The sequence below is a fragment of the Sorex araneus genome, chromosome 2, assembly GCF_027595985.1.
Source record: "Sorex araneus isolate mSorAra2 chromosome 2, mSorAra2.pri, whole genome shotgun sequence".
Lineage (NCBI taxonomy): Eukaryota > Metazoa > Chordata > Mammalia > Eulipotyphla > Soricidae > Sorex > Sorex araneus.
In genome coordinates this window covers 122,423,064-122,566,921 of record NC_073303.1, presented here as the reverse complement: position 1 = coordinate 122,566,921, position 143,858 = coordinate 122,423,064, and the positions used below count along the sequence as shown (strand labels likewise).

Genomic DNA, 143,858 nt, shown 5'->3' with positions numbered 1-143,858 from the left:
TCCTTTCCCTTACCCAAACTCATGGCCGTAGTTAATTTCCTGGGTCGATTTGGCGAGGCCAAAGTCCCTAGATGTTTGGCTAAACACTGACTCAGATGTTACTCTGAAGCTATGTTAGTGGGCCATGTTAGTGACATTTAAGCCAAGCATGTAGGTCAAGCATAAAACAGATTCTCTGTTAGAATGTGGGTGGGCCTCATTCAAGCAGTTGAAGGTGTTCAAAGTGAGACTGAAGAGGAGAAAACTACTCCTGAAGTCCACCCCTGGCCTCCAGTGGCACCATCAGCAATCCTCAAACCCAGCCTGTAGATTGCAGGCTTACTGACTCCCACAAATGTGTGAAAACAAGGCTCTCTCTCTCTCTCTCTCTCTCTCTCTCTCTCTCTCTCTCTCTCTCTCTCTCTCTCTCTCTCTCTCCCTCCCTCCCTCCCTCCCTTCCTCCTTCCCCACCCTGTCTCTGTCTCTGTCTCTCTCTCTTTCTCCCCCCCCCACACCCACCCACACACACCCTGTCTCTCCCAATATCCTACCCTGTTCTGTCCCTTCTTGTCCCTGTCGCTGATCACATTGATTTGGGGGATGATGCTAATTGCTCACAGCATTCTCCTCTGGATCCCCAGGGTTCTCTGATTGGTCATTTGTGCCTCCCCACGGCCCCCTTGTTGCTGTTAGTTCCACTATAAATGTTTCTCCCCTGGCAACCTCTCAGGATATTTGCCGCCTGGCAGGAATCTGGGTAGTTCAGGATCAGAGTGTCTGTGGTTGGAGGAGGTGGTGGGGCGGAGATCTCAGCCCAAATGTTTCAAGAACAGTGTTGTTGAAGGACTCTGCAGCTTTCCTGAGTTCCCAAAACTCCACAAGCTGGAACTCAATACGGGAAGTGGAATTTCTAAGCTGGAAAGTCCTCTGAAGACGAAGAGGCCACCACAGACCCTTATGTGAGTGCAAAGTGGATTTATTCCTGAGCTCCTGGATTCTTGTGGGAAAGATGTGCTTTGGCTGGAGCAATTGCACAGCAGAAAAGGCATTTGTCTTGCATGAGGCCAGCCCGGGTTCAATCCCCAAACCACATCCCAAACCACCAGGAGTGGGCCCAGAGCCATAGTACAGCAGGTAGGGCGTTTGCCTTGCACTTGGCCAACCCGGGTTCAATCTCTGGCATCCCATATGATCCCCCGAGCATTGGCAGGAGTGATTCCTGAGTTCAGAGCCAGAGTAACCCCTGAGCCACCCTGGGTGACATAAAAGGAGCAAAACAACAGCATCAGGATTCCTGAGCACAGAGCCAGAAGTAAGCCCTAAGCATCACTGGGTGAAACCCCCAAAACATAAAACACCCTCAGACACTTAAAAAGTTCAAATTAATTGTCATTTCAAACAGATGGGTTCTGGTCCTCCTGGAGGTCCAGGCCTGTCCATTTTACCTGCGTACACTCGCCCTGTCTACTAATACCTGCTCCAAAGAATGATGACATCATGGTCCTGGCCCTCGCTGTCAGCTCTCTTCCCGCGTTCAGTGGCCCTGGTCTTGTCGCTAGGCCATTCTTTGTCCAGTGTCCGCATTCCTGGTCAATAATCTGCTGGAATTCTGTCACCGTGTCCCCTTCCTGGGCTCACTACCCCACAACCTGTCACTGGGCATCTCTAGGACTCTACCCCGAGGACACCCTGTCCCCTCGGCTCTGTCTGATCTTTCGCTGCAGCCCTGTGGGTGAGATCCCTGCTGTGTGGGGCAAAGAGAAGTTTCCTCGCTGGGGACTTCCTTTTATCTCCTACTATCTCCCACCTCTGCCTTCCCATTACCTATTTTGCCTGGAGACCATTTTGGTGAGTGAGATTTGCCTTGATTTTTGTTTGCTCTGTTGCTTTTGTTTGTCTGTTTTGAGTGGGGTTTTTTTTGCTTTTTTTGTGTGTTTGTTTTTTGGTTTTTTTTTTTTTTTCTTTTTTAGGTGGTGAGGCGGGCACACCTGCTGCTCAGGGCTTACTCGCAGCTCTGTTTAGGGATCCTATCTTGGGGAATCATGTGTTATGCTGGGGGCGGGGGGTTCGAACCCAGCTCAAGCAAGTGCCTCACCTGCTGTACTATCTCCCCGGCCCTATCAGACACAATTTTAAGTGATCAGTGAATGAACTAGTTTAGGTGCCGCCCTTCTGCACCATCTTAGCTCCCCAGGGGCGAGGGTGCCCCTTCATGCCATCTGCTTCAGCAAATTGGGGTAGGAGCAGGAATGGTGGGTCTGTGGTCCAGTGGCTGCGGTGGGAGGGGACAGAGGAAGCAGGACTGAGACTGGGTGAATTGTTCGAACTCCCCCCTCCCGTATTCAGAAACTTCCTTCTCTGCTGCATTAGAGTCACTTCTGAATCACTCTCTGCAGGCCACACACAGGACAGGGGCCGTCGTGGGCATCCACCAGACCCTCCGACTATGTTCTGTGACTGAGTCACTTGGTTGATTCATGGAGAGGTGACCCTCTTGTCACTTCCAGTTCCTGTTCTGTTCGGATTGAAGAAGATCCAGAGCTGTCGGTCGGGCACTGAGCATTAGAGAAGGCCCGAGAGGACGCTGTAAGTAAAAATTTCAGAATAATCTTGCTTTTGAGAAAACACTTCAGACAAAAAGGGATAAATACATGGGAATTGGCAATAGGGTTCTTTGGGTCTCCTTCCCACTCTTGCCTGGGGAGAGAAAGAGCTGAGGGGAGGCTTGACCACAGGTGGACAGAGGGACTGGAGGTTGCTCCTTTTGGGGGTAAAGACCAGCTCTGTTGTCACCAGGCCTGGGAGGCTGGGACGGCCTTTGGTGCCCTTGCAGATGTGGCCTCAAGCCCATCTGTGCATCCTTCTGGTCCTCTGAGAGAACAGGGTGTCCCAACCAATGATGGCTTTGAAAACTTGGAAGGAAAAAGAGAAAGGGCAAGAAACCCAGATCTTGGTGTCTGTCCCAGGGATGGGACCTGGAGTTCGGCACAGGGCATCTCCTGGAACCAGCTGGTTGAGTGGTCAGTACCTGAGCACTGGCCAGCCCCCTACAGAGCAGTGGTCCTGAGGGGAAGTGACCCGGTCGAGGTCTCCTCACCTGGTGCGGGGCAGGCAGGCAGGGATGGCTGGGGTCCCCACTGTGCTCTGGGCTGGGTTCGACTTTCCTCTAGAATCTGACTCATCTGGCCCTGGGTGAGAGGGTCTGAGGAGGGGGAGGCTCTGTGAATGATGAAGGAAGGGATCTTAGGGGGTGGTCCCAGAGATCCTTCCCCAGAGATGCCACACTGCTCTGCCCAGTAGGAATGAGCAGGGTGTCCATGGGTGGTTTGCTACTGGGTACAGAGTGGGGGTGTTGCCTCCATGCCCCCTTTCTGGGTCCTGGTGGGTCATCCACTATCCTCTGTGTCCTGGGTCCCTGCTGCCCACCCGACCTTGTTTCTGACACCAGGATGAAGCCAGAATACTTGCTTGGCATTTGGAGAATTTGAGGGAGCTCCTGAGGCAGTGCTCAGCCTGTAGGTCTCCCCGACTCTCAGCAGAGCCAGGACCAGGGCACTGGGGCTGGGACGCGCAAGCCCCAGGCTGGGCCCTTCCTCCTGTGGCTGCCCTTTCCCGACACGGCCTGGCTGAAGCAACAGACAGTGCCCAGGTGACTTCGACTTGTGCTGGGGGCAGGGGTAAGGGTGGGGCTGGGGTGGGAAGTAGGAGGTGAGGGGTGGAGAAGGCCAGATCCTTCGTGTCCCATGGCAACGGCCTTGTGGAAGAAGCCTGATGGGGGTGAGCTCCTGCTGGGAACATACTCACACACATTCATACATCCAGAATCACACATATCAACACCACTCACACACAGACACACTCTCACACACTCACAAATACACACACATACACACACTGACACACTTGCACTCACGTACACCCACACTCTCACAACTCACACTGACACACTTTCTGTGTATTCACAGAAGGGCAGTGGCGCTCTATCTCTCCCGCTGCCTGCATGTGGTAGGTAGTCTCACGCCGCTTCCCCCACCCCGGGGAGGTAGATGGTGATGGGCAGGTGAAGGAGCGAACAAGGGCAAGGCTGGTCGGTTCAATTGCAGTTTATTCCAATCTCCATTCCCCTTCTGCTTCTGTCTCTCCAGCCTTTCTCGCTCTCACATCTGACTCTGGCTCTTACTTCTGACTCTGACCCTTACTCGCTTTGTGCTCTTTCTTTCCCCTGCTTCTGGCTTCGATGACTCCCTGATTCTCTTTCGCTTTGTACTCTGCTTCTGTGTATTCTCCCTTACTTCTACAGTCTTAGTTTATATAGCAATCACATAGGGTGGTGACACAAAGGTGGGTTGAACATTAACAAATCAACAAAGAGAGGTAAGACCACTCCTCAAGGACAAAATCTCATCTAAGGAAATTACTCCAGAATACTAGGAGATCCGCTCAAGGGTGGGATCCAAACAAGGGTGTGTTGCTTCTTTCCTCAGCTAGCAATCCACTTAAATAGTTGTAGTAAATCTACTTCTAATATTTCTAGCAATGTCATTCTGTTTGAGCACAGTAAGAGATATATCAAACTTAAAGTTTGGTTCTTCCTGAGGACAGTCACTATATATTCCAGACCACAGTCCTCAGGCCAGGTTAGTCTTCCTAACCCCAGCAAGGTCCTAGTCTCGTCATTACTTTTGGATCATGACAGCATTTGTCCATGATCATGTCCTCAACTATAATTTGTATTCATTGTTTACAGAGAAAAGCAATATTTAACTTACAATACAAGTTCAATGTCCTAGACGGATCTGATCTTACAACTTAACAGAATCTGATTAGGGGAAAAGGTGATTAACTGGTCGGGGAGGAGAGCACAGAGAAGAGTTTACAGATAAAGAAAGGAATGGGAGTGACTTGGGAGCACTGTGATGGTTGTAACCCGATAAACCTAAGTTCCCTGCAGCAAGGCTGAAAGGACACACCCAATGTTATCCTACAACTTTCGCCCACTCATACTCATTCACACTCACACATACATTCATATTTACACATAGCTTCACACCTACACACTCATACACACACACTCAAATATACACAGTGCTGCAAGGCTCACAGCTGGGATGAGGTTTCTCATCACCCACCCTGTTCTTTTTCTTGATCCCTCCAGACAACCACAGAAATGCAGAGACAAAGGCAGACAGACAGACGGACAGAAAGACAGACAGACAGACAGACAGACAGATGGATGGACAAACAGAGGTGGGGCCTGTGTACCGAGCACCAATCCTCCCTGCTCTGGATACTGTGCAAACACTAGTTCAGAGATAAGGCCAGAATGTGTCCCTGGAGAGTCACAGGGGCGGGCAATTCAGCAGGTGCTCCATCCCAGGGAGGCGGGGAGGCCGAGTCAGGCAATATCCATTATTGATAACGGAAGCACATCAAGAGAAATTGTAGGTTAACGGGATCAGGTGAATCTTTCAGAAGATGCAGGAAGAAGAAGTGCTGGAAGGAAGGGGCGGGCGAGAGTCTCACCCCAGCGGCAGTAGAAATGAAAATGAAATCGAGTTGGAGATCTTCGCCCAGAAATAAATAATCCCACACAGCACAGAGCAAAATCCTTTTTGCGGTGTGAGACAGGAGGCTGACCTACAGCCGCATTTTAAAATGTCCCAAGGGAGAGAACTAAGAACAGGTCATTGATGGGAGTGGAAGGAAGGAGGGGGAAGGTGAGAGGGAGGCAGGACTGGGGGAGAGGGAAAGACGGAGGCTGGCAAAGCCACAGCCAGGGCCACCGAATCAGGGCCCTCAGAAAGCTTTGAGCCAACTTTTCATCTTAAAACAGGGGCTGGAGAGTCAGTCCAGGTGCTGAGGCTCCTGCCTTGCATGTAGCCAGCCTCGTCTGACCCTTGGCACCACATACGGTACCCTAAACCCTGCCAGGAGTGAATCCCTGAACACAGAGCCAGGAGTAAACCCTAAACACAGCTAGACGTGCTGCAATAAAATCACAAAATTAAAATATAGGGCCAGAGAAATAGTACAGCAGTGAAGGCACTTGGCCTTGCATGCAGTTGATCCTGGTTTGATCCCAGCTGCAGAGGTCCCTGGGCGCTGCCTGGTGTGACCCAAGCCACCTCCTTCCCACAGAAGACAAGTGTAAGGACCAGGGTAAGAATCTTCAATGTAAGAATCTTCGGGGCTGTGACCATAAGCCTCCTCTCCACTCAGGACGTTCAGCCCTTACCTCCAGGTCTTTGGAAAGGTGTGTGTGTGGGGGGGGGGGGTGGGGGGGGAAATTCTGACTTTTCTAGGGCAGCAAAGAGGCAACAAGAAGAAATAGGGTGCATTTACCAGACACTTTGTTTCCCGTGCTGGGTTAAAGGTTCCTTTGTTAAAGAGAAAACAAAGACTTTTCCAGGAAGGCACTCAGGAAGGCCAAACAGAGAGGAGGAGGGTCAGAAGCTGGAGAGGGGATGCGTTCCCCACTTAGGAGTGACCCGAAGGGCAGACAGGATAGAGCAGCGTCTGCTCGGCGCATGCGCACAGCTCTGCTCTGCAGCTGGAGCACAGGAGGCAAAAGCGTTTCATCTCTTGCTACTGAACATCGCGGCGTTTTCAGCGCCCTGCTGTTCCTGCACAAGGAGGGCCTGGTTAAGAACACCGGTACCTCTTACAGGACAAAATTGTGGCTGTATCTCTTGTTTAATTGATAGTTAATTTTATGGTGGAATGCTAAAATTTTTAATGCATCCATAAATCTGTTTCACCGTTTGGGGGAAATTTTCTGTTATTAAGAACACGCTGTACAACGGTGAAAACAAGAGGAGGGACTGATGAATCCGAAGGACACGTTATGAATTTTTTAGGAAGCTCACGACATGATGCTCCATAAAGAATATTAGAGGAAATAAAATACAACACATGATTAACTTTGAGGGAAAAGCTGCTGAGTTAGGGCATATCCTTACAATTATTTTGATAAAGAAAAAAGTATATAACATATATATCAGAGAGAATAGGGTTATATCAGTCAGCAATTAAGGCAGCATTGGCAGAAAACGAGCCCTGTCTTCAGCAGAGCAGTGAGCTGGCTCTCTGGGTGGTGCCTCAGCTGCAAACAAGCTGATAGGCTGCGCCGGGCACTGACTAATTCCAGGGCCTCAGTTTCCATGACACAACCTGCACATGTCTCTGGAGGCTGCTGGGCGGAAATCCAGGAGAGACACTTTCTGCAAAGTGACTGGAACTTACAGGCAGTTAATACCTATGGGTTTACCTTTGAGCCAATCCAAAGCCATGACACAGAGACCAGGACTTACCCAAGAGGAGAGGCAGAGGCAGATGTCTCCAGATCGGGGACATTCCCACCCTCCCAGCCACTCCACCCGGGGCCAATGGCTCATGCAGACGGGGGCGGGGGAGGGGGAGCTTATGACTCATTTGCAATGTGGGGGAAAGTCTGCATTATTGGGGATGCTCATGGCTGACCTTGGGGCTGGTGGCCACATTCAAGCCAACCTTAGATTCTGAAAGGAGCTGGCGGGCGGGAAGGAAGAACCGGGCACCTTTGCTGCCCCCCACCGCCTTCCCCCTGCCTTTTGATAGAGTCAGAACATCCTCAGCTGTGGGGTCTCTCGACTCTGACTGACAAGGTCAGTCTCCTGTGAGAATGACACTCCAATCTCTCCCCATCTCCGGTCTCAGTGACAATGAGCATTTCCATTTAGTTGGAATGGAGCTGGGGGCTCTCTGGGAATGCTGAAGAAATGTCCCTGCCTGCACTCCCCCTCTTTCTTCTGCCCTTCGTTCACCTCATTCTGCCTGAACTCAGAGCGAGGAGCTTCGCCTGGCCTGGAGGTGGGAGGTCCCTGTGTGCCACTGCCACACCCGGTGTAAGACTTAATGCGGCTTGCACTGCATTAAGTCACTCCAGAAACCCAGCCCCTTCATACTGGGTGAGAGAAGGGATTTATTTGAGAGCATCTAAAAATTGATCATTAAATCCCATACATATGGTACAGTACTCATTAGCTATATTCATATCAGTCAAGAGAGAAAAATCCTGAATGTGTGGGCTCTTCCCATACTCCTCCAAATAAATCCAAGGCGCAGAGAACATCCCAGCCGTCAGATGACAGGGTGGTGGCAGCCTTATGGCATCTTCCCTTTCATTATACCAAGTCTGGGGGCATAGGAACAGACAACTAATGCAGTGCTCAAGAGAGCCTGCTTCTAGGGAGGGTCAGGAAGTGGGGGGACGGGGCATGCACTGACCACAGCACAGACACGGCACTGCTTTCCAGCACCGAGTGGACCTTTGGAAGCCCTGAGTCTGCTTCATTCAAAACTAATACTCAAGGCCAGGGAACACAGGGGGCAGGAGGGCTGGTTGGAAGCTTGCCACAAGAATGTCTGGAGGTGAAGGGCAGTTAGGATAGAGAAGGGATAAGTATGACAATAATAGTTGGAAATGACCATCTTGGACAGAAACTGACATTGAAAGTAGGTAAAGGACTATAATTGATAACCTTTCAGTATTTCAGTATTGATATTGCAAACCATAGGGCCCGAAAGGAGAGAGAGACAGAGAGAGACAGAGAGGAGAGAGAGACAGAGACAGAAACAGAGAGACAGAGAGAGACAGATAGAGAAGAGAGAGAGAGAGAGAGAGAGAGAGAGAGAGAGAGAGAGAGAGAGAGAGAGAGAGGTAAAATGCCTACCATAAAGGCATCCTTGAGGCGGTGGAGATTGGGGAGGGAAACTGAGGATATTGGTGGTGGGAAATGTACACGGCTGCAGGGACAGATGTTAGACTATTATATATGACTGAAACCCAATCATGAACAACTTTTTAACTCATGGTGTATCTCACAGTGATTCAGTTTAAAAAAATCTTAAAAATTGAAAACAAAAACCTAAACCCGTATTATTACTCAAAGGATCGAGATCAGCATGTGTGTATCACTCTGGGGGTGAGGGGGAGGTGGTGGTGACTGGAAACGGGAGCCCCCATCCTTCTGCTTCTTCACACTTCTGCAGTCAGTGCAGTCCTGACCCACTTGCTGGGACTGGCTGACCACATCCTTCTGGTCGGTCACCCAGACTAGACTTTCCCAGCAGGAGAGGCAGAGTGTGTTTCCTCCCCTGCAGTTCCCCATCCCGGCTCGGCTCTGGGCCTGGGGGCCTCTGCCTTCAATGGGTGAACTGGTCTCTGCTACGGGAGGCAGTCGAGGATTTTTGAGATGGGGACATGCTTTTGGGTCACTGGGTAGGGGACAGTTGAGCCCAGGGACCTCACAGGGAGAGGCGGGCAGAGGAGCATCAGGGAGAGAAGAGAGAGCGATGGTGGCCGAGGGCAGAGAGCGAGAAGGTGCCCCACTGCTGGCTTCAGGGTGGCGGAGTGTGGAGGGAATCAGAGAACAGAAGTGGCCTCTAGCAGGCAGGAAGTGGCCCCTTAGAGCCCCCACGGTCCTGTTGGTCCCATTGTATTGATTGGTTGAGGGTCAGCCTTGGTGGTGCTCAAGAGGTACTGCTGGCACATTCCTTTTGTGTGTGTTTAAGGGGGGGTCGCTCCTGGTGGTACCCTGGGACTATGCAGTGTCCAGGGGGATCAAACCCAGGCCACCTCCTTGCAAGACTGTGCTCCAGCTCCTTGATGTATGTCTCTGGCCCCTGTGGCTCTTCAAGTTGTTTGATTTCCAGAACTGAATGCAGATCAGATCATGTGCATTTCTAGAAGCCACGGTTTGTGGCACATGCACGGGAGCCTCAGGAGAAGCCATACCCACACTTGCTAAGATGTGGATTGTAGGCATCCGTGGAAGGTACCACAGATGAGGGTGGTCCCTCTAGCCCACTGCCACGGCCCGTCAGTGTAATGTGGCCCAAGGCCATCCTAAATTCACACGTTGGAAAAATAGGCCCCACTTCTTCCTAGAGCCTGTTTCTCTTCTTGAGGAAAGACCCAGAGAGGTAGGAATTATGGCCAACTTTGGTGGCAATCTGATGTCCTGTACAAAGTAACAGAGGACACACAAAGCATGATCTCACGTGAGTTTCTGTTCTTATTGCCAGGGTCGTGCGAGCATGGGCGTCTGGACCTCAGGCGCCAGCCTCTTTCGACATCTTTGGCGGGTCTATGTGTCTCCCAGAAGCCCTGGCTGGCTTGACTTCACCCAACACTTGGGGGCCTGCTGTTTAGTCGCTCTCTTTGCTGCAGGCCTCCTGGCCGTGGCCTGCCATGGGTTTGGGGCCCCTTTCCTGGTCTTCCCCATTTCCTGGACGGTCACATGCATCCTGCTGGGCTGCTCCAAGCACGTGCGCTGTTTCATCCTCCTCTTCTTCCTCTCTTGTGGCCTGCGGGAGGGCAGGAATGCCTTGATTGCCACAGGCACGGGCATCGTCATCTTGGGCCACGTGGAGAACATCTTCCACAACTTCCAAGGCCTCCTGGACAGCATGACTTGCAACCTCCAGGCCAAGAGCTTGGCTGTCCACATCCCGCTTCTGAGACAGTACACAGAAGCGCTTCGGTGGCTCTACGGCCTGGCCACCTCCCTGCATATCTTCGATGATCTGGTTTCTTGGAACCAAATGCTGACAGTCTCCCTTTCCAGTCCCAGCCAAGCCCTGGAGGCCCAGCTCAATGACACCAAAGGCCACGTCTTGGGGACCTGGTACCAGGTGGCGTCAGCCACTGAGGTGCTGTCCACACTGGGGCGGCAGGTCCTTGCGGTGGCCGGACTCATCCTGGTCCTCCTCAGCACCGGCTTCTTCATGAAGCGATTTTTGGACCCCACAGGGGTGAAGTTTGAAAACATCTACATCAGCAGACAGTTCGCTCTGTTTGATGAAAGGGAGAGGCTCCAACAGAGGCCCTGCGTCCTCCCACTGAGCCGGAAGGAAAGGAAGAAGTATGTGCTCATCCCGTCCTTCTGGAGGACCCCCAAGGAAAGGAAGAGCCTGGGGCTTTTCTTCCTCCCCGTGTTCCCGCATTTCTCCCTCTGGGTGCTCTTCGCAGCCACTGACTACCTCCTCTATCGGCTCCTGGGCTCCTTGAGCACACACTTCCACAGCATCCCGGGCCTGGAGGTGTGCCTAAAGCTGCACAGGGAGGTAGGTAACTGCTGGGGAGTCAATGGTCTGGATTGCAGAAGATCAGGAATCTCCGAGGCTAGGAGATATCTCCTGCCTCTTGGCTCTGTCGCTCTGGAGCCAGCACAGTGCCTGAGAGTTGTCCAAGGACCACTGGTTACACAGAAGACCCGATGTTACATCTGGAGAGAAAATTAGTTTACTTAATTTATTTATTTAATTAATTTATTTTTATTCATATTTTGCAGTCACGTGACCTTTTATTGTCTAGTTCTCCCTCTTGGAGAGCCCGGCAAGCTACTGAGAGTATCCTACCCACACAGCAGAGCCTGGCAAGCTCCCTGTGGCGTATTCAATATGCCAAAAACAGTAACAATTATGGGTCTAATTCCTCTGACTCTGTTTTTTTTTCCTTTTTGGGTCACACTCAGCAATGCCCAGGGGTTACTCTTGGCTCTGCACTCAGGAATTACTCCTGGTGGTGCTCAGGAGACCATAGGGATGAACTCAGGTTGGCCGTGTGCGTGCAAGGCAAACGCCCTACCCGCTGTGCTATTGCTCCAGCTCCTCCTTCCCCTGACCTGGAAGAGCCTCCAATGCAGCACCATTGGGAAGGACAAGTAAAGAGAGGTTGCTAAAATCTCAGGGTTAGGGTGAATGGAGACGTTATTGGTGCCCGACCCAGCAAATCGATGAACAACAGGATGACAGTGATACAGTAATACAGTGATATTTCCCAATTTTCCCTTTACACTTTATATAAACACTGTGGTTTGCAAAGTTGTTCATGATAACTTGTTACTTGATTCGATATTGTAACACCAACCCCACCACTATTACACCTTCCCTCCACCATTGTCTCCAAGCTTCCCAATCACCCCTAAAACCTGCTCCCATGGCAGGTGCTCCAGAAGGTCCAACATTTTTAATGGAGTGATACAGCTGGAGTTGAATTTTTAATTAGGTGGCAGCTTTGGGATATGTGCATGACTGCTGGGACTTCTGGAAGTACAGGGAGATGGGGGGAGTTAGCCCATCTTTTTACACTCCATGAAAGCCTGGAGATTTCAGTCAAAAAACCTGCATACCTGAGTTTTTTCAGCAGATTAAACTTCTGACTGAGGTTCAACCCTAGCAGTGGGGTCCAGCTGGGAGCATGGCAGCCAGCGATCATGGAGTGTGGAGGCTTTTGACTGCTGGGGTTCTGCTTGGACAGGCACTGGACTCACCCGCCCCCTTCCAGGGTTCCCTAGGCGACAGCAGATCTGGAGAGGATTTTGTATCACCCTATTTATTTTCTCTGTTTGCCTTAACAAAAGGCCACAAACTGGTATGTTGAAATAGTGTGAATGTGTGCTCTTAGAATTTGGGGGATGAGAAGGTTGATGTGTGAATGAAAGTCCCATTGAAAGCCAGGTGAGATTGTAAGAGAAATTCTCTCAGGTTCTAGGGAGGGATGCACTGGGCTTCTGCTGACTCTGGGGGATTGTCAGATTCTTTGGCTTGTAACACAGCTCTCTCTCTCTCTCTCTCTCTCTCTCTCTCTCTCTCTCTCTCTCTCTCTCTCTTTCTCTCCCTCTCTCCCTCTCTTTCCCCTCCCTCTCTTTCTCTCTCTCTCCCCTCCCTCTCTCTCCCTCTCTCTTCCTCTCTCTCTCTCTCCCTCTCTGTTTCTGCCCTCACTTCCCTACTCCCAGTAGGTTCTGTGTCTTGCTTTGTCTCCCCATTGAAAAGTGTCTTGCATTAGGCCTCAAGCAGGGTTTTTTTCTCCATTTCTTCATTTCAAACCGGATGACAGTTGCAAAGAAAGACTGAGAATGCAGCGTGCCTTCAGCACTGCATGCTTGGGGTGGCAGAACCTCTCTGGCCCCCAGAAGCCCACTTTAAATAGGCACCCCATGTGACTCCATGTAGGTGGCACACAGACCTTTGAGAAACACTGGCTTGTGACTCTGAAACCTGGGTAGGCTCTCGCTCTGCCCTCCCCTCTCTGCAGTTGTGTGCCAGAGCAAAGCCTGTGGTTTAGGTACTTTTTTTTTTTTCATTTTTTTCTTTCCCTGTGGAACTTGAGGGTTGGGAGGGTGGCGAGATCCCAAGCAGCACTCTGAGGCCCAGGACTCACTTCCTGGGACAACAATCAACTGGGCCAGCTGGGACTCAGGGCTTGGCCTGGCTGCAGGGTCAGAGAAGGGCTGAGAGTGGGTGTGTGTGTGCTGTGGGGGGTGGGGGAAGCTCTATCCAGGGGATCAAACATGGATCTTGTGTGTGTGCAAGACATGCACTCCTGGCCGCTGAGCGCTTGCCCCAGCCCTTATATTTTTGTTGTTTTGTTTTAGTTTAGGGATTCCTTTCTGCAGTGCTCAGGGCTTCCTCCTGGCTTTGCCCTCAGAGATCACTTCTTTTTTTTTTAATTTCAAAACACTGAAAAGAGAAAAATTACTTTATTGTCTAGAAATTGCGTCTTGTTTAAAAAAATTATTATTTAATTAGCGAATCACCATGAGGGTACAATTACAGACTTACACACCTCAGAGATCACTTCTGGTGGTGCGCAGGAGACCATATATACTAGGGATGGAACCTAGTTGACTCATGCAAGGCTTTTTTTTAAAAAAAAAAAGAAAGCTAGTAACAATGAGGCTGTGCCAGGTGGGGCATGCATGTGTGTGTACATCTGTGCACATATATGCACATGTATATGTGTGCACCTGTGTGTACATGTGTGCGCATTGCATGTATGTGTAAATGTGCCCGTGTGTGTGTGTGTGTGTGTGTGTGTGTGTGTGTGTGTGTGTGAAAGTTATGCACTAGCTGAGACTGATGGGTCTGAGTTTCCTCCTCCTGAGGGGCTACAGTCATTTGCGGCTGTTGCAGGGAACAGATGGGGTGCCTGGGAACACTCCTTGGGAACCCCACTTTCCATCCCTCTCTGGGGGCTGGGATCCTCCCACTGTACTCACTTTCCCTCCTCTTCTCTCTCCGCTCAGCAGGTGCCCGGGGCCAGGCTCAGCCCCACCTAATCCTGGCCCTTTTTCTGCGTTGATTACTCTGAACACTGGCTTCCCCTGAAGAATTCAGTTAATTACAAAACCCTTTGCTCTAGATATCTGGAGAGGGAGGATAATGGAAGCAGTGCTTCAGATGAAAGTCAAATAAGATGGTCCCATATGCCCGGTGGAGGGAGGAAAGGCCTCTCCCTCCTGCCCCCCCATTCCTTAAGATTCTCTAGGAGAAAATTTCTCTCTCTCTCTCTCTCTCTCTCTCTCTCTCTCTCTCTCTCTCTCTCTCTCTCTCTCTCCCCTCCCTCTCCCTCTCCTCTCTCTCTCTCACTACTCTCTTTCTCTCTTCTCTGTCGCTGTCTTTCTGTCTCTTTGTTCCTATCTCTGTCTCTGCCTCTCTGTCTCTCTCTCCCTTATATTTCTTTCTTGCCCTGTCTGTGCCTGTTCATGACGAATCCTCCATCATTTCAGCAGAAGTGGGACCAAAGAGCAAGGTCTGCTTTCCGAACAGCAAGCCCTGCGCCCGTGAGGCCAGCAGGCCTGCGGAGACTGGGGAGGGCTGCTGCTTCCGCTCGGCGGGCAGAAGCTGGGCCCCGAGTGGGTGTGGGAGTGGGTGTGGTGCTTCTCTATGCCCCAGGCCCCTGCTGGGATTCTGAAGCTCCCTTGGTGGCTCCTGGTCTTTCCCCAGCTGCACACTAGCCAAGGAGGAGTCAGGCAGGAAGGGAGCCTCAGGCATAAGGTCCGGGAAGACTTTCTCTCACACTCTCGATGATTCACAATAAAAGGAGAAATGAAGTGGCATCAATTGAGTGAGCCTGGTAGTAGGCTGGTGTCAGCAGAAACCATCCAGGCCGCTGCTCAATGAGCAACTCTGGGAACAGAGCACTCAGTATGTGAATGCTTTAGTTCACGAGCCTGAGCAGAGCCCCAGATCTTGGCTGTCTTAGCGAATCATTTATCTACAGAGAAGTGAACCACTCAAAAGTGTCAGGGTGTCAGTGGGCACATTGCTGGGCATTTTGAAAGAGTTCTCAAGCCATCTTCCTCCTCCTCCTCTTTCTCCTCCTCCTCCTTTTTCTTCTTCTTCTTCTTCTTCTTCTTCTTCTTCCTCTTCTTCTTCTTCTTCTTCTTCTTCTTCTTCTTCTTCTTCTTCTTCTTCTTCTTCTTCTTCTTCTTCTTCTTCTTCTTCTTCTTCTTCTTCTTCTTCTTCTTCTTCTTCCTCTTCCTCTTCTTCCTCCTCCTCCTCCTCTCTCCTCCTCCTCCTTTTCCCTTCCTCGTCCTTCTCCTCCTCCTCCCCCTTCTCCTCCTCCCCCTTTTCCTCCCCCTCCTTCTCCTTCTCCTCCTCCTCCTCCTTCTTCTTCTTTTGTTGTTTATGGGCCAACTCCAGCTATGTTCAGGACTTACTCCTGCCTCTGTATTCAGGGAGCTCTCCTGGTGTGCTTGGACACCATAAGCGTTGCCTGGAATGGAACCCTGCTTGCCCTTGTGCAAAGCAAACACCCTACCCACTGTTTTACTATTACTCTGACTCTGAGTTCTCAAATCTTCCACATCACCTGCACCAACCCTACCCACCTCCTGCCCCCATAAAAGGTTGACTCAACCCTTATGAAGACATGACTCCCCATGCAAATTTCCCGCCTCTGGGAAATTTCTAGATGAAGACAACTTTCTCCAAGAACCCAAGTACTCAGCAGAGCTAATGGGTGCTCTGGGCAGCACCCGTTGCCCTTGGGTGCCTTGGGTCCACAGCACTGCTGCTTGATTGTATCAGGATTTCCCAGTCCTGACCCGCCCAGTGACTTTGTCTCCTCTGAGAGGAAGGAGAGAAGTAGTGACTTGACTCTGGGACCCAGAGCTGGCTACTGTGTGGCTGTGACCAGAACCGAGGAGGGGTGGCCTCTGCATGTCCCACTCAGATGCCAAGCTGGGACAATGACGTGCTGCCCTTGACACTGGCGGGCAGACACGCCTGCAGCTGGGGTTCCTGCAGGTGCCGGGGGTGCTGCCCGGAGCACCCGTTAGCTCTGCTGAGTACTTGGGTTCTTTTCCAGGAGTCATTTCCCTCTTCTAGGCCCCAGGGCTCTGGGGTGCTGGAGTGATAATAACTTACTAAGTACTCCTGTCTGTAAGGTTAATGCTCTGTCCCCAAGGTGCTCCATTTACACTGGGAGCAGTTTATTCATGGGCAGGATCCGGTCCATTAATTTCTGTTTTACCAAATTAGAAAACAAATCCACCGAGAGAGTAAATGACTTTCTCGGGTCAGGGGAAGGAAAGGGCTGAGTCAGTGCGCGTCCCTGGTGGGTGGGTTTGCTGGGTACCTCCTCAACATTTTTGTCTTTGGCGGGGGGGCAGGGGCTGGTTCTCTTACCTGCAAAGAGCCCTCCTGGGCATCCAAGAGAAGAGGAGATGTCCTATTTGAAGATCTCTGTTAGCAGGATTTCAAACACCCCTTCAATAAATGCTATTTTTTAAATTATTATTTTATTTGTTTGCTTGCTTTTGTATGGGGTGGGTCATTTGGGGGCTATATCCATTAGTGCTCAGAGTTTACTCCTGGTTCTGTGCTCAGGGATAACTCCTGGCATTTCTCAGGGGACCATATGGGGTGCTGGGAATCAAACCAAAGTCGGCAGCTTGCAAGGTAAGCCCCAACAGACTGCACTATCTCTCTCCAGCCCCAATTCTTGATATTCTCATAGGAAGTCCCTCTCCTCACCTCAGGCTCTCAAAGGGGTTAGAACAGCACCCCCCACTTTGTGAACTGCAGTCTGTTGATGGGGCACTAGTCCAGAGGGAGATAGCATGATGCCTTTTAAGGGGACAGACTTTCTTTGGGGGGAGAGATGCTCCCAAGAAGTGCTTAAGACACGGGGGTGCCCTGCCTGCAATTCTCCACCAACCAGGACAGAAGTTCGATGTGAAGCAAAAGGATTGCAGTGTTGCTGGGCCCTGCAGAGCTGGGAAGTACCTGGGCCAGCCCAGAGGTGCAGGGGGACCTCCAGGTAGGGAGCCAGGGGTGCTCTGGAACAGTACAAAGCAAGGCAAAGCAAGTGCCTTAACCCTGGTACTGTTTCTTGGGCCTTGAGAGAACAGTAGCTGTAGGTAAGACCAACTTCCGGGCTAAAGAGAGTACAGCAGGTAAGGCGCTTGCTTGCCTTGCAGGGGCCAACCTGGATTTGATCCCCAGCACCACTTAGGGTCCCTCGAGCAAGCATTGTGAAGTGCAGAGCCAAGAGTAAACCACAGCTGTGTTGTGGTTCCAAAACCAAAAGCAAGTAAAAACAATAAACAACAACAAAAAGACCCACTTAAAAAATGTTTTTATTAGTGAATCACCATGAAGTACAGTTACAGACTTACAAACTTTCTTGCTTATGTTTCAGTCATACAATGATCGATTACCCATCCCTCCACCTGTGCCCATTTTCCACCAACAATGGTCCCAGCATCCCTCCCACCACCCCCACCCCATCCCCTCCACCCCACCCCGCCTCTGTGGCAGGGCATTCCCTCTTGCTCTCTTTCTCCTTTTGAAAAAGACCTACTTTTAAAAAACTGTATTTACTTATTTAATTTTATTAAATCACTGTGAGATACACAGTTACAAAGTTGTTCATGTTTGGGTTTCAGTCATACAGTGTTCCAAAACCCATCCCTTCACCAGTGTATATTTCCCACCACCAATGTTCCCAGTCTCCCTCTTTCCACCTCATCCCTCCACCTCCACCCCCCAATCTGCATCTATGGCAGGCATTTTCTTCTCTCTATCTCTGTCTCTGTCTCTGTCTGTCTGTCTGTCTCTCTCTCATCCTCCCCTTCTTTTTGGTCATTATGGTTTGCAGTACTGAGAGGTTATTGTGTATTATATCCCGTTACCTCACTTCATTATCCAATTCTTGTCTGAAGCTATCATTTCAAACTATCATTGCAAAAGACCCACTTCTCCTTCAGCTCCAGAAGGAGCTGTGAGAGTTCCTTTCGCCTCAATAAATTCATGGCGTGTTTGAAGCGAAGAGCTAGGAGACAGAGGGCAGCGTGGGGAAAGACAAGGACTGAGAGGGATAATGGCATTGACTTGGATCATCACTTCATTCATTTCAGGATCCAGGAACTCAAGACATCATCTATGGTTCTTCCTTTAACATCTCTCTGTTCGAGCCCCACTGCCTCCCTACCCCAAAGCTCCTTCTCACGAAGACCTGGCTTCCCATTTGTCTTATTCTTGCCACGCTGGTGATACTGGGACTCTTGTCTTCCATCTTGATGCAACTGAAAATCCTGGTGTCTGCCGCCTTCTACCCAAGCGTGGAGAGGCAACGCATCCGATACCTGCATGCAAAGCTGCTGAAGGGAAGATCAAAGCGACCCCTGGAGGAAGCGGGGAGAAAGTCGGGTGTCTACTACACAGAGGTAAGGCCCTGGCACAGCCTGGAAGGAGGGAGTTGGAGTTTGAAGGGCAAGTGTAAAGGGTATTTCAAAAGCACGCTTCAATTTCACATCAGAGTTGGTATCGCCAGTAACAGATGAGACACTGAGGATGTTGAAGTTGGGGTAAGGACTGACAGGTGAGCCTGGCTCATGCTTTTAGCTTTGAGACTTCATATAGGGGAACAGCGGGGTCCATAGACAGAGTCCCTTCAATATACTGATTTGGCTGAATGCCTGCCTTCACCTACTCCATCAAGCAGCCTGTTGGGAAGACCCTAGGAGATGACCACTAGGTCCATGTCCAGGAAGTGAAACTTGCCCAGCTTAGAATAAATCACAGAGGGAACTATTCACCACAGTTTAATTTTTTTTTTGAGTTTTGGGGTCACAAGGGCGATGTGAAGGTGTTATTTCTGGCTCTGCACTCAGGAATCTCCCCTGGCTGTGCTCTGGGACCCATATGGGATGCCAGGGATCGAACCCCTGGTTGCCTGCATGCAAGGCAATTAAATACCCTACCGTCTTAAGAATATGCTCATTCCCCAGCACTGAAAACCTTTTTAGGAAAGAAATAGTTGCTGATGTAGATGTATTTTATACAGACGTGCGGTAACATGACTTTCATACATATTATGAAATGCACACTTGTCACAGACTTTACTTGCTAAGTAAAGAGAGACAGTAATCGATTCCGAACAAACAAACAATAAACCAAATCAAAGCCCTACACAGAGATAGGCCTTGGGGAATACCAAAATGAGTTTGCTTAACAGATGCAAATCTGGCCTCTTTCCCAGGGTTGGGTGGGAGGATCAATTGGAATCCAGGGGGAGATGCTCATTTGCATGCATTGTTGCTATCAGCCCTACTCTACCACTTCAGAGGACTGGGAAATAGCTGAGACAGGAGAGATACCCCTGCAGGATGGACTTTCTCCTCATTTCAGAATGCTTCGCATTTGCTCCTAGTAACCCCATCACGAAAAGTTCACATCATGCTAAAGCTCAGCTATCCATTCGCCTCTCTCCTCAGGTTCATTTTTGGCTTCCGGTCCTTAGAATGTTTAGGAAGAAGGAAACAAACGCTGCAAGTCAAGACAATCCATGATGGTCCCTGAGGGTGTCTGCTGGACCACATTTCACCTGCAATTCTCATCCACCCAGGATCACTTCCTGTTTTCCCAGCATGGAGAGAGTTCTGGTCATGGACCTGGAGGAGATGGAGTTTGCAAAGCCCACACATTTGTCTTTATACTGACTACTACAGAAATGGTGATGTCCTCTATCTTCCAAGTAAAGGCATGGTTTAGAACAGGGGTGAGGAGCGTGCAAACCCCAGGCTGAATAATGCCAATGAAATCATGGTGGGCCGGTCCTGGTGCATGATGGAACTCACAACCTATGCTTCTTGTTAGCTGTCCATGGCCCATCTGTGTGTGTTGTCTGATCTGCCAATGATGTTATAAATATCCAAATGGGTCTTGGCAGCCAAAAGGTCCCCAACCCTGGTGCCACAGGACTATCACTGGGCCTTACATGTGTAAGGCCTATGAGCTCTTCACCCTTCTCTGCTCTTCTTTATCATTCTTGCAGCTGGCCCACAGCTGTCTCTCCTTTCCTGTCCCCAATCCAAGGACTCTCTAAAATCATCTTCTCACCACCTTGACTCCTATCTCCTAATTTTCTGGGTCTCCAAATTTTCCACTGTTGGGGCCAGACTAGGCCATAAGGATGAGCCCATGTAGACTGTCCTGCAAACAGGCAGGAACAAGGACTATGGGTGAGATTACTTGTGTGTCCTGACTGGTTTGGATGAGGCTGAATATCTCTTTATTCAAGCAGCTTTCAGTAAATAATATAAATTTCAGTATACCGAAAGGGTCAATCTTCCTCTTCTCACAAATCCCAGGTGCTTACTTAGCCTGTTTGTTTGTAGTAGGCAGATCCTAAGTACTTAGCCAGCCTGTCTTTGACAGGCAAATCCCAGGTAGACAAGCTAGCCCAGCTTGTCTTTGGAATGCAAACCCCAGGTGCTTACAGCCCAGGAAAGCTTTTAGCTTTGTATTTCTTTTGGAAGCCCACTGAGTTGCAGACAAAAAAAAAAAAAAAAAGCAATGTATGCCTTGCTGCCTCAATGTTCTTGCTGTAACATCTTTATTGATGACATCTCTGCATTGAGCCCTTTAGAGGAATGTACAGTAGGATGGTAATAAAAGGAGCTCTACCTTTTATTTATATCGCTCACAGGATCTGAGCGAGTCTGGGCCCTCCGTGAAAATAATTTCTCTCACGTTCCTTGTCTCACCGCCTCTAACTGAATTCCATGTCTAGATCCCTGATTCCTCGTCTAGATCCACTTGGACCACCTGTATCAAATACCTAGGACTTATGAAAATGAGTCTCTTAATCCTCTTTACATTCGACCCTGGATACAGACGCCACAGTAAGAAGGCCCAGAATAGGGAAGAAACAAGAAAAACTATTTTTCATTAGTTTTTCATTTTAAACATTTTTCTGATTTATAAAAAATGTTGCAAAACAATGCATGAGGCATCCTACATCTTTCTTCTCCAAATGTTAATATGGTGCATATCACCAAGGCACAGCAATCAGACCCAGAGAAACAGCACTGAAACAAGCATCAGCTGTGGCATCTGTTCACTCTTAAGTCTTATTTCCTTGTTATGAATCTTAGTCTTGTCCAATCAGGGGCCAGATCTCCATCTTTATTTCTTTTCCTTTCGTGACTGTGACATGTTCCATGAAGTGGATTTTGATTTTTGGCCCTGACTGATTATTTTTTTTTCTTCTTGTTCTTGTTCTTGTTCTTGTTCTTGTTCTTGTTCTTGTTCTTGTTCTTGTTCTTGTTCTTGTTCTTGTTCTTGTTCTTCTTCTTCTTCTTCTTCTTCTTCTTCTTCTTCTTCTTCTTCTTCTTCTTCTTCTTCTTCTTCTCCTCCTCCTCCTCCTCCTCCTCCTCCTCCTCCTCCTCCTCCTCCTCCTCCTCTTCCTCCTCCTCCTCCTCCTCCTTCTTCTTTTCTCTCTCCTTCTTCTTTTCTCTCTCCTTCTTTTCTCTCTCCTTCTTTTCTCTCTCCTTCTCTAATTTTTGTGCTTGGGAGACCATATGGGATGCTGGGAATTGAACCTAGGTTGGCCATGTGTAAGGCAAATGCCCTACCCGCTGTACTATCGCTCTAGCCCCGATGTTGCTTCTTCTATGCACCCAGGTAGTGCATGTGGGGCAAGAACCGGCTTTATGTGCAGGTCTCAGTGTGTGAATTCAGGGTCCTGCATGGGGCATGCTTTGTCTCATTTCTGTTCATGTGACCTTTCATCAATCAAATAGTGTGGGGTCTGCTAGATTCTCCACCATGACAGCTTACTCTTTCTCCTTTTTACTTAGCAATCATATTGCAGAACAATACTCTGAGACAATGCAAACTTCTCACTTCCCTATTTTCACCCTCTAAGTTTCGCATCCTTAGATAAAACATTATAGCTGTGGTCAATGAATCATGATTTCTTTTATTTCCCTTATATTGTCAGTATTTCTTTTGTTTTTCTTTTCGGGTCACACCTGGCGATGCACAGGGGTTACTCCTGGCTCTGGACTCAGGAATTATCCCTGGCAGTGCTCAGGGGACCATGTGGGATGCTGGAAATCGAACTCGGGTTGGCCGCTTGCAAGGCAAATGCCTTACCCGCTGTGCTATTGCTCCAGCCCCCAGTATTTCTTATTGAAATTCCACACCATCACAGGAAACTTCTTTTGTTTGCTTTTGGCCTGTATCTGGCAGTGCTCAGAAGCTCTCAACTCTGTGCTCACAAGATTGCTCCCGGAAGTGGTCAGGAACCATATGGTGCCAGGGACTAAGCCTAGGCCTGCCTGTATGCAAAGCCTGTGCTCCTCACCTCTGCAGCCCAAGAAACAGTTCTTTGGAAACTCAACGTGGTTTTTTAGACACCAGAATAGACTTCTACCTATGTTCTTTCAGTATCTTTTATCATAGTCCTGTGAGTTAGGTGTACTTATTTCCACTTGGTAGATCAGAAAACTCAAGCAAGGAAAACCTGCCTTGGCTGTCCTGGTGTAGAGTGTGGACACTTCTTCTTTAAAGTTCCCAGGTGATTCTAGTGGCATTGGGACCAAAAGGCACCATCCAGGGAAGTTTTCCAGAATAATGGGTCTTTCAATACGGGGTTTCTGTCATGACAGTTCTCAATCAGAGGGAATGTTCCTTAAATATGTCTGATTCGGGGATTTCTGAAGTGTGTTCTCAGACCTCTAAGCCTGTCTAAATACTCTGCCTTCCAGCTCTGAAGATTCCTGATATGTGTTCACATTATCCAAAGCCTGATCATGAAAAAACCTTATTTTATCCAGAATTTGCCCCCAAATTATGAAACTGTGGAAGGATTTTACAGACCCCAAGTCTTCTCATCATGCAGGATCTCTTCCACAGCCCACCTACTGGTCCATACCTCTATCACAGACCTGAATTGCCATCAGTAAAAGATTTGAGAAGGTAGAGACATACTTGGAGGGGCTGCAGCGACACAACAGCAGGGAGGGCATTTGTCTTGCATGCAGCCGACCCAGGTTTGATCCCCCGCATCACATATGGTCCCCTGAGTACCACCAGGAGTAATTCCTAAGTGCAGAGCCAAGAGTAACCCCTGTGCAGTGCCAGGTGTGACAAAAAAAAAGCCAAAAAAAAAAAAAGACATACTTGGAGACTACTGAAACATTCTGACAGACCTACTTGGTGGTGTTTGCTACATAAACAGTGGTATATCTTAGCAAATTGATTTCAAGTGTGAATCATGGTATTTATTTCCAAAACAGAGAAGAAAACTGCACACATTAGTAAAAGCAAAGAAACAACTGTTCAATTTTCAGAGGAAATTGAATGCCTTTGCCCTTCTAAATTCTATTAATTAGCAAATGCATGTATTTACATAAAACCACCACCAGCCTCTGCAGCAAACATTTGAACAGAGTTCTTGGGAATGTGTGTTCTGATGAGGCCCAGGCTAATGGCGCCAGTCTCTGCCTTTGGGGCACTTTCAGCATCATCAGAACACAGATGGGTGTTTACACAGTAAGCAACAACATATAGAGTAGCTTGGCAGAGGTGCCACGCAAGGGCCAGGAGATATCTTTAGGGCATCATGGCTGGATTCTCCTCCTTGACCTGTTACCGAAAGTCCAATTTCCCATTCTTTTCTATGGAAGGGTATTGGTAGGTTTGGCAAAGGCATTTTCGTGTTTTTGAAATCCAATCTGCCCTCCAGAAGAAGGAGAATTCCTATTATTTGCCCTGAGTGTAATTTTTAAAATTGCCCTGCTTTGAAGGGCTTGTCTCTATTGGAAGGACAGACTGGCAATGGGGTGTTGAACCTGAAAAGCTTAGGGGCCACTTGTGATCAGTCCTGGGGACCCAGGGGACCAAGTAGTGCCGATCCTGGGCCACTGTGTGCAAAGCAAATGTTGCAGCCCCTTGAATTCTTTTTTTAAAATTTATTTTTATTGAAACACCATTACAAAGTTTTTGGTTCAAGTCTCAGTCATACAATGATGAAACACCAGACCCTTCATCAGTGCACACTTTCCACCAGCAAAAAACCCAGAATCCTCAGAATCCCCTCATCCCACACCCTCCCCCTACCTGTGTGGCAGGTGATTTCCACATTACTCTCTCTCTACTTTGATTACATTCAATATTCCAACACTAGACCCACCATTATTATTTGGGATTTTACCCCAACACTCAGATCTGCCAAAAAGGCAACATTAGACAATTTGTTTTTTATTGCTGATTATGAATTGCATGTGATGATGCGTGGCCACTATCATGGCTGCACAATTTTGAAATTCTGAATTTTTAATAATTAAATCTGGAAGGGATTTCTACCCAAAGCTGCTGTGTTCTGAGCTTTGTTTCTGAGTCTCTGGGATCATGGCCAATAAGCAGCTCTATCAGCAGCCAGAGGGCTCATTCCTGGGAGGCAACTCAGGGTCTTATAGGGGCGAGCGAAGGGCCGGCCCCGCCCCCATCCCATGAGGCCCCGCATTCCTCATCACTGAGGGCCCCTCGCTGGCTGTTTTAGGCTTTTGGAAGATGGTGGCAGCAACTGAGCTGCCAGGGGAAAAAAGGCAAAGTGCAAAACCCATTCCCACCTAGGGTGGTCCAGCACCAGAAATGTAATGCGTAGTTCTGACACATTTCTGCCAAAAACCGTGGTGTTCTGGGCTTTGTTTCTGAGTCTTCGGGATCATGGCCGATAAGCAGCTTGATCAGCAGCCACAGGGCTTGTTTGTGGGCAGCAACACATTGGGGAAAGGGCCGTGCCGCCCCAATCCCATAAGGTCCCTCGTTCTTTATCACTGTGGGCCCCTCCCTGGCTGTCCCTAGGCCTCTGGAAGATGTCAGCGGTGACCAAGCTGCCAGGGGAAATAAGGCCAAGGCACGAAACCCATTCCCACCTGGGGTGGTCTGGCGTCGAAAAGCTAATGCATATTCTAGACGCATTTCTGCCAAAAGCCGCATGTTTGATATTCAGCAATTCAATGATCAATCACCCATCCTTCCACCAGTGCAAACTTTCCACCACCTATATCCCCATTATTCCCTCATTTTCCTTTTTTTTTTTTTTACTTACCCTGCCTCTACGACAGACAATTGTTCAGATACTCTCTCCATAGCTTTGGGCATTATATTTTGCTTGGATGGGGCTGGAGTGATAGAACAGTGGGTAGGGCATTTGCCTTGCATGCAGCCAACCTGGGTTTGATTCCTCCACCCCTCTCAGAGACCCTGGCAAGCTACCAAGAGTATCTCACCTGCACGGCAGAGCCTGGCAAGCTACCCATGGCATATTTTGGCATGTGATATGCCAAAAACAGTAATAGTCTCACAATGGAGACATTACTGGTGCCCACTCGAGCAAATCGATGAGCAATGGGATAACAGTGATACAGTGATTTTGCTTGGATATTCCCACCCCCATTCAAGCCTGCCTCCTAGGGGCAGATGCTATATCATCTATTTTCCATTGCTCACTTTGTATATCACTTTGACTATGTTCGGAGAAATAATCCTGGTCCCCACATACCAGAGCCATGCTTGTAGAAGCTTATGGTCACTGGGATTCCATCTGGAGAAGGCAGGGAGACTGCACCTGCTCCATCTGGGGTACCCTGGTGATATCAGCTCGGTTTGGGGCCCGAAGAATTCTCTGGTGTTGTGGTGCCCGCCGGCCAGGATACTTCACTCCCCTTGAATTCTTTCTCCATTCACATCTTTGTTGTCCAACTTCTAACCTGCTCCAGGAATCTCCGATCCAAACAAAACCCACTGTGCCATCCTGAATGAGATGTTATTAGGATGTTATTTCCTAAATTATTTCAATTTAGGAAAACAGAGACCACATTTTTTTAATGGCAGGTAACCATGACTATGATAATCCCAAGTTTAGTTTAAAAAAGCTTTTAGAATGGGAAAAGCTAGATTCACTGCTCAAAATCCACTGCTCATTTTCAGTGATCTCATCTAGCATGACTTTGCTCTTACCTCTCTGAGCCTCTATTTCCTTATGCATAAATGGAGATAAAATATTAATTTTATGGCATATTTTTGATAAGGGCTGGAGCGATAGCACAGCGGTAGGACATTTGTCTTGCACGCAGCTGATCTGGGTTCGATTTCTCCGCCCCTCTTGGAGAGCCTGGCAAGCTACCGAGAGTATCTCACCTGCAGGGCAGAGCCTGGCAAGCTATCCATGGCGTATTTGACATGCCAAAAACAGTAACAACAAGTCTCACAATGGAGATGTTACAGGTGCCCGCTCGAGCAAATCGATGAGCAACGGGATGACAGTGACAGTGACAGATTTTTGATAAACACATGTAACCTTTCCAAATTAAGCAAATAAAAATAATTTCTTTCTCTGTCTTCTTTCTCCTTTTCCCTGCTCTCTGACCAAATCTATTCTTTTCAACTTTCAACAAGCAAATGTTTTTAGAGAGGGAGAGGCAATGCTTTAAGTTTTACACTCATTCTATTTTTTTATAACTTCTGACCTTCTGACCTTCACCACTAGTAAGAAAGGGAGCACAGACAATTCGTAAGTGAATGAGCCAGGCTATATTTCGATAAAACTTTATTTAGCAAAACAAATGACAACCAGGATTTGGCCTGTCTGGTAAACACATAGACTTATAAAAAACCTTCAATTTAAAAAAAATGTTTCTTTTTTAAATCTAAGGCACCATGATTTACAAAGTTGCACATAATAGAGTTTCAGGCATATAGTGTTCTTGCATCAATCCCACCACCAGTGTGACCTTCCTCCACCAAAATGTCTCAGTTCCCTCCCAGCCCCAGCCCGCATCATCGACAGGCACATTTTTTAGTTTGGTTTTGAGTTTTGGTTTCCTGTTTGCACTGCTAGTGTTTCTGTATCTTAGACATACACACATACCTATATACCACTCGTGTGCCAGGGGTCCCAAGCTCTGTCCAAACAGGTAAATTTTTTTAAGAAATCCAGGAATAAACATAAGACATAACTCAACAGGGGTTTAGAGTTAAGAAAGAAAATGGATAAAAATCCCTCTTTGCCACCAACTAGTTACACGCTTTCGCAGAAATTATTATCTTTTTCTGAACATCACTTCCTCATTTATAGGATGTCTGAAAAAGCTGCCATTTCTTAGAGTCTGTGATTCTTCAAGAGCCTGCAGTGCCCTGGAGAGAATCTCCAATCTACGCCATCACCCAAGTTTCAGCATTGGATTTGTTTGTTCTTTTTTTGGTTGATCAATGACTCATGAAGAACAACAGAAGCTCTTGGGTCGTAAGCATGATTTATTTGATGAAGCAAAGGGAAAAGATAACATTTGTCAAAATAAATGGTGTTTTCTCCACAGACACAAAGGTTATTAAATTCTACATGTCACATGTAGACTTACCTGTGACTGAAAGTCAGGCAGTGGTATCAGTTGCTAAAGACATGAGAAAGGAAAGTCTTGCTTTTTCAAAATCAGTAGGGCATTGGTCTGCTATATCCCTGAGGAAGTGAAAGAAAACATGTTGGAAATAGGACTGTCTCCCAAGAAGATATGCTAATAATCCCTGCACGAATATAACTCATACATTGTTTTCTAAAATGGTGCAGTGAAAGAAAGAGTGTTGAATTAGAAATTAGCATTGACTTCTAATTTTGGCCCCAAACCAAAAACAAAAATAATATAAGTGTTTAGCATCCTGATCTTACTCACAGACCACAGAACCAAAGAAAATCAAATCCACTGCAACACTTGGACTTAACTTAAGTTCCTAACTTCATTTTGAAAGATAGTTTTATAATGTCATATAACTAAAAACACAAGATCATTTTCTATAAATAGAAAGTTACGTGCATATGTTATACACACATCATATATATACATATTACATATACACGTATCATATCCATGAATAAATTTACATGTGTTTCATACATCACTTCCAGTACATACATCATATATAGATACATGTACATTTTCTATGTAATATATGTGATGTGTATGATACACACATACATATTTATTATATAGACATGATTACCTGGGCACCTTTTATATATGCATAAACTATGCATGGTACGGGCTGGAGCAATAGCACAGCAGTTGGGCTTTCACCTTTCACTCGGCCGATCCAAGTTCAATTCCTCCGCCCCTCTCAGAGAGCCCAGCAAGCTACCGAGAGTATCGAGCCCGCGCGGCAGAGCCTGGCAAGCTACCTGTGTGTATTGGATATGCCAAAAACAGTAACAAAAAGTGTCTCAATGAGAGACGTTACTGGTGCCCGCTCGAACAAATTGATGAGCAATGGGATGACAGTAATTCAGTATGCATGGTATACCCACATTCACACACATGGAAAACAAAACATTAATATAATATCCATTTCTAAAGGACAGACTCCCACGCCAAAGCCTGTAGCCTGCTCTCTCCCTCCCTGCGTTAACCTCTTGTTAAACCCATATCTAGGGGTTACCCTATGGGGCAGGGGACTCCCAGCTGCTTTTGACTGAGGCCTGCTGCTGTTTCTGCTGCTGTTCACTCCCCTGCACTGATTTCTCTGGATTAAAAAAAGAGCCACGGGCAAACTGCTGCAGAGACTGGTGGGCGCTGGGGTGGGAGGCCCCAGCCCTTCCCCACCCAGGGGCAGGGAAGGCAATATCCAAGGTCTCCGCGGACACTCGCCCTGACCATGGGGAGGAGGCGCTCCTTGCATGCTCTGAAGCTTCAAGAGAACTCGGTTCTCTTTATCTGCTTCGTTTTCAGGAAGGGACTGAAAGACACCTCGGTCTGGCGCCTGGAGAGTTATGCAACCAGAAAATGCTCTGGCTGGAACATCAGCCCAATTTCTCCCATTATCTCTCTCGAGAAAGAGGCCTCACTCTTGTCCCGAGTCTGAAGACCTCCCAGGCTGTGCAATGCAGCTTAGGTCCAGCTTCGCCGTCTCTCTGCAGGTCTGCATCTCCGGCCCGGGAGCCCCAGGCTCCTTCCGGAAAGCGCTGACCCGGCACCCCCGGGCCCACTTGGAACACTATTTATAAGAATGCCCTGGATGCAGAAGACTGCAGGGCTGCCGTGCTGCCTCTCTAGGGCTCTTTGGCCCAGTGGAGATGGCATTTATGCAATTCAGAGCGAGGCGCCTCAGCAGGATTAGTCAGCAGCTAAGTCCTCTGACGCAGCTTCTGGGCTGGAGATAAAAATAGGAAAGAGGATGTTTTGCATAAGTCGTTGCCATTGTGCAGGAGGGGAGAAGCGATCACTGTTTTGGTTGTTGTTTCGGGTTCTGTCCTGCTACTTTATCTAAAAATAGGTGGAAAACTCTTTTTGGAACCAGACCTTTTGCTTCGGAGGCCCGGGCTCTCTGGACCTTCTGATTTTGTTTTTGTTGTTGTAGTTTGGGGGTCATTCCCAGCAGTTCCGGGGCCAGCTAGTGGGATCATTCTAGGCAGTGTTCAAGGAATCAAACTTGGGGCTCCCACATGCTCCAGCCCTTTGAATCATTTTCCTAGTTCCTCTCTGGGCCTCCTTTTAGCTCTCTGTTTTGTTTTTGGGTGTCACATGCAGCAGTACTCAGGGATGAGTCCTGGCAGTGCTCAGGGGACCATATGCAGTGCCAAGAATAGAACCAGGTCTGGGCACATAGGAGACAAGTGCTCTGGCAACCCTCTTGGGGACCTTCTTGTCACATTCATTTGCTTGATTCTCTCCACCCTCCTCCATGACAATCCCAACTCTTGGGACTGCTTACTTTGCCAACCAAGTAGCGAATAGAAGAGGGTGAATACGGCTGGGTAGCACATTGCATGACCCTCTGAGAGGGCAGCTGATCCTTTATTTCTCAAAGATCTCCTGGCTCCCCAGAGCTGCCAGACCCTTGATAATCAAGGGCACTTGCTTCATCCTTCAAAGTCAGGAATGAATTCAAAGGATACATTTTTGTTTGTTTTCATTTGGGGGCATCACTCTGGTGGTGCTTGGGGCGCCATCTGGGATGCCAGGGATCAAAGCCAGGTGGCCAAGGGCAAGGCAAATATCCTACCCACTGTGCTATCACTCAGGCCTCCCAAAGAGTAATTTTAAACAGCATCAAGATCAAGCACAGACTTTGCCCGTGACTTCTGCCCGTGCGCTGACCTTGAGGAGATGTATGTCTGCGGTCCTCACATCACTTCTCAGCCACACCCTTCCTTCCTGGTTGCTGGTTCAGAGTGTGCAGGGTTAGCACGGGGTCCTGGTGCTCCTGAGCGGGACTTTGCCCTCTGAACAAAGTGGAACTCGCAGCCATTTGGGGCCAGTGACATTGGGATTGTTCCGTACTCCATTATCCTGTGAGTCTGAGCTGCCCTCGTCCCCTGGCCCTTCTTTTTCTTTTTTAAGTTTTTTTTTTATTGGATCACTGTGAGATAGATTCTTATAAATCTTTTCATGATTGGATTTCAATCATACATTATTCCAACACCCATCCCTCCACCAGTGTACATTTCCCAGCACCAGTGTCCCCAGTTTCCCTCCCATTACCCCCACCCCCACCATCTGCCTGCATCTATGGCAGAAGCTTTTCTTCTTGAGCTCAAAACCCACCACCAACAGTCACCCAAGTAGCCTCCTGATCTCTCACTTCGGAAATCAGCTTTCCTTGTAACTGCTGCTGCCAAGTACCTGGGCGATCCCCTTGCTGTTCTAGCTCTGATCAGTTCCTCTCCAAGGGAAGGGACAGCCGCCAACATGTCCTTACCAAACCTATGCCTTCCCTTCTGTCCTTAGCCCTAGTCTAGTTTCCTTATCATCTCTCAGATCTGCAACACTTTTCCCAAGTAAACCATTTTTTTGGGGGGATGAGGGGTATTGGGGCCACATCCAGCAGTGTTCGGGGTGTACTCCTCACTCAGTGCTCACAGATCACTCTTGGGAGTGTTTGGGAGACTCTATGCAGTGCTAGGGATCAAAATGGGGTCAGCCATGTGCAAGGGACACTCCTTACCTACTATCCCATCTCTCTACTCCCCCACCCACTGCCCCCCAAAATTAAAAGCATTTTTTTCAGGGCATTTATTTAGGAGGGACTTTACAATGACTAGTTTATTTCCCAAGACTTCTTGCATTAGATCCCCAAGTTACCTGCTTTTCTCATAGGTGAATGAGTGTCCTCAGTCAGGTGTGGGGCTTGAGGGGGGAAGGTCAGGGAGAGTGTGGGGGTGGAGATTAAAGTGACTCTCAAGTACTCTCTGATCAAGGCATCAGGAATTTGCATTCCATGGGGTAGTACAAATTTAGGTGGTCCCCCAGATATATGTCTATTACTATTTTGTTGTTTGGGCTCTGTTGTTGGTTATGGTTGGGGGGGGCATAAAGTGCAAAGGATTGGACTCAGGGCTCCAGCATGCAAAGCATAAGTTTCAATTCTTTGGGGGGTAGAGTGATAATATACAGCCGACCTGTGTTCAATCCCTGAGCCCCATATGGTCCCCTGAGCTCCACCTCTAGTGATCCCTGAGTGCAGAGTCAGGAGTAAACCCTGAGCACCACTGGTATGGCTTCCCCACATCCTCCCCAAAAAGTTGCAATTCTTTGAGCTAGTGTTCCAGCCCCACTCATCTCCCCAGTATAAGCATCTAGCAAATTCTACATATTATTATCAATGCCAGGGGAGAAGAACTTTATTTTTTTTCCTCACATCCCAAACCACAGAAAGTGCTATTACTCAAGGCCCAAACCAGGCAGATTCCCATTGGCCTTGGGGAAGTCGGGCCTTGGCGTCAGGACCAAATCTTAGAGAATTCTAATTCTCCAGTTGATCTGCGGTTTCATTTCTTGGACTGCTGGAACAAATTACCACCAACTGGGTGTCTAAACAACAGGAATTTTCCTCTCCCAGTTTTGGAGGCCAGAGCTGAGCCCAAGAGGTTTACAGAGCTCCATTTCCTGCCAGCTATGGGGATACAAAACCTTTCTTGTTGGCTGATTGTGGGGGTCCATTGGTTTCTCAGGTGCCATAACATCAGCTTCAGTCTCCACCTTCGACAGTCTTCCTTCTGTCCCCAGTATTCTGCCTTCTTATCAGAACTCAGCTATGGAATCTGAGCGACACTATAGTGGATAGGACATGTGCCATGCACAAGGCTGACCCAGATTCAATCCCCTCCACGGTGCCCTGACCCTCGCCAGGAGTGATCCCTGAGCACAGAGCCAGGAGTAAGCCCTGAGCATTACTGAGTGGAGCCATCAAACCAAGCCAAACTCAACTATGGTCACGTCAATGCTACTCAAAATTTGTGGCCAGCCAGAAACAGGAACAACCCTGAGAGATTTGAGAGCCCTATTGGATGCAGACAGAGAGACAGAGATGAATAAAGTGAAGAAAATAGGAGAAGTTTATTGGGGTGCACTCCCGAGCAGAACTCTACGAACCTCACCTCGGGTGAGGCTGGAGTAGAGCCTCGATCTGGGAGAGACTAAGGGGGCTCTTAAGTTGTCTTGGATGGGGAAAGGGGAGAAGGGAACAAAGAGCCTTGGAACCCGTATGCTTGGTCTGGCCTGTTATCTGTAGGGAATGGATGTGAGGGAGCATGGGATGCAGCCTGGTGGCTTCCTGTCAGCAGCTGGGCCATCATTCCTGTCTTCCACGCTGGGGACAGGATAATCTCTGATTCTGGGAGTGTCACTATTTCATCCACCAGCTACCATTCAGTCCCGAGCAAATCTTACAAACCCAAGTGCCCAAGAAAGATGAGTGGATAAAGAAACTAAAGAAACTGTAGTCCAAGTTTTATTGCTTTCTTTTAACTTTTACTTTTCTATGTTTTGTTTTATTTGGGGACAAGGTGCCTTGGATCACACCTTTTTTAAAAAAAATTTTTATTATATCACCATGTGAAAAGATACACAGTTTTCAGGTTTATGTCTCAGTTATACAATATTCAAACACCATCCCTTCACCAGTGCCCATATTCCACCACCAGAATCCCCAGTATACCCCCCGCCCCCCCACCCCCCACTGTATAACTGATGAATTTCACTTCATTTTCTCTTTACCTTGATTACGTTCCATATTGCAAAACAAAACTCACTATTGTTGTTGGAGTTTCCCCCCAAGAAAGTCAGCCTTACTAAGGAAGCATTTGATAATTGGTTTTCCATTAAAAGATTGTATGATTTCAGTTTTTAGAAAAGGTTGCGTTGCCGCGCTAGCGGCCGCGCGGCTCGGATGTGTTCCAGTCCCACAACCCGGAGCCGTGTTAGTTGCTGCTCAGTGTCGCCAGGGCTCCATTTGGAGAAGGCGTCCCAGCTGTACCTCCTCCGTCTGGATCCCTGGTGTTGTTGGCCCGGATTCCGGTCCGGAGCATTTCTCCGGCCACATTGCTCACCAGACTGCCTGGCCTCTTCTCTGTTCAGTGTGGCAAGATGGCGCTGAGGGTGGGTCGAGGGTGGGACTTCCGGCGGCCAGGGCCATTTGGAGTTTGGACTGGTGCTGTCCCACTCCAGTGCCCCCCCCCCCCCCCCCCCCGCGGCTCGGATGTGTTCCAGTCCCGCAACCCGGAGCCGTGTTTGTTGCTGCTCAGTGTCGCCAGGGCTCCATTTGGAGAAGGCGTCCCAGTTGTACCTCCTCCGCCTGGATCCCTGGTGTTGTTGGCCCAGGTTCCAGTCCGGAGCATTTCTCCGGCCACGTTGCTCACCAGATTGCCTGGCCTCTTCTCTGTTCAGTGTGGCAAGATCGGATCACACCTTGAGTAAGCTCAAGGCTCACTTCTGGTTCCATTCATTCCTAGCAGTGCTGGGGGAGGGGAGGTGGGCCTTATGTAAACTAGAGAGTACTTGCAAGGCAAAGGCCTTACCCCCTGTACTATCTCTCCAGCCTTAGGATTTTGAGATTTGTTGCTGTTGTTGTTTGGGTTTTTTGTTTGTTTGTTTGGGGACAATGTTCTGGGCTCACTCCTGGCTCTGTGCTTAGAGATCACTTCTGGTGGGACTTCTGGGAACATATGGGCTGCAGGCTATCGAACCCAGGTCAGCCCCATGCAAGGCAATCATCTTACCTGCTATACTATCACTCTAGCTCTAGGTTCCTTCCTTCCTTCCTTCCTTCCTTCCTTCCTTCCTTCCTTCCTTCCTTCCTTCCTTCCTTCCTTCCTTCCTTCCTTCCTCCCTCCCTTTCTTCCTCCCTCCCTCCCTCCCTCCCTTCTTTCTCTCTCTTCCTTCCTTCCTTCCTTCCTTCCTTCCTTCCTTCCTTCCTTCCTTCCTTCCTTCCTTCCTTCCTTTCTTTCTTTCTTTCTTTCTTTCTTTCTTTCTTTCTTTCTTTCTTTCTTTCTTTCTTTCTTTCTTTCTTTCTTTCTATGAATTTATAAACCTTTGTTTCCCCTTGCCCTCCCAGACTCGTGCAGCCTGTTGGAAATATCTGGTTTGTGTTCATCCCACCTTCATTTCCAGAGCAGGACTGAGACCTCTCCACACCCTCTATGCTCTGCATCCTTGCCACAGCTGGACCTTAAAGGCCAATTGATAGCAAAAAAAAAAAAAAGGAAAGAAGAAAGAAACTGTTATTTCTACACACAATGGACAAGGACTCAAGAATAAGAAAAGATAAAGTCACATGCAATGTGTCACTCCCTGGGCGGAAGTAGGAGGTGTCATGCGGAGTGAAGTCAGTGAGAGGCAAAGGCAGAGACAAGAATCTCTCCCACGCATGGGATGGAAAGGAACAGTAGTGGATGAATGGCGACTGTTAACAGCCCTGAGAGTTGGTCTTCAAGACTGCATTCGCCAAGGGGGTGGCATTGAGGCAGGTGGGGACCTTGAGATACTGGTGGTGATGGCAGGGGGGCGGGGGCACTGATCCTCTGGTGGTGGATTTCAAGTGGGAACATTGTATGTGCGAAACTCCACTACTAGCAGTGCTGTAAAGCACAGTGTCTAAAATTTAAAGAGAAAAAAACCCCACAGATTGGGGGCTGGAGTGATAGCACAGCAGGTAGTGTGTTTGCCTTGCATGCGACCAACCCGGGTTCGATTCCCAGCATCCCATATGGTCCCCCGAGCACCACCAGGAGTAATTCCTGAGTGCAAAGCAGGAGTAACCCCTGCGCATTACCAGGTGTGACCCACAAAAGAAAAAAACAAAACAAAAAACTATAGCTCTTGACTCCAAGCCTTTATTTCCGTTTAAAGCTGCATTTCTGGGAATTGAGGGCTTCCGTGCACTTGGCGTGGGGGCACACGAGTCAAACGAGCCAGGGGAACAGCCAGTAGTGGTCTCCCCTACGAGAGTCGCCCCAGGGGCCAGTTGCAGAGCAACTCGCTACAGAGCAGAGCACCTTCTCGGAGTGGGGCCCAGCAGAGCTGCCTAGTTAGGGTGAACCTGACAAGTCTCCGCGTGCCCTTTGGCGCTCAATGCAGGCACGAAAAGGGCCGGCAAGAAAAATCACGACTGGGTTTTTGACAGTCAGAGAAACACAGTTCTAAGAACTCGGAGTTACTGGACCTAGAATGTGGTGGTCCAGTGAGCACTGAGGAAAAAAACAAAAGGGAAGAGCCGTGATGCATGAAGCTGAGCTTGGGGACAGAGAGACGGGACCGCAGGTAGGGCCCTTGCCCTTCCGAGCTGAAACCCCATCCCCAATCCGAACCACCTTCTGGGTCACCACAGTAGCCCCACTGGCCTGTCTGGATCCAGATATTGTCTCTTTCCTTGCCCTACCCTCCACCCCCACCCACCAAGTGTCCTTCTGTTCCACTGAGAGCTCACTAATGCATTTTAACAACTCCCGCACACCCCCTGCCATGGCATTTCTGATGGTGCTCACTTAGATGTTTTTCTTGTCTTTTTTTCTCACTACATACTAACATTCCACAGGAAAGGATGCCGAGTGTCACCGCAGGCCAGCAAGCAAGTAGTGTGGATGTGATTGTTTCCCTTTCGAGTGTAGGGTCAAAACACTGAGGATCAGGCAGGGGCCAGAGGCAGGACAAGGTGTAGGGGCTAGCTCTGAATGTGACCAACCCTGCTTCCATGCTCTGACACAAAAACAAACTGAAAAATAAAATGTCCTTCAGAATCCTCAGCTCTGTGCAACTGGTCTTCCTTGCGTTACTGTCACAGGTCTGCTCTGTTTTTGTCTTGGATCTTTGGGGCCAGAAAGATGGCGTAGGAGTTAAGGCACTTGCCTAGCACGCACTGACCCTGGTTTGGTTCTTGGCACACTATATGGTACTCTAAGCACTGCCAGGAGTGATCCCTGGGCACAGCGCAGGAGTAAGATCTTACCACTGCAGTATGGAGAAGAAGAAGAAAGAAAGGAGAAATCCGGGGAAGGGGAGGACGAGGACGAGGAGGAGGGAGATGCATATTGAGATTCAGCATGATTAAGTGCCTTTCCCCAGACCACACACTGAGGGGGCCTCAGCAGTTCTGTCACATGAAGCAGGTGCTTGACTTGGGTGAGCCAGAGATGGCCTCAGGGCTCACAGTCTCTGCCAGCACCTCCCCTCATTTATTTGCGGGGGGAGGGGGGTCCTTCTTAGTGTTCAGCCACTGCCTCCAAAGAATCGCAATAAACAAAAGCAACAATTTACCTTTTCATGCTTCTATTAGTCCCAGGACCATAACTGTAGATTCTAGAATCTTACAACTGAGATTCAGGAAGCCCCATTTTCCCCCTTTATTGCCTACAGGAGAAAAAAAAATGGCAAGAAATAAGAAAACAAGACCCAACGAAAACTATTCTTTTATCAGGCGCTCTTGGAGCTCTGTGTAGTATCCGTGTTGACATCCCAAGAAGCTGGGTGATTTTTCAACTCCTCTCCTTGTAACATTTTTATTATAAACTTCCCCAGGGCTGTGTCAACATCTTCTTAATGTGCTGTACATCTCTCCTCTTCTCTGCCAACGGGGGAAGAGCCAGGAAATATTGATCAGTGGTAAGGGATGGGGTGGTGGCGGGTTCTTCCAGAAAGAAAAAAGCAAGCCATCCAATTGCTAGAATCCCAGGACGTGGGAATGACTTATAATGAGCTTGGCCACCAGTGCAAAGCAACTCAGAGTACCATAATGCACTCAAAAGAACACAGAGGTGGCAGAGATTGTCCTAAGGTTTGGAACACATGCTTCATGTGCTAAAGCCCTGAGTTCCTTCCTGTCATTGAACACAGCTCAGCTGGGAATGACAGAGAAAGAGAGGCATGGCTGGAGTCATAGTACAGAGAGCCATGCATGCAACTGACCCAAGAGCCATACCCAGCATCCGCTATAGTCCCCTAAGCCCACTCCAAATGACCCCTGAGTGCAGGAGTAAGCCCTGAGCATTGCCAGGTGTGGCTCAAAAAATGAAAAGAAGAAAAGGAGACGGGATGGGGGAGGGGAGATTGAAGGGAGGGAAGGAGGGAGGGAGAAAGAAAGGAAGAAAGGAAGGAAGGGAAGGAGGAAGAAAGGAAGGAAGGTAGGGAGGAAGGGAGGGAGGGAAGGAAGGGAGGGAGGGAGGAGGGGGAAGAGAAGGAGGGAAGAGGGAAAGAAGGAGGGAAAGGAAGGAAGGAAGGAAGGAAGGAAGGAAGGAAGGAAGGAAGGAAGGAAGGAAGGAAGGAAGGAAGGAAGGAAGGAAGGAAGGAAGGGAGGGAGGGAGGGAGGGAGGGAGGGAGGGAAGGAAGGGAGGGAGGGAAGGAAGGGAGGGAGGGAGGAGGGGGGAGAGAAGGAGGGAAGAGGGAAGGAAGGAGGGAAAGGAAGGAAGGAAGGAAGGAAGGAAGGAAGGAAGGAAGGAAGGAAGGAAGGAAGGAAGGAAGGAAGGAAGGAAGGAAGGAAGGAAGGAAGGAAGGAAGGAAGGAAGGAGGAAGGAGGGAAGGAAGGGGAGTGGAGTCTAAACACTCCATGCAGCCTAAGATCAGCTGTTGGGAGTAGCAATGCCCCTCACCCCCACCTCAACCCACCCAGTGGAGGGGGCCACAAAGGTCAATGTCACTGGCTCAATGTCACTGGCTCATGTGTGCCTCATTACCCCCATCCCTCAACATGGGGATGAATATGTATAAAGTGAAACTCAGAGAGGTTGACTGGCATGCCTGAGGCAACACAGCAGAAAGGGAGCCCGTGGGCCATAAGCAGGCAGCCGAGGGCCTCCGGAGCAGGCACCCACAAATCTCAGAGTCAACAACACTGAAATCGCGAGACTCAAACGTTTATAACTAGATTTAAACGTCTGCCTGTCAGGATGGCATGTGGCTGTGGAGAGGGTTGGGGGTGGGGGCAGGAGAAGGAACCGGGAACACTGAAGGGAAGCTAGCACTGGTGGCAAGACTGGTGATGTCAAAATCCCAACTAGGAGTAACTGTGTAATTTCTGGTGCTCTATGATTCTGCCGTCCCTCTCGGAGAGCCCGGCAAGCTACTGAGAGTATTTCACCCGCACGGCAGAGCCTGGCAAGCTCCCCGTGGCGTATTCGATATGCCAAAAACAGTAACAACAAGTCTCACAATAGAGATGGTACTGGTGCCCACTCGAGCAAGTCAATAAGCAATGGGACAACAGTGCTATAGTGCTATCAAAATAAAATTTTGGAAAGGAAAAAATAGATGTGGATGCATCTCATGACTCTGTCACTTCTGGGAGAACGACTCCCACAGCACTCCAGGCAGGGGCAGGGGTGGAGGACAAAGGTGACGGACCCCACACAGTCACCCATTGCCCCCACTCTGTCCCCCACCCCAGCTCCACAGCCACAGGACTGCTTGCTCTCTCTGTGGATCGCGATTTCAGATATTTTGTATATATGACTTTTTTTTCAGGTTCTGTTTATTTTCTATTTTATTTTTTAAAAATGTATTTCATTTAATCACTATGAGACATAGTTACAAGGTTGTTCATGATTGGGTTTCGGTCATGGAATGTTCCAGCACCCATCCCTTCATCAGTGTATGTTTCCCAACACCAAAGTTCCAGTTTCCCTCCTCGACCTGCCTCTATGGCAGATACTTTCCTCCTCCTTCTCTAGGAACTGGGGTTTGTTATACTGTTACTGATAGGTTATCACGTATATCCCTTTACCTTTTTTCAGCTCTCAGTTCTTGTCCAGAGGATCTCTTCCAGTTACCATTGTCATAGTGCTCCCTTCCCTATCCTAGCTCCCCTCCCCCCTCCCCTTTGTGGCAAGTTTCCTCCCATGAACCAGTCCTCCGAGCCCTCAGTTTTGGGGTGTTATTCTCATACTGTGTTTTGTTTTTGTAATACCCCGCAAATGACTGCGCTCATTCTATGTCTGTCCCTCTCTTTCCGATTCATTTCACTCAGCTTGATACTCCCCGGGTCCACTCACATACAAAGAATCTTGTAACATGCAGCTTTTTGCTTCCCACTCCCTCCACCCTCCCCGCCCCCCATGGAGCATATTTTCTCTTCATGTTGTAGCGGGTCTTTGTCCCTCGATTCCTTTTTTAATGCTGTATAGTATTCTTCTGAAGGAGGAGGCCTTCAAAAGTGAAGAGCCTTTGGATAGTTTCTACTTTTTGGCCACTCTGAATAATGTGGCTACTAGTAAATTTGCAGGGACATCAGTGACTAATGATTTGCTGTGTGGGATTATTACATCACGGTCGTTCTGTTGACCTTATGGAGGGGCTGTCAAACCCATCTTCTCCTTGGGATCTGACCACAGGCCAGGCGTGGGAGATGCCAAGATGAGGCTCTGGTCCCCCGTTTGGGAGGCTCAGCGGGGAGGCTGGAACCTGGTGAGCAGTTAATGGGAGTGGAGAATCCACAACGGGGTCTGCCAAATCCAGCTTCTCAGACTCTGCCCAGACAAGGCCCCTGATATTGGGGACAGGCACAGTGCGAAGCCGGGGAGCTGTGCAGATGAACCCTAACACTGCTCCTCTGAGCAGGGTAACAGCAGCTCCAGCAGCGCCAGCCCCTGGGGGCATAGTGTAGGGACAGCTCTAGAGTTTGGAGATCTGGTAGGTGCCCCTGGGCAAGTATCATGATAAAATAGTGTGTGAGCATCACAGCGGGTGTGTGTGTGCAACCCCTGATTGTTACAATAACATCATCAGGCGGGCTGGGGGAGGGACAGAATTAAAACAAACCCAATGTAGGATAGTGCACCGGGGAATGCTGTCAACTCCAGCTCCTTCCCTGCCACCATAGAGGGTCCCCCAAGTACCACCCGATATGACACCTGAGCACAGAGCCAGGAGTATGGTGTCAGCTGTGACCCAAAAACCAAAAGGCAAAAATCGATTCAGATGGGGCTGCGCTCCGCTACACTACAGCTGCAAGCTCTCGCGGGAATACCTGGCGGGCGGATGCTGGTGGCTGTGTAGCACAAAGACAAGACGATAAAAGCCGAGAACTGCTTTGGGGCTTGGAATCAACCTACAACCAGGCGGGGTAAGCCGACCCCGCTGACGTATGGCTAACTGTTTGCTGTACTGTTGAGTAACAAAAATCAGGAACTGCAACTCAGTGAGACCACAAGTTGCAGAGTGGCACAGATGCTCATTCAGCCTCTGCTTCCAACAGTGGCCAAGTTCAAAGAAACAGCAATAACTAACATTGACCAAGGGCTTCCTTTCAGCTTAGCACAGGCTCAGTGTTAATACCCCACCCCACTTAATTGCCCCCTAAAACCTGGAAATGAGGGCTAGCATTGGCCCATTTTACTGATGGAACAGTTGAGACCAGGGATTTATATGGTGGTGGTGAGGGGAATAAGTTTTTTTGGCGAGGGGGAGGGGGCGAGGGCACACATCCAGTGCTGTTAGCAGTTACTCCTAGCTCTGAACTCAGGGATTATTCCTGGCAGGGTTCGGGGAATCATGTGATGCTTGGGTCAAACCCTGATCAGCCTCACTCCCCGTGCTGTCTCCCTAGTCCTGGTGGGGGTAAGTTTTGAAACAGTCAGTTCTGGAGTCCTTGTTTCCCTGCACAGCCAGCCATGTCTCCTTACTGGAAAGGTACCAGTGAGGAAGCTAGAGCTTAGTTGTAGCTTGCAGGCACTGCACACACAAACCAGGGGGCGGGCACTCACCAGGTATTTTAGGCCAGCAACCCTCTGCATCATAGAAAGGGTGGTAGAGGCAAGGGTGGCCTGCCGAGGGCAGTTGAGGTACATAGGAGAGCCCAGCAGTGGGAGAACCAGATTGACCTGCCTCCAAGTTCATCCCACCCCAGCCCATGAGTGTGGGGGGCCATGAGGAGGAGCCTACTGGTGCTGGGCCTGGAGAAATAGCTGCTATTCACCCCCAGCTATCCATACAGCACAGCACCTCCCACCTGTGGTCTTGAGTGAAGGTTCCAGGGAGAATTCAGTTCTCATCCTTTCCAAGGAGAAACAAAGATAACACAATCCCCAGGCTGCTCTGAGGGGACCAGGTTGGCCTAAGGCTAATACATTGTTTGACGGAATCATCATCATCATCATCATCATCATCATCATCATCATCATCATCATCCTGTTGATCGTCAAATTTCTCAATCGGTCTCAGTAACGTCTCCATTTGTCCTAGCCCTGAGATTTTAGAAGCCTCTCTCTATTCATCCTTCCCAATGATGCTGCATTGGAGGCTCTTTCAGGGTCAGGGGAATGAGACCCAGCTTGTTACTGGTTTTGGCATATGGATACACCATGGGGAGTTTTCGAGGCTCTCCCATGTGGGCAGGAAACTCTCTGTAGCTTTGAAGGAACAAAACCAAATACCACCAGGATATGCCCTGAGCCTCCAGGGGGAGGCTGGACACTTCATGGATGGGGGGAAGGAGGAGGAGAAGACAACGGCAGAGGAAGATAGAGGCAAGAGACTAAAAGGAAATAAATGATGGATAACAGGAAGACAACGGCAGCAGACTAGAGGCCAGGAGACAGAGAGAGACAGAGCCTGGGGAAGACAGAGGCAGGAGACTGAACGGAAGACAAAGACTTGGGGATAGAGAAGACACAGAGAGAAGACTTAGAGTGAGGACTAGATGCTGAAGACTAGATGTCGAGGATGAGAAGATCAACAACAAGATGCTGAAGATGAGGAGGAGAACTGAGACTTTGGAGACTTTTGAGGCCTGTGAGGAGACTTGGATGATGGAATTCTGATGACCACCGGGACTACCGCCATAAGGACGACTACAACTGCGCCATAAAGGGAGAGATTGGATGACACCGGGGAGTCCGCCCATCACCTGTCCTTTGCCCGTTGATGGGCGAACCCGGAGAGGCGGCTCCTGGTCACCGAATGCCACCACAGCGTCCTACCTGTGCGCGGGCCCACCACCACAAACCTTTCTTAATATCTTTTATATTCATTGTTCTTGTGGCGTTGTGAAAATCACAGCTGGGGACAACATCTGTGCAGTGAAAAGGGAAAGATGAGGGGATGCACTTACACGGGAATTGTTTGGGGTTGCATAAACCCCTGCTGGTCACTAAGCCATATGACCAGTTCCCAGGCAGCTCTGTGGCTGATGGCCCAGGCACATTTAATCTTTTGTGCAGTTCCCCTTCCTAAAATAAGCTGATCTTTCTCCTCTCCTGGGTCTGAGGAGTTTGAGAAGGCAGAATTTGAAGACTTCTCCCTTTAGACTGTGTCTCCAAATTCAGGTATTTTTTTCCAAATGCCCTCGGCCACGACACATTAATTTCTACTCGCCCACCCTGGGTCGTTCATGGTGTTGAAATTATTGGAATATGAGAAACTGCCCTGCTTTGAAGGAAATGCAATGATAATGCAGCTCCAAATATTTTACTCTCTTGGATATGGTGGGTCCAGGGGTATAGGTGATGGGCTGAGTGTCTGCTACCAGCATATGGTTACGAGTACAAATCACCAGTGTCCTACATGTGCTGAGTGTAATGTAAGTCAGAGGAAAGACAAGCACCAGATGATCTCAGTATCTATGGAATATGACAAAGCCTTGGCCTTAGATCACAGTGGATTTCACAATGGGTGTAAAGCTGGGGCGAACGAAGACAATACTAGACATGACTTTGGGACAGTCATGAAGGATCATGGACTTAGGAAAATGCAAATGGAAATGCCAATAAGAGAACTTTTACCTTGACTCTGAATTGGCTAAATGAGTGCATTGGAAAATGGGCGTTGCTGGTGGGAGCCAATAAGAGAATCTGACTCAGTGATGCTGGTGGAAAGGAGATGTCAGGGAATCTCCTGTGCTATAACTGAGGCCAAATGTTCCACTCAGATGGGAAAGATGTCTGACATAGATGGGGGAGGGGTTGGACAGGGGAGATACTGGGGACCTTGTGTGGAAAATATGCACTGGTGGAGGGTTGGGTAATCGATCTTTGTATGACTGAAACTCAAACAGGAAAGCATTGTAACTGTATCTCATGATGATCAAAAACTAATAATAATGAAAAATAAAAATAAAATTAACATTCTGAATTTAAAAAAGTAATATTGAGTTCATGCCCAATTCAATCAGCTGAAAAATACTACTGCTACATAAAAAACAACAACAACAAAAATAAACATTCCACTCAGGAGAACAAGTTACCAGTGTAACTGAACGCTGTTCAGTTACTGAGGGCACAAACCCTGGAGAAACCCTCACAGCCCACACAAGGAAACCATGCAAACGTGGTCACAGCAGCCCAGAAGCAACCCAAATGCCTATCAATGGAAAAAATGGGGAATTAGAGCATACAACAAAAGAAACGGAAGGAGAAAAGTCTTTTTAAATTAAGTTTTTCATTTTGTTTGTTTCTTTTTGGACATACCTGGCAGTACATGGGATCACTCCTGGCAGGCTCAGGGAACCAATCACGTGTGGTGTCAGGGATTGAATCCAGATTACAGCCACTGTAAGGCAAAGTCCCTGCCCAGTACCTTTCTGGCCCTTAGGAAAATATTTTAAAATGTAATAAAGTCCTTTTAAAAAATAAATTACATATGTGTAAATTAAAAGCTGGAATCAGGGGGCCGTGAGATAGAATAGGATATAAGGTGTTTTGCCTTGTGCGTGACCAATTCTTGTTCAAATCTCCAGTGTCCCTTGAGCACTGCAAGGGGTTACTTCTGAGCATAGTGCGAGGAATATATCCAGAGCACTGCAAAGTCTTACCCAAAGAGTGCCCCACCCCCAACAAAACCTCGATAAAGTATTTCTTGACCTCTCTTGTAGATCTGAGATTCACTGAACATAGTTCTCGGTCCTTCTAGCTGTGTGTTTAAGACAAATGACACATCACCCCCACGACCCTTTGGCTTACCGTGAACTGAGGAACCAGACAGATGGGCCTGTTGGAAGAGTAGACTGCCCCGGTTTTACTCCACATTAAAAAAAAAAAAGTCCCTCTTGACCTAGTTATCTAGGAGAGAAAATGTGCATACACAGAGGATCGGAATAGGCTGCAGAGAGGGAAAGTTTGGGGCACTGGGAACACACGATGTCCTGGCGGAGCCTCCCAGAAGACCGAACCCACCTGGTTCCCCGGAAGCCCGCATTCCCCAGTACTGGGATCATGCCCCTGGAGTTATTCTAAGGCTCACTACAATCGTTACCTGAGGGTTGCTGAAGGACTTGATTTCTAGAAAATACTGGAGCAGATATCACACAGGAAATTATATTTGGAGGGTATTTTTGTTTTGTTTTAGGGTTACACCCAGCAATACTCAGGGGTTCCTCCTGGCTCTGCATTCAAGAATCACACCTGGAAGTGCTCAAGGGACCATATGGGATTCCAGGGATCAAACCCGGTCAGTCGCATGCAAAGCAAGATCCTGACACCCTGTACTAGCTCTCCAGCCCCAGGAAATTACACATTTAAATCAAAACCAAACTCCCAGAGCTCTGCTCTTGCTACTGCAGTGACACACGGACAGCAGGATATAGGATGAAGGCATAAATGTTTATTAATTAACATAAAGATCGCAGCATTTTCTATTTTTAAACAACCAGAGCTTTAAAAAAAAAAACAAACCTGAAACCAGAAAAAAAGTGATTTTCTTTTAGAAGACGGTGATTTTTTAAAAATACAAAGTTTAGAAACCTAGTAGCAGCCAGGATGACATTTTAAGGGATGATCAGAGGATTTTCACAGACTTTCCATCACAGTAAGATTCATTTCTATCTTACACAGCCACAAAGTCACAGCGAGGAAGCCAACATTTGCTTCTGCAGGAAAATCAAAGTCGCCTCGAGCAATTATTGTTTTTGAAAAGATCTCGGGGTGCCGAAAATAAGGTCCCTGCTTCTCCGGGGACTGGTAATGTTGAACTGCGATGGAGGAAACAGGAGCTTTCTTGCTAGCTTTCACCTTTGAACAGAATGAAAGGAATTCACTGTAATATTCACCCTCCTCAGAGCTGCTGAACTCACCTAAGCCATCCGCCCACCCAAGAAATCCTATCATGAAATAAACACCCGTCTCCACGGGAATGACACGTTTTAACCTTCAGTAGAATTTCCTTCTCTTGCTCATCTTTCCTTGGATTTTTACCACCATATTCCTGCATTGCAAGCCTCCTTCCCTTCCTGTAGCTCGGAAATAGCCACCCCCCCACCCCCGCAAAAAAATAAAAAGGCAGAAACATGGGGCTCTTTGGCACTGTGAGAGAAGGCACGTGTGGGAAGGCCTGGAGCCTTACTGGGTCTGTGCAGAACTGGTCCTTGTCCCATCCCTGAACCACACAGGCATCTGGCCCAGTGCATGCTGGCAGCTTTGTGTGAAAGTCCAAAGCTGATGGTTGCAGCTTAATGAAATTTCAAGATGGGCCAAACAGGGGAATCTGAGGAAGCCAGTGGAAAGGAGGGGGGAGAGAGACTCGAACCACAAAACCATGGGCAGGCGGGTGTTGGGAAGAGCAGGGCCAGGAAGCAACTGAGGAAAGGAAAAGAAAAGGTCCAGAGTGATTGATAATAGGGACTTTGAAGAAGGGCATTCAGGGGGCCGCCTGAGCACAGAGCCAGGAGGAGACCCCTAGAACCACCATGTGTGGCCTAAACCCTCCCCCCAGCAAACAAATTGAAAAACCAAATATTTCCACTGTGACTGGAGAGAAGGTACAGGGTTAAAGTGCCTGCCTTGAACATGGCAGAGCCTGGCTTGGTCCCTGCTAGCGTGACATCCCTGCCATCCCTCAAGCACCACCAGGAGTGAAGCAGAAATCAGAGCCAGGTGTGACCTGATCCCTGCCCCAAACACAACAACAACAAAAAAAAAAAAAAAAGAAAAGAAAAGAAAAGTGGGGGGAGGGGGGAGGAAAGGACCAGAAAGTTAAAAAGCTCTCCTGGAAAATGACCCCCCCCTGCCCCCCAGATGACACTGCATCCGTAGGCCTCTCTCCTCAGGGCTAGAAGGCAACACAGTTGCCTTCACCTGGTGAAGAGTCATTTTCTAGATCTGGTTCAGATATTCTGATGGGCAAAGCAGGCCCTGTCCAACCCAGCCCGCCTTGTCCTTCCTGCTACCATCCTGCTGCCTCTTGCTGCTCCCCGTTGACCGGCCAAGGCCCTGGCTTTGCATCCTGACATCCCCGGGAGGAAACCCCCAGTTCTCCTCGGCTCATCCTTTGGTCCTCTCCCCCTCATCAACCCTCCGAAATGCCTTTGGCCATTCTGAAACCTGGACCCTTGACCCCGCGCTCCTCAGCACACAGAGAGACCAATGCCCCGGGCTGGCCTGCAGGGCACTTAGCTTTACCTCCGAGCTAGTTTCCGCGGCGGGCCTCGGTCCGAGAGCCTGTCCCAGAGTCCTCTTCTGCCCCTCTCGAGTTCAGCGTGGCCACCTTCCCCGTGTAGGGCTGTCGCTTCACGGGCATTGGCACACAAGTCTGAAACAGAACGTGTCCTTTTATTGCCACCGATTCGTTGAACTCAGTATCAAGAGAGGCTCGAATCAAGGGTTGTCAGAATCCTGTGGGCATTTCAGGCATTGCCCAACCTCCCTGCCCTTTCACAGAAGTTTCTGGCAACTGTTCTTTGGGAGGATTTATCCTGTCAGGGAATGATTTCTCATGAGCAATCCTTCTCTCTGCAACTTTTGTCGGGGACCCGGCTTCATTCCCTCTGATTTCTAGAACCTTCTTAAGGGTCTTTTCAAACTTTGTACCTCTTGATCCCACAGTCAGTCCTAGGAGGGCTTTGCTGTCCCGGGATGAGTCTTTGCCCTTCTCCCAATACTCTTAGCACTGGGCTTCAAAGTGCAGCTCCTCGTGTGGGGTGTCTCTTCTCCTGGATTTCTCAAGTGCCTCTGCAAGCCACGGCGCCCCACAGAATTTCTTATCTCTAACTATACCTGCTAGGTGACTGGGGGGCAGCAGCTGCAGGAAGTTAGTTGATTTTGCACTGGAGCTGAGCTTTGAAATAGGGACTTTGTAAACAAAGAGATTCAGGAGTGAAGGGACTAGCCCCTCCGGTGGTACACAGACAGGATGCTGCAAGGAGCAGCAAATGGAAATGACGAATAAGAGCTGTATGTCATGAGAATAATGAAACTAGCAAAAATTAAGAACATGTGATGGGGGCTGAGGAACTGAATTAAACAAGAGAAGGGAGGGAGAAGCGTTCCTTTTATGACCCCAATTAATGGAGCTAAGGGCCCACAGGTCACCGGATCTCTGGGGGTATACTGGACTCCCACAGACTTATGGGAGCGCACGGGAGAGGGCACCTGAAGGCCGCAGCAAGTGGGCAAGATACCCTGACACCGGCTGTTTTCCCTTTGAGCGCCTGGAGGCCAGACCATGTGGGAAGATGCATTAATTGCTTTTTTGCCAATTACCTCTGTAACTCCTGTTTCACTGATAAGAATGTACGTAGTTTAGAGCCCACCTTTAGAGGATAAAAGAGAGACCCTCTCAACAAACGGGGCTCCGAGTCTCTTTCTCTTCTGACTTGGGGTCCTCAGCGCTGAGCTTCTAAAAAAATACTCATTCTCCTATCCTGAGCTGGCTCTCTCTGTTCATTCACGGCTCAGCACAACACAAACCACGGGGCCGCGGGCTTGGACTCCAGAACCAGAATGTCTGGCACATGATCTAACTCTGAGTTTAATACTGCAGCTCCCTCCATTGGAAAAGCCCCTTCTTTATCGGGTGACTGTGAGGGTGAAATATAAGGGGGGGCATTTAGAATAATGCCCAGTAGGGCCCAGGAGACGGCTCAGTGGCTAAAAGCATCTGCCACGCAAGCTTGCAGCCGTGAGTTCAACCCCCAGGACCGCACGCAGCTCTGCTCTTGGGACCCCAAGGCCACCATCTAATTCATCACCCGAACAGGGACACTTCTGAGAGTGTTAAGGATACTAAACCGTATTAGCTGGCACACTCCAGGGCTGTCCAAGCAAATCATGATTTATTTCCACCTTCCTCCAACTCCTCTCTCACCGAGGACCTACAGGAGCTTTTCCCGTTGCCCTTTACACTTGGCAAAGCCCGAGTTCCCATTGCACCCGCAGCCCCTGGAGAAAGTGCAGGCAGTGGTCAGGCCTCTGGATCTCCTGCCCTGGCACAATGCCCCTCATCGACTCCGGCTCAATCTCCCTCTCACGCTGAGTTTCCTTTAAAACTCCGCTGTTCGTGTTTTCCAAGTGGTTTTCCATCTCTCCTGGACTTCTTGGGAACTGGAAGCCCGCATGCCTAGATTCAGGCAGGGTCACCTAGCTAGGAGAACCCTCCCTGCTGTTCTGGTGGGGGGCTTGTTCTGCTTGCTGGTCCATCCTGGTTCTCACCCCTGAAGCCAGCAGCAGGCTCCGGGAGGATCTGCCTCCTATTGGTGAGCATCTGTCCTCACCTCTTTCTGATGTAGGCAGGCAGATAGCAAAGGCCCCCTCCCAAGGCAATGGCAAAGCCAACCTTGCAGAAAGCAGGAAGAAACAGGAACTAAGGCCGGGTAAGCCCCTCACCGATCTACAGCAACAGACCCAGAGAAGCTCCTAAGGAAACGAAAGGCCAGAAAAGGAATTTCAAAGAAGACCATCCCAACTCCCATCACCACTCCCAAGCCCCTTGCTAACCTCCTTAGCAACAAACTTTAACCTAGGTAGAAGTCCCATGTGGGGGCAGCTTGGAAAATCCCTCTAAAAGCCACCTTGAACAAAGGAAGGGAGCATATATGCTGCCCAAGCCTATGTGCTTCTTGAGTGCTGGGATGTGTGTAGGGTTCTCTCTTCCTCCCCTTTGAGAAGGGTTCTCTCTTGAGCACGTTACTCTCCATTCTCTCCCACTTTCTCTCCCTCCTTCCCTTCAAAACCTCCAAATAAAATCTGTTCTCCTTGTCTACTCCTGAAATTTCTTTCTACGAGTGAGACAAGAACCCATTAACACTGAGTCCCAGATGGCAGAGACAGATAGGGAGAAAGTGATGGTCTTTCTCCTCCCCACTTGACATGAGCACTCTTGGGCCCACCCACATCATTTCCACCTCTGTCCCTGAGGCTGTTCCACCTCCTTCTGCTCCAGCGAGGCCCAATTGCCTTCTGTAGTTCCTCCCCGGCAGAAGGCTTGAATCCCACCTGCTGCCTCCCCCATCTTGCTCCACCTTCAACTACCTCTTACTCCCAGTTCACGCGTCTCTGCAGTCACCGGGGCCTGCACGGAGTCTGGGTTCCAGGAAGTACTCAGGAGAGGGATGTTGAGTTCCTTTGGGAGATGGGAGTGGGTGGAGGCGAGGAGAGCCCCATGCAAGCAAGCTCTCCTTGTGACAAGTGTCCTGGCTGGGGCCACCTCAGTTTCCCATACTGCTTTCCTCTGGCCTCTCCTTCTGTCAGTGCTCCAGGATATGCCTCCTCTAGGGCCAGCCAGATGCTTTCTGTGGGCGGGACTCAGCTCAGACAGTCCATTTCTGGGGCCAGAGAGAAAGTACAGCCAGGAGTGAGCTTGCCTTGCACTCAGCCGACCCCGGTTCGATCCCCGGTACTGCAAATGGTCTCTACAAAGAGTGGTCCCTGAGTGCAGAGCCAAGAGTAACCCCCAAAGCACCGCTGGGTGTGGCCCCAAAACAACAACAACAACAAAATGCTTTTCTGGGTACTCAGCTGCGGCACTGCTGGGCCAACCCTTTGCCTGGCTCTTCACAACAACCCTGATCACAACCACCATCCCCCAAGGAGAGGTGTCCCGAGAACTGGGAGGTGGACGTGGAGGTGAGGAGGGCCCTAAGATCTTCTTGCATGGAGAGCTGTCCCCACTCAGAACCCAAGGAGCAATCTCTCAGGAGCCCCAGGAGGCCGCCTCTGCCACCCTCCACCATCTGCCACTGTTAATTCATCCATCTTTCCATCCAAGTCCCCCCTCCAACCCCCACACCCCCATACTGCCTTCTTTGATAACTACATGGAACGGAATTAAAGGAAGTATCTGTTGTTGTCTCAAGTCTCCTGGAATTTTTCACCTTTTAGTACATTTTAGCTTCAGAGGCAGGTCATATAAATTCCCTAATGTGCTCATTTCCACAGCACATATACTGTAAGTTCCCTAATGCAACAGTTTGGCCTTTTTTTTCTCCCCCTCCTTTGCATGCCAGAGATCTAACCCAGGCCCTCATGCTTGTCAGGAACTTTGCCCCTAAGCCACCCACAGCCCCAGTCTCAGCCTGGCTCCTGGCCCTGCCCCTGGCATTGTATTCTACCTAAATTTCAGAACCTTGGCAGACAATTGCCATTGTGATGGGTGAGCAGAAAAGAGAATTCCATCACAATAGGCTTTGTGATAGATAAATATTCATTCCATCCACCTCACACCTGGATAATTACAGAAATGCTTTTTTGCTGAGCAGACTGGTGATGGGGGGAAGCAGTTCGTTATATTGATGGAAATTTTAATTTTATTGTCTGCTGAGTGGGCTGTGAGGAGATGCAAGAATCTCTGAGACTAGCCAGACCCCGAAAGGTGATTCCAGGGCCTGCTGGAAAGAAAGCTGTGGACAGCAGAAATCCCTGAATAGCAACCCTTGGTCTCACTCCAAATTCTCCAAATGAACAGCCAAGTTCAGAGTTCAAAGTTCAAGGTTACCTGTCTAGAACTCTCCATGACATTGAAGCTAAAAGCATCTTTAAGGATGAAACAGCACTAACCATGCAAGTGGAAGCAAACATAAACAAATGGGGCTACATCAAACTAAGAAGCTTCTACACCTCAAAAGAAACAGTGACCAAAGTACAGGATGAGGCCACAGAATGAGAAAGAGTATTTACCCAATACCCATCTGATAAGGGATTAATATCCAGGATATACAAGATACTTGTAGAATTGTATAAGAAAAAAATCTCCAACCCCATCAAAAAATGGGGAGAAGAAATGAACAGAAGTTTCCTCAAAAAAGAAATACAAATGGCCCAAAGGCACATGAAAAAATGCTCCACATCACTAGTCATCAGGGAGATGCAAGTCAAAACAACAATGAGATATCATCTCACACCACAGAGACTGGCACACATTCAAAAGAACAAAAGCAACCAGTGCTGACGTGGATGTGGGGAAAAAGGGATGTTCCTTCACTGATGGTGGGAATGCCGACTGGTCCAGCCTTTCTGGAAAACAATATGGACAGTCCTTCAAAAACTAGAAATTGAGCTTCCATATGACCCCACAATACTACTTCTGGGAATATATCCCGAGGATGCAAAAGAGCACAGTAGAAATGATATCTGTACCTATATATTCATTGCAGCACTGTTCACAATAGCCAAAATATGGAAACAACCCGAGTGCCCTAAAACAGATGACTGGTTAAAGAAACTTTGGTACATCTACACAATGGAATACTATGCAGCTATTAGGAGAGATGAAGTCATGAAATTTTCTTATAAATGGATAAACATGGAAAGTATCATGCTAAGTGAAATGAGTCAGAAAGAGAGGGACAGACATAGAGGGACTGCACTCATTTGTGGAGTATAAAATAACATCACATGAGGCTGACACCCAAGGACAGTAGATACAAGGGCCAGGGGGATTGCCCCATAGCTGGAAGATTGCTTCATGAGCGGAGGGGAGAAGACAGATGGAATAGAAAAGGGATCACTAAGAAAATGATGGCTAGAGGAACCAGTTGGGATGGGAGATGCATGCTGAAAGTAGATAATGGACCAAACATGATGACCTCTCAGTGTCTGTGTTGCAAGCGATAATGCCCAAAAGTAGAGAGAGAGTATAGGGAATATTGTCTGCCATGGAGGCAGGGGGAGGGTGGGAAAGGGGAGGTATACCCAGGATATTGGTGGTGGGGAATGTGCACTGTGGAGGGATGGGTGTTTGATCATTGTGAGATTGTAACCCAAACATGAAAGCTTGTAACTATCTCATGGTGATTCAATAAAATTTTAAAAATTAAAAAAAAAAAAGTTCCCTGCCTAGCCTGAGTCAAGACCCGTTCAACCAATCCTGCAGGACCAACAAATCACTAGCCCGTGAGTAACCTCTGGGGTTCAGCGAAAGGGACCTATCACAGGGAACTTGTGCCTCTTGGATCATGTTTTAGAATACATCAAATGTTCTGATTCAGAGGCCAGCTGTGATAGCACAGTGGGGATGGTGCCTGCCTGGCATGCCACCAGCTGTGGTTCAATCCCTGGCACCCCATTAGGTCCCCTGAGCCTCGCCAGAAGTAAGCACTGCTGGTTTCAGCAAGAACAAAACAAAACAAAATAGATTTTGTTCTTGAGATACCTGTGTGAGTTATTCTCAAGGACAGCGTGACAAAGCTGGGAAATCTCCTTCCGGAGTTGGTTTCCTGCTAAACTCAAGGCTCTGCAGTCAACTGACCCAGGGGCGCCTCAGAGCAGATGCCCAGAATGCCAGCCTATGAAGGGGATCGGCTGTTGGTCACACAGCCAGGATAAAGGACAGGGCAGTTTTCCTGCTGGGACATCTTGATGTAGGCAGGCAGGCAGATAGGGAAGGCCCCTTCCAAAGCAATGGTGGTAAATTTCCTGGGAAGTGATAGCCCTGACCTCAGGGAGAACTGGAGCCAGTCTGTAACAGACCTTGAGGAGGCTGGACCAACCCCCTCCAACAGAAGCTCCTGCGGAAACAAAAGGCCAGGAAAGGAATTTCAAAGACCTTCACCACTCCCAACCCCCCTGGAAACTTCCTTAGCAACAGACTTTGACCCAGGTAGAAGCCCCAGGTGGGGGCAGGTTGGAGAAACCCTATAAAGGTCACTTTGAACAAAGGAAGCGCGAGCATATGCTGCCGGAACCCACGTGCTGCTTGTGCCCACGTGGCCAAGCACACGAGGTTCCTGAGCACATGTGTCACCTGCATCTCCCCTCTTGAGATGTGGACTTTCATGTCTGATGCTGGGGTGTGTGTAGGGGTCTCTCCGCTCTTGGAGAAACCCAGGTTCTCTCGAGCATGTTACTCTACACTCTCTCTCCCACTTTCTTTCTCTTTCCCTTCTAAACCTCCAAATAAAATCTGTGTAATTTCACTGCCCATCTACTACTGAAATTCTTTTCTGCTAGTCGAGACAAGAACCCAGTAACCCTGGGTTCTGAGTAGCAGAGGTGGATTGGGAGAAAATGACCATCTTTCCCCTCCCCACTTCCCATGAACCACCCGTGGGGCCAACCGACATCAATGTCAGATCTTCCCAGGTCAATGGCACAACTCACCCGGTCCCGCTGTTGGATCCGCTTGTAAATATATTCAGCAAATGGCTTGCGGGGAATAAATTTTCCATCCCCAGCCTTGACGTGGAACACTCCAGCTTCATATACCACTTTGCCCCTGGAAATCGTTACGAGGGGCACCCCGTGGCAAACCATGCCCTCGAAGATGTTGAAGTTAACTGCCTGATGATGAGTTTTCGCTGAAATTGTCCTGTTGGTAGGAATCAGGAAGGCCCAGATCACCACCTGCTCATTTGACAAATATCAAACATCACATTTATCAAAAGAATGATGTGGAGGAAAGTCTGGCAACTCTATTAAGTCATTACTTCATCACTGGAATATGTGGCTTCAAGAATAGAATGTGGCATTAACATTTCATTACAAAGTAATTACTTTTTTGAGAGGAAAACCCAATAGATCACTCACTGGGACAATGAATGAAGATAGAGTGGCAGGAAGAAGGGCACTGTGTCTCTCATTTACAAATGGAAAAACTGTCTATGTGTCCAAGGGATAAAATATTCGTTTTGGAACATTTAAACCTTATAACTAACTCTACAGAATTTTCCCTTTGAAGAGTCCTCTCATTCCTGCTGCTCTAAATCACTGGCCAATTCCTCCACTGTTAGACATCATGGTTATTTGATGGCTCTTTGATGGAATTTGGTAGTTATAAAAGAAATTTACATTTCAAAGAGTTACAGCTTGGTAGTAAAACTGAAAATCTGAAGATAATGAAAATAATAAAATTAGGGGCTGGAGTTCAGGGATAAGAAGCCTGCCTTGCAGGTGGCTGGCCCCAGTTCAATACCTATAACCATTTATGATCTCCAGGACAACCAGAGTGATTCCAGAGCACAGATCCAGAAATTCGCCTCAAATGCAGCAGAGTGTGGCCCAACCACCCTCACCCCAAGAAGTAGAACTGTAGCACTGTCATCCCATTGTTCATTGATTTGCTCGAGCGGGCACCAGTAATGTCTCCATTGTGGACTTGTTACTGTTTTTGGCATATCAAATACACCACAGGTAGCTTGTCAGGCTCTGCTGTGTGGGTAGAATACTCTCGGTAGCTTGCTGGGCTCTCCAAGAGGAACGGAGGAATTGTACCCATGTTGGCCGCGTGCAAAGCAAACGCCCTACCTGCTGTGCTATTGCTCCAGTCCCCCAAGAAGTAAAATAAGTAAAATTACAAAATGGATTACACAATGACACCACTGTAGTCTGTCACCTATTTGCATGACCATCATAATGCTTCGACATTTATTAAGACTTTTCCATCTCTTTTCTTTGTTTATTAGGTCACACCTGGCTGTGCTCAGGACTTAATCCTAGTTTTCTGCTCAGGGATCACCTCTGGTGCTCAGGGCACTGTATGTGGTGCTGGGGATCTAACCTGGACTGGCTGAGTGCGAGGCAAATGCCTTCCCTGCTGTACTATCTGTCCAGCCCGAGGACTTCTCGATCAGTTTTATATTTCTGTTTCTAGGAGGGTCACACCCCATGGTGTTGGTTTTGAGGAGGCAAGCAGGGTACTGGGAATTGAACCCAGGGTCTCACACATTATCTGTATCCACAATGCCACCTCTTGACTGGCTGCCAATCCCTATAATCCTGCTACCCTCTGCTCCCCATCACTTCAAAGAGCTGCTCAAGCCATTTCAGAGAAGGGAAAGCAGAGCCCCTTCCTTCCCTGCCATTGCCGCTGGGAAGATCTCCCAGGCCCCATGTCACTCTTTCTCAGCTGCCGAGTTCTGCTGCATTCTAAGGATACGCCACAGAATGCTGATCCATTCTTCCCACTGAAGGAACACTGGGGTCATTTTCAGTGTTGGCTGATCACGAGTGGAGCTGCTATAAACGCTTGAGTCCGTGCTGTGTGTGGGAGCTTCTCTTATGCAAATACCCAGGGGTATCAGTGCCCACTGAGAGGTCAGGGTGCACTAGGACAAGAGCCCACAGTCACCTCAGAAACCACTTTATCAATATAAAGAGAGTATCAGCAATGCCTGCGAGTTATAAATATAGATGCGAAAGTGAGTGTGAGACAGATGCATAAATACAGATGCCAAAGCAAGGATGATTACAACCACCATGATTTCAAACATAAAGGTGGTAAGACTATGGATCCATTTTACTTAAAATCCAATTTTACTATGGATCAACTATTGAGACGAAAGGATGTCACAAGTAAGTAAGAGAACAGTAAAAAATATTTACAGGGTCCCTAAGGATAGGATGAGTGGTGAGCTGGTGAGGAAAGACAAACACTCAAAGAAAAACTAGGAAGCAATTGAGAGACCTCTTGGTGACAGTGACAGTTTGTGACCAACCCAGCCTCTGTCTTATCAATGTTTGCTGCTTTACTGTACATCACAGCTCAGGGCAGGTACTCTTGGGCTTATACTGTAATGCTGCAGAAACACATCCAGAGTGCTGCAAGAGTAAGAATGCCCCAGGGAGAAAGTAAAATGCATAAAATATGCACTGCACTGGGGAGTCAGATCCAAGAACGGAGGGCAAAGAAGGGAAAATCCTAAATCATCAAGCTTGATTTCTCCCGATAGGCAATTAAATGTTACTGACACCCTTAGGAAAATAGTCTTACAGGAAAAAAATATATATATGTTCATAAAGTTTTTTATGCCCATATCACTTGAACTATTGAAAACTTGAAGAGGAACACCTGTCCAGTGGATTCTTGGTTGAATGAATTCTTGAGTATCTATGAGAGTCTAGAATTAGGGAAATACCGGGTGGGGCATAGAGATGGTAAAGGGATAAGGTGATTGCCTTGCACACAGCCGACCCAGGTTCAAATCCCTACTACCACATATGGTCTCCCAAGCATAGCACCAGGAGTAACCCTTGAGCACTGTTGGGTGTAGCTCCAAATCTCAATCCCTTCAAAAAATGTTAGAAAGCCAAGAAAACAAAGACCTAATATTAAAATTGGGGAAAAATATCATGGAAATGATGGATAAGTTAGGACATGTACAAGTGGACAAATGCAAAGGAAATATGAGAAACAAAATATGAGGGAAAAAATGTAGAAGTTATGAAAGCTTAAAGCAAAATGGCTTTAAAAGCAAAATAGCAGATTTGATTTCTCCACTTCAGCCATACAGTGGGTCAGAACTTGACTTCCTCAGCCTGGGAGCTGGCAAGAGAAAAATGACAACCGGGCAACTTCCAAGTGGTTCCTGTAACAGGGCATTAAAGAAATGAGGTCAAAAGAACACAAAACGGAAATTCTACACTTTGTCACCTGCAGAAGCAGAACATGCTGCTGTTGCCACCTTGGAAGGTGTCTCACAGGGTGTCATTCCTCACCCAACTTTTCCTTTCCATTCAGAGCTGTGATTCTCCAACTCGTGAGACACCTTCATATGTCCAACATGTACCTTTCTTGACAACCTATTGCCCAGGTTTGCCCTGCTCTCTCCCCTAAGACCTAGACAAGAACCCTGCTACCCCATAACCCTGTACATTTTGTCTCAGTAAAGAGTAGAGTGGAGGGGGATAAAATAAATAAATAAATAATTAGAAAAAGAAAAAAAAAGGATGTTGATACTCCCAACCAACCCTGACCACCAAGGGCAAAACTGGTCATCTTTCCTCTGTGGTTTAGCACAATCTGTCTCAACAGTCATTATCTCTTCCTACATCCTCTGCTTTCCTATGTGGTGTGCCCAGGAATGCATGAACCATGATATTAGATCCTCAGGACACAGTGGGTGCTAAATAAATAGTCATGAAACAAGAAAGAATCACATAATCTCCCTCCTATTGCTTTTGCTTTCTGACCTCCATTGTCCTCAGGGATGAGACAGTGTTTTGGAGACAGACAACTGGATTAAATGGGACTGCAAACTTCAACCCCTAAGCATGGTTGCACCTACCATTTCCAACAAGCAGCATAAGTTTATTTGGAATGATCGTGATATCAAAAGCATAGGAACAACTGAAGAGAAAAGAAGGAGCTGATTGGCAATGATAGAACTGAAGTTGGGAAGGATGGTCAGTAGCATGAGCTGGAGAACCCCTTCAAAGAGTGGCGGGGGCATCTGGTTTCATGCCCGGCAGAGATGGATAACGTCACTACTGACACAGTCTATATCTGTGAGTTTAGGATGGTGTTGAAGAGCAAGGAGGTTAGAAGTAAAATATGGGCTGGACTGTGCAGTCTCCACAGGCCAATACTGACCATCCAGGGGCCTGGGATCCTAAACAGGGCAAAAGTATCTTAAGGTCCCTTTGGCCCATCAGATCTAAAAGAATGAAATGGGGCAGCTTTTCCCAGGGAGAGTGACCACACCTTCCCCACTACAAGCTAGGGCTTCTATTCTTAGCTTTTCCTAACCCCAGAGAGTCCAGAATTTTGAGGGGGACAAGAAGGGGCAACACTGCAAAAAAAATTGACAGAATAAAACAAGTAAGCAGATTAGTAAAACATGATGAGTCACATTCCTAGTTATAGCTTATCCACTGTATGAAACACTTTTCAAAAACAAGACTGCAGCAACACTGAACACTACGAAGCAAGCATCTGAGCATTATTATCAGAGATAATAAAATAAAGCAGAGATAATGAAATAAAGCTAAGGGAAAACGTGACCAGGGTTCACCGCCACAGAGTCAGTTGGGCCACGTGTTCTTTCCAGAGGCCAGTCCCTTCATCAAGAGTCCGTGATTCTCTCTGAGGTAGAATCGGAAAAGCCTGCAACCCCAAATGAACAGAGACAGCCCCCTTTCCTTCCCCACCCGCCCCAGTCTGCAGCTCAGATGGAAATATGGACCAATTCTCATCCCATTTGTAAGAAAGACCCCAAGTTTCCTGTTCAAGCATCTTTTCAGGGGCAGGAGAGATAGTACAGTGTGTAAGGCACTTGCCCAGCATGAAGATAATAAATAATAAATAATTAAAAGAAACAATAAAACTTTCGGGGTTTTCCCCCCCAAACTTAACAATATTCCCATCAGTTCAGCAGAGTGACATTGGTGAGAAAGCAAATCTCTCTAATTATCAGATGGGATAGCTAGGCAGTTGTCCCGGGCAGTCCGGTGACAGGCGTGATGTCAGTGAATGAGGAAGGACTTCCTGCACAGCTGACCCTCCCACGGCAATTCCTGGGCAGGTTGCTCCCAGCTGTCATTCTGTCCCCTGTGGAAAAGCCCCCACAGCTAGCAGCGCACAGGCTGGGCTCTCTGCAGTGGGGGGTGGGCCAGGCTACCTTCCTGAGGTGCAACTATGCCTATCTTTTGGCGCATTCACATAGGGAAGCAGAGGCCCTCAGGTGAACTTGAATCTTTTGTCCAATGTTCACCAACATTGATGCCCTTCGCGTCACAGCTGTAGGGCATCACTGTGGTCCTGATGAACAGCTTTTTTATTAAGGAGTCAACGTGACCTCACAGAAGGGAAACACACTGCGGAGGACCTCAGGTGACAGCCCCATTGCCCATGTGTTTCCTGAGAGAACAGGCATTTCCAGAGAAATGACTTGCTTAGATCTTTGTTTAAATTTCCTCCGACTCAGCCATTTGGTCTTCATTCCACATGGATCCCTACCAAGGTGGTAGGAGAACCCGAAGAAACAGCTAGAATCAAATCTGGGCTCCTAAGTGTCATCTATCAAATTATGTGTCCTCTCTCTACAGTGTGTTAGAACATGGCCTGCACATTTCATGCAAAAGAATAATAATTGTTTCATCCTTCCAATAGGCCCTGAGAGACAGCTCAATGAAAGAACAGACTTTGCATAAATCAGGCTCTAGATTTGAAACCCTGGAACCATCATAGGAGGTTGGTACAATTATTATTCCCAAGCAACAAAGGAGGAGGAAGAGAAACAAAAATATCACTCATGTCACCCCTGTTACACTTCTAGGAGGTTCTCGTACGTAAGGGAAGAGGTTATTTAGTGTACTAGACAGTATCATCCCTCGAAAGCACCATCAATGCAGATGCAGGAAGTCTTCCATCAATAGCAACAGACTATATCCACTTGGAAACCAATGGGACGCAGCTCAGGCCCTACTAGCTCATGTTCCATGGTCTGTTTTCTGAGACTGAGGATGTTCTTGAAAATTCCTTAGACTACCTGGCAAGCTCCCTGTAGCGTATTCGATATGCCAAAAACAGTAATAATAATAATAGGTCTCATTCCCCTGACCCTGAAAGAGCCTCCATCATTGGGAAAGATGAGTAAGGAGAGGCTGCTAAAATCTCAGGGCTGGGACGAATGGAGACGTTACTGACGTCTGCTCGAATAAGTTGATGAACAACGGGATGACAGTGATACATTGATACCTTTGATCATGGTAGAAGATATAGATTTGGAATTCTAAGTGGTGCTCAAATAATTGCCCAAGGACCCCCAACAAGAAATTGTGGTCCACTAGACTGACCGTTCAAGACAAGGGCCCCAGGATGCTGTGCTTCTCCTTCCACCTCTGTACCCCCTTGTAGTGAGCAAACAGCACTTTAGACATATCTGTTTATCTGAAGAGAAACCTCCAAGGTTGCATCCTCTGAACCTCCAGGATTGCACCCAGTGCTGGGACCGCAGGATCCCCATGCCTGGCACGGACCTTCAGCACTGCACTGTCTCTCGTCGCCTATGCGTATTTGCATATATTTTTTTATTGTGTGTCTTAGCGGTCTGCTTCAAACTACCTCTCCTGTCACTGTTTGTACATGGCAAGTTATGTAAGTGGGAAGCAGATCAGCCGCATCTCTGGAATGCTAAGTGGTGCTACTTCAAGTACATCGTCATTATTAAGCAAAGTTGCTGCTGGCTGCACCCATCAATCTTCCACCCTGTTCAGACGTCCACACTCGCCTCCCACAGAAGAGAAAATGGGAATTGTTTCAGCAATGTAATTAAATCTAAATTGGTCAATAACTTGGAACCCTATGGGCGCTCAATGGATGACAAGCCTTTTAATGCAGGTTTATAAAAATGCTGCCCAAATACTAACTTAAAGAAATAAACCAGAGCAGGAAACCCTGTCATTTACTTTGTCCTTGGAGCTGTGTCGCTAGGGCAAGGTGGGTGGGGAGGTGTTAATCAGATCATGGTCAGATCACCCTGGGAAGCTGACCTTGGAAACTTCACCTCCATCGCCCTCTGAGTCTCCCATCCATAGCAGTGAACAAACAAAAGGTGCTTTAGAGTTATCTTTACCAGAAGATACATACTAGCAAGTTTCGGCATCATCACTTAACATAAATATGACATGTCCTATATGTCAGCTTTCAGAAAGCAGGACACGAACTATAATTTAGGGTCTTGGAAAAAAAGAAATGGAAGGTGAATCAGCAAAAGCTAGCAAGATGCGGGCTGGTGGCCCTAAAGGTTAAACGTGGTGGGTGCTTCTCAGGGAGGAAGGAGGAAGGTCTGCTGGCTCTGGGAAGGTCAGGCTGTAGGGCTGAAGGATCTGGTGAAAGGGGGTCAAGGGACCTGGGTCACACCTGGGATGTACAATCTGCGACACTGCCAGGGGGATCCTCAAAATCACTGCAAGAGCGCAACCTCCAGGTGGCACAACATGAACAACAATAACAATGGGGCCAGAGGGAGGGTACAGTGGGTAGGGTGCTTGCCTTGTATGTAGCTCACTGGGGTTCAACCCCCAGCACCCCATATGGTCCCCCAAACCCGCAAGGACTCATCCCTGAGTGCAGATCCAGGAGTGAGCCCTGAGTGTGAGCCACGGGTGTGGCTCAAAAACAAAAACAAAATGACAATAACAACAATCAAGGGAATGGGAGTGGGGAATCATTCACTCGGGTGCTGTGCAGACTGGCCTGGTAATTAAATCAGCCCCTTCCTGGAATCTGTGCTGTTCGGGTTAGGATGATGTTATTTGACCACGATATGGGCAGGAAAAAGGTGTCAATTTCTAGCTGGGCACACTAGACAAAAATCTTCCCTGCAAGTCCCAAATAAGTAACATCCTTCTTATTCAGCTCAGTGCTAACGCCATATTTCAAGAACAAAAGGGCATTTCAAGGACAGTAAGGTTCTCAAGTAAGGAGAGAGAAGTTGAGTGAGAAGGACCAGAAGAGTTGCACAGGGATTTAGAGGAGCAGCCTTGCAAGCATTCGGTCATGAATTCAAATCTGATGTCGCACAGGCGCCAAACACAATCCCAGCTGCTCTGCAGCCTGGCATCCCCATTGCTGCCCTTTCCAGCTGCCATACAAACAGGTAAGTCAAAGTACCACGGAAATGAGTGAGACTGATTTGCTTCCCCTACCAGCTACCACCATTTTCCCGTTAGCACCACAGCACAAAAGATGTGTGAGCTCCCCAGAGCAGGAAGCGGGACTCCAAGTGAGCAGCGCCCTGACCCCGCAGCTCTAACCATACCACATGCAATGCTCACTGGGTACCGCAGCAAAGCATGCAAATACTAAAATTTGCAAACACCACAGCCAGGCGGGTGTGCACCCCCTGGCCGCCAAAGAAGCAATAACAATACTGAAATGGAAAAGAACATAAAAATAATTTTTTTTTAAATTTTATGTTGGATGAGAGCAATGTCAGAGGTACTTTATTCTTTTTTTTTTTTTTTTTTGAAAAACGATGACCTATTTTCTCTCCATCCCTACTGAGGAAAATACAAAAGAGGTGGTGGGCATAATCTCCAGCAAATGAAACGGAGTTTGACCCTGGAAAAAAACTCCCTGCAAGCCACGAGCGAGGTGGTGGCCTGGCTGTGAGCACTGATGTCTGAAAAAGGGTGTAACCACTGAGCAAGCGCACTGCGGTCAGAAAGCCGTGTGAGTCCTGCGCAAGCACACGTCATTTGACGTCAGAAGGTCACGTGACTACAGCGCACGCATACGCCCAAGCCTTCTGACGTCAGAGTTTCTCTCACTCCTCAATCCCGGACTGTGTTTCCAAATCACAGGCTCGGGTTCTCAGGCCCGCCCATGTCACAAAACAACGGGTCCTTAACATACCCAGCACTGATTGATCGCTTGCTCGGTGACAGGCCTTAAAAGCCTTTCCTGACACAATCCTCAGGGTACACCTAGGCTGTGGGTGTCATTCTTATCCCCCCTCCCTGGGCCAGAAGGGAGCTTCGCTGGACCTTGCAGTACTGCAAGGTTTCTCTTGAGGGGTAAAATGCAGTTTGCTCTAAGCACGGGGCAGCTCCCACAAATGCCCCTGGAGGTGGTCCAGGGCAATGAGGCAACCGCTTTGTGGTGCCTGGACCAGCATTTACACTTCTGCATGTGTCTACTGCTCATAGCCCCACCCTGTCGCAGCTGATGGAGCAAATGACGGAGGCCAGAATCTAATGTCCTGGACTTGAATGATGCTTAGTTGTGAAGGATCAACTGACTTTTCCTATGGCTTTCCGATCCATTGTCTAAAGACGGTGGAAAACGACAGAGCAAGAACTCAAACCCAGAACAGAGGGTACCAGAGGGAAAGGAAGAAGGGTTTCCTATGCTATGTGGAGGCATCTACTTTGGAGCAGTGTGAAGTTGTGCCCCTCACACACGTACTGTTGTGATAAACTAATGTCATCTCATTAAATATAATATGGAAAAAACAGGAGTAGAACAAACTAAAAACCAAGAGAAGACAGAAAGGAATTACAGGAAATTAGGTGCTTATCTTGCACACAGCTGATGAAGGTTCTACCCCTAACACCACACATGGTTTCTGAAAACTTCCAGTTTGATCCTGACACAGAGCCAGGATTTATCTCTGAACATCAAACTATACTTCCCACCCCATCCAAACCCACCCGTTCAAAAAAAGAAAAAAGTAGCTACCAAGATACAAACTTCTTCCTCTGGATCATGGTGTGAAATGTAGATTGAGGTTGTCTCTCAGAGGAGCTGACCTTGATAATCCACTGAGAGGGAAAGACTGTATGCTCCAAAAGACAAGACTCAGAGTTGGAAAGCTATGGCTTTAAGGGCAAATCTGGCCCACAGGCTGCTTTTTGTAAATAAAGTTTTATTGGCACATGATCAAGTTCGTTTGTTTAGTCGTTATTCCATTACCTGTGGCAGAGCCAAATAATAGTGACAATCTGCCCATACCCCAGAGAGGTCAAAATATTTACTTTCTGGCCCTTGATTGTAGGACTTGGCTGACCTCTGTTCTAAATATCTACAGAGATTTAAAAAAAAAAAAAACACTTCAGTCTCATAAGGATGGGCAAACTTGAAATCTAGACAAGAGGGAGAGAGAGCAAAGGTAGGGAACAGAGGAGGGGAGGAGGAGAAATAAAAAACACCAAGGAATAAAGAAGTAGGGGAGCAGAAGGCTGTGGTGACAAGGACACTAGTGACCGTCCCAGGGGCCAGGCATGGCCACTGCCACAGAGCATCTGCTGGACGGGCACCCTCACACATCCTGCCTCCCTTACTCCCTTCACTTCACAGGTCCGTCTCACGATGGGCACATGGGGACAGAGAGGGGGGAGGACTTGTCCCCAGCTGCCCAGGCTGGCCCCTGCCTTCCCCGTCAGCACCCAGAGCAGGGAAGCACAAAGCACTTCACACCTGGGAGGGGCACCCCGCACCCTGACACTCTGTGCTGCTCTGTTCATGTCTGGGCGAGAGCTGGGTGACAGTCAATCATCTCTTTCCACCACCGGGTACTGTGGGGAGGCTGGGAGACCCAGCCCCAGAATCCCTACTAGCTCTAAATCTGGAGAGTTCCCTCTCAACCTGACCCACAGGAACCTGCTCCTGGGAAACGCGGAAACTTCTCAGAAACTTCTTGGAGAAGAAAACATCCAACCCCATCAGAAAATGGGGCAAAGAAATGAACAGAAACTTTCCCAAGGAAGAGATATGAATGGCCAAAAGGCACATGAAAAAGTGCTCTACATCACTAATCATCAGGGAGATGCAGATCAAAACAACCATGAGATACCACCTAACACCACAGAGACTGGCACACATCCAAAAGAACAAAAGCAACCGCTGTTGGAGAGGATGTGGGTAGAAAGGGACCCTTCTACGCTGCTGGTGGGAATGCCGATTGGTTCAGCCCTTCTGGAAAACAATATGGACACTTCTAAAAAAATTAGAAATTGAGCTCCCATTTGACCCAGCAATACTACTACTTGGAATAAACCCCGAAGAAGCAAAAAAGTATAGTCGAAATGACATCTGCACTTATATGTTCATTGCAGCACTGTTTACAATAGCCAGAATCTGGAAAAAACCCGAGTGCCCGAGAACAGATGACTGGTTAAAGAAACTCTGGTACATCTACACAATGGAATACTATGCAGCTGTTAGAAAAAATGAGGTCATGAACTTTGCATATAAGTGGATCAACTTGGAAAGTATCATGCTAAGTGAAATGAGTCAGAAAGAGAGACAGACATAGAAAGATTGCACTCATCTGTGGAATATAAAATAACAGAGTAGGAGACTAATATCCAAGAATAGTAGAAATAAGTACCAGTAGGTTGGCTCTATGGCTTGGAAGCTGGTCTCACATGCTGGGGAAAAAGGCAGCTCAGATAGAGAAGGGAACACCAAGTAAAATGTGGTTGGAGATCCCGCCCGGGAAGGGAGATGCGTGCTGAAAGTAGACTAGAGACTGAACACAATGGCCACTCAATACCCCTATTGCAAACCACAACACCCAATTGGAGAGAGATAACAAAAGGGAATGCCCTGCCACAGAGGCAGGGTGGGGTAGGGGGGGAAGTAGGATTGGGGGGTGGAAGGGATACTGGGCTTATTGGTGGTGGAGAATGGGCACTGGTGGAGGGATGTGTTTGCGAACATTGTGTGAGGGAAAAACAAGCTCGAAAATGTGTGAATCTGTATCCACCCTCATGGTGATTCACTAATTAAAGAATAAAATAAATTTTAAAAAAAGAGAAAAAAAAACTTCTTGTAAAGTTCACAGAGTCAGGCAGATGCCAGGCAGGCTCATGCAATCAAGGCGATGGTGCCTCTGTCCATTGGGGCAGCCTGAGGCTTCAGTCCCAAGGAGGAAATGCCAGGGACATTGACAGTGGCATCAGCGAGCCCCTCTAAGAGCAAGTTCACCCCCAAAGAAGGTGGAAAGGACAGAGCACCCAGGGAACCCGACAACCTGCAATTGCAGACACAGGACCCATGTGGGGAGTGGCTATCAATATTCAGGGGTGCAAAGAATTCCACATGTACATGCTGACTTGGGCATGGGGTCTGATAGCCATGCCCATATCGCAAATTCTAGACTCTGGGGACCACATCTGAACTTGTGTGCTGTAGGTAATCCATCTTTTCCCAACCTTTTGGAGGCTGTAAATTCCTAGTGCATAGGAGATTAAGACAGCAGTGGAGATCCAGAGGGGTAATACAGGGGTTAAGTTTCCTGCCTTTATAAGTGAATCAACATGGAAAGTATCATGCTGAGTGAAATGAGTCAGAAAGAAAGAGACAGACATAGAAAGATCGCACTCATATGTGGAATATAAAGTAGCTGAGAGGTACGAGCTTACAATGTTGCGATTCCTGGCAGACATTTCTCTGGACTTAGTTACTAAAATACTAAAATACAGAAATCCAAAACTATGCTGCTGCTGGTGTGGCCTCCTGACCTCATATCTCTTCATTCTCAGCAATGGAAAACAAATTGCCAAATGCTTTCTTTTCAGCAGATCGACTTTAGGGGGGAGAAACTCCAAATCAATGATAGTGAATTTTTTGTTTAAATATTGAATGTAATCAAAGTAAAGTGAAAGTAAAGTGAAATTTACCAGTTACACACGCGGGGTGGGGGGCTGGGGAGGTGGGGGGAAGTGGGGAGGTATATCATGATTCTTGGTGGTGGAATATGTGCACTGGTGAAGGGATGGGTGTTTGAGCATTGTATAACTGAGACTTTAACCTGAAAGCTTTGTAACTTTCTACATGGTGAATCAATAAAAGAATTTAAAAAAAAAAAGTTTCCTGCCTTGAATGGGGCTCACTCCAGTTTGATCTCTGACACTACCAAGTCTTCTGAGAGCTCATGAAACTGCTGGCCTCATTGGAGAATGCTCCTCTAGAAAGACAACCCCTCCCCCCTCATCCAAAAACACACAAATGGGGCAGGCTGCTGTAAGTCCCAGCCCCTCCTTTGCAGCTGGGAGACCAGGAGAAAACAGCTCTCTTCTTGGAACCTCAGTTTGCTCATCTAGACCCCAACACCTACACTAGGTGTGACAGGTATGCCCAGGAGGCAAGCAAAAAAACAGCTCATTTGCAGCTCAGGTTCTCTGTGGCTTGGCCCAGGCAGGGGGAGCCACAAAGGCTGCCCATATCCTTGCCCTGAAACCTCAATGTGGGCTGGGCCCCTGGACCAAAGGTGGACCCCGACACCGACCAGCCCAGAACGGGCAACCAGGATCCACTATGAGCTTGAGTGGCCCTGGGAACTTGGCCTGTGTCCTCCCCACGGGACTCCCACCTGCCCTTCCTGATCCCACTGGACTTGAAGCTCCAGCAGCAACAGCGGCAGTTTTGTGTTATTAGTAAGTGTTATTACTCATTGTCCTCATGTTTCACAGTCATTGTAGACAACTTGACCGTGGCTCCAGCTACTGAGGTGTGGCTGCTAGTCAGTGTAAGGAAAGTGAGTGACAATGTTAAGGACCAGCACTGGTGAACAGGAGAGAGGGAGGGGGTGGAGGAGAATTTCAGCTCCCGCAACTGAGAAGGGTCAAATCACACATATATGTACATGTGGGTGCATGTATATATGTGCATATGGATGTCTGTATGGAAATGCACGAATATGCATATGTGGGTACATATATAAGTATATATGGGTGCATATATGTGTATATATGCACCGTTGCATGCATGTGTGTGTTCAGATGAATGTTTATGTATGGGGATGCACATATTTATAGCTGCGCCTGTACAAAGCCTCACTTGCCTATCTCAATTTCTATCTCATTCTCAGTCTTCCTCCATGTGATTTCACTTCTCTCTTGGAACTCCACCTGCTCTATCCTGAGGACAGGTTACTTCTGGGATGGGTTCTTGCAAGTACACTCTCTCTCTCTCTCACTCTCTCTCTCTCTCACTCTCTCGCTCGCTCACTCACCCTCGCTCTCTCTTCTCACTTTCCTTTCTCCCCCTTCCCTCTCCCCATCTATCTCTTCTCTCCTCTTCTTTCTCTCCTCTCTCCTCTTTCTCTTCTCTCCCCTCTTTCCTCTCTCTTTCTCTCCCCTCTCCTCTCTCCCCTCTATCACTTATTTCTCCTCTCTTCTCCTATCTCTTCTCTCCTCTCCCTTTCTTTCTCTCCCCTCTCTTCTATCCCATCTTTCCTCTCTCCCCCCTCTCTATTTTGTCTCTCCCTCACCTCTTCTGTTCACCAGAGCTGATCCTTGACATTTTCACTCACTTTCCTTACATTTACTGGCAGTTGCACCCCAGTAGCTGGAAGCCATGGCCAAGCTGTCTACAATGACCGTGAGACACGAGGATGATGAGTAATAGCACTTAGGTATAGTTTCTATTTCCAGAATGCTTGAGTTCTGGACACTGCACAGGGAACCATGTGATACTTCTGCACGTAAAGCTTATGTTCTAAGCCTTATCTCTGACCCTTTTTCAATCCTCCTTACAATGCTGTGAAAGAAAGGTTGTTTTTTTTTTTAATTTTTTTTGCTTTTTGGGTCACACTCGGCAATGCACAGGGATTATTCCTGGCTCTGCACTCAGGAATTATCCCTGGCAGTGCTCAGGGGACCATATGGGATGCTGGGAATTGAACCTGGGTCGGCCGCATGCAAGGCAAATGCCCTACCCGCTGTGCTATTGCTCCAGCCCAAGAAGGGTTTTTTAAATACCTATTTTATTTTGTTTTGAACACCTGCCGGTGCTCAGGGTTTACTCCTTGTTCCATATTCAGGAGTCACTTCTGCCAGTGTTCAGGGCTTACTCCTGGCTCTGTGTTCAGGAGTAATTCCTGACAGTACTCAGGGGACCATAGAAGTGCCAGAGGGCAAAGTAAGTGCTTGCACCATGCTATCTCTCCGACCCCAAAAAATGCCAATATTATAAATGAAGAAAGATGAGTCTTCCTAAGCTAGAGTCTCCATGACTCAGACACTATCTCCCACATTCCAGGGTGAGGTGTACATCCAGATCACAAGGCCAGACCCTTCTAACATGAGCTGAATTTCATCCTCTTTCAGAAACACGGAAGCACATGAAAAGGAAAATGGGAAGGAAGTAGAGACATGAAAGGGACAGAAAAACCAGGTGATAGAGCAGAAAATCCAGCTGACATACCCACACACTGAGGGGGCTTAACTTAGGTTCACACAGAAGAGCTACTTGTTTGCATACGTTTCTGTGTAAAACCTTTCCCCAAAATAGGCAGCCAAAGAATGAGTAAACCTGAAGGCATATTGTCGTGTTTCTTTTTATCCTCATGGTGCCAATTTACCCTCATGGTGCCAGAAAACTCACAGGAGAATGAGGCACGGTGGGACGAGGGGGTGTGCCATGCGTGTAGAGATTATAAAAATGCTGGTTTATTAAAAACAAAGCAACCTCATGGGTCTTTTATCATACTGCTGAAAGCTATGCTTGGGTCATTAAGCTCTTCTTGTCTCTGGTTTATCACATAAATAAATGAGGCCGACATGCTAATTAGACATACAGTGCTACTGTAAAGTTTGGTCCTAAAAATGAGTTTCCTAATTCCAGAATGTTAAGGCCGCTAGTCACACAAGAATTAACTTCATTCACCTCTGGCTGGAGGCAAAAAGGAAGAAGTCCTCTCTGAACAGTGCAAAAACTCTTAGCCACCATGGGCTTATCATTTACTCATTCATCTAATATATACTTATCAATCACCAGTGCTTCATGTTCAGCACTGTTTTGTGTCGAGAATGATTCCATGAATACAATAAGTAAAACAAGAACAATAACAAAACCCAAAGAACCCCACCAGCCAGAAGATATAGTTTGGTGGCAGGAAAATTATCTTGTATGCATGAGGCCCTGGATTCAATTCCTGCACAACCAAAACAAACAAAGCAAAATATAAGCAAAAATTCCTGCCTGAATTAAGGTCATACTCTAGTCATGCCTATTTCTGATTTTCCTAGAACCTCTTTGTTATCAAAAAATTCAGTTTTCAATAATAATGGTATGTATATATTATAAGGAAGTTTGCAAAAAGTCATGTAACTAGAACATTTATTCTGCAAAAGATGCTGCTTTATTGACAAGAAGTAGGAAAGACCCTTTAAATAAAGAGGAAAATAATATTTTAGCACCAAAAGAAAAATGAATGATAATTTCTTTGTAAAAAAATTTATACGATCTGAAGAGAAACCAGAGCTGGAGCAATAGCACAGCGGTAGGGCATTCGCCTTTCACGCAGATGATCTGTGTTCGATTCCTCCACCCCTCTCGGAGAGCCCGACAAGCTACAGAGAGTATCGAGCCTGCACGGCAGAGCCTGGCAAGCTACCCGTGGCAAATTGGATGTGCCAAAAACAGTAACAAATAAGTCTCACAATCGAGAGACATTACTGGTGCCCGCTCAAACAATTTCTTTGTAAACGGTTGGGGAGAAGAGGCAGAAATGACTGATAAACATGAAAAAAATAGCTCCTTTGATACATAGATACATAAGCAACTTATAGCTATAAGTTATAACTTTTTTGCCTGCAAAAGTAACAGAAGTCTAAAGAAAAACCAAGACTGAACCCCAGACTGTACATAACCATGAGGCAGTAACTGTAGGTTTAATTGGACGTGCTTCCAGGGTTGAACTAGACATGGCCATCACAGTGTCTTCTGCTGTTACTCACCCATTCAATGGGAGGAACTGGGAAAGGAGAATTTAACGGCAAAGCATTTAGAATCTGTCCAAGTTGCCCGGGATGATGAAACTTAGATAACGTGCCCTGCACAAAGAGAATTTCTACATTCTGTAGAGAATTTCTTCCCAGGCAACCCCAGATCCATGTTGTCAGAATCAGAAATGCTGGGTGGGATGGTGACCGGAAGGACAAAGTACCAAAATCACATTTCCAGTGGTGCCTCACAGATAAGTCAATTGCAGATGAAATGTAGAAGCAGGAGTGACGCTATGCTCTCTGCTCTCATGACTTAACAAACTGGAATTCTGGGACTCGTGTGGATTCAGCTAAGCTTTGTTCTCTTTTAGGGTCACTTCAAAACCAACTACCCTAAGACTTCTGTACCAGTCAAATTCTAGCACAACAACGATGCTATCAATGTTCCTTCTGGTTTTTACTATGACCCCATTCAAAGCATTATCTCCTGCCAACAGCCCAGAGGTTGATACTACAAGAAGAGCTATGACTTGACAGAGCTGAAGGCCAGCTTGGGATGGAGTGAGTGGACAAGTGAGTGACTCACCCAAGGTGACTCAGCAGATGCGGGAATTGAATCCAGCACCCCAGATAGTTTTTCTTTCCTTCTTTCCTTCTCTCTCTTTTTCTTTCTTTACTTCTCTTTCTTCTTTTATTTATTTTAATTTTTATTTTTTATTGAGTCACCATGAAATACAGAGTTACAAAGCTGATCATGGTCGGGTTTCAGTCAGACAGTGTTCCAACACCCATCCCTCCACCAGTGAATATTTCCCACCACCAATGTCCCAGTTTCCCTCCCCCTACCTCCCCCAGCCTATTTCTAAAGCAGACACTTTCCTTCTCTATCTCTCTCTCCTTCCTTCCTTCCTTCCTTCCTTCCTTCCTTCCTTCCTTCCTTCCTTCCTTCCTTCCTTCCTTCCTTCCTTCCTTCCTTCCTTCCTTCCCTCCCTCCCTTCTTCCCTCCCTTTCTGCCTTAAATTTTAAGACACCGTAATTTACATAGTTATTCATATTTGCTATTCAGGCATTTAGTGTTCCAGCACTAATCTCACCACCAGTGTCAATTTCCCACCAGGGTCCCTAGGTCCCCTCCCACTCCCTGCCTGCCCCCATGACAGGTACCTCCTTTTGGAGTTCGTTTGCTGGAGTTCGTTTGCTGTCATTTGGATCTCCTGCTTGCAGGGCAGCTGGCGCTGAGGTTCAGAATGATCTGTATTTCTCTCTAGCACTGCTGAGCCCCAGGCCTCTCACCCTGGCCCCATTGCCTACCCTCCCTCTCTTCTCCCTGCCCATCTTTGTTTCTTTCCTTCCCTGCCTTTCTCATGCCTATGATCCAGGCTCAAGGGTAACATCCTCCCTTTGGTACCATGTACTCCCTCGTATTCTTCTTCTTTATACCACTGATAAGTGAGCTCATCTAGTATTGTCCTTCTTTTTCTGACTCGCTTCCCCTACATAAGACCCTCCCGTTCCCTCAGAGTTGCAGCGCTTGCTGATTCTATCCTTCCTTATAGCCACACAGAATTCCACTGTGTCTGTCTTCCACACTTTCGGTGTCCATTTGTCTGCTGTTGGACACCTGGGTTGGTTCCATATCCCAGCTGTGGCCAGCACCTCCATTCCACAGCTAGTTCATGCCTCTGAACCCACACATCTGGTTTGTGCGTGCATGTGCAGTTACTTGAATTACTGAGGGTGTTTTTTGAAAGCCTTCTTCTTCTCTTCCCTTTTGTTGATGCTGCTATGACCAAAACTTGCACACACATCCCTGGATGTGGCACTATCACATTTGCAGCTGGAGTGCATGTGTGTGTGTGTCTGTGTGTGTATGTGTCTGTGTGCATGTGTATTTGTGTGTATATACATGTGTGTATGTGTGTGGGGTGTGTGTGTGTTTGTGTAGTTGGGGTTAAACATCAGATTGGGTGATTACACACTCGGCCTGGGTGCTGACTAAGGTGAATCCCCTTCAGTGTGGCTCTAACACATGTGCTCGCCATTCTTAGTTGAGCACCCCCCACCCCCTCCAGCTATGATTATGGTGCTCACTGGGGGTTCCTGTGTGATGCTCACCTAGAATTGTACTTCCTGGATGGGAGGATAGCACAGAGGAAAAGCCACTTGCTTTACATGCAGGTTGGCTAACCTGGGTTCAATCCCCAGCATTCCATTCGGTACCCTGAGCCCTGCCAGGAGTAATCCCTAAGTTAGTCCTGAGTACCATTGACCAACAAGCATAAAAAAAAAAAAAGGCTCTTAATGCTAAGGCATCACCTTTCAGTTGTGTTTGCAAGGGGCCACACAACCTTTTTGTGGTTCTCACACACACTCAGTTGTGGTGTGGCCAGAATATGCTCAGTGTTGGAGATCACAGATAGCAGGATTGCCAGGATTGCACTCAGCACATGTGGGGTACCAGGGACTCATACTCAAAACCATATATTTGTAGGGCAAGTGCTCTAAGCCACAGCACTATTCCTCTGGGCACTGGGTATGTGTTTATATGTTCAGCTACCTCCAAAATTATGTTATGGGGGCTAGAGAGATAACAGAGTGGGTAGGGCATTTGCCTTACACGTGGCCGACCCAGGTTCAATTCCCATCCCATATGGTCACCCAAGCACTGCCAGGAGTAATTCCTGAGTGCGGAGCCAGAAGTAACATCTGAACATAGCTGGGTGTAACCCAAAAATAAACAAACAAACAAACAAACAAAATTACGTTATGGTAAGATGCTTCTCACTCAACTTTGAGTAGGATACAATGCACCCGGCTGGCACTGAATAAATGCTTGGGTGGTACATGAACAAAGCTGCAGTGGTCTTGAAGTGAATTCTGACTCCTTGACCTCGTATGGATTTCCACTTTTGGTGCATTCATATTCCCCTACACAGTCTCCAGAGCTTCTTGACCCCCACCCCATCCTCTGCCATACACACACACACACACACACACACACACACACACACACACACACACACACATGCACATGCACACGCACACACACACACACACACCCCAACTCTAAACCACCCTGCACACTCATCACCCTAACATGATTCAATCAGAGTTTTCTCAAGGATTGAAACTCTTAGAGCCCTGATAATAGAAGGTTGAGGGAAAGAGAGAAACTCAGAGACATGCCGAGAGCTCCTAGACTAGCTGACTTTGTCCAAAACTCAGGGCTCAGGGATAGACTGAGGATCTGACCCCCAGGGGTCTTTTAATTCAAAAAACTGGGAAAGTCCAAGGCTAACCAAGATGAGGTTACACTCCCCCCACCATCCATCACCCAAACTCTACCACAGTGAGATCCCAGGAGGAGCACACCAGATTGGATGGGATGGAACACAAATGCCGAGTGACATCGACTTAAAAACATTAACAGTTTAGAGAACCCTCAGACAAGGACTTCATGTCTGCATGATGAGATAGAATCACACATTTTCTTCCACGGACGTAATTTTTTTAAATCATTCCATTAGCCATTTCATGGTAACAAGCAACATAAACTAAGTTATTGTGGGCCTGCTAGCGGGGGCTGGCTTGGGGGGTTGGGAAAATGGAGACAGTGGTGGAGGGAAGGTGACAGTGGTGGTGGGGTTGGGGTTGGAATAGTAAACATCTGTAACAAATCATCATGAACAACTTTGTAAACCATGGTGTTTAAATAAAAGTGGCGGGGGGGATTCTTTTCTCAGTACTCCATATACTTGACACATAACATCATTTTCTACAGATCGGAGACACCTGTTAGGTAGCAGCAGAAAATCACTTGGAGACCCTGACTGGCTGGTGCTGCGTGAACAAGACTCATTTGGGCCCAAGAGATAGAGAAGAGGCCAGAGGGATAGTCCAGTGGGGAGGGCACTTGCCTTGCACACGGCTGACCCAAGTTCAATCCTCAGCACCACATATGGTCCCCCAGCCCCTGCCAGGAGTGATCCCTGAGCACAGAGCCAAGATTAAGCCCTGAGCACAGCTGGGGATGTCCCCAAAAACAAACTAAAGAAAAAAGAAATGGCTAAGATTCCGACCTCGCATGCAGCTGACCCTGGCTCCATCCCGCACTGCGTACAGTATCCCAAGTAATGCAAGGTCACTTCTGAACACAGAGCCAGGAGCTGCCCACAAAATAAACAACAGGGGACTGGAGAGCTAGTACAAGGGCTAGAGTGCTCGTCTTGGATATAGCTGAGCACTGTTGATCCCCAGCACTGCCTATGGTCCTGTGAGCCCTGCCATAAGTGACCCTGAGCACAAAGCCAAGAATAATCCTTGAACATGGCCAAATGTGCCCCCCCTCGCCCCCCCAAAAAAACCACACCAAGACACAAACACAGATTACAGCCTTCCCCATGATATGGAGGGAATTCAGCGCCCCCTTCCATACAGACAAATGTGCTGGCGTTCCTTTCCTTAGCAGGCAAATTGCCTTGTTATTCTGCCTCTCCAATCAGCTTTCCGCAAATGTCAGGTGGGAGAACAGAACTGGGAGCTGTTTCCTCTCCGTGGAGATGCCAAGGACGGAAGTGCTGTGTATGGGTGGAGGTGTGGGGGAGACAGGAAGAAACTATTATATCAGAAACGGAGAGAGACCACCTTTGTGTTTGCTTTTAGGCCACACCAGATGGCTCTATTCCCTCACCAGTGCCTGTGTGTGTGTGTGTGTGTGTGTGTGTGTGTGTGTGTGTGTGTGTGTGTGTGTGTGTGTGTGTGTGTGTGTGTGTGGTGGTGGTGGTGGTGGTGGTGGTGGTGGTGGCAGAGGTAGGGGTGAGAATCACAGCTGGCCGTGCTCAGTGTTGGGATGGAATCTGAGGCCTCCAGAGATAGACAGGGTTGGGAGAAAAGGACTTGGCAGGAAAGGATCCAAGTAAAAGGAAGCTGCCTGTATTCAAGGAGGGCCCCACGTGCTAAACAAAGACCTGAAAAAAAAAAAAAAACTCAGCTGGGAGCCCAGCTGTGTCCTGAGGGGCTGCCTGCTAGTGTGACTTCCCAGAGCAGAGGGTGCAGAGCCCCGAGGCTCTCGCTCCCAGAGTCAGGGCTGGAGATGGGCTGAGTGGACCTACAGAAATTTCCCTGCAGGCAACAGAATCTCACACACACAAATTGCTGATTGTGGATCCATTTGCCTCCCAGCCACAAACAAACCATCAGTCCAAAGAAATGATGCAGGCTTTGGGTCTCCAGGTGGAGTGTGTGTGTGTGTGTGTGTGTGTGTGTGTGTGTGTGTGTGTGTGTGAGAGAGAGAGAGAGAGAGAGAGAGAGAGAGAGAGAGAGAGGGAGAGAGAGAGAGAGCGCAGTAGTTTCCAAAGTGGGTGCCCTGGATTGAGCCAAAGGGCAGAAGTCACCTTGGGTACAAACTGGCGGAGCTTTCTGATTGTTTCCTGAAATAAAAGGTTGGTTTCAGTGCCAGAGTTAATCAGAAGGTGAGGCGCTTGCTGGCATGCAGCTGAGACTTGTCTAATGCCTGTCACCTAATCACTTCTAGAGGTACATAAGTCAGAGATTACTCCTGAGTACATAGGTCAGAGGTCACTCAGGTCAGAGGTCAGTCCTGGGTACAGAGCCAGGGATACCCCCCCGAGCAGCACCAGGTATGGTTCAAAAGCACCCACCCCATCACCGCACTCCCACCCCACACTCCCTCTCTGCAAAGAAGGAAAATTTCTAGGTGACCACTGAATGATTGTTTTTTTTAAGTATAGGGGACAGTGGTCAAATAGGACTAGGAAGCACTGTGCTAGACTGTTGATGAGGACAACGTGCTAGAGTTCAGAGATGAGGCATGCAGTTAGAACAAGCAGATGCAAACCCAATGCTTCTGTCCCTTTAGGGGTTAGGAGGCCATCTGGAGCCTGAGTTGTCTAAGGCTTTTTCTCCCACTTACCCCGGATCCAGGCCAGGCTGTGGCTGGGGCCTCAATCTGGCCGTGGGCGGGACGGCCTGGAATGTTAGGCTCATCTATAGAGCAATGGCTGGAGCAAAGTTCGGAAGCCCTGGTTCCTGCCAGCCGCACACCTCCCCGGGTGCTGAGAGGGCCTGTGGGCTGGGAGAGAGAGGGTAGTGGGTACGGTGTTTGCCTTGAATGTGGCTGACCCTGGTTTGATCCCTAGCACTGTGGGTGGTCCACTGAGCACCACTAGTGGCTCTTCCCAAGCACAGAGGCAGCAGAAGGCCCAGGCTCCCTCTGGGTTATGGGCCCCAAGCCAAACAAAACAAAACACAAGGCAAGAAACTAACATGAAGCTTCCGGTGATGAAAGGAACAAAAGTGGGACAAGAGAACAAGTAAGACAGGCCAACTGGAAGGTTTTATGGGGAGTCGGGTGTTGGTTTTGGTTTGGGGGCCACACCCAGCAGTACTCAGGGCTGACGCCTGGCTCTGCACTCAGGGATCACTCCTAGCAGGACTTGAGGTATATATATATATATATATATATATATATATATATATATATATATATATATAGTACCGGGAATAGAAATAGAACCTGGGTCCGCTACATGTGAGGCAAGCGCCCTGCCTGCTGTTCTGTTGCTCCAGGCCCCGGTGGAATTCTTAGTAACAAGAATCAAGGCATGTTGCATGTTTCTCCAACGGGAAAAATAGGGTAGTATTCCATGCCAAAGCAATCAGGGACTTGATGGACAGCCTAGAGAAATCCTCATACAACTTCACTATCATATCCACAGGCCCTGGAGTGAAGGAAGGTGGGAAACTAAGTATCCCCCTGCAAAAAATATGCCATCCATGAAGCTATAGTTATAAAATTGAATACTATACAGCAGTGAAAGTGGAATAAAACAGGAGTCAGAGAAATAGCACAACTGGCAGGGCACTTGCCTTGCACATGGCTGACCCAGGTTCCATCTCCTGCACCCCATATGGTTCTCTGATTCTCCTCAGGAATGGCCCCTGAGTGCAGAACTAGGAGTAAGCCCCAAGCACAGTTGGTAGTGGGCCCAAACACTGAAATAAATCAGTAAAACAACCCACATGACTCAATAAGGATAAATCCCACACACAAAGAGAATACTGAGATGACTGTACAATAAACATATAATGCAAGACAACACAGAATGGAACATGCACATCATTATATATGGACTTTACAGGGTGATATGAAAGATATGAGAAGCTGAAGGCAGGAGGTGGCCTGGACATCACACCCTGGTGTGAGGCCCTGGGCTCCATCTCAGCCCTAAAAGAGAATCATGATGCAGAAAAGCAATTCTGGAGCCAGAGCAATAGTATAGCAGGCAGGGCACTTGCCTTACATGTGGTTGACCCAGGTTCGATCCCCGGCACCCAATATGGTCCCATTAGTCGGCCAGGAGTGACCCTGAGCACTACAGAGCGTGGAGTAAGCCCTGAGCACTGCCAGGTGTGGCCCTCAAGCTAAACAAAGAAAGAAAAGCAACCCCGAGCCATAATCCGAGTCGTCTTCACAGCACTATCACAGAAGCCCAACATGAGGTTTGAAATGAACTGAACCAATGGGAGAAGATACTAGAATCTCAAGCCATTGTTCACATTTCACTGTTCACACAAACTGTGTGATTGCACGGTGCAGCCTAGCAAAATGTAATAAAGGAAAACGCAAGGTTCTACCTTTTGTTATAGAACCAGGTTGGAATTAGCCTCCCACAGTTCCTGCTCTGGGGCGGGGGGCATAACTGTGATGAGTGCTGAGCTCCACATGTGGACCAGACATGGACAACAGGTCAGAGAAGCGGTGGGGAGGCCACTTGGATCCTGCTCAGCGCAGAGAGAATCAGGCTCAGGTGCTGATCTCATGCTGCATGGTTCCCAGGAAGGCTCCTGGGACCTCTGAGCATCTTCTCTTTTATTTGGAGCGGGGCATGGGGGGGCGGGAGGGGGAGTTGAAGGTTGGTCGGTCACATCCAATGATACTCTGGGGTTACTCCTCCCTCTGGATTGAGGAATTACTCCTGGAAGTGCCCAGGGGACGATATGGGATGCCAGGGATCAACCTGAGTTGGCTGTGTGCCTTACCCACTGTATTACCCCTCTGATGCAGAAGGAGGTGAGTTTTAAAGGGAGTAAATATGAAAACATCCTTACAACTAGGGTCTTCTCCAAAGGCCTAAACCCTTTGGTTGGACAGAAAACTCCTGAAATTAATTGTGCACAGATTAAAGACTGTGTTGAACCTTTTTGAGTTGGATACTCTTATTTGACCCTGTGATTCTTTTTCTCTCTTTCTTTTTGGTGAGAGGAGTGGACTTGTTTGGAACACACCAGGCAGTGCTCAGGGCTGACTTATGACTCTGTGCTCAGGGATCATTCCCATCAGTGCCCACGAGACCACAGACAGCACCAGGGATTAAACTGGGGTCAGCTCTGTGCCAGGCAAGTGCCTGCACCTCATACTCAGTGCTACCCTTCCTGGTTTGAGTCTGAACCAGCGGTTCTTAAGCAGGTTTCTGAGCCTTCCAGAAGGCTTCAGAAGACTCAAATTTCTGGGCTCCATTGCAGACTCTAAGGAGTTCTCATAGGGTGCCTGAGAATTTGCACTGCTAGAAAATTCTGGCCCTGACAGTGCAGGTTCAGGGACCATACTTTATGAACTTTGCTTTAAAAAAAAAAAAAAAGAGGTGAGTCAGAGTAAATGGTGGTTTGCTGCTGGACTCAGGTCATTGGGAAAGGTCACCTCGCCTGGACAATGCCAGCTTCCTAACAGATTCAGCCTTGGGCATCCTCTGAAGAGCAGGGTCAGGTACGCTTGTGCTGACTCCTAAGGCCCATGCAGGAATAGGGGAGTCTTCAGCATCAGTTTCCAGGTAGAAAGATGCTGGGTTCATCTCAGACACCGATAGTCAGGGTCTTTTGGTCCATACTTACACCATCCTCTATTCCCTCCATAACCAACCACTCAGGGTTTTTTGATACTTGGACAGAATAGGAGCGTTTGAATCCAAACGTCTGAGATGTGTTTTTATTGACAACAGACTCCACACCTCTGGCTAAGGCCACGTCCAGGACCAAGCCTGGGGCTATGCACTCGCTGCAGTGCCTGGACTACCTCTTTGTCAAGCCCTGTTGGGAAGGCAGAAATGCCAAGTACAGCAGTTTATCCTTAATAAACAATACAAAATGAATTATTTCGGTCTGCTTTGTGTAGGGGTTTGGGTTTGGGATGGAAACATCCCAAATATGGTGGCGGGGAAGTGTTATGGTGGTGGGATTGGTGTTTGAATATTAAATATAATCAAATATTGTGAACTACTTTATAAAAATAAAATTAAAAAAAAAGAAATGCCAAGTATTTTCTCTTTCCTGTTTGCTTTCTTTAGAAAGAAAGAAAGAAAGAAACTCCAAAGCAAAACTCAAGAGCCAGAGCAAATAAAACTCAGCCCAACTGAAAACTTAAATCACATCCCTGTTCACTGGCCCAAGACGATTAGCATCTGATTATTCACTTATATAATCACGGAGCTCCGAGATGGACCTGGCACTCAGCTGTAAATAAGACTAGCAAAGGTCAAAGACAGAAACTCTATCATCTGTGTGAGGGAGGAAGAAATGGACAGGGCTGGAGGGATAGTAGCGTGGGGAGGGCGCTTGCCTTGTGTTCAGGTTGGCTTCCATCCCCAGCATCCCTTAAGGTCCCCTGTGCACGATCAGGAGTGATCCCTGAGTGCAGAGCCAGAAGTTACCCCTGAGCATCACCAGGTGTGACCTGACCCAAAAACAAACAAACAAACAAAACAAAACAAAACAAGAAAGCCACCTCACCTTGGCGCTTTATTTTTTCTGAAATTCTCATGCTGAAAATTAAGCATAGCTTACTCTGGCAAAGGCCAATGATCAACGGGAGAGCAGACTCCTGTGATCTCCTCTGCAGTTGCCTCGCCTTCAGAGTTGGAGGGGGGGAAATAAATACAACTCTTACCCACCAGGAGTAATTCTGGGGTGCAGAGCCGGGAGCAACGTCCGATCACACAAATGTGGCCCACAAAAGCAATGAATAAAGAAATACGCAGCTCTTAGATGTGAAATTGCTGGAAATCATTTCTAGTTCACTTGAAAAGTTCAGTTGCATAAGAACAGGTTTAAATAAACAACTGGGAGTTAAACAGGGACGAAAATTTCACCCACCTGTAATCAGCAAAGCTAGGCCTTTTCATGCCTGATCCAAACTTTTTTTTTTTAAGGCAAATGCCTTTTTTTTTTTTTTTTTTTTGCTTTTTGGGTCACACCTGGCCATGCACAGGGATTACTCCTGGCTGTGCACTCAGGAATCACCCCTGGCGGTGCTCAGGGGACCATATGGGATGCTGGGATTCAAACCTGGGTCGGCTGTGTGCAAGGCAAATGTCCTACCCTACGCTGTGGTATCACTCCAGCCCCAAGGCAAATGCCTTCTAAAAAAAAAATTCAACAAAGAATCTTATGTGGTTCACTTGACCCATTTTATTGCAAATGACTTTTTAAAGGACTAGGCTAGGGGTGGGGGCAAGGAGGGCACATTTCTGAATTCTGATTTCATCAGATTCTTTCAGCTGAAAGAATCCACCCAAACTTCTCAATTTAGTCATTCTTGGCGAAAGAGGTGGTTCGGTTAACATAAGAGACAGAGCTCTTCAACAGACTAGAACTCTAGAATTTTTTAGACCTGTCTAAATGAAGGCGTTACTGGAGGAAAACTGCTAGTTTTCAGGGTTCATTCATTTGACAGGTATCACTGGCAGAGCACCTAGTGCACGTGGAGGGCTAGTAAATATCAGTTATACACCCAACATTTTATGCACAGGGTCTTAAATGATCATGAGGCTATGAAATAAATACCACCACCGCCACCATCATTATCATTATCATCATCATCATTCCCATTTTACAGAAAAAAGAAACTAGAATTTTGAAGACTATAGTGACGTTCCCAAACCCCAAGCCAGCTATTAAGGGAGAAGCCAGAAATTTCACTTGTGTGTTTTTCTGTATCTTTTGCTTCTCTCCCACCCGAGTTTCTTGGTTAGCAGAATGGACTTCATGTGCATGAGCAAAAGACATGGTGCTTCACGTCATCATCTCCCTGAAAAAACATCTCTCTCTGCTGACAGTAACTGCTATATGCATGTAACTGCTACCAGTTAGGTGCTCGCAGAGCCATGCAAAGTCATTGGCTGACCAGTCTTCAGCAGCGGCTCCGAGGACAGATCACTTTAAGAAGATCCCCAAGATGATGTGGTGAGAAGTCAAGGTGTAACTCACCTTCATTTCTAGCCAGTCACTTATGGCAATGCCTGGGGCCACCCCCCTCCCTCCCACATGGACTTCTGTGTGTCCCCTCAGAGACAGGAGAAGTAGAGACGAATGCTGTTTTCTCTTGTTTGTTTTATTTTGTTTGGGGGCCACACCTGGCAATGCTCAGGGCTTAGTCCTGGCTCTGTGCTCTAGAATCACTCCTGTTAGTGCTTGGGGAACCATATGGGATGCCAGGGATGGAACTCAGGTTGGCCACATGCAAGGAACATGCCCTGTCCACTGTACTACCTTTCCGGTCCCAATACAAACACACTTAAGAACTGGGAACTAAAGGCAGAGCCTTTGGGGGCCTAGAAAAGAGCTGAGTACATGCTTGTGTGGGGGGCATCCAGGTTTGATCTCTGGCACCTCAGAGTCCCTGCAAGAACCACTGGGTATAGCCCAAATATCTCCCTACCACCACTTCGAAAAAATTAGTCTTCGGGCTCTTTTATTAGAGAAGTAAGAAAGTTTGGGCACAGGAACAGCATGTGCACAAGCAGTAGCTATGCTTTTATGTGTGTGTGCATGCGCACGTGTGTGTGAGAGTGTGTGTGTGTGTGTGGTGAGAGAGAGAGAGAGAGAGAGTGTGTGTGTGTGTGTGTGTGTGTGTGTGTGTGTGTGTGTGTGCGCGCGTGCGCACATTGCACAAACACTCTTTTTGAGGAGGAGAGAGGTTTTACTGCCAAATCTGAGGAGGAGAGAGGTTTTATTGCCAAATCAGTGCACAGGACTGGGGTGCGCTCCATGCGAGGGCGCTGTCTGGCATGTGTGAGGCCCAAGTTGGATCCACAGTCCACAGACGCATCCACATGGGAGTACGATCCCCAGCACTGCCTGGGTGCTTCCCAGCACACAGCAGAGTGAGTGCAGGCACGCCCCAACCAGGTGTGTGATCACGGGGTACAATAAAGAGAAGGGAAAGGGGGAAACTAATAATAGATTAGTCATGTGACACACATGCGCATCTTCCAAGCCAGATGCCTGCCAGACCAGAAGAGCCATAGCTCAAAGGGCAGAGTGCAGGCTGGGGGTCAGTCCCTGGCCCTGCATGGTCCCCTAAGCACCACCAGGATAACCCCCACGCACTGAGCCAGGAGCAGCCCCCAGCACCCCTGGTTGACCCTTTCTCCATTCCAAAGGAAACAGATAGTGCTGGTAATACTGCTCTAAAATAAGCCAGAATCAGCTCTATCTGCCAGAGAACTTCTCTTTGCTTCTATGTCCCTGCACCCTCCAAGCCCTGAAGAATACGATGGTTCCCTAGTGCTCTCTCTCTCTCTCTTTCTCTCTCTCGCTCTCTCTCTCTCTCTCTCTCTCATACACACACACACACACACACACCTCCCAGAATCTGCAAGTCCAGAATCTGCAAGTCATTGCTCTTCACCGCACAGAGAGCTAAATCCAAGCTGTCTTCCATGAGAATGGGAAGGAAATGAAGCAGGAAAAACAGTGTGAGTCTTTCCAGAATGGTGTGTTCAAGGTCAAAGTCGCTGCAATTGAGTTTAAATGTGTGTACACATTTATAAAAACTCCAATAACTGTGAGCCAGCTCTGCTTACACGGCCCAGCTAGCACTGCTCGAGAAATACTCCAGAGCACAAGATGGGAGCAGTGAATGTGAGTGTATGTGTGAAAGTGTGCATGTGTGTGAGTGCATGTTTGTGTGTGCACTGAGTGCACGCATGTATGAATGAATGTGAGTGAGTGCATGTGGGAGTGCATGCATGTGTGTGTGTTTGAGTACATGTGAGTGAGTACACGTGTGTGAATACATGTGTGTGTGAGTCTGTGTGTGTGAGTGTATGTGTGTGTGAGTCTCTGTGTGTGTGTGTGTGATTCTGAGGGCTCCCCTGAGCTCATAAATACTGCAAAGGCTGGTTACCATAGTAACTAAGTGCTGTTTAATGAACAGCAAAGAACCGAAGCTCGTGGGAAGCTGTTCAATCACCAAAACAGCAGTCACTGTGCTGCTCTGGGCTGGGAGTCCGTGTCTTCCCCCCACCCCACCCCCCCGCCCCCCTCCGCAGATTTTTAACAAGTTGGCCAATTTGATCAGCTCTGTCTACATGGTGGGACACCACAGGCTCCTGTTTTGACGCTGCAGGAAAACCCTTCTGCTCTCTCGGCCCTGATGTTCAGTACCAACATGGTACTGAGAGAGAGACAGAGAGCGCAAGAGAGCGATGAGCCCAACGCAGAGGGACTGTGCCTCCTTACATTTGAAGCTGTGATCCAAGCCATGAACTGAGTTATTCGAGCCTCCGAGCTGAATCCAGGAGCGTGTTTACTTCCAAAGAAAAGGGGAATGCAGGTTGTTTGTATTGTGCCATGACACGAAAGAGCCACTGCAGCTGTTTTTGCAGGAACTTTTTACAGGCTAGTGACATCTTTGGTAATCTTTCATCTCCGTATCCAAACCTTGTCTGCAGAGTCCCATCTCTCTCTCCCCCTTCCTGCAGCATGTGTCCGATTACTCACCCTGGCTCTTTATAAGTGTAAGGAAAGGAGGGAGGGAGAGAGAGTTGTGGGGAGAGAGAGGGAAAAGGAGAGAGGGAGAGAGAGTGGGAGAGAGAGAGAGAGAGGGAGAGCAGGAAAGAGAGGGAAAGAGGAAGAAATCAGGGGAGAGAAAGAGGGAGGGAGGAGACAGAGGGAGAGAGAGAGGCAGGATGGGAGGGAGGAAGGGAGGGAGGGAGGGATGGGGGAGGGAGAAGGAGGAGGAGAGGGAGAGAGAGAGAGAGAGAGAGAGAGAGAGAGAGAGAGAGAGAGAGAGAGAGAGAGAGAGAGAGAGAGAGAGATTCGTGGCTATACTGTCTTCCTGTTCTCTGAACTTTGGTAGCTTGAACAGAGTCCCTCTTTAAGGCGATGGCTTGTGTGCAAGCTCTAACTTGGACACTCCTTTCATAAGTCACAAGAACAAAAAGAAAACGTTCATGTACCGTGAAGCCCCAAACCAGCAGCAAAAAATGCCCCATCTCCAGAGGCTGCTTCTTGCATAACCAGCAACCAGCACGGTCTCATTGGGGCCGTCCCGGCGCAATGCGGGCTGTGGGCGCCCCCTTCAGGATATAAGGTGAAGTGCACGTGACCCGCGGGACAACGGTTTTTCCTTTAAAAATCTTTCAAGGAAATTTCAAAGGGAGCTTTGGGCTGACCTCTCTGGAATGGTCGTGCAGAGATATCTGTCACACACTCTGTCAGCTAATATTGAAATTAGGTAGATTAAAAATAGAAGGGAGTGGTTTGCAAGAAGAAGAATTAATCGTTAGATCCATTCATTTCATTAAACACTGCTTCTGCAATACATGAGCTCTACTTAAAACTGCCTCCCTGGGGCATTACCAGACAGCACCCAGGAGAAGGTGTTCATCTGACCCGTGTTCTATGCCCGCATGGCACATGATTCCCCAAGCACCATCAGGATGCCTGAGCAGAATTGGGAGTAAATCCTGAGCACTGTGAGGCATGGCCCCCAACTCCCCAAATATTTTTTTTAAAATAATAATAATAAGTAAAACTGGCCGGAGTGATAGTGCAATGGGCAGGGTGTTTGCCCCTGGCATCCCATATGGTCCCCAAGCAACACCAGAAGTAATTCCTGGGTGCAGAGACAGGAGTTACCCCTGAGCATCACCAGGTGTGAGCATCACTGGGTGTGACCCTAAAAGACAAAATAATAATAATCACTGTCACTGTAGCACTGTCATCCTGTTGTTCATCGATTTGCTTGAGCAGGCACCAGTAACATCTCCATTTGTCCTAGCCCTGAAATTTTAGCAGTCTCTCTTTACTCGTCCTTCCCAACGGTGCCGCCTTGAAGGCTCTTTCAGGGTCAAAGGAATGAGACCCATCATTGTTACTGTTTTTGGCATAGCGAATGCACCACGGGGAGCTTGCCAGGCTCTGCCGTGTGGGCAGGATACTCTCAGTGGCTTGCCGGGTTCTCCGAGAGGGAGAACTAGACAATAAGAGATCGCCAGATGGTAATAATAATAATAATAATAAATATAATAAGAATAATAATGAAACTGTCTCCCAGCTGAGGGATTTTCACATGGTTTGCACATGTGAGGTTCTGGGTTCCATCCCTGGCACTAAAAATAAAGTGGAAAGTGGCATTGCCTGTCTGTAAGAGAATGGACACTGGAGAGAGGCCGCTCAGGTTCCTGTGCCTTCTTGCTCCCTCCATGGCCCTTCTCGGCCCCTGCAATCCCCTGCCCCTTCCACCCACACCTGGTTTTATTTGCATTTAAAGCTTAATTAGAAACGAAAACGTGTGAAATAGTAAAATATCTTTCTATACCATGGAAATGTATGACTTTCAAGGTTTTACAAGAATTATCCTTTAAGGAGGGAGAAAGAGAAAGAAAGAAATAGGGGGAGAGAGAGGGAGGGAGAGGGAAGGAGAGGGAGGGAGAGGGAGGGAGGGGGAGGGAGGGGGGCAGAGAAGAGATAGTGAGTGAGAGAGAGAGAGAGAGAGAGAGAGAGAGAGAGAGAGAGAGAGAGAGAGAGAGAGAGAGAGAGAGAGAGAGAGAGAGAGGGAAAGTGCTTGCCAAAGAGTCATAGAGGCAGGCTGGGGGCAGGGGGGTGGTGGGAAGGAAACTAGGGTCACTGGAGGTAGGAAATGGACCCTGGTGGTGGGAGGGGTATTGAATCATTGTATGACTAAAACCTGATCATGAACAGCTTTGTAATTATGTATCTCATGGTGACTCAATTAAAAAAATTTTAAAGATTAAAAAAGAATTATCCTTCTAGGCTAAAGTTTTGAAAACGTAAATATGCTTTGGAGATTATTGAGATATCTTGGTTTGAACAATGGGAACTGTGACTATTTATTTATTTTCTGTGGTGCCAGGACCTCCCAGGCAAGGCAACTGCCCATTCACTGGGCTACAGCCCCTACGAGCAGGTGGTCCGGCTGCTCTCCTCACCCACCATTATGAAGGAAATGTACTTTTTTAAAAATTGAATCACCGTGAGCTACAGTTACAAAGCTTTCATGTTTAAGTTTCAGTCATACAATAATCCAACACCTATCCCTCCACCAGTGTACATTTTCCACCACCAATGTCCCTAGTATTCCTCCCCACCCCAGCCCTCACCCTGCCTCTATGGCAGACAGGATGGAGCAATAGAACATCATGGAGGGCGTTTCCCTTGCATGCGACTGACCCAGGTTTGATCCCAGGCATCTCATATGGTCCCCTGAGCACCACCAGGAGTAATTCCTGAGTGCAGATCCAGGAGTAACTCCTGAGCATTGCTGGGTATGACCCAAAAAGCCAATAATAATACTAATAATAATTTTTTAAAAGATAAAGAGATTTACAATGAGAAACTGGAAAGTTTACTTATTTGGGAGCTTAACTATTTTAAAAATTAGCCTTTGAAAATTAAAGAGTATGAGGGTGGTAAAAATGCATGGCATAAGAAATTAAAGAGGTCAGAGGAGAGACAGTACAGTGGTAGTAGCTTTGCATGTAGCCAATCTCGGGTTTGACACCCCCGGCCGCATCTATGGTCCCCTGAGCATTGCCAGCCATGATATCTGAGCACAGGGCCAGGAGTAAGCGCACAATAGGTGTGGCCCCAACAAAGAAAGAAACTTGGATGGGTTAGAATTCGAGTATGTTTTTAGCTCTCACTACAGCCAAAACTTTACCTGGTCTACCTCTATTTGATCTCAGGGCCAGATGCCTCATTTCCTCTCCTCTTTAATGGTGCTTTTTGCCAAGGACTGTGTTAATGCAAGAACTGAGAAGGATCTTTCCTTCATGCTATCATTTCTTTTTTGCTTATTTTTTTTTGAGGGCGGTTTGTTGGGTCCATACTTGTGATGCTCAGGGGTTACTCCTGACTCTGCACTCTCAGTGCTCGGGGACATTATGGGATGCTGGGGAGTCAACTTGAGTTGGCTGCATGCAAGCCAAATGCTCTACCCACCATACTCTCACTCCAGCCACCTCATGTTATCATTCCTGCTGCTCATGTGGTATTCTGCAGAGCTGGGTGCGTCTGAGGGCTATGCATTGCTGCGGACTGAGCTCAGGGCCTCATGCATGCATGTAGTGCACAGACTCTACGAATCGTGCTTCCACACTCACCACAGGACATACTTTTGAAAACCAACAACTGAAACGAGGGGCTGGAAGACAGTTCAAAGGACTGCAGCACAAGCTTTGCAACCAGGAGGTGCAGTTTCTACCCGCAGCACCTCATGGTCCTCCGCCCCACCACACACACACACACACACACACACACGCACACACACACACTCACAGCACTACAGGGACTGACCCTCCCCCCGCAGCACCAAAGTGGGAGTGAGTAGCCCTGAGCACTGCCGGGTGAGGCCCCCCTTGAAAAAGTGAATGAAACTAAAACTGGAGACCTGAGAGATAGGAGAGAGGTGAAGGTACCTTCCTGGCATCCGGCAGCCCTGGCTGAATCTCCAGCACCGTATGTGTTCTCCCTAGCACCGCCAGGGGTCACTCTTGAGTATGGGGCCAGGAATAGTCAAATGAGAGGACTTGGAATGCAGCTCAGCAGTAGCACACTTGCCTTGCCCTAAGTGGGGTCCTGGGTTCGAGCCCTGGCATTACACACACACACACACACACACACACACACACACACTGAGAGACCTGAAGAGGGTTAAAGTGGAAGAAAGTAGAATGCCCTTGGGGCAGCTGGTGCGTGGGGTGCAGTGAGCATTAGACCCTAGTTGCAAAGAGTCAGGCAGGCTGGGACCGGGCAGGATGCCTGTGGACAATGAGCTTCTGTAGATGATGTCCGGACAGTTGGAGAAAGCTAAAAATATTGTCACACGGCAGAAAGGTCCTCGGTGAGGTCATTGGCATAAATTTTGGTCAGGAGCCGCTAGCGCAGAGGAACAAGGTTCGAGGGAACAACCCGCCCCAAATAGAGGAAGCAGCTCTCTGATGGGCCCTGATAAGGAATCCGCGCTGAGTTTCTGCAAAATCCTTTCTCCATAGGAGCCTCTGCTGAGAGCACTTCCTCCTCATTCAACAATCCCGCCAGCTTCATTATTCTGTGACGCTTCCCCTGTCCAGGCGGCCGCCCCTTGGCATCTGTTTCCCACATTCTGCAATTTCCACATTGAAGAAGATGAATAATGATAGTGCAAAAAATTCGGGTGATGGCTTAGAGAAAATTCTTAAATTAAAGGGTTGGAGAAGCAAGATAGAGAATAAGTCAGAGAGATCCAAAGGGGGGGCTAGAGCATTTAAATATACGCTGCCAAGTGAGCAGACTATTTCTCCATTTTTCCAAAGGATGGGGTGTGGGGGGTAGAGGGAGGTGGGGGAGTGAGAGAGGGAGCAAAATAGGTCTCCGGGTTTTTTTTAAAAAAAGGAATCTGAGAGTCAGGGGAATAGAACGGCAGATTTTCTCGGCCTCCCAGCTCCAAGAGAAGTGAAAATGTACTGTGAAGAACGAGGCTTGTGATGCTCCGTAATAAAGACAGTTATAAAATAGCCACGCTAGAGGCGGAGGAGAGAGTTCAAATGGCCAGAGGGCCAGGCTGACATGTACGGGGCTCCTGGCTTCCAACCCCAGCGTCATGCGGCCTTTGGAGCAACTGCAGATAGCCCTGGGGGGGCCTAGCACGCCCAAAGAAAACAAATATTAAAAAATTGTTCACAATAATGCACATCACGTCTTTGTAATCACACATTCTTTAGTTCACAAAGCATTTCCTCTCTCTTCCTTTCTCACAAACACTTTGATAAGGAAATCTCTCGATGATTCATACTCCTGCCCTGTGAGAGCGGATTTGGGGACCAAAGTTGATCTGTTTAGACCCCACAGAACAGTGATGAGGAAGCAGAAATTGGGTCCTGATCCCTAGTTTCAGGACACTCCGTCCCAAGACTGTCAACGGAAGCCTTATGTGCTAACCACTCAACACTCAACGGTAGTACCTACCTATATTCCCAAGACACATCAATGAAAATGTAAACATTTAATTTTTCATTATCACTGTTGTAAAGCAATGTACTGATGAAAGAGAAACGTCAATAACACAGAAACTTTTGAGTATGATCTTAAGTTGACTCAAAATTAAGGAAATTAAGGATGTAACATATAGATTGTTTAAAACACACACACACACACACACACACACACACACACACACACAACCTAAACTAAATATCTGCCTCCTCCTGTACTATTCTGAAGCAAGGAACCACTTAGGAGTACAAGGACAGAACAATGTGAGAGCCATCAGTAGCTGAAACGTGTGAGGACGTGGTCTAAATTTACACATTAGAAAAAAAAAAACATGACTCAAAGGGACCTCATCGCAGCCTATAAATACCCCTCAACCGCCACGTGTGGTAACGGAGCATGGGAGTTATCCTGACCTGAGGTTCGGGGGTAGCCCTCTCTGTCCAGGCATCCGGCAACTGCCTTAGTCCTGAGCTGGCATGTCCTTGGAAACCAACACTGCCATGAAACACGGTCAGACACCACAGAAGACATCAGCCAGGGTGGTCCAAATGGAAATGGCCTCACACATCAGTATGACTCAGAATGGAGCTTAGGAGATGCTCAAAGAACTGCGCACCCACTTGGCATGGCTGAGGCTCAGGTTCTAGCCTTGGCACCTCTTGCTACCCTAAGCACGGAACCACAATAAGCCCTGAGCAGCCTGGCTGTGGCTGCAAACATGAGCAAACCAACGACAAATGGGTTAGAACGGGCAGTACCCTCACCCAGTGGACCTCAATTCATCCCACAGCTTTCTTGTCTGTTTTATTTTGCAGGGGTGGGCGGGGATCCTAAGTGGGTTCAGGGGACCCAGGGAGAGTCTCAGCCATTCACTCTGGCTGTTCTTCACAAGATCCCCAAGATGTAGTACAGCTTGGTCCTGCAGTACTGGGGGATTCCTGGTACATTTCCGGAGTGCCTTGGGGCTGCCAGGGATGCATCAGGGGACTTTGTAGTGTCAGGGATCAAACCAGAATTGGTTGCATGCCAGAAATGAAGACCCTCCCCTGTACTAGCTCCCAGCTCACCTCTCCTTCACGTTAATCAGCATAAATCAAGTCCAAAGCAGTTTTTACAAACAGGCCACTTGAGAGGAAGAATATGAATATAAATTTGGAAGTGTCCTATAACACGCTCTTTGTGGCACTAATGTCATGAAAGATACTCCACAATAAAATCACAGCCTGTGGGTCCAGGCTCCCCTGTCAAAGCCACCCCCATTCTCTCATCACCTTCGATGGAGCATCTTTGCCTTAACTGATAAGTTATGTTTCAGGTACCAAAGTATTTTTAAAAACCAGAGGACCAGAGAGATAGTATGGCAGGTCAGGCACTTGACTTGCATGCAGATAACCCCTGTTCAATCTCTGACACCAAATATAGTCCCTTGAGCACCAACCACCAGCAGTGACCTCTGAGCACAGAGCCAGAGTGAGCCCTGAGCACTGTCAGGTGCAGCCCCCAAACAAATATAAAAGTCAAGTAAAACAAACAAAAACCACTGAGAGCTGCAAATAGATCAATCATGGTTCATTATCATCCTCCGGATGGTTTCCCCAGCTGCCAATACTTTCAAAAGATTATTTTCCACAGAGGTTTCTGATCATTTTCACCCTCTGAAATTATCTAGGTTTTCTGATGAAGCCTCATGATCTCCATAAACCATCCACTATTCCAAAGGGCCTTGCTGGTCCCAGGACTCAGAGCAACTGAAAGTGTTTGCAGGAGAGATGACCTTGGGTAGGTCCTTGCTGGACCTACAACAGCTCTGTTCAGTGCAAGTTAATATATCAGTGGCTGGAGTGATAGTACAGAGGATAGGGCACTTGCTTTGCATATGATCCAACTTGGATTTGATCCCCTCTGCCACATATGGTCCCCTGAGTCCCTTCACAAAGAAAAGAAAGTTAAATTATCAGGATATCAGCATGAGAAAGAGAGAGGGCGAGTGAGAGAGCAAAAGCAAGAGAGAGGGGGAGGTTGGGGGACCCAGAGCAATTCTCAGCCATCCATTCTGAGAATCGTTCAGAGGTTAAAGCACTTGCCTTGCATGAGGCCAACCACAGTTTAATCCCCAGCACCACATATGGTCCTCTTGAATATTGTCAGCAATAGTCCCTGAACAGAGTCAGGAGTAAATCCTGAGCATAGCTGAGTGAGCTCCAATGCCCGCATTCCTAAAAAAAAAAACCCTGAAGTATCAGGACCTCTGAGGCGGCATGCTAGATACACAGAGCACATTCAATTCATCCACAGACCCCAAATCCAAACCAATGACCATTGCTTGCTGTGGTCTTTCCAAAGATTACGCTTCTTTGGGGATGTGGCATAGGGTCATGCCCAAGGGGATTATCAGAGATTACTCCAGGCTCTGTGCTCAGAGATCAATCATGGCAGTACTTGGGGGACCATGTGCGATGCCAAAATCAAATCGGGGTTGGCTCCCAGCAAGGCAAACACCACTATACTATCTCTCCAATCCCACCAAGAACGTTTTCAGCCTCAAAAATAATCTGCCCCCACTGGCTTTCCTCTCCCCATTTATTCTGTAAGGAGAGTTGCTGAGATCATCTCCTGGTCAGATATTTACTACTGGGAAAAGGGAGATCTTGGTTCTATCCAAACCAGGACTCTGAGCCATTCCACATTAGTATCCTAGGACATGGAAGTGAGTTTGATGCTCCCACCATTGTCCACTGCACTTGATATTCTAAACTGAGGAGGGCATAGGGAGGGGAGTTTCCAACAAGAACCATCAACAACACAGGGGACTTCAGACGACAAGCATTCTAGGGGAACATCTGGAGCTTGTTTTTCAGCTCAGCATGTGTATACCACTGCTTCTCCAATGGTCTTTGTTTGTTTGCTTGGTTTTCATGAGAGAGACAGAGACCAGGAATGTTAAGTTAAAACTGGAACTTGTCAATGGTTGGAAGCTTGCCACAAGTGTGAGGAGGGTGGAGGGCAATCAGGATAGAGAAGAGGCCAGTATGACAATAATAGTTAGAATTGTCACTCTGGATAGGAACTGAGTGTTAAAAGGAGGTAAAGGGATATACGAAAACCTTTCAGTATCTGAATTGCACACCCTAATGAAGAAGAAGAAGAAGAAGAAGAAGAAGAAGAAGAAGAAGAAGAAGAAGAAGAAGAAGAAGAAGAAGAAGAAGAAGAAGAAGAAGAAGAAGAAGAAGGAGGAGGAGGAGGAGGAGGAGGAGGAGGAGGAGGAGGAGGAGGAGGAGGAGGAGGAGGAGGAGGAGGAGGAGGAGGAGGAGGAGGAGGAGGAGGAGGAGTTGTTTGTAGTTGTGTATCTCACTATGGTTCCATTAAAAATATAAATACAAATTTAAAAAATAAAATAAAACTGGGTCTTTTTGACAATACCAACCAAAGGAGCCATATCTTTTGGCACACTGAAAGAACAAAAGCTCAGTAGACTGAGAACAAATACAATGAAGGTGAAGGTCCCAGTACTGCCCCGCTGGCATCTATACACATATACATGCATACATGTACACAGCATGTGATGTTTCTCCATTACATCTGAAAAGTTCATGAAGAAAAAAACATCAGGATGTGGGTGAGTGCCTTTTTTTGTTAACATTCTATAAAGAGAAATGAGCAAAACTTCTGTCTCTATTGAACACCTTCCTGATTTGGTGGAATTTGCCAGACCTGCAATACTCACATAGAATTATGGAAATCGAGAGCAAAACGCTAGACTCCTGTGGGAATGATAGGTTCAAGATGAACTCAACTGGAAAACGTGGCTGACTTAAAGTGACATTCTTTGTGCTGGAAATTTTTCCTTTGGAAAGCTTTTAAAAGGCTATAATTGTGTTTTCAATTCAGCCCTTTTCAAATGAAGCCTTTTCTTTCCTCCATTATTCTGTACCATCCGTCCACGTGAATGCAGGCATTGGCCAAACACCAAAGTGGTAGATTCACATTCCCTTTGTATAATACACAAAGAATGGAACATAACACAACTTTTACACCCTCCATGCCAAGAAAAGGGAATGTTTGTACATCAAAACATTTATCTTGTGCACAGTCTCAAAATACCTGAGCATTTCTACATAAATCACCAGATAAGAAACAGCTGATTAAGAACAGTGAAGAATTTCTTTGCAAGTTGGTGCTTTTTCTCAAGAACTCAGATTTACCTTGTGGCTTCTGGGTCCCAAATCACTATGTCAGCATCTGATCCTACAGCTATTCTTCCTTTTCTTGGATAGAGATTAAAGACTTTAGCTGCATTTGTGCTGGTAACGGCCACAAATCGGTTTTCATCCATTTTACCACTATGCTGGAAAACAATTCAAGGGAGAAAATGTCTTTTTTCTTATGATCAAATATTTATTTTTTCAGTGCTAATGAATAGACACATAAGACTTGTATCTCTTATAACTAAATGGCACTAACTGTATTTAATTCTGTAGTGTGGAGTCTACATACATCTGTGGACAGTGATAAATTTTAACATAAAGATAATGATGGGGGTGAAGAAGTAATATATGAAAGTTTGAAGACTACTTTCCAAACAACCATTAGTTGAAAGAGGCTGGAGCAATAGTATAGAGGATGAGGTGTTTATGTACCTTGCACACAGCTAGCCTAGATTCCACCTCTCAGACCTATATGGTGTCCTAAACCCTGCCAGGAGTAAGCCCTGAATGCAAAGCCAGGAGTAAGTTCTGAACACTGCCAAGTATGGCCCCCTAACTCCTCCAAAATTGGAAATAAAATAAAATTACCCCCACATTAATTTTTCCCATTCTTCCCAACATCACTAAATGTTGTCAGTGGTCTTTTCCAGTCCTTTTGTGTGTGTGTGTGTGTGTGTGTAGGAGTACTGCTATTTATTCAGCCATTGATTAAGCTGATTGGATTGGGCATGAACTCCACTCCATTCTTGTTTAAAGGTTAAAACCACGCTTTTCTCTATGATACAGCTGATTTAATGCAGAGTCAAGATTTATGAGATGTTCATGGAAGTGTGAGACAAAATATAAAGTGAAGATGTGCCTTTAAATTAGGTGACGGTGTTACTTGAAAAAAGAAAAAAATCTCAAAGAGTTTAATTATGTACTACTTCAATTAACATAAAACAAGCACCACCATCAGTGAATTGTCAGTGACCACAATATGGACGACTTGAGAAGGCTGAGCCCCTCTAACAGGGTGTCTAACCTTTGTGGGAGTTTTGCCTTATGTGCATTGAATTGATTAGCGTGCTCTTAAGGCTGCTGAATTATCAAAGAGTGTCTGTCTCAACCAATGATTAAGACCTATATCCTGAAAGTAATATTCCCCCTAAGTCAATTACCTTAATGTCTCAGAAAATAACATATTTCCTATATGTGATGAAGAAATATTCAATCTCTTGAAAGCCATTTATATCCTTGGGAACTATGATGGATGATGAAAATCTACTGTAGTGAAGATTCCTTGGGTAATCACACAAGTGCCAAGAGATGAGCTAAATACAGCTAAGGTCAAGGGAAAGGGAGTGAAGAAGAACAGACGGTGGGGTTAGAGAGGAATGTGGGAGATTCTTGAACAGGAGTTGAGAATTTAAGTAGCATCCTACAAGTAACGAAGCTGGGGAAAGGGGGTGAGAGAGGAAAGTTACACCACAGACCATCTTGGAAAGGAGATTCTAGCCCTAAAGAACAGAACAGATGGGAGCAAGTGAATGCCTCAAGGCACCAGAAGCCACATAGTGGTTCCAAATAGACACAGACCCCAAGCCAGAGTGTAGACAAGAATGTGGACATGAAGAGAAAGATTCCAGAAATGAAATTGATGAGACCTAGTATGCAGCCAAAGCTAAAAGTGAGCTACAATTTGTGAAGGCAACTGAGGTGTGAGATGTGGGTCAGGCGATGTCTAAGGGGGAGTTTCTAGGAAAGACGAGAGAATGGCAGGGCAGCAGGATATGGGGCCACCGGCTGGACATGCTACCTTAGAAACACTGAGCCCTCTGATACTTCTCCATCCTCAAGGGAAAACTCATAAATCATACACATATTTGAAATTTCTTTCTTTTCTAGACTTAGGATTAGAATTTAGATGACCTCACCCAGAAGATTTAAAAAATAACCAAGCCTTCTACAAAGATTTCATGAAAAGGAAGTTTAGATATGCTAAAAATCTTTTGAGCATTTTTTTTTGGCTTTTTGGGTCACATCTGGTGATGTCCAAGGGTTACTCTTGGCTCTGCATTCAGGAATTACTCCTGGCAGTGCTCAGGGGACCATATGGAATGCCGAGAATAGAATCCGGGCTGGACTTGTGCAAGGCAAATGCCCTACCTATTGTACTATCACTTTAATCCCTTGAGAATTTTTTATTATTTAAAATATTTATATTTATGAGACATAAGAACTAAGTTTCAGGAACGTATAAACTATGATTTAACAGTCAAGCAACTCTCAAACAACAAACAGTCGAACAACAAACGTTTTGAAAATTTCAAGAAAAACCTTCTTAACATGCACTCTACATTCATGTCATAATGTTGGCAAAATAATGCATTACTTCCTCTAAATCAGGAATCCCTGGAATGGGCCACACCCACAGGGGGGCACTGGAATGATACTGGGAGTGGGGGTGGTATCACTCAATTGACATGCAATTAGGAAGTGCTTTCTGCTTGTTAACTTAAAGAAAGATTTCCAGGAGGGGTTATGAGTGCTAGTTGCTTTTTTAAATTTTATTTTTTCTGAAAGGGGGTGATAGGTCAGATAAATTTGGAAACCTCTGTTCTAAACTAACCTGCGCTGAGCAGGAGAGACAGTGCAGGGGTTAGGCACATGCCTTGTATGCACTGGACCTAGGTTCAACCCCCAGCATGAGGGGGTCTCCCAAACACTATTGGAAGTAGCCCCAGAGCATTGCTAGGTGTGGCCTCCTAACTATGAATGGGGAGCCCCTTCCCCAAAAATACAAAACAAACTAACTTGTGCAAGTTTTTCTTTGGGGGCCTAGAATGGTGGAGATGCTGTGTGTTCCCAGTCTTCACTCTAATGAGAACCAAATTCTCTGGAAAGGCTGACGTCTTCCACCTCTGGTCTCCAACAGGACAGATAGTGGCAGAAGGCCAAGACAGAAGGCAGAAGGCAGGACAGAGACCTGGGCCACTCACCACGCCTTTTTCCCAGATGACTGACATCCGGTCCTCAACACCGTTTACCCCGTTGGGAATCTTGGTAAAGTCGTCCTTCCCCAGAGCTTTCTGGCAGGTGTTGAACGTGCAGTGATCAGTCCCTGTTGTGCTCAGATCATCGCTATAAGACACAAACACAGCAGAGTAAAGGGTGAAGAGAAAGAAGAAGTCAGAAGACACCCCAAACTATGACTCTCTTTCTCAACTGAAAGACAACTGCAGAGGACTGGGACTGGCCCCGATCCCATCCATTCTAGAATGTGCCTTTGCAAAACACTCTTGTAAGACACAGGGGCCATGCTTGACTATGTAAAACTCATCTGAGGCTCTATCGCTCACTATGACTCGGTCTGACCATGGCCAGTGTCCCATTTCCAATGACCATGTTACGACCTTGAGCAACATGATTTCAGGATCACTGGCAAGAATGTAAGTGAAAACTCCGAGCTGCAAATATGGCTCAGGGGTACAGCACGAGTCTTTTGTGTGTGAGGTCCCAGGTTTGATCACTGATACAAAAAACAACAAACAAAAAAATGAAAAAAAAAAAACTTCCAAAGAACATAAGAGAAAATTCCATGAAGAGAATGCCAGAGAGGAACAGATCCTCCAGGCCAGCCCCTGGCTATGCGGCGCCATGGTGATGAGAAAGGGGTTGACAGCTGACAACGTGGGTGTCTTCAGGAATGAGAATCCTGCTCTGACTTATAGATCATCTCAGGGTGTAAAAGTAGGAAGTAGGAAGGAGACATAATGGGGGCTGGAGTGATAGTACATCAGGTAGAGCATTTGCCTGGCATGCAGTGGACTGGGGTTCTAATCCCAGCATCCCGTATGGTCCCCCGAGCACAGCCAGGAGTAATTCTTCTTCTCCTTCTCCTCCTCCTCTTCCTCCTCCTCCTCTTCTTCGTCATTATTATTATTATTATATTATTATTATTATTAGTGAATCACTGTGAGGTATAGTTACATACTTATAAACTTTCGTGCTTGCATTTCAGTCATACAATAATCGAGTACCCATCCCTGCACCAGTGCCCATTTTCCACAACCAATGATCCCAGTATCCTTCCCACCCACCCCCCACCCCCCTCTCCCCATCCCGCCTCTGGCAGGGCATTCCCTTTTGTTCTCTCTTTCCTTTTGGGTGTTGTAGTGTGCAATAGAGGAATTGAGTGGCCGTTGTGTTCGATCTATAGTCTACAAGGAATAATTCTTGAGTGCAGATTCAGAAGTGTAGGGTTTCCCCCCCCCCGAAAAAAAAACAAAAAAAGAAAAGGAAACAAAGAAAAGAGAAAGAATGTAAGGGCAATGCAGGCTGGTGGGGTAAGTTCTTGACAAACTTGGATCTGAGCATCTGTGAACGGGAGCATCAGGAAGACTCCAAATGGCGTAAGACGTTAGAACAACAGTCATAATGGTCCATAAAGGAGCATTTCATCCAACATGATTCATGGGGGAATATCCTGGAATATCTGCTTCTCCATGCCTTCCATGGAATATTATCTGCTGGACCCAGGCACAGGGTTATCTCAGCATAGAAATTTAAAAAATCAAGAATACTGAGTGGTAAAACAAGGCATGAAGCAGAGAGCTGGATGGCTCTGGGCAACGAATGATGGAAAGAGAAGGAAAATAGGAGAAGGACCCAAGGGATATGGGGGTGTTCAAGGGAGGGTGGGCTAGCCTATTCAGTCAATGTCTTCTGGTCTCTAGATGTGGGACTTCTTGGGGTGCAGCAAGTAGAACAGAACGGAAGTGCCCCTGATGGGAAGACGAGACCGCCTCCCTCCCACCCCAAACCTGAGAGTCGTGCAAGTGGGCAGAGCACTTCAAACCCATCCGCCAAATGATTACTTAGCCAAGAGATTCATGAGGAAGTCAGGTGTGGAAGGGTCAGGGCGCAGAGGGGGCCCCATCACGTGGTGGGCTGCGTGGTGCCAGTCTTTGTGCCAGTAGTGCGTGCCATCTGTGCCCAGGCCCGCCGCAATGGGTTCTCCATAGACCACCTTCCCTGGAAAGATCACAGCACGCAATCAGAGTCTTCCTCTGCTCTGAGGGAACCTCCTGGCACACCCATCAGCCCCCTCCGCCCTCACTGGAGCCCGAGCAGCCCCAAACAATGACTTACATGTTGCCAGCAGAAGAGTAGATCCTTTCTGGGATCACATCTGTAGTTTGTCATATCTATGGATGGGTTTTGGGGGGGAGGGGGGATCACACCTGGCAATGCTCAGGGGTTAAGTCCTGGCTCTGCACTCAGGAATTACTCCTCGTGGTGCTTGGGGGACCATATGGGATGCCGGGGATCGAACCCAAGTTGACCACATGCAAAGCAAACACCCTACCCGCTGTACTATCACTCCAGCCCATGGATGGGTTTTTAAACAATAAAAATGGTTGTTCCTGGAGCACTGACTTTGTGCCATTCAGTGGACATGGCTGGTGATGGCATCATGGACTGACTCACTGAGAGACTTGGCCAATGGTTAGCTTTGGTCCAATTCAGTATGAAAGAAGAGGCCTGTGATGCTTCCCAGAAGAAGCTGTTGAAACCCCAATGATTGTGGCCAACCCCAGGCCTGCCTTCCCTTTGTCATGAAACTGGCAAAGGATACTCTTACCAGGATATCTGACTAATGAGAATAGAGCTTAGAGGTGGGAACCAGCCCATGATACACATGAATCTGAATGAGAACTGAATATCCAAAGGTTGGGGCCATTGATATTTTAGATCATGTGACAGCAGCCTTGTATGTTTGTAGCCCTATATGTTTATAACCTTAAACGCTTGCTATTCAAATGGAATTGCCTCAAAAACCCTACCTGGCAAATACTATTATCTCCATTAAAAGTTCATGATACATCTCCAGGGCTTCAGTATCTCATCGACAGCGTCCTCACATGAAGCTGACATGCATGAAGTGGGAAGAGGGAGGGAAGAACCTGAATTCTGGATGCTGATGGTCCTACCTGCTATGCTGTACTGCCCCATAACTACTGTCATATGGAGCTCAACTCTTGTCTCTGTTGCGCACAGATGCCCTGCCCGCACACTTGGATAGGAGGGTGTGATTTGGGGACGGAATGCCTCTAACACCATCAAGTTCACCCAGACGGCACAATTAGAGCCAGAAATGCATATTTTCAAAGAATCATGCAAATGAAACCATCAAAAGCACAGAGTGTTAGGAAAGTGAATAGTGCAGAGTGAATTTGAATTTAAAATCAGAATCTTATCTCTGATTAGCATTTGTCAGAATAATAGTTCGATGAGCAACAATCGGATCCTATCCAAGCAGTTATAAAGGGGAGAGAGAACAGACAAAGGTGCTGATCTACCAATGAGTTCACTCCCTTTAACTACACGTCAACTTTTAGTGAAAATCCTAATAAATAACTGAAAGGAATTGATTTCCCCTGAGTTGGGACAGAAAATGTCCACCAGCTGCAGGAATCAAATTCAGTGACAATGCTCCCCTTTATTAGTTCACAGACCATTTCTCTCTCAAACTATCTACCTCTCTTCTAGTTAAGCTAGAAATTTGAAAGCTAAACAAAAGCATCAAAGCAAACGCAATGAAGAAACCATTGTGTAAGTAACCAACAGTAGCCAATGGTGACCCCCAAGGATTTAGCCACTGCTAGGATCCCTCATTTTCAAGAGGCATACATATGAGGTGGATTCCACCTGCTTCTTGCTTTTTACCATCTTAGTTCCAGAAAAGGGGAATGTCTTTAGCAGAGACACTAAGAGGCAACCATTTTTCATTCATTTTTTTTCTACCCACCCCCTTAGCTGTTTTCCCCTTCCCAACCCTCTTCTCAGGGAATTATGGTCAATGTCCACTGAGCTGTCTTTATTTTGCTTTGCCTGCCCAGTTTCATATCAATATATTGTACATAGGGGTGAAATGATTCATTACAGATCTTTTCCCTTCTGACTCACTTCACATAATCCCCTCAAGCTTCTCCCAGTTTGCTGAATAGCACACAAAACAAAACAAAGACAAAAGCAAAATCTTTTGTATAGCTGAATAATATTCCATTGTATAAGTGTACCACATTTTCTTTATCCAGTCATCCACTGATGAGTGCTCTGATGGCTTTCTTCTTTTAGCTATTGTAAATAATGCTGTAATAAGCATTGCGATAGATAGAACTTTTTGTGTTGATGTTTTCCTATCTTTCAGAGAGATACCAGAAATGGAATTGCTGGATCACCTGGTGGATCTATCTTTAGCAAGAAGCAATTATTTTTTAATGCAAACTGAGAGGCAATGCACCATTTACTGAGGAGATAACAGGATGGACACAATATTTTATTTGCAGGGACAAAGCTACCTTCCTAGTCCAAAAGAACTTCTTGCAGAGGGTTGGAATGGAAAAACTCAGAGACTTGATCTGCAATCACTTTTCAAGTTGCCAGCTCAGGATTTTCCTTGGTGCTTCATCATAGACGGAAGATCCTTATCATTTGGTCTATTCAACCATTTGGCCCATCAAGGTGATATGGGAATACAGTTCCAAAGGTTCTACAATTTTAATGGCTCTCAGGAAAAATTAAAAGTGTCAGCACTTAACTGAAGCCTTCCAGAACTGTTTTAAAACTGGATGACAGGTAATTTCCTTGGAAAAGCTTAGCACCTTTAAAATGTGACAAGCTACTAATTTTTTTTTGTGAACAGGACATTTTTTGAGATATATACAAGATCTTCCATAACTAGGCTATTTTCAACTGTATCTCCATTAGATGTATCTAGATCTGATTGATAAAGTAAAAAATTCCTAACTCATCTTTCTCTCATCTTAAAATGATTAAAATACATAAAAAAATTAAAAGGGAGTAGGATAGGAAGATGCCTAGATAATCAATGAATTGGATGACTTAGAATCACTGGGAGTTCTGTTAATTTTAAGCTAAAAATAAATTAATAATAAAAATTGCTAACATGGGTAGGGCACTTGCCTTGCATGCAGTTGACCTGGGTTCAATTCTCAGCACCATATATAATCTCCTGAGCACTGACAGAAGAAGCAAAGAGCTAGGAGTAAACCCTGAACACAATCAGGTGTGGAACCCAAACAAACAACCTGCTAGCACACATATAGCACACTGGAGTTGCAAAACCCATTTGATCTTAATAGCTCATTTGACCTTCACTGCAATCCATAAGCTATTTGTATGTCAGACTGAGCAAGTGATGCTAGTAAGTGGTACCCCAGCTCCCAGTCCGAGTAGTGCTCTGATGCCAGTCACATGCACTTTGCGGCTAAGAAAGGTGCTAGATTCTTCAGCTCTGGGTAAAAAGCATGTAATTTTTAAAAGTTTCAGTCAACCACAAGCGATATTCATGGATGTGGCTGAGAAATGTTCCAATCTCACTTACCGGTTTCATTTACTACGCTTAGCACGTTGGTAATGAAAAGTGTTATAGGGGCCTCGTCTGGTACTCTGCAGATTCCATTGGAGACCAGATGGTTCCCACGCCTCTTGGGAGTGAGAAGATCTTCATCAATAATCCCCTCCCACTATTTCAGTGAGCTCCACATTATATTGTACCCTTTCTACTCCTACATGTTCGCTTTCTTTCTCCATCCTGTGATTCAAAACTCCCAACACATGCAAGGCAATCTCCCTGTCAAATCTCCCTCCCTAAAATCTCCCTCCCTGTGAGAGATCCTAAACTTTGCCAACTGAAGCATGCCCACATTCCTGAATTCCACCCCTCCCCGCCCACCCCCCCCACCCCGCCCCCGGGCAGACAGCCTGTGTATTAGAGAGAGGGATGAGTGCAGATTCTTAACGTCTTGAGTGGACTTGGGAGCAGCTCTTGATCAAGTGATGAGCTCTGTTCAAGCTCAAGAGATACCCAAAGGCTGGCCAAGTTTCCCGGAAGTATTGGCTAATGGAAAACCAAGCACAGCTATAGAAACAATTCTTCTGAGCCAGAAGGACAGAATGGAACGTTCCTGAGCTCCATTTTTCTTTGATATACTATAGTCACAAAGGGGGAACATAACTGAGAGTTGGAAAGTACATACATAGAAGCAGCAAAGAGAGTAGATCACACAGATTTGGTTCAGAGGCTGGTTTTGCTTTTTGTTTTAGGTAGCAATATTTTTTCTTGGGAGGATATTTGGGCCATACCCTGCAGTTCACAAGGACTATTCCTGGCTCTGTGCTCAAGAGTGACCCCTGGCAGAGTTCGGGGGGGACCATAACTAAGTGTTAGGGATCAACTTGAGGTCCGCTGCAAGTAAGGAATGTGCTTTAAGTCCTGTACTATCTCCCCGGACCCTTAGGTAGTAATCTTAAGCAAGATGAATCTGAGCTTATCAGCCTCAGTTTTCTTATCTATGAAAATGGGAGTGCAGTGTTCTTGGGTGGCTACTGGGAGGATTGAATAAACAAATGCAGGTGGAAAGACCTCGATCTTCCTGGACCTGGAGGCACTTTATGTTTTATCCGATCAGGTCGGAAAGATAGTACAGTATGTTCCATCTCCAGCACCCCATAGAGTCCCCTGGAGCCCCACCAGGAGGGATCCTGGGTACAGAGCCAAGAGTAAGCCATGAACACAGCTGGATGTGGCCTCCTTAGCCACCTACCTCACACCTCCCCCCAAAAAAGCCTGTTGTGAAATGAATTGTGTCTTTTGTCACAATGATCCAAATGTCAGCATCTCAGAATGCAGTTCAGTGTAATCACATTGAGATGCTGCTCCTTAGAGTGAGCCCAGGAAGCGTCACACTCAAGGGTCTCGTAGAAATGGGGTCCTTACCACTAAGTGAATGATGGTTGGAGGGCTCACTTGGGATGGGAGCTGCGTGCTGAAAGTAGTCTATGGACCAAACATGATGGCCGCTTAGTACCTGTATTGTAAACCCTAACATCCAAAAGGAGAGAGAAAGAGGGAATGTGCCTGCCACAGAAGCAGGGGGTGGGAAGGGGTGGAGGTGGCAGGAGGGGTGCTGGGACCATTGGTGGTGGAGAATGGGCACTAGTGGAGGGATGAATACTTGAACATTGCATGACTGAAACGTAATCACGAAAGCTTGTAAATCTGTATCTCACGATTATTCATTAAAATAAAATTTTTTAAAAATGGGGTCCTTAAAAGAAGAGAGTGGAAATGAGTATGACCTCACACAGAGAGGGGTGCCATCAGACTGGAAGAGACAGTCCCCGACAAACCCAGGAGAAGACCAAGCACAACCCCCACAAACAGCCTCAGGAGGAACCAGCCCTCCCACACCCTCAGCCTCCAGAACCGAGAAGTCGAGTCCCTGGGGAACCTCCAGGTCTACAGTTCCTTGATCCAAATCTTCAAGGAAAGACTTTCAGTGGCTGCTTTATTCCCACATCTGCCCCGTGTGTGGCTGTGGTTCTTGGAGCTGTGGTTGGGGAGCCCGGGGCCTGTGCATGCCTGACTGTGGTCCCTGCACATTTTCTCACTAGGAGTCGCATCTCTTAGTGCCTTCACATGAGCATCTGGTTACAGCGCGCTGCAGAGCTGCACACGGGGCTGTGCTCCTCAGACCATGGGCAGTACGGGGGCGAGTCCAGGGCTGGGATTGAAGCCTGCAATATGCAGGGTGACCGCTTGGCCACTGAGCTGTTCCTGGGCCCCAAATTTTTAGTTTTCCACCACTGAGTCTGATGTCGGCTCTGGGTCTTATGTACATCACCCTAATGGCACTGAGGTGTATTCCTGGCAATAGGTGATTTTTTTTTTTGTCTTAAAGGGGTGTTGAATCTTGTCCAGTTCCCCTCTTCCTGCATCTATTGAGATGATCACACGAGTTTTGTCCTTCCTTCTGTAAATCACACTTACTGATCTGCCTGTGTTGAACCAGTCTCGCGTCCTGAGGATAAGTTCCACTTGATGGTGTTGCATGATTGTTTTGCGGTATATTGTGTAAGACTTGCTAGGATTTTGTTGAGAATTTCTGTGATTTCCTTTATTCAAAATCAAGAGAACACTGGCTTCATAGAAGGTATTGGGAAATCATATTTGGAAATTGCCCCTCTTTTAAAATTTCATAGAACAGTTTTAAAAGAATGCATTAATTTTTCTTTGGATGTCTAGTTAGACTTCACTAAGGAAGCCATCTGTTCCTGGAATTTGGGCTTTTTTTTTTTTGCTTTTTTTTTTTGTTCAGGGTGGGGGGTGGACTTTTGGTTGCTATTTCAATTTCCTTACTCTGGATGGATCTGTTCAGTTCTTCTATTTCTTTTTGGTTCAGTCTTGGAATGTTTTATGTTCCTAAAAACTTTTTCACTTTTTCTAAGTTTTCCAATTTGTTGCTCTCCATAAAATTCCCTTATGATCTTTTGTACTGCTACAAAAGTACTTACCTTCTGTTACTGGAAGGTGAGGGGGCTAAGGGAAACAAATCTGGACAGAGAGGGCAATTACATGAAGGACAGAATTGAACTTTCAGGAGTGACCCTAATGTGGTCTTTACATAGAATGATCTTCAGTGAAACACATCTGAAACTTACCTAATATTAATAGGCAATGTTACTTCAGTTGAAATATATTTAAAAATTAAATAAAGTACTTTTGCTGGGAGTGGGGGACATAAAAGGGAGTCAGGAGTTTTTCTTCATCCAAAAGAATTCCCATGAGAAGAGGTGACTCCATTCTAAAGAAGGCATGGTGCAAATAGAAAATCTTCATGTTACAGGGACAAAGGCACATGTTTTGTTTTTGTTTTCCCCCTTGGCCTAATTAGAAGAAGCTCATTGGGAGAAATTTTAAGTAAAAGAAAAAAAGTGGGGGAAAAGCTTACAAAGCAATCGTCTAAACAGGAAAAAAATCAAAGTGAGCTATGTTTTTCCTCGTATGACACATTGAAGAAGATGCCCCATAAAAACAACAACAACAACAACAAACACACTGTACATCTTTTCTCTCAAGGCTAATTTGAATAACAGGTTGCACTGAGACTCCCACCTCCCACATTAGTGATATAAGTGTCCCTGGTGTACCATGACCCCTGAGCACTGTTAGGAGTGGCCCCAAAAGAAAGATCACAAACAGCCAAGTTGAAGAGTCAGGAGATTGAGACACAACTCCTTTACAGCCTTTCAAGCCTGGTAGGGAATGGAGGGACGGTCCAACCACGCGCTTAAATTTGAAGCCCAAAGGGCAAGATCAGTTTCCTAGAAGCTTGATCTGTGCATTTCCCACCTTGGTAAGATGGTTTCTTCTTGAAAGGAGTAGAAAGCAGGAGAAGAAATTGGGGCTTGGGTGAGGTCAGATGGCCTTGAATGCCAGGCTTGTGATCTTAGTCCTCACTTGCCAAATCTCTCAAGTCTCCCAGTCAAGAGTCACAAATCAGTGATAACATCAGCTTGAAAGTTGGGACAGTTATGGGGGATGCAGCAAAAGTACATCAGGGAGGGCATTTGCCTGGCACACAGGGCATTTGCCGACCTGGGTTCAATCCCCAGCATCCCATATGGTCCTCAGAGCACCATCAAGAGTAATTTCTGAGTTCAGAACCAGGAGTAATAACCTCTGGGTGTCGCTGGGTGTGGTGGTGTCACAACCACCCCCCTCTAAAAAAAAGAAAGTTCGGGCAGCTACAAAAGGTAATATGTCTGAAAATGCATTGGTGGGATGAGATAGAGCAAAAACATATAGCTGCATAAGAGTAGGTGCCAAGCATAGCTTAGATGCTCAACAGAAAACATTCGCTCTTAAAATCCTGCTCTCTCCTGCGTCTGCAATTGGTTGTCACATAAAGTCAAATTTCATAGCACTGTATTGCTAGGCAACTACAAAAGAAAAAACTAAAAATTAAATATCTTTTGTGCCTCCTGGAGCTGGGATTTAAACCCCGTAACAAGCAAATGAGTCAAGTGTGTGTGTGTGGGGGGCGTTAGTTTTAAGTGCTCATTCTGAGTCAGCTAGTCTGGGATGGGGCCCAAGGCTCTGCATCCTTAACAAGTCCTTGGGGGGATGTGGGTGAAACATTCTGGAGACCCCACTTGTGTTAGCAAAGTCCTAGATGATAGGATAAACTGACCAAGATATTTACAGAGAGGAAATGTTCATGACATAAAGTTCTGAGATGAAATCATTTCTCTTTTTAACTGGAGCGATAGCACAGCAGATAGGCCGTTTGCCTTGCACGAGGCCGACCGGGGTTCGATTCCTCGGCCCCTCTCCTAGAGCCCAGCAAGCTACCAAGAGTATTCTGCCCACACGGCAGAGCCTGACAAGCTACCGGTGATATGCCAAAAAGCAGTAACAAGTGTAACAAGTGTAGCAAGTCTCACAGTGGAAATATTACTGGTGCCTGCTCGAGAAAATCAATGAACAATGGAACAACAGTGCTACAGTGCTAATCCTTTTGAAATTGGGGGGTTAGGTGAGAGAGGGAGAGGGAGGAGAGAGAGAGGGAGAGGGAGAGGGAGAGAGAGAGAGCCTGTGTCTGTGTGTGCGTGTGTGTTTGTGTGTCTGTGTGTAGGGGTGGGGGGGTGCTGTTGGGGCCACACCCAGTGCTGCTCAGACTACTTCTGGTTCTGTGCTCAGGAGTGACCCCTGGTGGTGGGATTTGAAATCGAGTCAAGGCTGCTGCACTGGCCCGCAAAGCATTATCAGATTCCTGTGCGCACCCAGGTTGGCCCACAAACAAACAAGATCTTCCATATAGGACACACCAAGAATCTCATCATAGATGGTTCTGCCTTAATCAGGTTAACTCAACGTGATCCAGAGCAGCTCACGGGGGGGGGGGGGGGGGGGAAGAATCACAAGGGCTGGTTCAGGACACGATGTTCTCCACGCAGCCCTTGTCAGCTTGGAAGCTGGAAACAGGTGATTGAGCCAGGCCACGTGTGTGGTCTCCCAAAGCTGGACCCCGCAGGGTACAGGGCTCCCCAAAGAGCCCCACCAGCACCAGAGCCCGTTTCAAATGCAAGACACGTATGTTGTGTTGTTTTAGATGCCTAAGTGTGTGGTACTTCATTAGAGCAGGAAAAAAAAAATTAAATGCACCTTCCACCTAGGAGCCAGCAGGGGTGGAGGGGAGGAGGCATCGTTCCAGACCAGAAAGAGCTGAAGACGACTTTTTGTCCACACTTTGACAAAATATGACACCGGATGTGATGTAAAGTGACTCACCTTTCATGCAGCAAAGAGAGAAATAGGAATAAACATACACTCTGATTTTATAAAGAGAAATACTGGGAAGAAAGGACATTACTTGGGGGGGATGAGGGAATGTCACCAAAGGTGACATAAAGATGAGGTGGAAGGCCAGAACCATAGCACAGTGGGTATGGCATTAGCCTTATATGTGACCAACCTGGGTTCAATTCCCGGCATCCCATATTACCCAGAACATAACCAGGAGTGATTTCTGAGTGCAGAGCCAGTAGTAATCCCTAAGCATCGCTGGGTGTGACCCAAAAAAGACAAAAGAAAGGCGGGGGAGTGGAGGGGCTAGAGAGATGATAGTATAGCAGGTGGGGTGCTTGCCTTGCATGCGATTGAACTGGGTTCAATCCTCAGCATTCCATATGGTCCCCCGAGCACCACCAGGAGTGATTCCTAAGTGCAGAGCAAGGAGTAGGCCCTGATCGCTGAGCACTGCCGGGTGTGGCCCAAAAACCAAAATATAAAATGATGGGGTGGGATGTTGTAGGCACTCTGTGTGCGGGGCAGTAACTTTGCACACCAAAACCATAAACTGTAACCTTATCACCTAAATTATAATATTTTTAAAAATGACTAGGTTTAGGGGCTGGAGCAATAGCACAGCAGGTAGGGCATTTGCCTTGCAAGCGGCCAGCCCGGGTTTGATTCTCAGCATCCCATATGGTCCCCCAAGCACTGCCAGGAGTAATTCCTGAGTGCATGAGTCAGGAATAACCCCTGTGCATTGCCGGGTGTGACTCAAAAAGAAAACAAAAAACCAAAAAATGACTAGGTTTAAAAAAATGACTAAATTTATAAAATAATTACTTACAGAATGAGGGATAGAAGGAGCCAGAGAAGAAGGGGAAATTCATCACTTGGGCTTTGGGACCATATTCAAAAAATTCAGTTATATTGGAATATAATGAAACTGTCCACGCTTCGGTTTAGTAACTTTCCCCCCAAGGTTTACATCTGAAAACCTTCCCTCTGTTCTTAACAGTCACCCCATGGAATTCTGTCCTGGTGCCAAATACTCAAGATCAAGAAAGTGCTTCCTGACAGAGCTGTCACGATTATAGCTTGCTAGTGAGTTAAGATTCGCCCATTTTTGCTGATTTGGTGTTTCTTAAATTGTATTTTGACAGGATGAACCTGACAGGCACTGGGAAACAGCACTCCATTTATAAAGCAAACTATTACACAAAGATGTCTGTGGAGCTGACAGTAGCGCCCTCTGGTGGTACAGATCTAGTTCCATAATGGCAAGACGGCAAAATTTTCCTTTTAAAAGTCTGCTCTTGAATAGAGAAATTCTGTGACCAGCTGCCAGAAATGATTGGTAGCAAAACTTTATGAATCCCTGTAAGAAATTGAGTTTGGGGCTGGAGTGATAGCACAGCGGATAGGGCGTTTGCCTTGCATGCGGCTGATCCAGTTTCGATCCCCAGCATCCCATATGGTCCCTTGAGCACCGCCAGGAGTGATTCCTGACTGCAGAGCCAGGAATGACCCCTGTGCATCGCTGGGTGTGACCCAAAAAGAAAAAAAAAAGAAAGAAATTGAGTTTACTCATGGCACATGATACTGATGATTATTAAAATGCCTTTGCCTTATACATTTTTGTACAGAAAATCCTTTCTGCAACTTCATCAGCGAGAAGCAAGTTTGAAAAATATTTATTTTGCTGCCAATTATAGACATACCAAATATATTTTCATAGTTTTATCCACCCAGATGATAAAAGTAGTCAGTTTCTGTTAAAATAAACAGGTATTCAGAATAATTTATAAATGATTTCTGATGATCTGGGTTCCTAAAAGTGAGGTAAGCTATAAACAGTACACCCCAGAAGTTACAATCACTGAATCAAATTTATTTGGGGGGGTGTTGATCAGGTGGATAGGGGGTTGGACCACACCCTGAAGTGCTCAGGGCTTACTCTTGGCTCTGCTCAGAGATCGAATCTGGCATTTCTCAGATCCCCACCCTATGGAATGTGGGGATCAAGCCAGGGTCCACCACATACAGGGCAAGAACCTTAATCCCTGTACCGTGTCTCTGGACAAAATCAATGACCAACTACAGCTTATTTGCTTCTCATTCTCTTATTTGTTTCTCCTTCTCTTACCAGTACAAGTAAAAGGTGAAAGTTATTTCACTACCCAAGTCCTATAATAAAAGAGGGAGGACTTTCTCAATCATTTAAGAAGACTATTTGTAGATAAAATTAAACCAAATAGGCAAGTTAATATAAATGACTTTGGTTTTAAATATCTTGAAGTCTTTGCTGTGAAATAATATGTTTGGGCAATTGTTTTCATTGCCCCAACATCCAAGTGGCTAGAAGACCCAACAATTTGACCAAAAAAAAGTGTTGACTATTCTCTGGCTAAGACCCTTTGAGTGATCTCAGGAGGGTTTTTTTTTTTGGGGGGGGCAACTTCCCATCCTGTCAAAGACTGGGCAATTGAACTCACACCCCAACATCTGCCACCATGCCTACAGCCAGACTCCACACCTCACAACTGAGCTTCACAGATATGCCAAACTGCCAAAAAATTTCAGCTACACTCGGTTGTTGTGAGGTCTTTTGGCTGAAAACTCTGGGCCTTCTTGCAGAGTCAAGGTGGGTGACCTACCCTGATCTCCCGTCCGTAGGGAAACCCTGGCAGCCCCACCCCCATCACACCACTGCCATCATGCAAGCTCACTACCTAAATATTCTGAAATCTTTGGAGCACACGATCACATTTGCAGTCACCAGACCTCTCCAAACTCTACAGTCCTAACATCCAGTAGGAGCAAACCAGATCGGATGGGAGCGTAACTAGGCTCAGTGACTCAAAACATGAACAAAGAAGGCTCAACGACAGCTTACTAAACCCTCAGACAAGGACTTAATGTCCCCGTGGTGAGATACAACAAATTTTCACAAATATTTTTCTATGGAAATAATTTTTTTTAATGATTCCGTTCGCCATTTCATGGTAACTAGCAATATTTTAAAAAGTTATTGGGGGCCTGCTACTGGGGTTGGCTTAAGGGGTGGTTTGAGCCAATGGTGGAGGGAAGGTGACAGTGGTGGTGGGGTTTGTGTTGGAACATTGAATGCCTGTAACAAATCATCATGAACAATTTTGCAAACCATGGTGTTTAAATAAGGTGGACCAGGGGAGATAGAATTTAAAGAATGTGTCTTGAGTCCCGAGATTTTTCTGTACCCTCTTCTGTCTATATAAACTATGGGGACAGCGAAGCTTCTTGAAAGTGTTTGCTTTTCTCCTCAAATTCAACAGTCAGTTGCATGGGCCAGAGATAGTACAAAGTGCAGGGAACCCAGGTCTGAATCCCTGGCACCGCATATGGTCCCCTGAGCTCCACTAGGTGTCCCTCCTGAGCACTGAGCCCAAATGAGCCCCTGAGCACCGCTGGGTGATTTCCAACCCCCTCCCCCCTCCCAAATTGACTTGCCCAGGCTTTAAAGAAGACTCAAGTCTGAAGGAAAGAACTTACATCCTGAGAGCTGGGGTGAAAGGACCCGCAGGAGGAGGTCAATGGAGTGACGGGCAAGCAAGGGACAGGCAGCGTGAACATGCAGGAAGATGGTGGAAACGCCCGGCGATGCCAAGGGAGGCAGCATCCACCCTCTGCTAAGCCCCAGCAGCGGTCCCCTCACCTGCGCCCCGAGGACGGGTGTTTTCGGGAGTTACCTTCTCTCCTGGCCTCGGCCACCACCCGGGCCGCCGACTTGCTCATCACGTGCACCACGTAGAGGGGGCAGTTGACGGCGCTGGCGATGGTGATGGCCCTCAGCGTGGCCTCAGCCTCCACCGCCTCCGGCCGGCACAGCTCATGGCCCTCGGGCCCTGTGATCCCCAACGCCAGCATCTTCTTCGCTCCCTAGAGAGGCAATGGGAGGCCGGAGAGGCCAGGTTCAAATCCCAGATTCAGGGGGCCAGAGCGATAGCACATCGGGGAGGGCATTTGCCTTGCATGTGGCCGACCCGGGTTCAATCCCTGGCATCCAGATTCAATCCCCAACATCCAATATGGTCCCCCCGGCACCGCCAGGAGTCATTCCTGAGTGCAGAGCCAGGAGTAAGACCTGAGCATCACTGAGTGTGCCCCCTCCCCCCCAAAAAAACCCCTCCAGATCTACCTATGGTCCCTCAAGCCCCACAGGAAGTGAGTCCTGAACACAAAGTTGAGAGTAAGCCTGATCACTGCCAGGTGTGGGAGCCCCAAACCAAGCATCAGTAAATAAAACAAGGCAGCAAGGACACACATAGGTGAAGAATGCATTCTATTAACAAACACGGTTACTTTGGGGCTAGAGTAATCATACAGCAGTGAGGGCATTTGCCTTGCACTCTGCACACCTGGGTTCAATCCCCGGCATCCTGTATGGTCCCCCAAAGCACCGCCAGGAGTGATTCCTGAGTGCAGAGCCAGGAGTAACCCCTGAGCATTGCAGGATGTGATCCAAAAATCCAAAAAAAAAAATGCTCAGGATACAAAAATAAAATCTAAAAATACAAAACAAACAAACAAAAACCATGGTTACTTTGCTGCCCACACACCGCCATGGGTCTATGAGGTAGAAACTGAGTGCATCCAATGTATGTATTTGGAATAACAGTGTTAATGCGCCAACTGTACATGTTGCTTTTTCATTCGTGTATTTTGTTTCGTTTGGGGTCACACCCAATAGTGCTCAGGGCTTGGTCCTGGCTCTGGGCTCAGGGTTCCCTCCTGGCGGGTTCAGGGGACCATAGGGGATGCAGGGAATCAAACCTGGGTCAGCGTGTGCAAAGCAAATGCCTTACCTGCTGTACTCTCTTTCCTGTCCCCGCATAAATGTACTTTTAAGAATTTTTATTTTAGGATCACATCTTGCAGTGCTCCGGGGATAATCCTGGTTCTGTGTTCTGGGGTCACTTCAGGTGCTACTCAGAGACCAGGTGGTACTGGGGATGGAGCTTGGGGTTTCTCCATGCAGAGTCTGTTCTCAGCCTGTTGATCAGCCTCTCTGGCAATCCCCTTTTGTATTTTAATCACTAAGAAATTTTGATTTAAAAGGTTGGAAAGAGGACCAGAGTGGTAGTACAGCAAGGAGGGCATTTGCCTTGCACAACGCCAACCTGGGTTTGATTCCTGGCATCCCATATGGTCCCCTGAGTACCACTAGGAGTAATTCCTGAGTGCAGAGCCAGGAATAACCCTTGAGCACAGCCAGGTGTGATACAAAATTAATTTTTTTTTAATTTTAAAAAGATTGGAAGGATATGAGGGAGATTCTCATTGCAACCTCTGAAAAGCAGTGTCCCTACTTAGGGCCTGTGACTGGTTTCGAGCAAAGAAACTGAAAGTAAGGACTGGAAGGCGCAGTGGGATCCTTGCTGCAGAAAGGAAATCATCACCATTAGTTCTTTCCCCCCCCCTTTTTTATTGCCACTGAGCAACCCCAAAGCCTGTGTGTGTGCACTTGTGTGTGTGTGTGCATGTACGTGCGTGTGTCCGCACATGTTTGTGCATGTGTATGTGCTCATGTGTGTGCAGGGATGTGTGTGCATGTGTGTATGTGTATGTGTGTGCGCATGTGTCCGTGCATGTGTGTGTGCATGTGTATGTGTGTGTTCGTGTGCATGTGTGTGCATGTGTGTGTGCATGTGTATGTGTGTGTTCGTGTGCATGTGTGTGCATGTGTGTGTGTGCGTGTATGAGTGTGAGTGTGTGTGTGTGTGTGTGTGTGTAGCCGCATGCAAGCATTTCAGATCGGTGTGTGTGTGTGTCCCCAGCATGTAGGACTTCCCCAGAGTCAGGAATTGGAAGTGTTATGCGCGGAGGCCAGAGAGACAGAATGGCAGGGTTTAATTCGGGCCCTGCATTGTCCCCCCGCATCGCAAAGAGCAAGCCCTGAGTACAGAGCTGGGAACAGCCCCCAACACCACAGGGTGTGAAGCTCCGAACAAAACAGAACCAAAAGTCACCCAGAACCCGGGATTGTAGGGCTTTGGGGATCCCTGCTCACTGCCTTATCCCCAGGCCGAGTCTCTGTATCTCTCACTTTAATGGGAACAGAGTCTGGGGAGAGAAAAGTAGAGCTAATGAAGAGTTCCAGGCAACTCTTTAAATCTCGCAGATGGCATGCCTTCGGGCTTTGCTAATGGAACGGGCTAAAAAGTAAGTGCCATTTAGAGCACATTTGAATGCAGCAATAGCTCAGCAGGTTGAGTGCAGTGTTGCAGTCAGTAGGCCAGGGTCAATACCCAAGCCTGGGTGGCCCCCAGCCCCCATGAGCCCTGAGCCCTTGTTGCATGTGGCCCAGAAACCAAAACAGAGAAAGAGAACAGTGAGGGGCATTTGCCCTGCTAGCAGTCAACCTAGTTTCTAGCCCTGGCACCGCATACGGTCCCCCCAACCCACCTGGAGTGATCCCTGTGTGCAGAGCCAGGAGGAAGCCCTGAGCACCAATGTGTGTGACCCCAAAACAAAACAAAACAAGCAGAGAAGATTCCACTCTTTGGGGCCCAGAGAGAGAGAGAGAGAGAGAGAGAGAGAAAAGAGAAAGAGAGAGACAGAGGCAGAGACAGAGAGACAGAGGAGGGAAACTGGGGACATTGGTGGTGGGAAATGTACACTGGTGAAGGGACGGGTGTTGGAACATTGTGTGACTAAAACCCAATCATGAACAACTTTGCAACTGTGTATCTCACAATGATTCTGAGAAATAGAGAAAACAAAGGTAGCAGCATGACAGGCTCATAAAGGAGCCAGAAGAAGCTAGGCCTAGGTTTCGTTCCAGAGTTCCTGAAATTGAGTGCATATCCCTGGAATCGAGTCATGATTTTCCCAAAGTGAGATAGCCATAGTGAGTCAACTAGAGATACCAATCAGATGCAGGTAGGAAAGCCCCCCTCCCCCCTCCCCTGGCCACCATGTAACCCTTAGGTAACTCCGACTTGTAACCAATCAGGTAAGTACAAGTAGTAGAAAGCCCCTCACACTGTGGCCAAGAGGGTGGTCTGAGGAAAGTCCCTGTTATATAATGCTATGGTATAAAAACCTCTCATGTTTGAGGCTCGGGGCTGCTCATTCCGAGAAGGCTGCCACTGTGTCAGTGAGCTGGATGGGGGCCCCAGCTCAAGCTAGCCAATAAAGGCCTTTTGCTTGTTGCATCACAGCCTGTCTCCGTGTGACTCCTTCAGTGGGATCTTGCCCCAGTCTAACAATTCAATTACAAATAAAATGTTTTTAAAAATTTTTTAAAAAAGGAAAAAGAAAGAAACACAACTAGTCTAGTAGCTCAAGCCAACACAGTCTTCCCCAAACACAGAGAACGTGTGTGGATTTTGGTTCCTCCACAGCAAAGCCGGGAGCCCCGGCACTCATGAATGTGTGTGAGACGGTTGCACCCCACACCCCCACGCCCCCAGTGCCATGACCCGGGCTCCAGCACATCCGTGGCCGTGCTCACCTCTGCGATCAGGTCTCCGTTCTCGGCGTGCACCTGGGCCACGGCCCCGATGGCCTTGCACTGGGCAAAGGCGGCATGCAGCTCGGCGTCCCCCACCATGTACACATCCTTGTAGGCCATGAACATCTTGAACGAGTTCACACCTTTCTCCTCGGTGAGGACTTTCATTTCTTCTTTCACCTGGAAGAGACCCAGCGCCCCCCAATACACAAGGCCATGCTTGGGTTTCTGGGATCGTCTCAAGAACTGTCGGCCACATCAGACTGGGCAGCAAATAACAGGTTTTATTCCAGGGCAGGCAAACACCACCGATGCCTGGATCTTGCTCACAGGATTTCTTCCTTTGTGTCATCAGAGGTGGGGGTGAGGGATGTTGGGGCTACTGGGCTTTCTGGGGTCAGAAGGTGGCACAAAGGCCCGCTGTTCGCTTTGCATGCTGGAACGTTTGGATCTAATCCTGCAGGGTCCCTGCATACTGCCAGGTGTGGCCCCAAGCCCAAAATAAATAATTCGTTCTTTGTTCTTCCTCCCCTAAATTCCCTAAGTTGTTTGTTTCTATTGTTGAGGAGAGGATATGGCAGCCCACACCCAGGCGTGCTCAAGGCTGATTCCTGGTTCTGTGCTATTGGATCACTCCTGGCAGCCTCGAGGGACCATATGGGATGCCAGATCGAATCTGGGTTGGCCGAGTGCAAGGCAAGCGCCCTCTCTGCTGTCCTATCGCTCTGGCCCAGTCCTTCACTTCTCACCGTGGATCTAAATGCCTCTGATTAAGGAAATGGTTCTTATAGAGCATGAACCCAAAGGAGTAATGTGTCCAAAAAGAAGCAAAGCGAATGTGAGGCAAGGGTCGGGAATGGAGAGACACCTCATAGGTGAGACCCCACCTGTCCCCGTGCTCTCAGTGGTGCCAACTTAAGGAACAGCGTGAGGGCAAAATGAGTAGTAATTGCTCTTGCTTGTCTAGTGCAATTCCCTGTGGGGCCAGAGAGACAAATAGACTAAGGCACTTCCTTGCACGTGGCTGACCCCAATTTGATTCCTGTACCACATTTGATCTGTCAGGGCTGGCCCCTGAGCACAGAGATTTAGGAGTAATCATCGAGCACTGCCAGAGATCATTAAAATGTGTCCTCATCCATTGTGACTGGTGTTGTTACGATAAAGATGCACATTTATTTTGTACTTATCTTAAAGATAAGATAAAGAAATATCATTATTTACATATCTTAAATTGACCTGCTATTTACATATTTTAATCTATTGTAGAGATCAAGAGAATGCCTATATTTAGTACATACGTTAAAGATAGTACATACTTTAGCTAGTGCCTTAAACTGGAGTGCCAGAAAGATAGTAGTGGTTGTGTTGGCTCTGACTTGTTTGAATCCCTGGCAACACATCTGACTGTCTAAGCATCTCCAGGAGTCACTCCGGAGCACAGAGCCAGGAATAACCTTTGAGTGCCACAGGTGTAGCCCCAACCCACCACACACCCCAAAAATATTCAAGGAGAAATTTGGACGTAGACTTTCACACAAGGGCCCTTTGTGTGAACCAGAGACAGAGACTCAGTGTAAGGCCAAACCACGGTGCACTATTGAGGCACAGGCCTGGGCTGCAAGGGTCCGGGAAGGTTCAGGAGGAAACAGTTTGGCCGGCCCCTTAGTCTTGAACTTTTAGCCCCAGAATTGTGAGACCACCCATTGCTGTGGTTGAAGCCGACACATCTGTGATACTCTGCTACCACCACAGAGCCAATGGGAGCATTTGTGACACCGTCTGCACCATGTCAGTCACTGGGTATCTAAGCCCTGTGCGTCAGAAAGGTGAGGAGCACTGCCAGGAGATCAGACATCAGCTCTGCTCTGCTAACAGAGATGGAGGAAGGAGGGAAAGAGGGATTGAAGAAATTATGGAACAAAGGAAGGAGGAGGGAAGGAAGGATGGAAGGAATCATGGAACAAAGGAAGAAGGAGGAAAGGAGGGATGGAAGGAATCAAAGGAACAAGAAAGGAGGGAGGAAAGGAGAGAAAAAGAAGGGAAGGAAAGAAAGAAGAGGAAAGAATGAGGGTGAAAGAAAGAGAATGGGGGCAAGGGAAGGTAGAAAGAGAGAGGGAGGAAAGAGTGAGAAAGAGCAGGGAAGGTGAGGAAGGGAGGGAATGGGGAGGAGACATTAAAAGCAGAGAAGAGATCAGATGCGTCCCCTAAAATGGCATTTTCGGAGAAAGTTTAACTTGAGCTGTGGACTCTAACCCCCCATCCCCTTCCATCTGCTGGACTCCCTGTTAACAATTGATCACTTGTTTCACATTAACTTGCTGCCTAAAGCCCATGACTCCTGGGACAAAGGTTATGTGGTAACTGCAAATAAAGTAACTACTTTTGGTGAAGAGATTTCTGAATTCAGTCTGATGGGGGTGGGGGGAGGGGATGGGGAATGGTGTTGAGCAGAATCTCAAGCAACAGATCTTCCAAAGCACACACACACTTTTTTTTATGGGGTGAAATGATGGGCCCGAGAGATAGTACAGGGGTGGGGTCCTAGCTTCGCCAGTGGCAGACCCCAACTGGAAGCCTCAGCTCCACCTGCTCCACCGAGCTCCGCCAGGGGGCGCGCCTGAGCACCACAGGAAGTACCCTCCCCATCACCAAATAAATGAACACATTTGAACATCTCTCAAAACGGTCCCCTCTAACTGAGCCAAGGAAGGAAGGAAGTCCGGAGCTCACCTGGTCACCCCACCAGGTCACGGCCACGTGCAGGCTGTAGTCACAGCACACTTGGGGGTCGGCCCAGCCGCGCCAGGTGTCGAAGGCCTGGAGGAGGGAGCCTCCTTTCGGGGGGATGGCGAAGTCCATGATCATGGTGGTGCCTCCAGCCAGCGCAGCCTGCAACCACAGGGGCGGGGCCACGGGTGAGACCCCGGCGCGGGTCTCTCTCCTGGTCCAATGCAAGCACCGTGCCTTGGCCAGTCTGAGGGACGGAATAGACTTTCCATGCAAGCAAGCCTGAGGTGTGCCGAGGGGCTGCAACTGCTTCCATGAGAAAGATCCTGACCACCCCCCAGCGGGTCTGGACTGAAGAAAAACCCCAGTGACAAAGCCGGGAAGATCCCTTGATCACAGGACTTACAGCACTGGCCTGACACACAGCAGACCCCCAGGGTCACCCCTAGCTCTGCATCTGGTCCCCGCAACCCCCCAGGACTAATAGCCTGAGGGCAGAAGTCAGGAGTAAGCCCTGAGCATTGCTGGGTGTGCTCCAGAAATATGAAACAAAAAACAACAAAGCATTTGGCAGGATGTGGGATGTATTCCATTTCGAGGGCTGCCTTCCTCCCATGCTGAGAGATGGATTCCATCCTTTTCTCCCTGGACTTTCCTCTCCTCTCCGTGGCCTCTAAAAGCTTAGACGTGAAAGACTTGGCATCACTCTCTGTCCTCTCCAGAAGCTCTCTCCGTGAGAAAAGGCACTGAACTTGGGTGGTGGTCCAGACTCGAGAATCTACGCTGTCTACATTGGGCTGGGGTTGAGGTCGACTTAACCTCTCAGAAGAGCTCCAGATGGGCCAAGCAGGAGGGCAGGAGCAGGATGCTGTCCACTGGGGCTCCCCACCAGCAACAGAATCAATCCATCTCTATCATTATTGCTCCGTATTGCTCTGTCTCTCTCTGTGTCACTATTTTTCATCTCTCTCACTCTATTGCCCTTTAATCTATTGCTCTATCTCGCTCTCTCTATCATCCTGTCCATCATATCTCTATCATCTATCACTCTAGCACTACTGCTATCTCTCTATGGCTCTCTCGCTATCACTCTGTCCCCTATTGATTTACTTATTATCTATTGCTTTATTGATAGGGACAAAAGGGGAACAGGCAGGAGGTGAGTAGGGACAGACCTGAGAGAAAAGAGATATGGTATGGATTATCTTGGGTGGAAGCGATGCCTAATAACCTGGATGACTCAGCCCTCAGGATCCCTCACCAGGTGAGAATCATCTCAGCAGCCTCTCCCCTATTTCAACAGCCCACGTTCTTGGAACAGAACCATAACATGCTCACTCAGTCAACCTTTGTTAAGCCACGAAAGGGGAAGGTTTCAGTCTTTCTCTGGCATTCTTTTGAGGAGAACCCCCCTCAGAATCTGGGAGCTTCCCTGCATTCTATTCCCTTTCTTCCCCTTTCCCTAAATAAAGCATTTTTGGAATTTACCATTTGTTCTCCAGTCCCTGGCATCCCTGGCTTTCAATCTTGATGGATTGAGGACAAGAACCCATGTGTGTGTGTATGTGTGTGTGTGTGTGTGTGTGTGTGTGTGTGCCAGCTACAATGCTGTCTCTGCTGCTATGTTTCTATTGCATATCTCCCGTTCTATCTCTGTCTCCATCATTCTATCTCTAAGTCCATGCCTCCATAGACAGACACATGGTCTCCTTCCGTTATAGTAAGTCTGCAATAAACATGGGTGACAGGTGATAGCTACTTTGGAAGTTTGCTGTGTCTCTGGGTGCCCCAGCTACAGAGAAAATCAGCAACTACCCAAACCACAAGGGGACTGGGTGTTTAGAAACCGCTTCGTTCAGAGTCAGTGCTTTCCAAGATACCACTAATCTTCCCATGCCCACAAGCTTTTGCAAGAACGGTGTGAGAATTAGGCCCTTCTGAAATGTCCACATCACATTTCATCCCGTCCCCAGAAGGGGGTCCCGCCAGCCTCTCCCCTGTGTCCTTCCAAGTGTAGCCCATTCCCCCCACTCAGACCCCCTGCCACACCAAAGGTTCCTAATCTTCCTGGGTTCTCATTTTATTCTACCTTCTTTTTCTTGTTTTAATTGATTTTTAGTTTTCCTTAAGTCACTTAGCCTGGCTCCAATTCTTTTAGTTCTCAAAATCCAAATCCGGTACAGGAGCTAAACCTTTGTATAGGAGATAACACTGTGTGGTTCAGAGCAAAAACAACACATACTTGCATTTCTTAAGAAATCCCTATAAAGATAATGACAAGACCTGAAAGATCTTCCCCAGGCACTCTATTTTGTTTTGAATGTTGGTTAAGCTTCTCACCTTCTTCCTTCTCAAGGTATGTTCCCAAAGTGACACCACATCCTGAGACGCAGGCCATTTCTCTAATAGACAGAGCTGGTAATTAAAGAATCAAATCCAGTCCTTTTTCTAGTGTCTACTGAACTAGAAAATCAAGTTTAAAGAACAATGCTGATTCTTTGCATTTGTTCCATATTAAAAAGTCTACCGCAGAGCTGGAGGGAAAGTGGATGCACAGTGGCTGGAAATACCAGCAAAATGAGAAAGCCACTTTGAAAAGAAATGTGGAAGTTTTCTGGAAGTTCATTCTTATATTTACAAATAAGTGATGAAAGAGACTCCTTAGAAAGTGTGCAAATATTCAGAGTGGCATTCCTGACAAAGACCCAGAGTGGAAATAACCCCAGAGTCCAGTGAGGGATGAACAGCCAAATGTGATTTGATGTGGGTGGTAGAATATTGCTTGGCCATGAAAAGGAATGAAGTTCAGGGGGCAGAGTGATAGTACAGTGGGGAGGGTATTTGCCTTGCACATGGCTAACCTGGCTTCCCATATGGCCCCCTTAGCAATGCCAGGAATAATTTCTGAGTGCAGAGCCAAGAGTAATCCCTGAGCATACCTGGTTGTGACCCCCCCAAAAAAATTGTTTTGATATGAGGCACGAGCTGGAGAAATCTTGAACACAGCATGCTCATTTGAAAGAAGTCAGTCATAAAATATCATATGATGCCATTTATATGAACCATCTGGAACTATATGAACCATGTAATGAGGATCCTGGTTGCCTGAGGCTGGAGGTGAGGGAAGGTGATTGATAGTAGAAGGGTCCAGGCTACTTTGGAGGGGATAACAGTGGTCTAAAATAGGGTCAGAGAGATAGCATAGGGGGCCAAGGTGCTTACCCTGCATGCAACTAACCTAGGTTCAGTCCGTAAGTGTGGTCGGCCGAGCACTGCTGGGAGAGATCCCGGAGCACAGAGCCAGGATCCAAGCACCGCCAGGTGTGACCAAAATATTCCCCCAATAATTTCATTTGCTTGTTTTTGGGTCACACCCAGCGATGCTCTGGAGTTACTCTTAGCTCTGCACTCAAAAATTACTCCTGGTGGTGCTTGGGGGACCATATTGGATGCTGGGGATTGAACCCCAGTTGACTGCGTGCAAGCAAATGCCCTATCCCTATCTATTGTACTATTGCACCGACCCCTCAATAAATATTAAGAAAAGACAAAATTGATTATGGTGTGCTGGGAGAGCTTGTTTGGAGGTTCTAGCAGGGAAGCGCAGCTACTCGTATACATTTGACCGAAGACTGAAGACCGGTCCGTCTCTATTCGGGGAAAGGCTGTTCTCTTCGACCAAGCGTGCAGCTTCAGGAGGGACACACATGGAACGGTGAGAGAGGACGGGGACACCCACCTAGCCAGCCAGATCAGCCGAATCAACCCTGGCAATCAATGGGGTGACAGATGTCACAGTCAGATAGCCCTCACATCTGGGCTGGAGCAATAGCACAGCGGGTAGGTTGTTTGCCTGGCACTCAGCCAACTTGGGTTCAATTCCTCTGCCCCTCTCAAAGAGCCTGGCAAGCTACTGAGAGTATCCCGCCTGCATGGCAGAGCCTGGCAAGCTACCCATGGCGTATTCGATATGCCAAAAATAGTAACAACAAGTCTCACAACAGAGACATTACTGGTGCCCGCTGGAGCAAATCGATGAGCAATGGGATGACAATGACAGTGACAGTGATGGTGTGCTGGAGTGATAATACCATCAGCGCAGCCCACCCAGGTTCAATCCCTGGCATCTCATATGAACCGCTGAGCCAGCCAAAAATAATCCCTGACCATAGAGCCAGGAGTGAGCCCTGAACACTGCTGAGTGTGGCCCCAAATTTTAAAAACCTCAAACTGATTATGGGGATGGCTGTGCATATCTGTGGATAGCAGGAAAACCTTTGGCCTGTATACTTTAGGTTTTCTCTTTTATTTTTCAGTTTTACTCACTTATCTTGACTTTAAACAGCTGAGTTGTGTTGTTGATAAGTATCTTAATTAACATCTTCATAAAATGATTGTGAGTGGGAATGTCTACCACCTACAAGCTATTCCAGGGAATGATATTACATTATTCTACACAAATAACCAATGACTCTGCCTGAGGCGGGTTTGGAGTCTAAAGAGGCAGGTGCAAAAAAAAAAATTATCTTAAAGTAAATTGAAATAAAGGAAAGAAAGCTAGGCTGCAGAGCTAGCTCCAAGGGCGGCGCGCATGCCTGGCAGGAGGGGTACTGGGTTTGAGTTCAGCTTGAGCACCTTTGGGCCAGTCCGGGGGTACAAACACTGTGGAGTCTGAGCAGCACCAGGCCAGGTATCCCTGAGAGCAAGCCCGGGATCCCTGCTCACTGCTGGGAGCCCCCCACCCAAATAGATGCTGAGAACAGACGGCAAGTAAACGTCTACAACACTGGTAGGGACATTATGGGGATGGCTGTGCATAGCTGTGGGTACCAGGAAAGCCTTAAAGAAAGCATTTTACCTAAAGTGTACAGGCCACTTCGCCCTTTCTTCATGAGTGTATCCCCTTTACTCAAAAGGGTGAAGGTCACCAAGCTCCCTAGAATAGACCCAAGGCGAGATTCTGGAGATTCCAAGGAGGAAAGTGCTCGGGGACTGGGAGCTGGGGTGTAAAGGGACACGCCCCCCTCCCTTCCCGGTGGATTTCTATGACTGAAGTCACAGCCTGAGTGAGCTGCTGGCACACCCTGGGCTGCAGTGTCTAGAGATCACGTCTGCTCTCGGGACCCTGACCCTCGGCATATGGGAAGTGCTGGGATCCAACTCAAGGCCTCCAGCCAGCAAGGCAGGCACTGCTCCACTGAGTCACGCCCTTCCCCTCCTCCTGTTGCCCTCTTTATTGCGGGGGAAGCTCCCAGGCAGTCCAAGGAGTATGGGAGTCACCCCCAGAGATACAGCTAACAGGACTGAAGCTTTGGTGCCCAAGTTTGCCAGTGCCGGGAGCCAGGGCTATACCCAAAGCCTTTGAAAGGCTGAGGCACATCATCCTCCTTCTGATGTTTTTAAGCCACACTCAGTGATGCTCAGGACTTACTCCTGGCTCTGCACTCAGCGATCACTCACAGTGGTGCTCAGGGGACCACATGGGGTACAGGTAATCAAACCTAGATTGACCTAGATTGAGCAAGGAATGCCCTCCCTGCTGTCTATCTATAGCTCCTCAGTGTCCTCTCCTGGGCCTTTCCTCCCATCTCCACAGACCTCTCTGCTCACCTTTGCAACCGCAAGTGGTCACAGATCCCCAAGTACCATTCCAAGGTGCAGAAATGTTCCCTTCTTGGGGCTGGAGCGATAGTACAGTCGGGAGGGCATTTGCCTTCATGTGGCTAACCCAGGTTTGGTTCCCAGCATCCCATATGGTCCCCCTGAGCACCGGAGGACGCCAGGAGTACTTCTTGAGTGCAGATCCAGGAGTAACCCCTGTGCATTGCTAGGTGTGACCCAACACAAAGAAAGAAAGAAAGAAAGAAAGAAAGAAAGAAAGAAAGAAAGAAAGAAAGAAAGAAAGAAAGAAAGAAAGAAAGAAAGAAAGAAAGAAAGAAAGAAAAAATGTTCCCTTTTCTGCCCTGGAAGTGAGGAGCCAGGGTTGTAGATCTGTCACCCCCAATTTGAGCGAGCCCCCTTCCCCATAAAGCATGAAGGAGCTGCTGCTTCCCAAAGGAGCTTCTTCAAAGGCCAGGATGAAGCATTCCACACAAATTTTCTCACTGTATAAATCCCCACTCAGGCTAGAGGCGTACACGTTATTTTCCTATTTCACAACGGAGGACACAAGACCTAGAGGTGTCAAATGGCTCTGAGGTGACACAGCTGGAGATTCCCATCAGCACCATGGAGGAGGTCAACCACAGGCCATCACCCCACTCCCCAGGAACTGCCCCCCCTCCCGTACACCCGTTGATCTTCTGGAATCACAGAGATGGCTCCAGGAGCTGCAGCTCAGGCTTTGCATGGGGAACCCCTGGCATGGGGTCCCTGAGCACACAGTGTGTAGCCTCTTCGAGTCCCCAAACAAGAGAAAAGTAAATGTCGCTCATTATTTAGAAGAGGAAAAATCGTAGAGTATAAATGACATTGAATTTCATACTATTTTTTTTGTTTTTTGTTGAATCACTATGAGATAAACCCTTACAGACATCTGATACTATTCATAACAAGCAATGCAGAATGAATTGTCTAGCATCTACCTGTGGGGTAGGCTTCAGTGGTGGTGGAAAATTTTGAAATAATGGTGGTAGGAAGGTGTAATGGTGGTGGGATTGGTGTTGAAATATTGAATGGAATCAAATGTTGTGGACAACTTTATGAAAATGAAATTTAAAAATGTGAAAAATAAAAATAAAAGAAATGACATTGAGCTAAGCATTTTCCACAAAAGAAAAAAGTGGCCCTAGAAGAGTTCAAGGGTAACTCGCGTGTGTGTGTGTGTGTGTGTGTGTGTGTGTGTGTGTGTGTGTGTGTCTATGGCAAGGGTAACTCTCAAACGGAAGGGTCATGCCCTGAAGCTGATTTGCCCCCCATCTCATCCACAGGAAAATCAACTGACCCAGAAAACTAATTCATTCAATAAGTATTCTCAGCTTATCTTCCTTCCATATTTTCAGTATTGAATTTGCTGGTTGTGTGTGTGTGTGTGTGTGTGTGTGTGTGTGTGTTTTCTGTTTGGGTGTGGTGGTGTGCTGAGTCACACATAGAGGTTTCAGGGCTTATTCCTGACTGTGCTCAGGGGTCATTCCTGGCAGTGTGTGGGGGACCATGCCCGGTGCCAGGGACCAAGCTGGGGCTGGCCAGATTCAAGGCAAATGCCTCACCTGCTCTATTATCTCCCTGGCACCCGGATTGCTCTTAGCTTTCTGAGTCCCTTCACAAGTGTTCCTTGTGAACTACCTGAAATGTGCAGGATGCAGATAGGTACCCGGTGGGGGAGAAGGAACTGGTGAAAGGTGATCTTTCCTTTCATATTTCTAAATGAAACCTGACTGTTTTCTTTGTTTTCTCTGGTGATTATGTTCGCTCCACTTTCATTTGTCAGTTAGCCAAACAAAATGCACTTACCTTGTCTAATCTGGCCTCATAAATCAATTCTTTCTGCTCCTAATTACTTTGGCTGTTCTCCCTTGAAAACCTTCCAATTTATCTAAAATCTGCTTTGTGGGGAGGAGAGCATGTGCTTTCTCAGGACAAATGTGATAGAACATAAATTGAGATAAACTCAAACCAACAGTGAGGTCATGGTATTACATAACGTAGTCCCGTATTTCACCACGTAATTGTCACAGATTTTTATGCCAGCATATTTTTTTTCAGAAAGTATGGCTGCAACCATTAAGTGAAGCTTTTAAAAAATTGTTCCTTTATTGCTTAAAAATAAGTTATTACCAAACTGTCTTCGGTACAACATTAGGATACACAGAATACTCATGAATAAACATTAAAAACATGACCGTGATTATACAGTGAAATATGGGACTTTATATAAGAATGCCTTGGGTTGTAAATTGCTATTGAAAGCATCCCAAGTGTTTTCTGCTAATAGTGTCACTGAATTTTCATTTCTAAGCTCCTCCTGGAGCAGGTGATGAACTGTGTTTCGCTAAAATCAATCACAGGAGCCAGTCAATGCAAGGAAAACAAAAAGAAATCCAATAGTGTGAGTGAGCTTTAGGGAGAAACACACCAGGCAGAATTTCAGCTTTTTCCTAGTCTCTAAGACTTATAAAAATGGGCTTTCTGATCTCCAGGTATGTTCCAGTGAAGGAAGTTCTGCTTTCTCAGGACGTCTTACCTGCATTCCACTCTCCTCTCCCTGTCTCCCCAACTTCGAATCTTCAGAATACTATACTCCACCCAGCAGTGACAACCCTCGAGGTGCCTTGAGGTGCCCTCGTGCTGACCTTGCTTCTTCTCTTCCTTCTGAGGTGGATCACGATGCTACAGTCTCAGAGCTAAGCTGAGATCTTGCCTTTCACTCTACCACGAATGGAGCTAGAGACGGCCAAGCCAAGCTAAAGGAGACAGGAGAAAGACAAACACTGATCTTGCTTGTATGCAGAGGACAGAGAAGCTAAGTCTGGGAACAGACAAAGGCACCTGAGGACGAAGCCTTCGACTCAGACCCCAGGACTGAGACTGTCAGGGTGAAACAGGGAGAAGAGAGAAGTGAAGGCTTCAAGGCTGCAGTGGAGGTGTAGCGGTACCGGAGTGGCGATTTTGGAGTGGAAACACAGACTTTAAAGAGGGGTGAAATTGTGTCCCTACAACACGTACAATCCTGGGGGTGGAGTGATAACACAGTGGATAGGGCATTTACGGCATTTACCTCGAATGCGGTCAAACGGAGATCAATCCTGGCATCAAACATGGTCCCCTGGGTACTGCCAGGAGTTAGCCCTGAGCACAGCACAGAGCCAGGGGTAAGCCCTGAGCACTTCTGGGTGAAGGCCCAAATCAAAACAAAATAAAATGCGCACATACATACACACACACTCACACACACACAGAGTCCTGTAAACTAATGTTATCTCAAATAAAATAAAATGTAATCTCAAAAAATTGGGGGCGGGGGACTGGAGTGACAGTAGAGCAAGTAGGGCACTGGTCTTGCATGTGGTAATCTGGATTCAATTCCCAGCACCTCATATAGTCTCCCCTGATCCTGACAGGAGTGATCCCTGAGTGTAGAGCCAGGAGTATGTCCTGAACACTGCCAGGTGTGGCCTACAAACCAAAACAGCAACCAAAAAAAATGGGACTAGAAAAAGAGAGAGTTGAATGGGCTAGAGCATACAGTTTGTATACAGGAGGCCTGGGTCCAATCCCTGACACTGCATGGTCCCCCAAGCACTGAGCTGGGAGTAGCCTCTGAGCACTGTTGCGCATGGCCTCAAAAGGGGCAGGCTCCCAGTGACAAAACAGATAAGACCTGAGGATGCAAGATCCAGAAAGGTGGAAGCTACAACTTACACACAACATGACTACACGGGCTCCAGGTACAACAGGTAAGGAGCTTGTCTTGTACATGGCTGACCCTGGCACCACCTACAGTCCCCTGAGCACAGTCAGAAACAGCCCTGAGCACTATAAGCTAAATTTCTCCCCCAATACATAAATTAATAAACAACACTGCATTGTGTGTTTGAAAGTCCCCAGGGAGTAGAGGGTCTGGAGCACATGGGTGGTGCTAAAGGGAGTTAATGGTGCACCCAAACTGTCAGTCAACAAAGGATAAAGGGGAGGGGAAGGAGGAAAGGGATGTCAGAACAGAGATGAGATGGGGGCAGGATGGACGGCCATGCAAGGAGGTGGTGTGCAGCAACTTTGTACATCGATACCATAAACTTGAACTGTTGTTAAATCTATTACCTAAACTATAGTAAAAAATACTATAAAAGTTCTCATCATAAGATAAAACATATAATGATGATTTGATTTAAGTGATCATTTCACAATCTATACAAATATCAAATCAATATGTTGGACACCTGAAATAAGTACCCTGTTCTGTATGAATTGTACCTCAATAAAAGTACAATAAAACAAAAGCATTTAAAATTATGTTTTGGCATTGAGTTGGCATAGATTTTATTTTAGTGTTTAAAATTGTATTTAAACACTGATTTAAAAAGTTGTTCATAATACAATTGTTTCAGATATCCAATGCTCCAACACCATCCCACCACCTCCACTAAAGTTCCCAGTTTCCCACCAACACCTCCCACCCAAGTGCCCCCTGAGCTGGCACAAAGTAATTTACTTTATATTGCTTTAAATATGCAACAAAATGGAAAATGGAATTATTTTTTTAAAAAAGATAGCTCAGTAAAATGTATTTGTGAAAATTGTTCTGTCTAGGTAAGATAAAGAGATGGTGATGACAATAATAGCTGGGAATAATCATACTGGACAAAATATGAGGGTTAAAAGTATATTCTGGATAGCCTCTCAACATCAATATTGCAAACGACAATGCCCAAAAGATGTGTGTGTGAGAGAGAGAGAGATAGAGAGAGAGAGAGAGAGAGAGAGAATGAAGAAAAGCAGAAAAGCTCCTGCCATAGATGCAGTCAGGGGGTGGGGGGTAGGGGGTGACAGGAGGGAACCTGGGGACACTAGTGCTGGGAAATGTGCACTGGTGTAGAGATGGGTGTTGGGACACTGTATGACTGAAATCCAATCCTGAACAGCTTTGTAAGGGTCTATCTCACAGTGAGTCAATAAAAAAGTAAAAAGAAAAAGAAAAAGAAAATTGTTCTATCTCACAATGGTGTTCCTAAGTCATTGAGGATTTCCCGACTCGTTGCTCCGAGCTGAGCCATCCATGTCATGCTTGGTGGCTTCTACACATCTTCTTATACTTCCCCATCAGTTTCGCTGTGCTCCTACGAGGCTGTCAGCACTGTGAGATGTGGAGAATGCTGGTGTGGTGGGGCACGGTGAGGTGGGGACTCACCCGCTCCCCTCCCAGGAAAGCTCCAGAGATCTCAGCCACTGGGTGTCTCTTCAAGATTCTTCCAGATTTTTTTTTTTAAAGTAAGCCATAGCCACAATTCTAGGATGCAGGGAGTAGAAACGCTGGCGGAAGCTCGGGTTGAAAAGCAATCTGGATGGCTGTACTGGACGCCCGGGTGAAGGATCTAACACTCTCTGACCAGGCATCTCCCAGGGCGGGGCGAGTGCTCAGCTCACCATCCAAACAGAGCAAAACAGAACGATTCACCAAGTGCCGAGTCACACAGCCCCAGGGTCACACATAAGCAAAGGAAAACAAGATGCAAGCAGGACATGAGATGGGAGGGTGACGCAGGGGCTGGGGAGAAACCTTGGGAGCCAGCAGCACATGCTTTGAACACGCACAGACCCGAGTTGGGGTTCCAGCCCCATAGGGCCCCCCCAAACAAGCAGCATCCCTGAGCACAGGCATTCAATGCACATGCCAGTGGGTCCAGTATCACCAGGAGTGGTCCCAGGTTACCAGAACCCTGCTTAGGAGAACCCCCCCCCAAAAAAAAAAGTGCCTCCACACCCCCCCATCCAAATTGATTTGGAACATCCTGAGTTTGAGAGATTTGTGGGACAGGCAGGGCATGGGATTCTCAGACAGCCAGATACAGAAGTCTGCCGTGGAAGAGAAAGGCCTGGAAAGTTCCAGAATTCAGTCTCACAAAAGTCATATACTCTAAACAACAGTTAAGGGCGTGGGGTCATGTCTTATGACGCGGCAGAGTCCAACAGTAGGGACGACTTAGGAGAAGGACGAAGCGTGTAGCTGCCCTCTCCTGCAAGCCTGGGCTTCAGGATAGGTCATGCACATATTTTCACTCCATTCTTCAATCATTGCCTCCCACTTTTTATTTTTGCATTTTATTTATTTTTTAATTTGCTTTAATGAATCCCTGTGAGATGCACAGCTACAAAGTTGCTCATGATTGGGTTTCAGCCCAACAATGTTCTGACACCCCTCCCTTCACCAGTGCACATTACCCACCACCAAAGTCCCTAGTTTCCCTCCTGCCAGTCCCCCATGCCCCCGATAGCCACCCCATTTAAAAATCTTTCCCTTGGGGCCAGGGAGATAGTACAGCGGGGAGGGCATTTGCCTTGCACATGGCTGACCCAGGTTCTATCCCTGGCATCCCATATGGTTCTCTGAGCACTGCCAGGAGTAATTACTGAGTGCAGAGCCAGGAGTAACCCCTGTGCATCACTGGGTGTGACCCAAAAAGCAAAAAAAGCAAAAAAAAAAAAACCCACCGTGCCAAGGATTAGAACCAGGTTCAGCCACACACAAGACAAGCATCTGACCCACCACCCCCTGTACTATTTCTCTGACCCTCGTTACAATACTTTCACAGTTGATCTAAGCTTGGCTTGGTTTTCCAGAGAAGGAAACACTTGGACACCCCCGAGGGGACAGGACTGGCCCACAGCTTGGAAGCCTAGAGCGTCCAGCGAGCTGTGGAAAGGGGGGTAGGTAGGCAATTGGGTTTTCCAAGCACAGCCTTCTCCAAGGAGAGGAAGCGCTATAAATACTTCTCGAGATGGAAGCTTAATCACAGACTTTCCACTGCCTTATTATAAGCAATCACCTGGATGGCAGTGTACCAAAAGTTCCAGAGAAAAGTAATTTTGAGGACTCTTTGTCCTTTGGAAGAAAGCATTCTGCATGCTTTTACTTTCCTTTTTTTTTGAAAAAAAAGATCCTTCTGCCAGCTATGGAGGCTGCAGTTTTTTCTCCATGATTCTGCCACCTCCATGTGCCGGAGATGTCAGAATAGAAATTTGTATATTTGAAAGTTCTTGGAATTCACTTTTTTTGTTTGATTCGGGGGCACACCTAGCAGTGCTCTGGGCTGACTCCTGACACTCTAGGCTCAGAGGTCACTCCTGACAGGGCTCAGAGGACCATATAGGATGTCATGGATCCAGCCAGGGTTGGCCATGTGCAAGGCAAGTGCCCCACCCACTGTACTATCTCTCCAGTTCCTGGAATTCACTCTTATTTATTATTTATTTATTTAACTAGTTAGTTAGTTAGTTAAAGCAATGATTTCATGTCACTTTATTTTTGGGTCACACCCGGAGATGTACAGGGGTTACTCCTAGCTCTGCACTCAGGAATTACTCCCGGCGGTGCTCGGGGGACCATATGGGATGCTGGGAATCGAACCCAGGTTGGACGCATGCAAGGCAAATGCCTTACTGTGTTATCGCTCCAGCCCCTGGAATTCACTTTTAAACCACAGGGTGAGGGGTGGAGAGAAAACAAGGCCATATCATGTAAGCTTTAATATCTTAGAAGGATTAAAAAAAATTAAGTAAAAAAAAATTGTCCCATCTCATTCATGCTATTGGAAGACCAGTATATCCCTGGAAGTAGGATTTCAGGAAGTATAACCTCATTACCAGCAGGGCCCCCAGAGAGAAAGCTTTTACCTATAACTAAGAAAATCAATTAGAAGTTTTAAAGCAACCTCAGACATCAACTACAGTTACAAACTCGATAACCTTTGGTTGACCTGTATTTCTCCGGGACCCCATTACAATGGGGTGATCCATCAATAGAGGACTGTAAACAGCCTCCCTTCGATTTATCAGGTATCATAAAGGAGCTGCCTGGGGGAGGCAAAAAGCAAACTGCCATTGGTCTAACTTCTGGACTCTGTCATTCTCCTGAAATGATCTATCATTTTTACTTTCTGGCTTGCTGTATTGAAGGGCCCCCATTTAAGTACCCAGGAAGGAGATAAGGCTATAAAAGCAGATAGAGGCACATTCCGAAAATAATCCCAGGCTGGCACGTTCCTCGTCACTCTCTCCCAGAAGGAAAGGACACTGAGTTTCTAAAGGATGACTTGGCTCAATTTTTGAAAACAAAACCCAAGAATAACAACAACAACAACAACAACAACAAGAAAAGACCCACAAAACAGAACAAAACAAAAGAAAACATTGCACATTAGTGAGCCGCTCACTCAGTGCCTACACTTACCGGCTGCCACTCCGACAAACCTAAACACGAACTGGGTTTTCAACAGCCATTTCAGAAGGGAAGAGAGCCCGAGAGCCAAGAGCATGTGATTGATATTAAGCCGATGCCTTAAGTTTTGGTTTTCTTACCAGTCCAAAGCAGACAGGGCACCTGCATTGTGGGAAGGTGGGCAAGGTAATGTACTCCTTAGCACAGTGTCTGGCTAATGCTTGCTATGCTTCCATGCGACTTGGATTCCCCCCGCCCCCCACCCCTCATTCCCCCCTCTAAAAAAAAAAAGTGCAGGAGCTTAGATCATAGGCCTTGCAAACATATGGTCATGAGTTCAAATCCTGGAGTCCCACATGTGTATATTTGGCAACTGTGCTCCCTGCAATCTCTGGCACCACAAGTCATTATCAGCCACACCACACCCAGGTGTAAGTATTAGCAAGAGGGGGGAAAATGTTCAACATGCATTGCAGTGTGGTGGGAGAGCCAGAGCAAGAAGAGCAAGTCCTGGCAAGTACTTGTGTCAGCACCACAGTTGTACATAATGCATGCTGCAGTGGGCCCTGAGGCTGAGTGTGAAAGTGTGACTCAGCAACAACGTAAAAGCACCACGGCCAGGCACAAGTGTGCAGCACCCAGTTGTGGCAACAACAGAAGGGGAAGAGGGCAGGGACTCAAAAAATAATGTTCTCAACTACTGACAGTGTCGATAAGATGCATTTCCAGTTTAATTCCATTTAATTAAATAGGGTGGCCATTTGATTTAGATGATTTGAATAATTTGGTGGATGTAAAGAAACGAAAAATACTAAGCTTGTTTATGCCTCCAGCTTAAGAAATCACCCTTAAGAACAACTAATTACAGCTAAGTAAGCGTTTGCGAATCAGGCATCCTCTAAACAGGGGAATGTCCAGGCCCTGGAGAAGCCAGGGGTCTGGTTCTGGCTCAGGTCAGGACAGACACAGATAATTGACTGCTCACTCCCATCTACCTCTTATTGTCCAGCCTGGAAAAGATGTTCTTTGGGGATGGGGGAGGTTGTCACGCCTGGTGATGCTCAGGGATTACTCCTGGCTCTGCACTCAGGAATTACTCCTGGCGGTGCTCAGGGGACCATACGGGATGCTGGAGATCAAACCTTAGTGGACCCAGTGCAAGACAAATGCCCTCCCCACTGGACTATCTTGCCAGCCCCAGGTGAATGATGTTCTGAATACCCAAATGGTCCTTGGCACAAAAAGAGCTTTCCCACCCCTGCAGCTAGAATCCATCAAGTCTGCTTTGCTTCTGGACTTTTCTCTACAAGTCTTTCTCCTAGCTCCTGTTGGTACAGTGCTACTTACCTTCTGTTTGGTGTTACCCGGTTTGAGTGGTACTTGCTCAAATAAGCTTTGAAATTTCATATGCTTTGGTTCATCTAGTTTTGTAGTGGCTGTGCTTGGGGGATCATATGCAGTGCCTAGGATTGAACCCAGAGATAGCTGGTTCAAGTGCAAATGCCCTGTCCATTGTACTATCTCTCTAGCCCTTGGTTTATCCATCCCTTGGTTTATCTTTTCTTTTTTTTTTTTTAACAGAAACATCTCTCGGAGAGCCCAGCAAGCTACTGAGAGTATCCCGCTGGCACGGCAGAGCCTGGCAAGCTACCCGTGGCATATTCGATATGCCAAAAACAGTAACAACAAGTCTCACAATGGAGACGTTACTGGTGCCGCTCCAACAAATTGATGAACAATGGGACGACAGTGCTTTCAGTGCTTACAATAGAAACATGTCTTATTTTGAGCTTGAATTCCAACAAAGCACATGGATAAAGGAAGTGACATGAATTATATATACTCTTGGAGTATGTACCCTGGTTAATTTTTTAAAAGAACATACAATACAGGCAACATTTAGAAAAGTCTTCTTTGCCCCTATACCAAAAAGCATTTGACCCTCTACCCCAACCCAGAAACCCTACCAACTGCTGCCCTGATAACGATAAAAATTGGAGGAAGGAAGACAGCAGAACTTCATAATGCTCTCTCTTCTTTCAGACTTAGGCCAGTGCTGTTTCATTTTGGGGGTTGGGAGGAAGTTGGGGGCCATACTCCATCATGATCATAGGACCATGTGGTGCCAAAGGTCAAACCAAGCCTCCATAGCAAAGCACGTACTCCAGTCATTTGAGAATCTCTCTGGCCCTCCAGACCAATACTGTAGCAATGCTCCTGATTAGCTACAGTTTCCCACCTGGCTTCCTCCTCTGGATCCCTGTCTCTTGCTGGGGAGCAGCAGCGGTTCTCTGCTGGGATCCAATGGATCCATTTTTGCAGGCTGACGCTGCAGCTACAGCGCTGAATAGTCTTTACAAACATCCATCTTAGGGGCTGGAGAGCTAGTACAGGGGGAAGACGCTTGCTGTGTGTGTGGCCCCACCGGGTTGAGTCCCTGGGTACCCTGAGCATGTCAGTAGCGATCCCTGAGTAGCGCTGCGTGAGGTTTTGGAACTAATACTTGTCTGTGAATTTGTAGCTGTTCGCTAATCTTTGACCAAATAGCTCTGACCAGGCTTTTTTTTGGTTAAGGTCCCAAGCTTGGGCTGGAGAGACAGTTACAGAGGTTAAGATGCCTCTCTTGTACTCTGACCCTGCTTTGAATCCCTGGCACCGCCCCAGAGCATTGCCAGGAGTGATCCCTGAGCACAGAGAGAGGAGTCAGTCAGTCAGTCCTGAGCAGAGCTGGGTGTGGCTCCTGAAACAAACAAAAAGATTCCCAGCTCCAAGGGGGAAACAAAGAAACAAACAAACTTAGGGTTAACAACCATGATGTATAGAAACGTCCAGAGAGGCCAGAGTGGTAATAAAGTGGGTAAGGCGCTTGCCATGCTGGGTTTGATTGTGTGCCTGGCTGGGAGTGATCCCCGAGTGCAGAGCCAGGAGTGAACCTTGAGCACAGCTGAGTGTAGCCCAAAAAGAAAAAGGGGAGGGGCGGGGGAAGGGAAGATAAGAAAAAAGAAATGCCCAGAAAACCAGCTGGTGGATAAATCCTTTACACGCTGACAACAGGCTCTGAGGTGCCCCAAAGGTCTGCCTTCTCGGGACGGAATTTAAAAATTTCCCCCAGTGAGGAGGAATCCAGACGGGCTGTGGGAACAGAAGCACCGTGTCCAGGAGCCTGGAGGCAAGCACGCGGGCCTAGAGAAAGCCCCCCCTCCACCCCACCCCCCTGCAGCCCTCCTCCTTTCCTTGGCAGCTTCCTGGGGAACCCTGGGGAGAGAAAAGGAACCGACAGCTGTTGAGTGAAGAGCAATGCTGGGGGGTGCTGGCAACAGATGGTCAGGAGCAGTGGCACCCCCACCTGGCAGGCGGGGGGAGGTGGCAAAGATACACCCTGCTCTCTGCAGAGCACTTGTTAGGAATGAGCCTCTACAGGAAGTGTTTCTCTCCGGGCCCCCTTTGGGGTAAAGCATTGACTCTAAGGGAAATAGATTTGTTTTTTTTCTAGATTCAGGTTATGGAAGGAGGATGGGGAGAACCAGCTGAGGCACCCTGGGTAGAAAAAGTTCAAAGAACCTGGCCTGAGGCTTGCAGCTGGGAGGGTGTGCCCCTCCCCTCCCCAATGCTGCCTGGAGGCAGGAGAAATAGAACAGCCAGTACGGAACTCGCCCTATGTGAGGCAGACCCACCTTCGATCCCCCCACACCCCATATGGTTCCCCAAGCCTTGCCAGGAGTGATCCCTGAATGCAGCGCCAGGAGGCAGCCCTGAGCCCACCTGGGGTAGCACCTCTCCCCCGCCCCCCCCTTCAAATATAAAGATAATGATTTGTCCTACAAAAGACTTTGGCCACTGCCCTAATGATAAGAGTAGGTAATCAGTAGCTAACGGAAAGTGCTCCAATTCCGAGAGATTGCCCCAGCCCTCTCTCTCTGGGTTAAAATCTTTCTGAAAATTGTTAAACACAGACCAAACACTGCTTGGAGAGGCAGCCCAGACTGTACCTGGTCTAAAGAGTCTGACTGTGGGGCCACAGAGGTAGCTCAGTGGGCAGGAAAGCAAGCTGTCGAGTTTCCCAGACAGTGAGGGTGAGGGTCTCCAGGAAATTGCACACATCTCCATGCGAAGTGATCAGGTCTGCTTTCACTGCAAAAAACTTTTTTTTTCTTTCGGGTTTTGGGCCTCACTCCAGTGCTGCTCAGAGATTACCCTGGTGGGGCTCGGGGGACCATATAGGGTGCCATGGATTGACCATATATGGTGCAAGGCAAGCACCCTGCTGGCTGTACTATCTCTCTAGTCCCCTACAAAGAGCATCCTTACTCAACCGGTGCTTCCTTACTCCAGGTGCTCTCTGAGCCTCCAAGAGGGGCAGGCAGGGCCTTCCAGAGCAGCTCTTTAACTGGCCCTTCTTGCAACGTGGCCACTTCATCTCTGGATCTGGTTTACAGGTGACCTGGGTTTACAAGACCTACAGATGTCTTGCATCCCGCAGGCCTTTTGGAGCCATCTGATTTTCCTTCCCCATTAGAAAGACTGCTGGTGCTCCAGCAGCAAAAGCCAGAAGCTGCTAGGGAGAGATAGTGCAGGGCAGGGTGCTCCCTTTGCATGCAGCCAACAGGGGCTCCATCCCCTGCTCTGAGTCTACCAGAACTGATCCCTAAGTACACGCCCCAAGGGTAAGCCTTGAGCACTGCTGGTGTGGCCCTTGCCCCCAAAACAAACAAACAAACAAACAACAGAGAGTGTATGGAGCAGGTTGCTGGAAGCAGTGGCACGGTGCCTTGGGAGGGCTGGGAGACTTCTGGGATAAGTCTCTGGGAAATCCTCCACAAGGATTTTTTTTTCCTTTTTGCTGGAAGGTAGAAGCAGAGGTGCCCACAGCATCCTTTAAGTTTAAACAGTGACTCTTGGCTGAATAGATTTTTCTTAGATTTAGGCTGCAAAATTCTGTTAGAACAGGCTAAAGTTCTCAGGGGGCTGTGAGGCTTGCAGTTGGGTGTGCGTGGGCACCTGGTGGGGGGCAGTGCGGGAAAGCTGGGACTTTGCAGTCTACTGGCTCTGAGTGGGCCAGAGTGAATCTTAAGACACTTTTCCTCTGATAAGGACCCCAGGCCTTTGGCTGGACATTATTGGCCAGTGGAGTCCAGCCCTTCCTCACCCCTAGCCGGCCTGCTCTTCCTCACCATAATAAAACACACACACACACACACACACACACACACACACACACACACACGATATTTCTCTGCCATTTTCTTTACATGCAACATATGTTCAATGTATGATCCTTCGTCAGGGGGCTCACCATTCTCCCAGAGAACGAGCTGGAGTTTCCCAACCATTATTGGACTAAGCATGAACTGTAACTCACTGTCTCTGCTGGGTAGCAAAACAGACCCGCTCCCTCTTTATTTTGTTTCTTCTTTTGTTATTTGGGTCACATTCACGACTGTGCTCAGGGCTTACTCCTGGCTCTGTGCTCAGGAACAGCCCCTGGAAGTCACTCCTTGAGGACTATATGGTGCGCCAGGGATCAACCTAGGTGGTCAGTGCACAAGGCAACCTACTCAGTATACCGTCTCTTCAGGACCAAATGCTTTTTTCTTTTTCTTTTTTGGGGTCACACCTGATAGTGCTCAGGGCTTATTCCTTCCTGGCGCTGTACTCAGGGGTCACTCCCGGTGGTTCTCGGGGACCACCTAGGATGCTGGGGATTGCACCCAGGTGACAGCGGTTAAAGCAAACACCTCACCCGCTTGCTGTACTATCCTGCCCGCAGGCCCCTCTTTGCCTGGGCATTTTCAGAGAGCACCAGAGCGAGGCACTTGTGGATTTGCACAGAACCAACGGGAACAGAGTGGACCGGGCCTAAAGAAATGGGAGTCAAGTTGCCTGCAACTTGTCGAATGGCCCCCAAAGAGGGTAGAGGGCGGCTGCTTTCCACTCAGCTGGCTGGACAGATGCCCGCCCCAGAGAAGGAGCACAGAAGCAAGCACAATGATCATCCCGAAGCCCAGCTGTGCCCCAGCTCGCGGGGTCCCTACCCCACCGCGCACAGGTGCGCGGCGGGGTGGGGGTGTGGGGGAGACCGAGGGCCCGGGCAGGGCTGCGCGGAGGCGCGCGGGTACCTTGGTGCCCTGATGGAAGTCGTCGACCGAGCGCGTGCCCATGAAGGGGAACTGCATGTGCGTGTGCGTGTCGATGCCGCCGGGCAGCACCAGCTTGCCGCGGGCGTCCAGGACCCGCAGCCCCGCGGGCGCGCTCCCCGGCGGCAGCAGGTCGCGGCCCAGCGCCCGCACCACGCCGTCCTCCACCAGCACGTCGGCCACCTGCGACAGGTCATCGTTGACCACGCGGCCCCCGCGGATCAGGAGCCGGGACGGCGCTGCCATGGCCAGGGGCGCGCGGCAGGGACGAACTCCGGCGGCACCGGGCGAGCGCGCGCGCGGACGGGAGGACGGGCGGACGGACGGACGGACGGACAGGCGGCGAGTCCCGGGCCCCGGAGCCCCGCGCCGGGTTAAATAGCGGCTGCGGCTCCACCCCAGCGCGCGCGGGCGGGCCAGGGCGGGCCCCTGACGCCTGAGCCCGCTGCACCCGCACGGTCCCCCCGACGCCGCCCAAAGGTCCAGGCTGAGCTCTGGGAGATGCACATCTCTGACTGTATACAGCTACCTAGCCTCTTGGCTATAACTCAGATTTTTCTTTTTTTGCTGTGATTTTTTTCCCTGTCCTGTTTAATTTTTAGATTACATTTTAATTTTTTATCCTGTTTATTATAACTCAGGTTTCTTGGCTCTGGTTTTATTTTACTAGAGCACCGTGATTGACAAAGTTATTCATCGTTGAGTTTTAGACATACAATATTGCAGCATTGATCCCACCACCAGTGTCAACTTCCCTCCACCAGGGTCCCCAGGTTCCCTTCCCATAGCCCAGCCCACCGCTCTGCCTGTTTTCTTGACACGCACCTTTCAAAGTTCGGTTGTTCAAGTTTGGGTCTCTTGGTTTCATAGTGTTCACTCTGTGGTTTGGATCTTTGGCTCCATCCTTCCGTAACACCACCTGTGTTACGGATATGGCTCCCATATCCTGCCCTGTTGCTTCTCATCTGTCTCTTCTCCCCCTCCCCTCCACGCTTTCTTTCCTTCCCATCTCTATACTCTGGGGCCACGGTTGATCAGGACATCTCCCTTTAAAACACTACACCCCTCATCCAGTTATCTCACATATAAGTGAGATCATCTTGTGTTTATCTTTCTTCTGGCTTACTTCATTTAACATGTTATCTTCCAGTTCCATACATGTTACTGCAAATTGTATGCTTTCATCATTCCTTACAGCTGTATGATATTCTGTTGTGTAAATATACCACTTCTTTGTGACCTACTTATCTGTTGTTGGACATCTAGGTTGATTCCAAATCTTAGCTACTGTACTGAGTGCAACAATGAATAAAAGTTTGCATGTGTCTTTTTAAATGGATGTTTTTCTGTTCTGGGGATACCCAAAAGTGGAATTTCTGAGCCATATGGAAGCTGAGTTCTGAGTTTACTGAGTACCCTCCATCCTGTTTTCCAGAGGTTGGACCAGAAAACATTCCCACCAGCAGTGGAAGGAGGAATGGGGTTTTCCATGAGAGACATCCCAGAAGGGTGTTTCTGTCCCAAACAGAGCAAGGGAGGAAGGAGGGAAGGGGACACTGACCCTGAAAGGGAAATCTTAGCCCTCCCCTGACCCTTGGTTTGGATTTGGTCTGGTTTCTTTCTAAATATGCCTTTAACTAGCGCTGGTGTGATAGTACAGTGGGTGGGTGCTTGCCTTGCATGTAGCTGACACTGGCTGCGTCCCATGACTGAGAATCACTGCATCACTTACTGAGCATCTACTAGAGTTGTCAGCACAGAGGAAAGAGGAAGGTGAGAGAGAACTTCTGTCTTTAAAAAGATGAAAAGCACACTGGCCTTCAAGGAGCCTAGCCAATGCGATGCCACACAGCCATACTTCAACATATAGCAATCTAGGAAACTTACCTTTGAAGGAGGCAAAGGAGAAGAAATGGAGGGTTTAGCCGAGGAGAAGGAAGTTCACAGAGGTATTGGGAACTGAATGGAGAGAATCGGATAGAGAACTGGAAAGGGAATCGAAGTGCGGGGGTGGGAGGAGGGGCAGACAAAATGGGGACAGGCATGGTTAACAGGTTGCACTGGAAGAGAGGGTGAGCAGATGTGAAGTCCCCCCCTATTTTTTCTTTCTTCTTTTTTTATTAAATTTTTGGGTCACACCCAGTGATGCACAGGGGTTACTACAAATTACTCCTGGTGGTACTTGGGCGTCCAAATGGGATGCTGGGAATCAAACCCGGGTTGGCCGAGTGTATGCCCAACCCGCTGTACTATGGCTCCAGCCCCCCCTCTCCCACTTTCTTAAGAAAAGAGGGGAGTCCTGGAGTCAGGATGCAGAATTCCAAAAAGGCAGCAGGATGGAATACAGATAGCTGGGGCAGGTGACTGCACCCACACTAACCTCTGCTTCTCACTTTGTTCTGTGGGAGAAGCTGGGAGAACCAGGTGGCGGAATAGCTTCAGATACACAAACTTCAAAAGGAAGAAAAACTAGAAAGGGGGTGGGGTGCAGGGAGGTGGCAGAGCCCCTACTCTGGATAAGACACTTGCCTGGCACATGGCCCACCCAGGTTTGATCCCACATATTGGTGTGAGAGGCTGAGTCTGGCTCTAACAGGGTCCCCAGGGAGACTAAAGGGTCATCTGAGACTCTGTCCTTTTTCTTCCTTGTTTTTTGGGGCAAGCTCCGAAGCAGTTCTTAGGGAGACTCGGGGCTCCTGGACATGCAAAACCCCGGTGTTAAAGCAAGAGCGGGAGACCCAACAGTTAAGTGGGGCTTGCCCAGACCATGGGCCCATTGTACCCCACTTCCGGAGGCTCTGACCAGTTATGCAGGCAGCAGCCAAGCTTTGCATTTTAGTTCTTTAACTGGCAGCGCAGAGGGTAGGTCTCTTCCTTCTTGTGGAAGATATTGGGCAGCGCCAAGGCATTGTCCTACACATGGCCAGCAACGCAGATGGCCCAAGTCCTGGCGGGAGGGACCCCTAAGCACTACCAAGGGGGTTGGGCGGGTTCCAAAAACACAATGTTCAGCTATTGCTTCCGGGGAGAATATGGCTTGTTCTGTTTGGGCCTGACCCAGCAGTGATCAGGGGCTGCTCCGACTCCCTGGAGGGATTACACCTGCGGTGCTCAGCGGATGATCTGGGGTCAACCTGACTCCTGCATGCAAGCACTCTATGAGCCATTGAGCAACTGTCTTTCTGGCTGCTCAGAAAAATCGCTTTCATTGTAAGAGGTGCTTGTGCCAGGCGAGGTAAACAGAGAGAAACCCCGCCTTCCTGCCTTTACCGTACTCCTCACAGGAATCCGTGAACTGGGGACCAAAAACCACCTCAGACTCACCTTTGCATCCCGAGCTCACTCACCTCAGCCTCACCTGGGGTAAGAAATCAAGGGACTTCCCAGGAGCTGTGGATCCTACTGCAGTTTCCCTGACTTTATCAACTTAGATTGTTTTCCCTAAGGGAAAATAATCCAAAAGGGAAAAATAATTTAAGAACCAACTGAAGACGAGAAGGCTGCAGTTCTGAACCAGACCACCAGGTGGTTATTCACAGGACCAAGTATAGCTTCAGTTTGCTAAAAAGCTTACTATGAACTAACACCTAAAAGATGGGGCTGGAGAGACCGTGCAAAGGATAGGGTGCTTGCATGCAGCTGACATGGGTTTGATCCCTCGAACCCCATCTGGTATCCCAGATAAGAGTGATGCCTGAGCACAGGGCTAAGATAGGTGTGGATCAAATGCTGGGGGAAAAAATCTGAGCAATTATCTTGTGTAACTAAACTTTATGAGCCACTAGTGGTTTTTAGTTAGTTTGGTTTTTGGTAGTTTTTTAATTAATTAATTAATTTGTGAGGGAAGAGGGTGTCAGAGACGGTGCTCAGAACTTGGGGATCACACCCAACTATGCTCTGGGGATCATGAGGTCCCAGGGATGGAACCCAGGCCTCCAGCACTTTATGTAAGTGAAACATTTGCTTTTTTCTTTCCTTTGAGCCCTTTGCATAGTTTTATTTTAAAGCAATGTCCTTTTTGTATAGGCTCAGGAAGATAGTTAAAGCTATGCTTTTGCAATATGGGAGTTAATTGACTCTAAAAAATATTAATTAGAGGGCTGGAGCGATAGTACAGCAGGTAGGGCATTTGCCTTGCATGTGGCCTACCCGAGTTTGATCCCTGGAGTCTCATATGGTCCCCTGAGCACCGCCAGGAGTAATTCCTGAGTGCAGAGTCAGGAGTAACACCTGTGCATCGCCAGGTATGACAAAAAAAAAAAAAGATTAACTTGGGCATCTATCATATTTGATTTGAAAAAATGCACTACATGGATTTTTGGGGATTAAGTTTATGTTTAAGTTCAACTGAAAAAAATAAACAAGAATATTTGAAACACTAGAAAGAGGTGCTAGGGGGAGGGATATAGCTTAGAGATCAAACACTTGTTTTGCATAAGATTTACATGTGTGAGGCCCAGGAATCAATTTCCAGCACCCCACGCCCCACCTCAAAGAATTAATTTCTAAAACAATTCAGTATCAGAAAGGTGTAGGTTTTTTTGAATAACATTACATCCTAGAAACATTCAATAATATGGAAATCCACTACATGATCACAAGGTCATTAGAAATTTATAATAAATACTAAATCTATGTAATAGCTTTGGGTACGGGCATAGATTCCTTATGTTAAAAAATCAAGTACTCGGGGGCTGGAGCAATAGCACAGCGGGTAGTATGTTTGTCTAGCACGTGGCCGACCCGGGTTCGATTCCCAGCATCCCATATGGTCCCCCGAGCACCGCCAGGAGTAATTCCTGAGTGCAGAGCCAGGAGTAACCCCTGTGCATTGCCGGGTGTGACCCAAAAAAAGCAAAAAAAAAAAATCAAGTATTAGAAATACTCAATTTTAATATGAAAATTCTGATATTTAGGAAAAAGCACAGAAAAAAGTATGCATAGTATTTTATAATTTGCATCATTATGTGTATATGTTACATACATATGGCATTTATATATGTAAGAACATTTATGCATTGTATAGATCTCAGGGAGAGGGGTGAACGCAAGAATCTGGATATTGCTCTTTGCTTGAGGTTCACTTTGTTTTTGTAACTGCTTTGAAAGATAACCATTAAAAGATGGTTATCAGGACTAGACTTACTTTTGAAGGTAAAAGTAAGTTTTACTTTCAAAACAAAACAAAAACATATCCCAGAAAACAAAACCCCAAAAGCTATACATGATAAAAAATCAACAAGATGTAAACAAGATGAACTTGGTAACCCGATTCTATCAGTAGAACTTTTAACAAGCATCTGAAATGTATCTTAAAACAATTAGAAATGTAAACTGAGGGCTAGAGAGACAGCACAGGCGATAAGGCTCTTTCCTGCATGCTATTCATCTGGGTTTGATCCTAAGCACCACAGAGTCCCCCAAGTACCACAGGGGATGGTCCCTGAGCAGAGCCAGGAATTAGCCCTGATCACTTCTGAGTGTATCCCCAAAATGTGAAAAAGAAAGCAAGCTGAGGGCTGGAGAGATAGCACAGCGGGTAGGGTGTTTGCCTTGCACGTGGCCGACCCGGGTTCAAATCCCAGCATCCCATAT

General features: G+C 47.5%; 2 protein-coding genes across 2 annotated transcripts; one reads left to right on the top strand and one right to left on the bottom strand.

Annotated features, from left to right (window-relative positions):
• Positions 1-10,056: 10,056 nt before the first annotated feature.
• Positions 10,057-19,601, top strand: DCSTAMP (dendrocyte expressed seven transmembrane protein). Its single transcript, XM_004607680.2, has 3 exons — positions 10,057-11,085; positions 18,168-18,476; positions 19,527-19,601. Exons 1-3 carry the CDS (start codon positions 10,057-10,059, stop codon positions 19,599-19,601), a joined length of 1,413 nt encoding a protein of 470 aa, XP_004607737.2.
• A 25,414-nt stretch (positions 19,602-45,015) lies between these two features.
• On the bottom strand, positions 45,016-138,549 carry DPYS (dihydropyrimidinase). The gene is made up of 10 exons (XM_055127953.1): positions 138,246-138,549; positions 118,260-118,418; positions 115,527-115,706; positions 111,760-111,949; positions 98,748-98,904; positions 96,870-97,011; positions 93,886-94,028; positions 53,597-53,804; positions 46,685-46,814; positions 45,016-45,298 (listed from the first exon to the last, which is right to left on the bottom strand). The coding sequence occupies exons 1-9, from the start codon at positions 138,507-138,509 to the stop codon at positions 46,692-46,694; spliced, it is 1,566 nt and encodes a 521-aa protein (XP_054983928.1). The 5' UTR covers positions 138,510-138,549; the 3' UTR covers positions 45,016-45,298; positions 46,685-46,691.
• Between the last annotated feature and the right edge of the window lie 5,309 nt (positions 138,550-143,858).

What these genes read in the sequence shown, in the direction of transcription:
- DPYS (XM_055127953.1), bottom strand. Translation starts at nt 138,509, where the DNA reads ATGGCAGCGCCGTCCCGGCTCCTGATCCGCGGGGGCCGCGTGGTCAAC. An exon ending in ACGGAGACCTGATCGCAGAG is followed by an intron (nt 111,950 to 115,526) that starts GTGAGCACGGCC and finishes TTGCCTCTCTAG; the next exon opens with GGAGCGAAGAAGATGCTGGC. An exon ending in GGCCGAGGCCAGGAGAGAAG is followed by an intron (nt 98,905 to 111,759) that starts GTAACTCCCGAA and finishes TGATCTTTCCAG; the next exon opens with GGAAGGTGGTCTATGGAGAA.
- DCSTAMP (XM_004607680.2), top strand. Translation starts at nt 10,057, where the DNA reads ATGGGCGTCTGGACCTCAGGCGCCAGCCTCTTTCGACATCTTTGGCGG. An exon ending in GCCTAAAGCTGCACAGGGAG is followed by an intron (nt 11,086 to 18,167) that starts GTAGGTAACTGC and finishes CATTCATTTCAG; the next exon opens with GATCCAGGAACTCAAGACAT. An exon ending in CGGGTGTCTACTACACAGAG is followed by an intron (nt 18,477 to 19,526) that starts GTAAGGCCCTGG and finishes CTCTCTCCTCAG; the next exon opens with GTTCATTTTTGGCTTCCGGT.